This window comes from Oryx dammah, unplaced genomic scaffold (assembly GCF_014754425.2).
Source record: "Oryx dammah isolate SB20612 unplaced genomic scaffold, SCBI_Odam_1.1 HiC_scaffold_1, whole genome shotgun sequence".
In the NCBI taxonomy this organism is placed as follows: domain Eukaryota; kingdom Metazoa; phylum Chordata; class Mammalia; order Artiodactyla; family Bovidae; genus Oryx; species Oryx dammah.
This window is the reverse complement of record NW_024070185.1, coordinates 62,608,555-62,752,733: the sequence shown is the minus strand read 5'-3', so window position 1 is coordinate 62,752,733 and position 144,179 is coordinate 62,608,555. Positions and strand designations below refer to the sequence as shown.

At 45.5% G+C, this 144,179-nt stretch overlaps 2 protein-coding genes across 4 annotated transcripts; one reads left to right on the top strand and one right to left on the bottom strand.

The window, feature by feature from the left end:
* Window positions 1-16,355: 16,355 nt before the first annotated feature.
* On the bottom strand, window positions 16,356-50,807 carry GALNT12 (polypeptide N-acetylgalactosaminyltransferase 12). Its single transcript, XM_040238841.1, has 10 exons — window positions 50,441-50,807; window positions 40,226-40,395; window positions 34,777-34,966; window positions 31,650-31,835; window positions 30,365-30,482; window positions 28,634-28,810; window positions 26,446-26,577; window positions 23,385-23,498; window positions 21,425-21,571; window positions 16,356-19,373 (listed from the first exon to the last, which is right to left on the bottom strand). The coding sequence occupies exons 1-10, from the start codon at window positions 50,803-50,805 to the stop codon at window positions 19,233-19,235; spliced, it is 1,740 nt and encodes a 579-aa protein (XP_040094775.1). The 5' UTR covers window positions 50,806-50,807; the 3' UTR covers window positions 16,356-19,232.
* A 15,888-nt stretch (window positions 50,808-66,695) lies between these two features.
* Window positions 66,696-117,968, top strand: ANKS6 (ankyrin repeat and sterile alpha motif domain containing 6). 3 transcript variants are annotated; one of them, XM_040238813.1, is made up of 16 exons: window positions 66,696-67,164; window positions 73,362-73,852; window positions 78,581-78,625; window positions 79,308-79,512; window positions 80,271-80,377; window positions 81,992-82,140; window positions 83,443-83,641; window positions 84,441-84,490; window positions 87,380-87,583; window positions 88,594-88,747; window positions 91,344-91,513; window positions 100,567-100,750; window positions 105,604-105,671; window positions 108,002-108,118; window positions 115,256-115,352; window positions 117,701-117,968. In XM_040238813.1, exons 1-16 carry the CDS (start codon window positions 66,818-66,820, stop codon window positions 117,799-117,801), a joined length of 2,688 nt encoding a protein of 895 aa, XP_040094747.1. In that variant the 5' UTR covers window positions 66,696-66,817; the 3' UTR covers window positions 117,802-117,968. The 3 variants fall into 3 exon arrangements, with proteins under 3 accessions (XP_040094747.1, XP_040094755.1, XP_040094765.1); XM_040238821.1 differs by lacking the exon at window positions 117,701-117,968 and adding an exon at window positions 117,016-117,507; XM_040238831.1 differs by lacking the exon at window positions 117,701-117,968 and adding an exon at window positions 117,019-117,507 and having other exon boundaries at window positions 66,697-67,164.
* Window positions 117,969-144,179: the final 26,211 nt, after the last annotated feature.

Sequence of the window (144,179 nt, the reverse complement as noted above, 5' to 3'; positions counted from 1 at the left end):
CCTTCCTCCAGGGGATCTTCCTAGCCTAAGTGAAGGAGGAAACAGAACAGGCTCTATCTTGAAAGCAGGACTCCATCTTGGGCCGGACTGTGGACTTTGAGCTATATGCCCAGTATCTATGAAAATGACCTACCAACTGGAAAATCAGGCCCCCAGAAGGAAGAGCCCCAGGGCTCTCCATCACCTAAAAGAATACCCTAATTATCTGTGTAACCAAATAGAATCATTCATCTATTATGCTTATTAGGGTATGACCACAAGAACTACATAGGTTTAAGGCATATGAATTATGGGTTAACTTTGATTGTATCTTTCTTTTCCTTTGTTCAGACTAGTTTCAGGGAATTTGGGGAGGCAGGTTTGGGCACGTACGCTCAGGGTATATAAGGTTTTCACAAAAACTTGTCGGGGTCTTTGGCTAAGAGGAGACTCTACCTTGGGCCCGCCGGTGTAATAAACTGCACTCCACTATCTGCATTGTCCTTCTGAGTGAGTTCGTTTCCCGGAACGCGTGGCTACAACACAAGGATCGAACCCGTGTCTCCTGCCTCTCTTGCACAGGCAGGCAGATTGCTGGCCATAAAAGGTCTGATAGTTGGTGATGCCCAACTTCTGGAAATCCCTGAACCTTCTCCAAGATAGTTAGAATATTCCTCCCACTCCTTAGCCAATGAAAGTACCCAGCCCATAAAAACTAACCACACACACACCTCAGTTCCACTCTGACTTTTGAGACAGATGGCACTCTGTCTATGGAATGTGTCTCCCAGTGCAGCTCTCACCTTCTGAGATGGTGCACTCCGTCAGTGGAGTGTATATTTCCCTGAATAAACCTGCTTTCACAATGCTATCACTTGCTCTTGAATTCTTTCTGCTGGAAGCCAAGGACCCTCACTTGGCAGCCCACCCCAGGGACTCACTCGAGACCTGGGACATGACCCTCCTCTTGTGCCCCATTTTATCCTACAACAAAAGTAAGTTGTGACCAAACAGCTGTTTACGGAAGAAAATCTATAGGGGTCTGAGTTGAACTCTAGCTCAGTGTATCTGCGGTTGTCTGTCTGTCCCCAGAGCTACTGTTCAGAACAAACGGGTGAGTGGTCAGCTTTCCCCAGAATGGGCAGGCTGCACCTAGAATGCTGTGTTCTGGGACCAGCCTTTAATGGGAACACTGAGAAACAGAGGGTGATTGGGGCCAAGATGGGGAGAGAAGGGTCTGGATGTCCCATCCGGTGAGGAAAGAGCAGCAGCTGAACGTCATGGAGAAGGGCAGATTCTGGGAGATGTAATTCCTTATCTTCTCATCTCTGTCATGGGAGGACTAAGTGACCTCATCTAGGTGACCTTGAGGAGCAAGACAAGGACCAGTGGGAAGAAGTCACTGGGAAGCATAACCAGTTCCAAGAAGAGGCAGCAACAAAGTGGAATGCAGGTATGGCAGGTGGTGAGAGTCTGGAGGGCTCTCAACAAGGCTGGAGATGCTGAAAGAAGGATTCTTCTAAGGCAGAAGTTTTTCCCTGGAGGCTCCTGTGGGTGTGTGCAGTCAGCTGTGATTGTGTTCCAGGCAACCACACACACACCCATGCATGTTCTCCTAGAGATGGGGTCCATAGCTTCCTTGAGATTCTTAAAGGTATCTGTGATCCACGCAGGATTCAGTGGGCTGGTCACTGGCACCTCCAGGGCACCTCTGCCCACTCTAAGATCCCACTGCCCCAGTGTAGATGCACAAACATCCCCAGGGATGAGGGATACGGAAGGAGAATCCAGTGGCAGAAGGAAACAGGGGCTCTCAGGACTGAGGAAGTCACCGTGAGTGCCCCCAGCCAGGGTATGCTGCAAAGCCCAGCTACACAAACCTCCCACTTGGCAGAGTTGGTGCCTCCTTCCTGAGGCTGGACTAACCTAGCCCCTCACCTGCAAAGGGTCCTGGCATCCCACATTTGTCACACACCAGACCCAGCACTTGGGATATTGCCAGCAGATTTCTTTTTATGGGTCACTTCTTTTTTAAAAATATTACTATTACCTTTTCTTTTTTTTGGCTGCCCTGGATTATAGTTGTGGCATGTGGGATCTTTAGTTGCAGCATGCAGGCTCTTAGTTTTACATTTTTTACATATGAAATTATTGTATTTATTTGGGCACACTCCTGGAGTTCATATTCTTTCCTGCATCCAGTCCAGCTCTTTATGGCTATAGAACATACCTTTTAAATCAATGTAGCTCTATAAGTCATACTAGCTGCTATTTTGTTTTGTTTTAAGCTGTATTGAATCAGTTTAGGAACAAGGCAGAACATTAATACCATAAATTTTTTTTAATTAATTAATTTATTTGGCCATACTGGGTCTTAGCTACGGTGGGGAGGATCCGTTTCCCTGATCAGGGATCGAACCTGGGCTCCCTACATTGAGAGTGCGGAGTCTCAACTGCTGGCCCACCTGGAAAGTCCCTGTATATCACTGTCTTTTGTCCTTCACAACGATAGACCCTCCCAGCATTTATATGTCAGTGTAAAGGGACTTCTAATGTGGCGTCCTGAGGAGCAGTGCAGGGATGTGGAGAGGAAGGAGAGAGCAGGGAGAACAGTCCCCTGAGTCTTGAACCCAACTCCAGCACCAATGCCCTGAATGACCTTGAGCATGCCCCCTCTCCTCTCTGGGTCTCAGTTTCCACATCTGTGATGGTGAGAAGGAGTATCTGTAGGGACTCAGTGGGATTGCTCAAAAACGTGCCTGGCCGAAGTTTACTGCAAGGAAGGATCTCGACAGTGATTGTTGTACCTCTCAGGGCTATTTGGGGATTTGGTGAGAAAACAGGCCCAGAGTACTTTGCTCCAAGTCTGGCATAGAGAAGGTGCTGATGGCTCCTGCTCCCCATCCCTCCTGTGTATACCCTGTCTTATGGGCTCAAATTATGGGGAAATTATATGTTGAAGTTCTAAGCCTCAGTACCTTGGAAGTGACTGTATTTGGAGATAAAGTCTTCAGCAGATAATTAATGTTAACTGAGTTCATTGGGGTGGGTCCTAATCCAATATAACTGGTGTCTTTATAAAAAGAGATGAGGACAACATTCTATCCTATATGTATGGCACACTTTCTTTATCCATTCAGCTGTCCATGGACACTTAACATTGTTTCTATGTCTTGGCTGTTGTAAATAATGATGCAATGAACATGATGGTAGAATTATCTCTCTAAGATAGTGAATTAATTCCCTTTGGATAAATACCCAGAAGTAGAATTCTGGGAACATATGAGAATTTTATCATTAAATTTCTGAGGAAATTCCATATTGTTTTTTCATAATAGCTGCACCAATGGACATTCCCATAGTGTGTAAGGATTCTTGTTTTCCACATCCTCATCAGCTTATATGTAAAATACCTCTCCATAAAACTGGGGGGGAAAGAGAGATGAGGCTGAGAAGCACAGAGAGAAGACCATATGAAACAGAAGACCACCACTTACAAGACAAGGAGAGAAGCATCAGAAGAAATCAACCCTACTAACAGACTGCTCTCAGACTTTCAGCCTCCAGACCCGTGAGAAATTTTCTGCTGTTTAAGCCACTCCGTCTGTGATACTTTATACTGCAGCCCTAGAAACTAATATACAACGATTTTTTCCAAGGCGATTTTTAAAAAAATTTCTGGAGGATGATTGCTTTACAATGTTGTGTTGGTTTCTGCCATACAGCAACATGAATCAGCCATAAGTGTACATATGTCCCCTCCCTCACCACCCAGCCCCATCCCACCCCTCCAGGTTGTCACAGAGCACCCTGTTATACAGCAACTTCCCACTAGCTGTGTGTTTTACATATGCTAATGTATACATTTCTTCCTACTCTCTCCTTGCCCCGCGGTGTCAAGTCTGTTCTCTATGTCTGCCTCGTTATTCCTGCCCTGCAGATAGGTTCGTCAATACCATTTTTCTATATTCCACATATATGCATTAACATACAATATTTGTTTTTCTCTTTCTGACTTACTTCACTCTGTGTAACAGGCTCTAGCTTCATCTGCCTCACTCAGAGCTATATCCTCCAAGTTTAATTCCAACAGAGACAAAGAGCTTGTGTCCTAGCATTTGCATGAATGTTCTGAGATTCATAAGCTTAGGTCCCATGCTCACCTTCGAACCAGTCACGATTATGATAATTGACTTGGACCTGATCCACGAGTTTTGCTGGAGTCCTACAGACCACAGAGAACTAAGAGGGGAAAGGGTGGGTCCTGAAGAAACACTGGGGCTCCTGCCAGAGTAGAGGGAAGTGGAGATCAGGGAGAGAAACCACATCTTTCCAGCTCTGTGAACAGCAAGGGCAGAGGAATAGCAGGTTAGGGAAAGAAATGATGATGAGTCCAGGTTGGAATGTGTTGTGTTTGCAGGGTGGATGGGACAACCAGAGAAAGCAGGCAACAGGTTGGGAGAGACCCAGGCTGCGGGCAGATCCGGGAGTCGCCGCTGTGTATGTGCTGAGAGAGAAGCTTAGGAGGGCAAGTGATGCCTTGAGCTTTGGAAGACATGCTGGGCTCCCTGGCTCAGAAACAGTACGCAAAGTCTAGTCACCAATGTCACTGCCAGTCAGCATGGCCTCTAACTTCATTACCTTTCCCTGGTAGTTCCTGGATCATAACTATTGAAAAAAGTCCTGCCAAAGTGTGCCTGCTGGATTTCTGCTCTTCCCTACTTCCTCGTCATCGAAACCTTGAGTTTGTTTAGGATGGCAAAACACCAGCCAGAAACACCACACTTATCAGCCTCCTGTTCGGAGAAGGGATGACAGGACACAAGACTGGATGGAGACTGTGTGCACGTGAATATTATTCCACAAACATGCGTTCTCCTCTCCCCTGTGTACGAAGGTTGAGTACTCACCAGCTGTTGATGGCGTTAGTTCCATGACTTCCTTTGAAACATTACCAGAAGGAATAAGCAGAGATCTTAAATCTGCTTGCACAGTTTGGCTTGCTTTTTGTTCTGGTTACTCTCCATGAGAAGAGTTTGCCCTGGGTCATCTCTGCTTGTTCAGCCTAGGATCAAGGAGCTAACCTAGATCAAGCCCGGCTGGTGCAAGTCTGGAGTGCTCCCCAGCTGAGCCTGGCCAGAATCAACTTGTTACACTGAGTTTGGGAGTGGTTGTTACAGAGCAGTATTGTGGCCATAACTGACTATATAGAAACGGGAAAAGTCTTCTGGGAAAACTCTTTAATGGGTGACAGACTTAGTTAGCAGGCCTTTTGCACTTTACCCTTCTCCTTGAATGAAGACAAACTAGATGTTTGGCGAGAGTGGGGTCAGGGGCAGACATGTTATAATCACAGAGGGATAGACACAAGCTAAGCATGGTTGAATGGGAAGATAGAATGAGCACCATCTCTAGTAGCACCATAAGCCACCAAATCAGCCCTGAAACGTCTAACTCTGGACATCCTCTCATGTAAGAAAAAGGAAGCCTCGAAGCTGATTGTTGTTGTTGCTGAGTTGCTAAGTTGTGTCTGACTCTTTGCAACACCATGGACTGTAGCCTGCCAGGCTCCTCTGTCCGTGGAAGTTTCTAGGCAAGAATACTGGAATGGGTTGCCATTTCCTTCTCCAGGGGCTCTTTCCGGCCCAGGGATCAAACATGCATCTCCTGAATTGGTAGGCAGATACTTTACAAGTGAGTCACTTGGGAATCCCCTTGAAGTTGATGTTGCTGCTGCTTTTCAGGTTTCTGCTACTTGCAGCTGATTATAGTTCCTAACTGATGGTAATCATTGGCACTGAAGCCACACTTGTGTTAGAGATCGTGGGCAGAGAGAGAACATAAAGGGTCCCTTGGAATCCTGGGGAATGTGGCTCAAGGATGTTGTAGAGGAAGCCCACAGAAGTCTGGGGTGAGTGGAGAACTGAAGATGTGGTGGCACCAGAGGAGAGAAGGCCAGGAGACAAGCGTGGACCAGGCCAATGCAGCAGTGAGATGCAGGAACATGAGGAAGAAAACTCACCAATGGATTTAGCAAGTGAGAGGTCCTGGACCTTGGCAGGGGAGGTTCATGCAGGGTTGTGGGGAGAAGCCAAACCACAGAGGGTGATAGAATCTGCAGCTCTCGGGATGGATGCTCTTCACATCAAGGCAACACCACCACCTGCCTTTCCTGGCCAGGCTGCCTTCCCCTTGGACCGTCATCGCCCTGCCTAGTCCCCTGCCTGCTCAGCCTTTCAAGATGGCCCAGCTGCCAGTGCTCTCCGAGAAAGACCAGGCTGCTCTATCCCCAGGCTCCTCCCATCTCTCTGTGTCCACCTTGAATCATATTGCCTGGGTCCAGGTGGGAACAGGGTCTGTGCAGTCTGGCACGTGAAGGGGGCCACTTGCCTTAGTGTCGTCAGGGGCAGGTGACAGACGGTCTGCCCTCCATGAAGTTCTCAGGTCAGAGAGACCACTCCTGTCCCTTCTACTCCCCCAGAGTGGGCTTTCAAGAGCTCAGGAAGGAAGCTGAACAATCAGCAGGGAGCATGAGGACTTTCTTCCCTTCTCTCTGGAGCATTTCCAGAGGGCAGCTGCTTCCTTTCTCTCTTTTTAGAGCAAGACGACATGATTGTGACCAAATTTAGAAAACAACCAAAAATTAAAATACAACCCATATTTTAAAATCCACTTTGACAGCTCCACCCCGCTGAAAGGAATGTCTCTTCCGAGGGACCAGCAGGAGGAGTAGCAGCAAGGCAGGCTGCCATGTCTGGACTGGGGGGCTGGTGGCAGGGAGGAGATCGTCTCACCAAGGATAGACCTACCGCACCACCTGACGGGTGGGAAGGGTGGGGTCAGGTGTGGGGTGGAGGGGCCCACATGCAAGGGAGCATCTTCTGGGCTGCTTGTTTCTGCCAACAGCTAGAAAGGAAGGATGCTTCTGGAAGCCACCTCAGAGGCCAACCACGGTGGATGGGCCCCTCCTTAGCACGAAGCTACTTTTAGCACATTGTTCTATGTTTTGTGGGCAACAGAGGGAAACCCAGGGAACCAAACAAACAGTGTCACCCACCCTATATAATAATAATAGCAACCAGGTACTTACTGGGTGAATGCTCTGCTAGGCACTGTGCTAGGAGGGTTTTCATTTATTTTTTTAATTATTGCTAGGAATTTTACATGAGTCATGTTGCGTCAGAGAAACTATCACAAGGGGAAGAAGAAAAAAGATCTTTGTGGGCCAGAATGAAGGAGCTAAATTTATCAGAAACAAATGTAAAGGCTTGCTTTGCATGTCTGGCATTCAAGATGGGCAGTTTTAGTAAGATCATATTAATAAAGATAAAAAGACCAGATTAAGGGAGATAATAATCTCTCTGAACTTGATTCCCCTTAGTTCAGAGGGGACCCATTCTCTCTGAACTTCAGTTTCTTCCTCCATAAATTGGAGCTAGAAAATACCTCTTTCGTAATGTTGTGAAGATTAAACAATGTATGAAAACCAGTCACTATAGTGCCTTTTAAGTAGTACACTCTTAATAAATGGCAAGGATCATACTGTTAAAAACCTTGGTATTTAAATGGAGTGGTTTTCTCCTAGAGGAGGGAAGAATCTAGGGATGTGTATTGTCATCACCTATCTGCCCTCCTGTTATAGGCAGAGGAAGGAGACTAATTCTGTATTTCCCCAAAGGACAGAACTGCATTCATTTGGCAAAAGCTGATACTGAGCCAATTTCAGCCAAATCAAAGGAATTGCAATAATGAAAAAAGGCTAGAAGGAAACACTTCCAAATGGTGCTGTTTTCAGGTTGTGAGAACTTAGATGATTTTATATTCTGTGCAGTTTCCAAATTTTCAGCTGAGCATATATATTTTGATAAATAGGAAAAGGAGTATGTCAAGGCTGTATATTGTCATCCTACTTATTTAACTTATATGCAGAGTACATCATGAGAAACACTGGGCTGGATGAAGCACAAGCTGGAATCAAGATTGCCAGGAGAAATATCAATAACCTCAGATATGCAGATGACACCACCCTTATGACAGAAAATGAAGAGGAACTAAAGAGCCTCTTGATGAAAGTGAAAGAGAGTGAAAAAGCTGGCTTAAAGCTCAACATTCAGAAAACGAAGATCATGGCATCTGGTCCCATCACTTCATGGCAAATAGATGGGGAAACAATGGAAGCAGTGGCTGACTTCATTTTTCTGGGCTCCAAAATCCCTGCAGATGGTGATTTCAGCCATGAAGTTAAAAGACGCTTACTCCTTGGTAGGAAAGTTATGACCAACCTAGACAGCATATTAAAAAGCAGAGACATTACTTTGCCAAAAAAAGGTCCATCTAGTCAAAGCTATGGTTTTTCCAGTAGTCATGTATGGATGTGAGAGTTGGACTGTGAAGAAAGCTGAGCGCCGAAGAATTGATGCTTTTGAACTGTGGTGTTGGAGAAGACTCTTGAGAGTCCCTTGGACTACAGGGAGATCAGTCCTGGTGTTCATTGGAGGGACTGATGTTGAAGCTGAAACTCCAATACTTGGCCACCTCATGTGAAGAGTTGACTCACTGGAAAAGATTCTGATGCTGGGAGGGATTGGGGGCAGGAGGAGAAGGGGACGACAGAGGATGAGATGTTTGGATGGCATCACCGACTCAATGGACATGGGTTTGGGTGAACTCTGGGAGTTGGTGATGGACAGGGAGGCCTGGCGTGCTGTGGTTCATGAGGTCACAAAGAGTTGGACACGACTGAGCGACTGAACTGAACTGAATCTTGAAAAAATAAAGTGTTTCATAAAAAAGAAGTGATACGTCAGGTATGCTATAGGACAAGAGATCAGGCTGATCTGAGACTCTGAAAATGTGAATCTCATTTCCAAGTTTCAAAAAAACTGAAATCCATTCCCAATACAGACAGAGCAGCAGGAAGGGATCCCGTCCTCACCCTCAAGGAACCTGACGCCTGACAGAGGAAGAGGCCCCTGACACGCACCACTGAGGCCAGCTCCAGCAGCCCAGGGACCAACTGCTTCGACGGAAGGTGTTGCCCAGGGTCTCAGCAGCCAGTGAAGTGGGGAGGGAGCTTCCTCCCCGCCAGCACTGGTGTCAGCCTGGTCTCCTCTCTGGGCAACTCACCATCAGGGTGTGGCAGAATTAAGCCTTCCCTCAACTTCTAAGAAAGCAACCTTGGGCCGGATTCTAAAAGGAAGGGGCTGGTGATGAGACAGATGTTGGAACTGGCAGCAGCAGATGTGGGATCTGGTCCCAGCCTTGTCTCTCCTCACTGTGTGATGCTGGGGGAGCCCCTTCCCTCTCTGGGCCCCGGGGTCCCCATTTGTAGTTTCGAGAGGTTGGACAGAACGAGTTGTAGGCTATTTTTCAGCTTGAAATCAGCAGCTGGAAGCCACGGGCCCTTGGCCATACTTTCTTGAAGTCTCCATGGTCCAGTGGAACTCAGAAGTCTTTCAACCCCACTGTTCCACCCTTGCCCTTAATGAAGCCACATCTGGAGTGTATATCCTCTGATCCCTGTTTTGTACAGCTCCTCACAGCTGGATCCCCATAAATCAATTTGTTCTGCAGACCAGTTCCCAGAACTGTCCAGAATCCTACCCAGAAAAAGGCAGTTTTATTTCGCTTCAGTTTCTGGTTCCAAAAGGAGTGAGCTGAGCCCAGTCCATCTCAGGACAAGCTCTCGAGTCTTCTGAAGCCTGTGGCCTGCTAGGGTTTTGCAGAGCAGCCAAGGCTCATGCTTCTGTCCCCTACTCGCAGGCACAAAGGGTGAACTGGCCTGGGGGCCCCCTTCCTGGCCCCTCTTGAGGACCACTGCCCCCACTCCATGGCAAAAAGATTGGACTAAAGTGATCCCCAACCCCCTGCTGCTTTGGATTCAAAGTTTTCCTGGAGATAAACTTGTTACAACAGAAGGGTTAAAAAGTTAAAGTCCTTGAGGATGGAGAGGGGCGGAGGTCTGGGGACCACCAAGGGTCCCTGTTTGTTCTGCCACAAGGCCCCGAATCCAGGACTTTCATGAAGAGCATATGCTAGTGGGAGCTGAGATACGTGCTTTTTCTGACAGCTTCTCTGGTCCTAGGGATATCCCTGGGCTTGAGCAACAAAAAACCTTTGGCCAGGAAATGGTCCCCGAGCCCCTATTCTTCAGAATGCCCTACGCCTGCCTCATCTCATTTAATCCTCATGCCCCCCTAGAGTTAGGTCCTAGCACTGCTTCTATTTACAGATGAGGAACTGTGGTTCAGAGAGGTTAAGTAACTTGTCACAAAGCTGGCAAGTTCACCAGACTGTATATTCAGGTCTATGTTTCTACATATCCTGACCTCTTTTGTGGACACACACACACAGAAATGCTGCTAAATAAAGACAAACCTAGGTCCCCAATTGACACACACACAGATGCTGCTAAATAAAGACAAACCTAGGTCCCCAATTGTTTCCCTACTAACAAAGACTTTGGGCTCAGACTCCATTTGGGAGAATTTTTAAAGATCATTTTCAATAGATATACTTAGCTTAAGTACATGTACTTAGCTTAAAAAGCCTAATTGTACTCAAGGTTTATAATCAAATCAGTAGTGCCCAGTTCTGCTCCTCCCCAACCCCACACAGATCTGGTTCTCAAGACAGCCCCTCCTCTCAACATTTCCAGCAATTTCTTCCAGTATTTGCCTCTGAATTTCAAATAACACGTTAGCTCTGCTTTCTCATGATTTTTCAGACCATTATTACTGACTTCCTATTATGGAAAATGGAGCTTCTCTTACACCATTTCTCTCCCCCTGGCTGTCCCACTAATTTCATTTTACTGTCCTGGGGAGTCTGAGCTAGGCTAGACCTCTCTGAATGGATGGGGGATGGAGTCCTTTACTTTTTTAAGTTTTTATTAATTTATTTGGCCATACCAGGTCTTAGACCCATATCGGGTCTTCACTGTCACGTGGGACCTCTCATTGCAGTGCCTGGACCCTCTAGTTGTGCGTGGCCTTAGTTTCTCTGTACCATGTGGGATCTTAGTTACACGACCAGGGATGGCACCTACCCCTGCACTGCTAGGCAGATTCTTAACCACTGGACCACCAGGGAAGTCCAAGGAATGGAGCCTTGACCTTCAGTTAAATGCAGCAGGTTTAATGCAAACGTCTATCTTTACTCCCTCCCAGAACTCCAGTATAAACCACATCCCATAACGATGGTTTGAGGAAGGGAGGGCAGACAGCCTGGAGCAGAGAAGACTTAGACACATAACCTCTCTCCTGGAGATTCTGAGGAACAGAGAGAGCACACACACTGGGTGGCCTCCAAAGGGGGTCCAGAGTAATAAGGAAGCTACAGAGAGACAGATTTCAGCTTCATAAGGAGTCATCCAAGAACACAACGGATGGCCTGTGAAGGGGGGCACATTCCCCCCACTGGCAGTGGACAAGGTAGGGCTGTCTGGAGAAGAAAAGGAAATCCTGCTTAGGAGGGAGTTGAATACATGACTTATAAAGTCCCTGAAAATTCTATAACCCAGTCACTTGCTTCTTTTTGTAACAGCTAGCAATCAGAATCCAGTAGTGCTTTGCAATCACTCTTGAGTTAATAACCAGAGCTGCCCAAGAGTCACACCCATCTGCAATTTCTTTTTAGAACACTGAAATAACCATCTTAACAGTCTGATGAGCAATCAGCTCCACTGACTTTTGCCTTGTAAAAGAAGGTTCGAGATGATTCACAGAGCAATCATGACATGGCAGACAGGACACAACTGTTAGTCCCATGGGCTTTAAATCCTCCAAAGACAGCGAAGTGCTGGATGGGGCAACTTGTGGATCTGGCCATGTACTTTGGGCCTCCTGGCTCTGCAGCAAGAATCTCAAAGGGGAAACTTGAAGAAATGCTCCCCGCCTCCCATCCCTCTGCACCTCCACAAGTCCCGCCTTCCCATTTTTGCCTTGTTTTAAAGAGAAACAGGGCAGAGTGTGAGTGTGGCCAAAACAGAGCTCCCCCTGGACAACAGCCCCTGGAGGAACCAGTCTGGGCCTGGGGCTCTGTCCCTAGTTCTGTCCCCAACTTGGCACTTACCCAGAGACACGGCTCTTCTGTGACCTCTGTACTTTCCAAGCAGCACAGACTTTCATTCATTCTCGTGCCATGACTGGCAGTGTGGTGTAACTGGACTAAGAGTGAGGGGAGGGCTGTGGCCAGGGCGTACGAGCCGCCTGGCTTGGGCAAGTCACCTCCCCTCCCTTTCAGGAGGCACTGGGTCATGGTAGTTACAACTGAACTTTTGGAGTAAGACTGCTGCTGCTGCTAAGTCACTTTAGTCGTGTCTGACTCTGTGCAACCCCATAGATGGCAGCCCACCAGGCTCCCCCGTCGCTGGGATTCTCCAGGCAAGAACACTGGAGTGGGTTGCCATTTCCTTCTCCTGGGTCAATTCTAGCGCTGCCACTGATTAGCTGTGCGACCGCAGACAAGTTTCCCACACTCCCTGAGCCTGTGTCCTCACTTTTAAATTGAGGGTGGTGGGTGGGGTGCTGGGAAGAGTGAAGGGGAGGACCAATACCTACCTCACTGGGTGTTTTCAGCATTAGTGAAGTGAAGTGAAGTCTCTCAGTCATGAACGACTCTTTGCGATCCCATAGACTGTAGCATACCAGGCTCCTCTGTCCATGGGATTTTCCAGGCAATAGTACTGGAGTGGATTGTCATTTCCTTCTCCAGGAGATCTTCCCAACCCAGGGCTTGAACCCAGTCTCCCGCATTGTAGACAGATGCTTTACCATCTGAGCCACCAGGGAAGTCAAATTAGCTCATTTCATGAAGTGCTTAGAAGAGTGCCCAACTCATGGTGGTACTATTTTCAGCAGCAGCTGCTGATGACGAAAAGGAGACAGCAATCCTCATTCGGTTGACTATACAGGAATGAACAAAATAAAACTCTTGAAAATGAAACTCTGAAGTTATATGTAAGTGAGAAATTTGATGTGTGGTGCATTGACTCTCACAAATATTAGGAGACTGTAAAAGGCTAACATTTCCAACTCTACTTGCTAAATAAACATTGTGGCTATGATACAAGAAACCATGCAGCAAAGTCTGTAGAACTTTTTATCCAGATAGGAAACTAACTTTCCTTTATAATTTAATTTAGCAAAGCCAATATATGAAGATACAATTTTTAAGAGTACCAATTTAACACTTTAAGAAAAACACACCCAGGCCAAATTTAGAACACTGATTACTATATAGAATGAAAAGTACTGACAAAGAAAATGCTGTCCCTAATTTGCTATGTGATCTCATGCAAAGCCCTTCCCTCATGGGCCTCGTTCCCTACTCCATCAGGTACACTGGGCACAGAATGATTTCTGGGTGCCATCCAGGTCTGCATCCCATGCACTCAAGATAGGAGGATTTTTTTAGACCAACAGACATGTCCACAACTAAGGCATTGTATTTCCTGAGCTGACACCCCCACCTAGTGTGCGCGTGAGAACAGACACCAGTGACCAGCCAACCAGGACCTTCTTATTCTCTCTTGAATAACTTGCTACTTAAAATTTGATCCACAGACCAACAGCACTGGCATCATCTGGGTGCTTGTGAGAAATGCAGAATCTCAAAGTCCATCCCAGACCTACTGAATCTGAATCTACCTCTTGACAAGATGCCAAGGGATTCCCAGAAACACGAAATTTTGAAAAGCACTGCTTTAACAGGAGGAGAAAAGGGAAGCTAGTCAGGACAGGAAATTTAACTTTAATATACATTCAGAATTGACCTATATAAATAAAACAATTTCTTCCCAACTGACACTTAAGAAGACTATCATGCAATGAAGGTTTAGGTTCTTGGGAATTTTTACAAGTTTTCAAAAACAAACCTCCTGGAATGGTAAGTAGGCATCTGATATGGGCATCCCTGAACCAGAGTTTCAAATGCACTTGCACTGTCTATATTGTTATTAATGGAATAATCATACTGAGGAATCTCTGCTTCCAGAAATTCAAAATTCAAAACTCAACCATTCTGAGCTCCCAGAGGCCATCTCAGATCCTAACCACATGGCTCATCATGACATGACAGCTGATTTCTTCAAAGCCAACAGGACAATCTCTCAGCAGGTGACCTCTGGAAGCTGAGGTTCTCAGTCCTACAACCTCGAGGACTTGAATTCGGCCAACAAACTGTGTTTGGAGGAAGAGCCCCAGTCCTGGCTGAGACAGCAGCCCTGGTCAACACTTTTGATTTCATCCAGTGAGACCCAGAGCAGAGAACTCAGCTAAGCCATGGCCAGACTATAACCTACAGGAACAGGGAGACAAGAAATTATGCTGTTTTAAGCCACTCTGCTTGTGGCAATCCATTACATAGCAATAGAAAACTAACACAGATTTTGGTACCTGGAAGTGAGATGTACTATAACAAACACCTAAAATGTAGGAGCAGCTTTAGAACAGGGCAGTAGGAGGAAGCTGGAAGAATTCTGCAGGACAGGATAAGTAAGTAAGTAAGTAAGTAAAGTCGCTCAGTTGTGTCCGACTCTTTGCGACCCCATGGACTGTAGCCTACCAGGTGTCTCCCTCCATGGGATTCTCCAGGCAAGAGTACTAGAGTGGGTTGCCATTTCCTTCTCCAGGGGATCTTCCCGACCCAGAGATCGAACCCGGGTCTCCCGTATTCCAGGCAGACGCTTTAACCTCTGAGCCACAGAAAGCTTAAATTTCCTTGATGAGACTACTAGTAGAAATATAAATGTTGAGGACATTGCTGCTGAAGGTTATGAAGGAAGTGAGAAACATGTTACTAGAAAGTGGGGAAAGAGACTTATTATATAGTGGCAGAAAGTTTAGCAGATTGTCTCTGGCAGTTATGAAGAATTTTTAAGAGATGAACCTGATTAGATAGCTAAGGGAACCTAGTTCTGTAGCTAAGGAGATCTCCAAGAAGCGCTGAAGATGCTGCCTGGTTTCTTCCTGCTGCTTATGGTAAAGTGCAAGAGGAGAGAGAGAGACGGGAAGTCATAACACAAACATTAAGCAGAACTGAATTATTTAGGAAAATTTTCAGCCTCTCCAGTTGGCAAAAGATGCTAAAAGTCAGAATGGCTGCTGAAAATGTGGCACAGAGAAAAGGCTGAGTATGTGACTGTATAATCTTTCGTTAAGACCTCAGACACATCAAAAGGTCACAGTCACACAAAGGACCTTTTTAAGAGATTAAGAGTGTGTGCACGTCATGGACCTTCTCGACTAAACTGGGTGCATCCAGGAAGCTTAAGGTCATTATCACTCAGCCAGCTAAATAGGAGGCCAAGAGAAAAAGGGGATTTATTTGAAACGATCTGTGGATGTGGCTTCTGTCAAGTGGAGTGAAAAGCAGTGAATCCATGCAAGACTCACCAAGTTCTTGGGGATTATCTCAGCAGAAATACTGCCAGCTTGGACCAAACGGAAGAGAGGAAAAGAAGAAAATAGAAAGAGATGGCTGGACACCCAAAATTCTACTGGCAAGAAACAGGCTAAGAAAACTACTCCACTGCAGATGTGTTACTTGTCATAAAACAGGAAGGATGACAAGAAGGTGGAACCACATCCCCAGAAGAGCCAAGAGCCCCCAAGGATTATTCCCAGGTCTTGAAACTGAATCAAGAAAAGTCAAACACGTACCTGATTTCAAAACCATTATGGACCCGTGTTTCCTTTTGACTTTCATTTCCTCTTTTTTTGAGCCAGAATATCTATAAACATTATCCTATTCCTTCCCACCACTGTATGTCGGCAGTGTTGGGCTGGATAAATGGCCTCTTCAGTGTAACAAGTCCACAGATGGAGAGCAATTGTGTCCCAGCAGCTGCACATGCTGACACGATACCCAGGAGCCACACCAGGACCTGAACCTGATTTAGACTTTAGACTTTTTTCTAATGAGATTTAGATTTAGACGATAGAAATATGGACTTTGAACTCATACTGTAATAAGATGAGACTCCTGGAAACCTTGGGAGGGAATGAATGTATTTTGCATGTAGAAGGGATGTAAATTATTGGGGACGAGGTGAATTGCTAAAACTATACGGTAACACATTTAATGTTTTAAGTTGCTAAGTTACAAAGGCATCAAAGCAACTATTAAAAGTATATTCAAATAATTAAAAAAACTAAAATCAAAGAACAAAAGGAAAACACGCTAACAATAAGTCAATATTTAGGAAATCTCAACACAGTAACAGACACTACCAAAAAGAACCAAATGGATATTCAGATTTGAAAAATAACTGAAATAAAATAACTACATAAGCTCAAGAGCAGTTTTGAGTTGGCAGAAGAAATCAATGAATTTAAAGACAGAAATTACCCAATTTGAAGAACAGTTTGAAAAAATAATGGCTAAAAACTTCCCCAATTTTTTTTTTCAAACATTAAATTACTTTCCAAGCTCAATGAATTCTAAGTATAATAAATACAAACCACATTTAGACATATCTTAAACTGCTGAAAGACAAAGAGAAAATCTTAAAAGCAGCAAGAGAAAAATGACTCATCACATACAGATAGCAAAATGATTAATGCACGATCTCTCATCCAAAACAGTGGTGACATTATAGTGGTGTAATCCCAAGTTCATAGCTCTGAAAGAAGAAAACCTGTCGGCTAGCATTCTATATCCAGGTAAACTATCTTTCAAAAATTGAAATCAGAATAAAATCATTCCCAAATAAACAAAAACAGAGAATTTATTGCTAACATATCTATCCTAGACGAAATACCAAAGAGAGGCCTTATACTGAAAGAAAATTGTACCAGAAGGTTACTCAGATTTATAGGAAGAAATGAAGAGCATGGAGTATGGCACATTATATGGGTAAACATTAAAGGCTGTGTGTATTTTGTACATATATATTTTTTTCTTTTGTCTTACTAAAACAATAGGCAAACCACTCTGTTAATGAGTTTATAATAGCATAAACTCCACAATAGCACAAGGGAGGAGATAGGAGCTATACTGCTACAAATCTGCTAAATTTTATGGGAATTAACACAATATTAAGAGTGAGGAAGACTGCAATAAATCCAGGAAGCATAATGTAATCCCTTAGGGCAAGCCCTAAAAATGTAACTTAAAAATATAACTGAGAACTTAACAGAGGACATTGTTCTCCCTATTATGCAAATGAGGAGACGAGTGCTAGCAGGTGAAACAACCTTCCCCCACTGGGGCTGGCCCCCAGAGTCCTGACTCCACACACCAGGACTAGAGGCCAATCCACACCTTCCGGTGGGGCAGGCGGAGACCCACCCAGGCTGAGACTCCTCATCCATCAGACAAGGCAACTATCCTAAAAATGTTGAAAACTGTTTTCCAGTCTGTGAAAATAATTTTCTTGACACCCTGAATATTTTCATTAGTTCTTCCACCCTAAAAATTACCAAGTAGGAGCTGCTGGCAAGAGTAAGAGGGATGACTTTTCAAGCAAAGCTAATTACCATCAGTGGCCAGTGAACACACACACAAACACTTGTGTAGCCTCCCAGCACTCATGATGAGTTTGACTGGCATTCATTTTCTGTCTGCCTGAACTGTCTTCCTATACCTTGGGAGGGGTTGACTCCCCTTCAATGGAGCTTGGACTGACACCGCAGGAAGCGGGGGAGAGGGTGCAGGGCAAGACTTCTCACCTCCATTACAGGCTGAGAGGGCATCTCCCCTGTTTTGGAGGAGGGAAGCTTTGGCTCCACAGCATTATTACATTTATAGGAGAACTGAGCTGTGCTGGAGGGAGTTCATACTGTATTCCTGCCTGCTGAGGAGCTATTTAATCCTGTAAAGATAAAATAACTAAATTATTTAATACTTATTTTTTAGTAAACTCCTATTGATATTTATTGTGCTTCACATTTTATAAAGTGCATTTGTGAAAATGTAAATTTAATGAACTCGTACTGCATGCCAGGGACTAAGCTGAGTCCTAACCTGTTCTATGTTATTTAGTCCTTGCAACTACTCCACAGGCTTGCTTTCATTATTCTCATTTCACAGATGAAGTGAAGTTCAGAGTGGTTTAAGATGCATCAGATTGATCCAAGCCAGGTCAGCTGTATTTGTTCCTGGTTAACTGTTAAACTGGATCTCTCAGAGGGAAACATGTAAAAAAGAGCCTGAGATAAAGGTGAAAGTTGATGCTTTTTCATCAGTTGAAGACATGTGTCTTCATCTCTCACATCTGCCTGATTGCAAAAACAAAGATTAGCAATGCTCTTGCTTTTTTTAAAAAAAAATCACTCCTCTTGACTTCATCAGGATGACAAGATCTCAGAATATCAACAGATCTGAAATTGTTCACAAATCATAATTATGAAGAGAAACTGTAGCAGTTGCTGCAGCACAAAATCCAATATGGATTTCAATGACCAATTATTATTAATGAACAAATTTGAAAACTCAATTTCACAAAGAGCATTAAATTTCTCCCTGACACTAAGGGGTGATAAAAATTAAAAATGATATGAACATGTTTTAAAGTCATCCTGGTGGCTGCTAAAAGTAGCCATCCATACCGCTTAGGCATTGCCAGCAGCCCACTGTGTGGTCGAAGTTCATATTAGCCCACTATGTCAAATTGTTCCCTTGAAATTTCAGCTTTGGTTAGTCCTCTTTGGCTAACATAAACTTTAACAGCAGTTTTGACTATGACAGCAACACATAACCAAGGAGCATTCTTAGTTAAATAAATGTAGATTATCTCAAGGACCTGAAGGAATCAATATGTTCCCAGTATCCACACACTTATACTGAGAAAAATCTAACCCAAAGTTAAAGGTATTGTCAGTTTATGCAAAGTACATTACATGAGTCTATTCTCCAAGCAGACATTCATATCTGGGGATCCTTTCAAATATGAAAATAAAATATTCACCTTTTTGCCATGGGGAATAAAAAGACATGACAGTAGAAAATACATCCTGATAGAAAAATAGTTAAAGTTTTTAATTCTTTAAATACCAAGAGTTAACATTTTGTGACTACCCTTTGAAAACAGGGTATTTGGGAACAATTTTGTTTTCAAAATCAATACGAATTGTTATTCACATTTTTACTAAAACCAACATTCCTTTCACAAATCACAAAATGATTTCCTTATAAAAAGAAGTGCAGCCAAGTGTTTGGTGGGTCTGTCTCTGTGCGTAGCTAAGTGTCTGTTAAATACAGTCCAGGGGTTCCCCCATCTACTCTGATGGGCTCCATCGTAGGTTGACACTTCACACCATGTGTTCCCTGAAGAACCATTTCTGATGATCCGAGTTGGTACAGTCTCGTAAGAGTGGTACAAAACTGTCACTCAAGTCCTTCCTCTCAGCCTGAACACATTTCTTGGACTGTACATGAAATAGAGAACCATCCTACAAAAGATAATAGGCATTGCACGTTCAAGAGAATTACAAGCAATTCCTGAGAAAGTACCTTTTCCTTAAAATGTGTTAAGTGCTCAGGGTGATTTTTATCATTTCAGAAATACTTATTGAGCAGTAAGTGTCTGCAGGTATGAAGGCAGCCCACGACCGTCTGTGCACACAGAAGAGGCGTGTGGAGGGGTGTGTCACGCTTGCCTGTCCCGGGAGCTCTTCAGGGGGTCCTCGACTCTACCATCAGGGCCGATGGTGCCACCTGCTGGCTGTTCTGGGATCAGTCAGACCCTGTATCTCCTCCCTCTTATTCTTTGCAACCCTGTGGACTGTAGCCCATCAGGCTCCTCTGTCGACGGGATTTCCCAGGCCAAAATACTGGAGTGGGTTGCCATCTCCTACTCCAGGGGATCTTCTCAACCCAGAGACTGAATCCGTGTCTCTTGCATCTCCTGAACTGACAGGTGGATTCTTTATCGCTGCGCCACCTGGATCAGGACCCTATCTCACCCCTACTGACGTTCTTTTTCTTCAGAGTGATCAGGTCCAAAGGTCCTTTATTAGTCTCTTCTACTTCTCTTAGGTCTCTGGAGGCCTCTTTCTCCTGTATTTAAGTGGAGAATGAGGGAACTTGGCTTTAGTCCCAGCTCAGTCACAGACCAGCTGGGTGAGGAGACAGGTCATCAGAGAGGAAGTAGGGCCTGCAAACTATGCCAATTTCCAAACCCCAAAGGACAATGACCCTCTCTAAGTCCTCTCCATCTCTTCTTTTCCCCAACTGTTGCTGAGCTAACTTTCCAAGTCTCTCCTCAGTTTCTGGAGTTTATCTTTTCCTCTATCTCTCTCTGTTGTAAGCTCAATAATATTAATCTGGAAAGCCCTTAAAAGTGTTCACAAGTTGCCTTCAGAATGATGTGAAAGTAAACAAATAAGGCATCCTTCTTCACACCCCTCTAAAGAAACTTTCTTAAACTTTCACTGAAATTTAAGATTTTTAAGATAAAATTTTAATGGCATTTCAAACCAATTTTGTGATTTCTACCTTGCATTACTCTTCTTTGAGGTCTTACAATGGCTTCCCGTTGGAAGAAAGAAGGGAACAGCAAAACTTTTGGGGTTTACAGAAATATTTTCCCTATTATTTTTTGTATCACATAGCACTACAGTGCCTGGCTTTTCCAGGAAACCTGAGAATTTCATTGCTGATCATAACACTTTCTACAACAAAACATATTCTAACTTCTAATTATACTTAGAATTAATTCATTTATAAGTAGTACAGATGGATCTTTCCATCCCTGGGGCCAGGCTGGGGATGAAAGCTCTTCATGGAGATAAAAGTGAATTAATTCTTTCTTTTGAATTATTTTCTTCAGATTTATGTCAAGTGCTTTTTAGTGAGTCACCAGATATGACTGCTGGATGAGTCCCACCGTGAGCTTCCTACAAATGTGTAAGAGGTAGTGCCTCTCAGACCTGAAATAACACCCAGTTCCAAATCGGCAGTGACTCTTCCGATGGAGAACCAACTCCATCAGAGGTTTGCTTGGTTATTGCGCCACAAGTTAACAATGTAGAGCTTTACAGCTTCCAAAGACTCTTTCTGGCTGCACATCTATTCACTAGAGGTGGATAAGGCTTCGATTATTATCCCCACTTTAGAGCTGGGAAAGATGAGCCTTAGACAACAAGAGTGGCTTGAACTTGGGTCTAATCTCATGTCCTTACACTTGGTGGTTTGTTTCATTCATCTGAACCCCAAGTAATCTCGAAATGTACTGGGGACAGCGCCTCTTCCTATTGCAGTCAGCCACAGCTCAAGGTGTAAGGGGGACAGAAAAACTGACAGGGAGTGGCCAGGGAGGAAAGAAGGGGAGTGCTACTGGTGCTGGGTGCCATGGGACGCCTCGGGTTCACTGTGGAGTGCCTGGTCTCCTGTAGGGGCCGCATCCCTGAGACTTACTAGGGATTCACTTTGCCTCCACAGCCCCCTCTGCAGTCCACGGGATGGCGAGCCACAGAAGGACGGGCTGAGATGGGTCGCCTACCTCCTGAAGGATGAACTTCTGGTCCTCTGGGGTGGTGTTCTCACACAGATGCATGATGAGGACGTCTGTTCCTTCCACCACTGCCACGCAGCCTTCTGGCTGGTGGGTGTTGTAGCGTATTTCATTCTGGGATGTGTACTCGAAAAACTAGAAATGGAGTAGCCAACACGCACCAGTTAGCCTCTGATGTGCAAAGAGGGCAATCTTTAGAGAGAGGAAGGAGAACCTGGGGTGACCGCGGCATGGGTGCCAGGGTCCTCACACCAGCCTGTGTCCCCAGAGCACCCTGTACACCTCTGGAGAGGTGTGTAGCCAGTGTGAATGGAGGGGCTCTTCTCGTCTGCAAGAGCATGAGGTGGGGGATGGCCTGGGTCACCCCGCACCTGCTGTGCCTAACCCTGGGCTGGTGCAGAATGGCAGGAAAGAATATAGACTGGTTCCAGCCCTTGAGGGCTCTCTGTGCCCTTGACCAGCCACTTCCCCTCCTTTTCTTCAGTCCTTTCCTCCTCCTTCCCCCGAAATAAAATGGATGCAACCATGCCTTGGAGACCACAAAGTGCTGTACACAGCAGACAAAGGACGGCTAATGGGAGGACTTGCTCTTCAGAGCAATGGTTTTCTTACCCTAGGTGCCTAGGGAAAATGCTGATTCAGGGTCCTGGTCCCAAAGAGGAAACGAGGGTTCCCTCTGTCTGAGATGGGGCCGAAGAAGCTGCACTTTCACACTTCTAACAAGATACGCAGCTGCCCAGCTGCACTCCACCCCCTTGCTTCCAGGAGATTCTGACACAGGTGACAGGTTCCCAAGGCACATGGAGTAGTGCTTCTCAAACGAATCTCCCTTGAAAACCAGTCAAGACGAGAGGTGGGCTGGGGAGAGATGGGGTGGGTCTGGGAATCTGCATTTCTAAGCTCTCAGGTGATGCTGACCGTACCACCTTTGAAGAGTGCTGTTCTAAAAGGGGTTGAAGAACCTGAACAATTTAAGGCTGTAGGGGTCTGAATTATGAAAATTTTACTGTTGAACATAATGGGGCCTAATATTCAAACAGAATTGGAGTGACTCCAGGTTAGAGGAAAACCTGAATGCCCATCCTTCACCTCCAGTATCTCACACTTTACTTAGGACAGCAGGCTTTGAATGTCTAGAGCCAACGCTTTGCTCTCTCCTGCATCCTCCCTGGCTCCGCCCTGGCAGTGTGCCTGCCAGGCCAGGGTCCTGCTCCGGTTCTCAGACCTTCCAGGTCTTGCTCCCCTGCCCAGCCTGCAGTTCAGCACTTAACCCAGACATATCCACCTGGGCCCTGACTGAGGAAATTGCCCTAAAAATGGTTTTGTAGTGTGGCACTACCTATCAAATCCTATAATTCCATGTAAGATTTAATTCTGAATAAGTCATCTGAAACGCAGATCCGCTTTCCTTCGTTTTTTCTTTCTGACCAAAGATGTTAGCAGCAGGGTTATTTATAATTACAAAAACAGGGAGGAAGGAATGGATTACCTCAACAGTAATTCCTATAGTCACACAAAGGACTAGCAAGAGAATGTTATGGATGATGTTCTCAAAGGATGTCTTAACAACACATGAAAAGCATGATTAAGTAATGGACATGACAGACTATAAAACATGTAGATATTATAACCACCATTTAACATACATAATCCCAAGGTCGTGCACTAAAAAAGATGGGAAGTAAATATGTCTTAATTATAACGTTGGTCATCCTGGGTCTTGTCATTTACTACTTGCTTCTACTTTTTCTATTTCCTAAATGTTCTATGATGAGGACATATTACCTTTATAACAAGAAATCACATATTAAATGTTTTAAAACCACACAGATTTCCCCTCATCTCCCTCTTTAAAGGCCCACACCGATGATCCCTTGAGCACAGGGCCTCCCGCTGTCCATTGTCCTTCAGCCTGAGAAGGTCAAGCTGTTAAAGCAGCAGCCCCTACCTGGTTCTGACCCATCCCATGACAGCGGTACAGAATGACCTGGTGTCCTGTGATCTCGTGCTCGTTGGGAGGGTTATAGTCAAAGCAGTAATCTTTCAGTCCTTTGTTCTGGAGCTAAGCAAAACATAAAGGTCGCATTTGGTCCAGGTTTATACACAACAGATTCCACCCAGGGCTGTGAAGGCAGGTAAATGGAGTGAGAGCAGTGGCTGCCTGAAGAACCGGTCTCAGAGCTAAAAGCCCCTTCCATTTCTAGTTTTAAACGTCTTTCCCATTCTATACCATAGGCAGGAATCATAACCCCCATGTTTTAAAATGAACTTTTCCTGGAATATAGTTAATTTACACTGTTGTGTTAGTTTCTGCTGCACAGCAAAGTGAATCAGTTACACATATGCATATATTCAGTCTTTCTTAGTTTCTATTCCCTCATAGGTCATTACAGAGTACTGAGTAGAGTTCCCTATGCTATACAGTAGGTTCTTATTAGTTATATGTTATATATATATATATATATATATAATAGTATGCTTATGTCAATCCCAATCTCCCAATTTATCCTTTACCCCGCTCTCCCTACTTGTAACCATAAGTTTGTTTTCTACATCCATGACTCTATTTCTGTTTTGTAAATAGGTTCATTTATATCATTTTTTTTAGATTCCATATATAAGTGACATCACATGATTCATACACATTTTAGGAAGATAAATTTGAGGAGCAGAGAGATGAACTCTTTATGGCCTGAGAGCTCACACTGCTTCATGTCTCATTAATGCAGCCTTATTGCTTTACTAGTCCAACATAGCTGAGTTGTCACCTCACATATGCACCAAGTGTGTGCTCAGTCCTGTCCGACTCTTGCGACCCTAAGGACTGGGCCCACCAGTCTCCTCTGCCCATGGAATTTTACAGGCGAGAATACTGGAGTGGGTTGCCATTCCCTACTTCCAGACCCAGGGCTCAAACTGCATTTCTTGGGTCTCCTGCACTGGCAAGTGGGTTCTTTACCACTAAAACCACTTGGGAAGCCCTGTGTACCAAGGAGTTCCTGATATTACATTATCTTCAAAGGATACCCCAGTTAAGAGACTGGGCACTTCTCAGATCAGAAGTCCACCACTGTAGACCACAAGGACAGTATAATACAGAGCCGATGGTTTGCACACAGGTCATACAACACATAAGTGGAGACACCTGAGCCTTGAATCCAGGACCTCAGACTCCAAGTCCAGTGCTCTATCACTCAATATTCTCTAATCTAAGGTCATCTCTAAGGTACTTTTGGATCTAAATCCCTTTAATTATTCTAAGAGCAAAAAGCCCTGGAAGGTTCCATGCTCCAACCTCCCTTCCAGGAGCCTCCAGAAAGAGACTCAGTTCAGTTCAGTCACTCAGTCGTGTCTGACTCTTTGCGACCCCATGGACTGCAGCATGCCAGGCCTCCCTGTCCATCACCAGCTCCTGGAGTTTACTCAAACTCATGTCCATTAAGTCGGCGATGCCATCCAAACATCTCGTCCTCTGTCATCCCCTTCTCCTCCCACCTTCAATTTTTCCTAGCATCAAGTACCTTCCAAATCCCTTTCTGGAGGGTTTAAGGAACCTTCCCTGGTGGCTCAGTTGGTAAAGAATCTGCCTGCAATGCAGGAGACCCAGGTTCCATCCCTGGGTCAGGAAGATCCCCTGGAGAGGGAAATGGCAACCCACTCCAGTATTCTTGCCTGGAGAATCCCATGGACAGAGGAGCCTAGTGGGCTACAGTCCATGAGGTCACAAAGAGTGGACACGATTGACTGACTAACACTTTTACTTTCAAAGAACCTTCACTGGCTTCTGAACTCCATTCTGGCCCTGGCCCTTGTCCACCTTTGTCTAGCTTGGTTCTGGGAATAAGACTCAGCCATATAGAAAGAAGGAATCCATAATCCACTGGCTCATAAAACAGAGACCTCCATGTTCTTGAGGTCCTTTAACTTTGTGAAGGAACGTGGGAACAGGATAGGTGGATAATCAGGGCATCTTAGGTTTAGAAGAACTCAAATGTTATGAAGCCAAGTTGGCACTCTTGACCACCAAAGGACCTCACCCTCAGATGAGTTCCCATACGTTCAACAGCTTTGGTCTACTACAGAATCGGGAAAGAAAGAAAGGAAAAAAAAAAAACTAAAGAAGAAAAGGGAGAAACTCCTAAAGATTAAAACTTAGATTAATTAAGCTAACTCTATCAAGTTGGTGATAGACTTAAGGAATGCTGATGACTTTAGAGCTAGTGTGTTTGACTACACCTCCTTAGTGAAATATATTCTATAAATAAATAGAGCTGCAAAGGAATCTTTAACTTTATTCAGGGTCACACTGTCAGTGGGAGGGTGGAGCAAAGGAAAGGGAAAGCAGAAGAGGCAACATCTTCTCGGTAAATGCAGAATCTCAGGGACAAGAGATCATTATATCACTCTTTGCATTTCTGCATGTTTGAACATTTTTATAATGAAAACTGAAAATACCCCGCTTTGCAGTTATCAAAACTTGCAGAATGGAACACTAGCTCTTCTGATGAACACCACAGAGCAGAAGAGGCCTCCCTAAGTTGGTGGAGTTCCAAGCAAAAGCCAAAGGTGCTGGACACTTGAGTTGACCTCATCCCACCAATATTTCTTCTAGGCTTTTTGAAATAACAGAGTGACTCCTCTTCCTTACTATGGCTTTTGTGGATCCCTGAGTTGGGAATTAGTAACTGGTCCAGTTATTGAGATTTGAAGTCATGTGATAAGGAGTTAGTTAAAAAAAAGACTTGGAAACACGAACTAATCCTCAGTTTCCATCTGTAAAACAGGAGGCTGTACTCACCAACTGTGAGATGCTTTCAGTGCTGACATTCTGGACTTGAGGCCCAGACACTCAAGGGGAGAAAGGACACTTGATGAGAAGGGGGAGGCATATGAGAGAAGTCAGTGGTCCCCACAAGGGGGTCTTTTTTTTGCAGGGTTGGTCGCTCAGGAGGCCAGGTCACTCCTGGAGGCCAGAAGCACATTGCCCAGCACAGGCCCACCTCGCTCACCATCCCAAAGAAGCCAGGCCTGTCCTCAGGCACGTGCAGCTCTGGATACACGGTATTCAAGAACCACTTGAAGTCCTTACACCCAAGTCTTGCACGGAGCTGTCTCCTCTCTGTCACGTCCCCAAAGGGCTCCTGAGAAAAGGACAAAATGGTGAGCCCCTGCAAGCCACAGCGTTTCCTATTAAAGCCTTTCATTCACCCAGTAAGCCTTTATTGAGCACCTATTGTGTGCAGAGCCTGCACAGGACAGAGAGGATAAGAAACAGTCTCAGACATATTGGCAGCACCCCAGCAGGAGATACTGTTGCTCAAACAATGACATTCCCGGGTGCTCTTGCTGCAGGGAGCTGTGGCCAGGTGCAGGAAGGAAGGACAGAAAGCCCCTGCTGATGGGTCAGGAACTGAATCCGGGGGCTGCACCGGCATCCCTGGCCCCCTGTGGTCACAGACCAGCGGCATGTCAGTAGCACATATATATCATGGTGTTCTGATAGTTTTACCACCAATACCTGGACACTCACTTCTAAACAAAGCTAAGTATTCTAGAGGTAATTATGAATGAAAACTTTCTTATGTGCCCAATCTATTTAAGTCTAAATATATTCTTCCAATAGTAAGAGCAAAATGCTACAATGATAAATACTTGTTTTATGAACGAAACCAATGATTACGAATTTTTGAATAATCAAGTAAAGCAAGCATCTATTTAGCACAGCAAATGTACAACCATGAGAGCAATGCTGAGTGCAGAGATAGGACTGTCCCTGTGTTATGCTGTTAAATGATTAAAATTTGACAAGTTAAAATATTTAACAAAATGATAACAATAAGGAAAAAGTCTGAATAAAATTTCAGGTTTCTCCTTGTTTTCCAGAAATTCATTTTTCAGTGAGAGTCATTGTGACCTCATCTTCAACCAAATATCCATTTCAACACTCTGCCACTGGGCATTCAGACAAAAGGTACATGAGTGCCCCTCTTTCTAACATATTATTCTTTGGGAACCCTCAGAAAGAAGGATTGATCAGTGGGTTTTAGAATGTGTGACAGGGAAGAGCAGATATTTCTACCCCGCAGCCTTGGGCAAGACAGAGGAAGCAGTGACCCTGTAGCCCAGAGGCAGAGAAAGGCCACAGGGGAGGTCAGAGTGAGTGTCCACAGGGCTCCGCAGAGCAGAGAGAGTGCCACTGGAGTGGACCCAGTTCTTCCCCCATCTGCTACAAGCCCTTGGGCAAGTTCCTTAAATCACTCTCTCTCTGAACTTCAGTTTTCTCATCTACAAAATGAAAATCTCCAATTTACTCTGAAGGACTGCTGTAAAGATTCACGAGAAGAAATTTACATCAAGTGGCCAGGAAAGAGGCCTTGGAGCCAACTTTTTTGTCTTGCCACGTGGCCCCTTAGTTACATGAAGACAGGTCAGTGGGAGCCCCGTCCTGGCATGTGCGGAGGGTGGCCTGTTAGTGGCAGTGGGGCTCTCTGATAAAATGTTATTTTTAACACTAAAATCAATACTTGTGGTGTCTTCACACTTTGACGGTCATTCTCAGACATGAGGGTCCCCCAGCGTGAACATTCCCAGTTGAGGTTATATCTCAGCTCTCATCCTGAAAGCAAGTGTCCTGTTTACTACTTAGCACCATGGTTTTCAGGCTCTTCTGTACTGTGTTGGTGATTTCACTGTTTAAAATGGCCCCCAAGAATAGTCAGTGCTATCCAGTGTTCCTGGTGCAAGAAGGCTGTGATGTGTTGGGGGGAGAAAAGAGGTGTGTCGGATGAGATTCACCTGGGTGTGAGCTCAATGCAACCAATCAACAGTATACATTAAATGGATTATTTAAACAGAAGCACACATAAAACCAAGTTATGTGTTGATCAGTTGAAGTCTACCTGCAAGAGGTCTGCAGTAACCTAATCCTGTATTTCCCCCATGATCGATGGCTAAGTAGTCAGTCCCAAATTCAGTGATTGTGGTTCAGCGACTGTATGGAGCATTAGTTATGGTAAGGAGTGAGAATCAACTGTCTGTTGTTTCTTATAAGTGAAGGAATACAGTTTTCCTCTTGGGTTGTGAGCACCCAATTTCCTCTCTATTTCTGGAACCAGATCTACCACAGTAGGAGGCCAGAATCAGCTGTTTTTGTTTGGATGCGGCCAGAAGGAGGGTGGGTGTACAGGGGGAACTCACCAGGCGGGCCTGGGGATTGCGATGGTAGTAGAGCTCTTTAAATTCATCCATCCACACTTCAGCTGCGCGGACACTGTTGGCCAGGGCCTTGTTGCGGGAGTAGGGAGCTTGCCTGGGGAAAACGTGGCCAACGTGCGAACACGGGTGTATCTCCAGGGTCCCCCCGCACTGCCAGATCTGTGCACAGAGTGGGGAGGAGGCGGGGTGATGAGGCTGAGCAGGGAGTGAGCTGCTGGTCCACAATGCCTACAGTAAGGAGGCTGGGCACACAGAGGTCATGGTGAACGCTGCCAAGACCTCACCCTCCATGAGGCAGGTGGCAACTTCCCCAGAATATTCAGGACCCAGGATGCAGTCAAAGAGCAAGAAAGGAGCCCCAAAGGCAAATAAGCCATCAGAACCCAGACCCCAGAATCCATGCACAAAGGCTCATGCACTTGACGCCTAGGAGCACCCACAGTGGACCTCACTGGGAACTCACTTACTTATTAGGTAAAGCACACGCTGATTACCTGGTCTCCTAGCCACAGAAGATAGGAAAGCAGCAAGTAAGAAGAGAGGTTTGGAAGGGGGAAAGGAAGAGCTTCTAGAGGCAGGCAGAGCAGCCTGACACCTAGGGAAGAGGCAGAAAGACTGTTAAAAGCATACCCCAAAACTCAGCACACAGCCATCTGGAGCCCTTTCATGGACATATGACCAAAGATAGCTGCTGCTGCTGCTAAGTCACATCAGTTGTGTCTGACTCTGTGCGACCCCATAGACAGCAGCCCACCAGGCTCCTCTGTCCATGGGATTTTCCAGGCAAGAGTACTGGAGTGGGTTGCCATCTGGTGCTTATAATGGGGGGCAGGCGTGAGTCGTCAGTGGAGGGCCAAAGTGTTATTTATTAATTCTTTTAAAGCAGCAGACCATATAAGATATTCCTCAATTTGAAAATTTTCCATTTAAAAGCACAAAGATTGACGTAAGGTTTTGATACTTAAAATGCAAGATTCAGTTAACTAGGAAATCTACCAGAATGCTAAAGCTTTCCCAAAGGGGCTTTAATCAATGTATGGGCTTGTTACAAAATGCAGACGCCCAGTCCCTACCGTAAGTCTATCAAATCTGACTTTCCAGAGACCGTGCCTATGAATCTGCCTTTTTAACAAGTTTCCCTAACAAATCTTATAGATGTCAAAGTTTGAAAGTCACGGTGCCCAATAAATGGAGAAGAAAATGGCAACCCACTCCAGTATTCTTGCTGGGAGAATCCCATGGACAGAGGAGCCTGGTGGGCTACAGTTCACGGGGTTGCAGAGTCAGACACAACTGAAGTGATTTAGCATGCATGTGCCAAATAAAGAGGCTACTTTATCAAGCAGCCAAGCAAATCAAGGCTTCAAAACATGGGCTCAGGAGGCAGGCGCCTGTGTTTAAGTGCAGTGTCTGTCACGTGCTCTTTGAGTGATCTTGGGCCAGTCACTCCCCCCTCCACCTGCCATCCCTCCCCTCAGTAGAGTAAAAGAACTAGGTGACTTCCAAGAACTTCAGCAGCCCCAAATCTATTAAATGTGTATTTTAAGAATATTTACAGGATGAGTGTGCCATTGTATTCTTCCAGGATTATTGGATAAACTGCCAATATAGAGGAAAAGTCCACCAGGCTCTCCTACCAAAGCCATCACTTCCAGAGAGAGACAAAAAAAAACAGGTTAAGAACAAGTGGAAACAGAAGACTGGAGTACTTACCCTAAAGGAGAATTCGAGGTTTTCTCCACCCCAAACTTCCATTCCTATATCATAAGACCCCAGGTATTCAAAGTATTTCTTACTCACAGCAAACAGCCCACCAGCCATCGTTGGAGACCTAGAAGCATGTGAATCACAGTTCAAGGTAAGCAGCAGAAAATCATCACAGCTGGTTTCTACCACAAACCTTAAGCACACCCCGAGTTCCCACTCTCTGCCTGGAGCTAAGATGGGCCAGCAGCTGGATGTCCCCCACGGCCCCTGCCCCATAACCCCTGCCCTGGGGAAGCTTATGGACATCTCACTAGGCAACACAGAACTCTGTGGGTGACCAAGGTCAACCTAGGACCCTGTGGAAATACAGACGCCACGAGATGGGGAGGGAAGCAGGCAGGGCTGAGTTTCTCGGAGGAGGCACGGTCTGCAGAACGAAGGGGAGTTAGCCCAGAAGAGGAATGACTGACTCTCCGAGAAGACAGGAGCATGGCCACAGGCCTAAGGGTGAGAGAAACCCTTGAACTTCTAGGAGCACAGACAACAGAGAGAGATGAGCAGTGAGAGACCGAGGTCTAAGAGGACGGCAGGAGCGAGGCTGGGTGGCACTGCCCAGAAAAATCCTTAAGGAAAAGAAACAAGACACCAAAGGATGAATATTGTGTGAGTCTACTTATATGAGGCACATAAAATAGGGAAATCCAGAGATGGTAAGTTAACAGGGGTTGGAGGAGGGGAGGAAAGTGAGGTATTGCTTCATGGGTACAGAGTTTCTAAACAGGACTTCCCAGGTGGGGCAGTGGTAAAGAATCCACCTGCCAAGCAGGAGACCCAGGTTCAATCCCTGGGTTGGGAAGATTCCCCCAGAGAAGGAAATGGTAATCCACTCCAGTATTCTCTCCCGGGAAATCCCATGGACAAAGGAGCCTGGCAGGCTACAGTCTATGGGTCACAAAGCATCAGACATGACTTAGCGACTAAACAACAGCAACACTGGGTGATGGAAAAGTTCTGGAAATATATAGAGGTGATGGTTGTACAATACTGTCAATGTGTGTGACGCTAGTGGATTGTGCATTTAAAAATGGTTAAAAGGGTAAATTTTATGTTATACATACTTACCAAAATTATTAAAATGTAACAATATAAATCCACATGTATAGCAAAGATTTTTATCAAAAATAAACAAATACTCTGGAAAATGAAAAGAGAGGCAACAGCTACCCATCCCTCCCGAGGGCCTTCACTGACAAGTTGGCCAGATGCAGTGCTCAAAGAAGTAGCCCCCGACCTGATGGCATCGATGGGGGACCGCATGCGGATCCTCTCCTTTTCAGGAACCACGTGCCACGTGAACACCAGCCGCCAGTCAAAACCGCCGATCTGGGGCTCCCCAGCATTCCCCAGGTACTCGAAGGTGTTCCAGTCAATGACATCAATCACAGGGCACACCACTGCCGACTCCTTTTCATGGATCCTGGAAACAACCAGAACACCCTGACATTCTACCATGTACGGGCAGCAGGAGGACCACCAGGAAGCCTGAGAATCGAGTCTCCTCAGCCTTCCACTGAAAGGAGGAACACCTGTGTGAGAAAGGCCTGCTTCTCTTATTCCAGGTGTCTACAGCCAGGTCAGCCCCGGCAGGTGGACATCAAGGGGGTGCTGGGCGGAGTGGGGGCGGGGACAAGGATTCTAGCCCTGATATGTAAAGTTCCATAGCTTCAATAGTCTGATTCCACCTAAAGATATTCTGGTTAAACTTGAATCCTTCTGTGAAAGTCACAATGTCAAAATCCAAGCTAACTTTTAAAACAGAAAGCAGACTTTCAGTTTCTCAAGACTGTAAGCGATTTCTTCCTGTAATCTCAATGAAACATCTTAAAGTCAAGAAATAATTATTTTCTTATGAACAGAGATGCACCCAGACCAAAGGACCGGCTTTGGAACTAGCAAATAAATTTTAATCCTGCCCCTTATTTGCTGTGTGACATTAGTGCTGTCATCTAACCACTCAGAGCCTGTTGCCTCTGAAACAATGATACATACTTGGAGGGTTAACGTGGACTCCCTAACAGAACGTTTGTAAGAGGCTGGCAGAGAACCTGGAACTACAGCTATACTTTTCTTTTAATCTTCTTCATGATTAAATGTTACATATAGTGGAAAATGTGATAATTTCTTGTTGCAGCCATCAGCCTGTGCGCAGGCTTCAGTGATTCTCTCCACAATCACTCTTACAAGCCCAACCATCTTTTAGCAGGCTTCCAGACTGTGCTTCTTTGCATCTGACAGCACACCAGGAAGCATGAACTGAGATTGGACACATGTGAACACTAGATTTCTCTGGATTATATTTTGGGGGCAGTTCTCTAGAATCTGACACCTATAAACCATAAACCTGTGACTTGCATCCAGCGGTTGGAACCAGGGGGAGTCTAATTTCTACATGAAAGGGAAAACTGGGGGCAGCCAGCACTGGAATAAAGGATTCTAAATCACGGTTAGAGAATGTGCTGGCCCAGTTGTAGCAGTTACTGGGTAACCGCTTCCTGGCATCTTGGGAGCCAAGGACCAGGGATACCAAACATCCCACAGTCCAGTCCTACACAGCAAAGAATGCTTCTGCCCCAGATATCAACAGCAGCTCATAAGATGCCAGGAGCACAACCTCATTAATGTGACAGCCAAGAACATCTTCCACTTTCAAAAGCCCCTAAAGGGAAGGGATTACTGTGCCTGGCTGAGACCACACCTGAGGGACAGTCTACAGTCCAGTGTTTCAACTCTGAGGCATACCCAATTCCCTGGGGAGCTTTTGAAACATCCGGAAGGCCAGGAACCACCCCAGAAATTCAGATCCAAATAGTCTGCTACAGGACCAGGACTTTTTAAAGTTCCCCAGCTATTTCTAATGGGTAACCAGGGGAGAATCCCCCTGACTCCAGGTATGGAACAAGGATGTGATTATGTGGAATGCCACCTCACTCTCTCCAAAGGGTGGACTGGAGTGGAATGGAATTCCAGATGGCATTTATGCATCAGCTGAAGGGGAAAAGCGTACACCCCCGCCTGTGATTTTAGGTAGGACTAGAGGTGGCCCTCTGTAGGCCAAGTGCAGGCAGGAGGGAAGGGTGAAACCATTAGGCCAGATTCCAGAGAGAGCACCCAGCTGTCACTATGTTTTAAGTGATCTCAAGATTCTAGCACTAGCCTGAGGAACCCTGAGTCCTTGCTGCTGCTGAAGCCCACTAGAGCTGAGCGAGGAGAATAAGGCATCGAAGGTCCAGGATGGCAGAAGTGTCAGAGCAGAGCCTGGTCGCATGCAGGAAGGAAGGCGAGGGGGTCCCCAGCTCTTCCAGATAGACCTTGGCAACCAAGCACTGGGGGCCAGGGGAAAGTAGTTTTCCAAATGCACAAACTCTGATCTTTCAGCCCTATACCCACTCCCCACAGTGGGGACCAAGAAGAGAACCTGCCCCTCCCTAGACATTTCTCTCGTACCTGGAGGAGCTCAGGGCTTGCCAGCTCAGCTCCTGATGCAGAATCAGTAGGACAGGGAGGGAAACAGGGAAGAGAAGAGAACAAAAGTCAGCCGAGGGTGAGCCGTAAGAGGCTGTAGGACAGCAGGAGAAATGGCGTTGAAGCTGTGGCTGTATTTATGCTTTCATGACTCCATAAAAATATATATTAAAAATAATATTTTATGACTATGGTGGTGGTGTCCGACTCTTGCGACCCCACGGACTATAGCCTGCCAAGCTCCTCTGTCCATGGGATTCCAGGCAAGAATACTGGAGTGGGTTGCCATTTCCTTCTCCAGGGGAGCTTCCCAACCCAGCAATCAAACCCAGGTCTCCTGCACTGCAGGTAGATTCTTCACCAACTGAGCTACAAGGGAAGCCCATATTTTATGACTATATTATGGTATAAAGACATCCCAGGCTATATTCATGATTGTGATATTCACTTTCTATTCTGATTTTAAAAGAAATTATCACAATTTTTTGGGGGGTCCCTTAAAGTTCCACAGGTGGGCCCTAGGCATTGTTGGTACTGGGTGTAATGGATAAGACAGCTGGCTTGAAGGAAATACATCAAAACATATTCTCTAGGAATACAATTCTATGTGACTTTTTTTCTTGGTTGATCATACTAAGTTTTCTACAATAAATGTGTAAAATAAGCAGTAATAAAAGCAAACACTCATCTGGGGCCTCTTATCTACTGGTATGTTCTAAGTGCTGGCTATATATTAACTAACTTAACAGCCTCTACAGCCCCAGGACATCCCCTCCACATGGGAGGACACATCCCCTCCACGCCAGGGGACAGAGGCTTTGGCCAAGGAGCATCTGAGCCCAGCACCCCTACCTCCCACGCCAGTTTGTCAGGGACTCCACCACCCACAGACGCACCTCTGCAGCAGCGGCTCCAGCCACCCCTCATGGCACTCGCAGTGGCAGTCCAGAAAGGTCAACACGTCACCCTTAGCCACGGAGGCCCCTAGCAGCCGTGCTCGCACCAGGCCCTCCCTCTTGTTGGCGCGGATCAGGCGGACCTTGGGCAACCCAGCCAGCTCGGTGGCCAGGCGCTCCTTCAGGTGTTCTGCAGAGGCAAGCAGGACAACAAGGGTCACACCACACATCCCCAGCCGCGTCCTCCCAGGGCCTCCCTGTCCCGAAAAGACGACTAAATAGACACGGGCCTCCTTTGTTCTGCACCAGGGATATCCTCACTGCACCAGGAATCAAGCCTGGAAGCCCCTGGAAGGATGGGAGGCAGGGATGGAGGATTCTAGAACCACTGAAGAAGGGCTCCCACTCAAAACACAGGTAGGTAGATCTGTGCTCTTGCAAGGGGTGAATGTGACATGTGGATCTATCTCAATAACGCTATCCCCCCACCAAAAGTACCTTGACTTGTGAACATTTAAATAAAAGCACAAGAGCCATCCATTCACAATTTTTCCAAAAAATTCTTATATAAATGTTAATTTATGTTAATATATAATACATCATAAAATTTTAATTTACATGGAACTATGTTAACATAGATTTTATTTATAATTACATTAATCCAAATTTTCTTGGAAGCACAATTCAGTTGACACAGTAATAATAATAATGGTGACCAACATTAGAAGGCTTAGTGTGCTAATTACTATTGTCCAAGTGATTCACATAACTCACCCTATGAAGTAAGTACTACTGTGTGTGTGTGTTCAGTCATTCAGTCACGTCCCACACTTTGCAACCCTAAGGACTGTAGCCTGCCAGGCTCCTCTGTCCATGGGATTTTCCAGGCAAGAATGCTGGAGTGGGTTGCCATTTCCTCCTCCAGGGGATCTTCCTGACCCAGGGATCAAACCTGAGTCTCCTGTTTCTCCTGCACTGCAGGCGGATTCTTTACCACTGAGCCACCTGGGAAGCCCCTACTACTACAATACTACTACTGTACCTACTGTACCCATTACAAGAGAGCGGAGGGGCTGTGATTTGAACCCAAGAACTCAGGCTCAAGTCCACAGCCTTAACACTGCCTCCAGAGCTTTCTCCTACAGTTTCTCATCCTTATTAAACAAATCCAAAATTTGTCAGGAGGACATGCTAACCCCATTTTGCAGAAGAGGAAACGAGTCCTTATGAGCTGAAAGGACAGGCACACAGCTAGAACTGGCCCCTGGACTCCTGACTCCACACACAGGCCCTGGAACTAAAGGTGCCAATTCACACCCCTCAGTGGGTCAGGTGGGAACCACTCAGCAAAATAAAAAGGACAGCATCTCCCCACATTGATTAATACATGGGCTTTGTCTCAAAGTCATCCTCAGTCATCAGTGAAGGGGAAAACTTTGTAAAATGTCCTAAGTTGCTTTGTTGTTGGTGAAATGTTTCTCTAAATATTCTTGATACTCAAACAAAAAACAAAAACAAACATTCATTCATTGATTTTTCAACCCTAAATATAATTGCATACATGTAGATAGCAGGAATAAGGGAGGAGACTTCCCAAGCAAAGCTAATTAGTAGCAGGGCCCAGTGAACATACAGGAAAATGCTGGTGCAGCTCTCCACTACTCATTAAGGGTTTGGTCGGCATCAATCTTCTGTCTGCCTGAACTGTCTTATCCCATCCTGGAAGGTGCTGACAACTCTCATCGGCTCAGGCTGACACTGCAGGAAGGGTGTGAGAAGGGTGCAGGAAGGGTGGGAGGAGAGCGCAGGGTAGGACTTCTTCCTCCATTACAGGCTGAGGGGAGAATCCTGGTTCATACATCATCACCATGGGGATGGAGAACCTTGGCCCCACAGAACCTTGTATTTACAGAACTGAATTGTGCTGAAGGGGTTCATACCATATTCCTGCTTGCTAAGCAGTGGCTTCATCTCATAAAAAGAAATAATCTGATGTCTACTTCTGAAAGAATACATTTCTGAAAGTTTCAGGCACTTTACAGTTTTTAAAATATTTCCTAAAAACAGAAGTTATCATTGAACAAATGCCAGCAATGTGCCAGGTCCTAACAAGCTACCACCTCATTTAATCCTCACAATGACCTTGGAAAGTAAGAACTACTATTATACCATTTTACAGGACCGGAAGCCAAGGTTGAAACTGGTTAAGCTCCGTGCTCAAGGTTATACGGCTGCAAAATGTTGGAGCTGGGATTCTAGGCTATGCGGTGTGACCCAGAACCAGTGTCTACATAGACATATTTAAAAGAACCCTGGGAGGAAAGAAAATGGAGACACATGCCTACTAATATGCTGACTGCTACATGAGGTTCTGTGCTACATGTGATCTCATTCATTCCTCACCACAAATCTCAGATTTAAATGTGCTGTGCTAAGTCACTGCTGCTGCTAAGTCACTTCAGTCGTGTCCAACTCTGTGCAACCCCACAGACAGCAGCCCACCAGGCTCCCCGGTCCCTGGGATTCTCCAGGCAAGAACACTGGAGTGGGCTGCCATTTCCTTTTCCAATGCATGAAAGTGAAAAGTGAAAGTGAAGTCACTCAGCCGTGTCTGACTCTTTGTGACCCTGTGCAGCCCACCAGGCTCCTCTGTCCATGGGATTTTCCAGGCAAGAGTACTGGAGTGGGGTGCCATTGCCTTCTCCGAGTTGTGTCCAACTCTTTGTGACTCTGTGGACTGTAGCCCACCAGGCTCCTCTGTCAATGGGATTCTCCAGGCAAGAATACTGGAGTGGGTTGCCATACCCTCCTCCAGGGAATCTTCCCGACCTAGGAACTGAACCTAAGTCTCTTATGTCTCCTGTACTGGCAGGCGGGTTCTTTACCACTAGTGCCCTCCGGGAAGCCCTGATTTAAGTGTAGGTAAACCCATTTACAGATGAGAAACCAAGAATCAGAAGACAAGTGACTTGCCCGAGGTGCTGTGACAGGTTATGGTAAAGCTCACCTACAGCCGCAGACCCCATACCTCAGTGCCTTGTAGACTACAGTAGGCCTCGGCCTCCAGCCCCGGTTGCGTGCTGCCAGGGGGAATGCCAGCTGTCCCCTGACTCACTCTCCCCATGCTTTTCAGCTGAGCACATGGCCACCCACCATAGAGAAGATGTTCTCAGTCTCCCTCACAAGTAGCTGTCACCAAGTGACCCTGTTCTACTCAATGGGATGTAAGGGTGACTTCCAAGTGGACTCCCAGTCCCCTGGAAACCCTTCCACTGACAGGAGTAAACAGGAGGTGAAGAGCCAGCCTGGGCCATGCCATTCTCGAGAAAGGAAAGGGAGAGCCGGGCCCTAACACCATGGAGCTGCCACACTTGCCCTAGTCTATTACCCCAGATTTGCAACAGGAGAGAGAAATCAACTTTTATCTCATGTAAATCACTGTTACTTTGTGTTTCTGTGAGAACAGCACACCTACCAGTCAGGACAGATACACAGGCTCTGAGGTCAGACAGGCCAGCCTCAAGGTCTGAAGCGGCAGATAAGCAGTGGCTCTAACCTGAAGGGGGTGCCCAGAGCTTGGTGACTGGGTCGGAAACAGGCTCAGCACCACACCCACAGCTTTCCCTCTGGTAAGGCCCTGACATTTCCTCTCACTTAAGCTTATCTGACTACTGCTTCACTGACACCACTAACCCCAGCCAGGCAAGGCCACAGCAGCCCCTCACACATCCTCCTTCCATCCTCACCCCCCATCCCCACTCCCCAACCCCCAGCATCAGTCAGCCTGTCTCAACAGAGCAGCACAGAGAGTCCCCAAGACCTAGCAACTTTACAGCTCTCCCAACAGCCCTCAGGCGGCTCCCTACAGGCTCCTATTTAAGCTGAATTCCTTCTATTGTCCGCCAAGGCCCCACCTGATCTGGCCTCATCCACCCCGCAATCCCATCCCCAGGTCACCCTCCAGTGGCTGGTGGTCTGACCCTGAGAATGGCTGCTTGTTTTAGCTTCTGCACCTGCTGCTCCCAGCCCAGCCCCCCTGCCCAGACCTTCACTGGGCTGCCTCCTCCTTCATACTGTTGTTGTTATTCAGTCGTGTTCGACTCTTTGCAACCCTATGAACTGCAGCACACCAGGCTCCCCTGTCCTTCACTGTCCCTGGAGTTTGCAGCTTTTGGCTTTAAAGAGGCCTCCCTGATCTCCATCAGCTAGAGTAGTCCTGGTCCCCAAGCTCTAGGCGTTCTGCTATTCCCATTATTCTTTCAGGGCACTTTCTACTCATGCTGCAGTATAGTATCACGTTCTATGACGTACGCTGTATATTGTATTATGTGACGTATTTGTGATATATATACATAGTGTTTATTATGTGATGCGTGTGTTATGTTCTTCGCGTGTTTATTGACCATCTCAACCCACAGCTCTAGAATGTGAGTTTTACGAGGGCAGGGGTTTATCTAGTTTCCCATGGAATCCCCAGCACCCAGCACATGCTCAAAAACAGCCTCCTGAATAATAAAGGGCCAGTCTCAGCCTGCAGGTGAATTGCTGGATCCCAGGTCACTGGTCAGGCCTGAAGGAACGCCGACCATCCTTTCAATGGCATGTCTCGCCCTGGTTTCAGTTCTTCTGTCTGGACTGCCCCTTTTCTATTTCATCTCAAAGTCAGTATCTTAGGCCAAAGCCCTGAGGTTTTTCCAGTTCAAGGAGGGCACCACCACTTACCCGGAGACCCAGGCCGGAAGCCCGAGTGTCCTCCTCACAGCTTAGCCAGTCTCCAGGCCTGTAGACGCTGCCTCCTGAACACCCTCCTCCCATCTGCCTGCCCTCCCCACCCCTCCAACCTGGGTCACCTCCACAGCCCCCTCGTCTCCCTGCAGAGCTTCCCAGTACCCCACACTCCAGTCCAGAGGGTTTCCCCAAAGAGCAGATGGGTCTCTTGCTTGAAATTCCGCCTTGGTTTCTCCCTCAGGACAAAGCCCCAACTCCTCAGCCTTGCGTCTAAGTCCCGCGCCCTCTTCCTGCTCCTTTCCTGTTCCTCCCTGCAGCAGCCAGCTCTCCGTCCTTCCTGAACTACTTGCAGATCCTACACAGTCCACACAGCACTGCAACTCCTTTCCATATCCTATGCCCTCCACTTGAAACGCCCTCCCTCCTCATTTGCAGTCCACAAACTACCCAGCCTTCAAGACTATGGTCAACTACCTGCTTCTCAGCATGCAGGTGGGTGAGGGTCCCCTCTCTGCCTCCTATAGCACCGAGCGGTAGAGCACTCTGCCATCACATCTGCATCCCCCTACCCAGCTCCAAGCTCCCTGAGGGCAGGGGCCAGGCCAGGGAGACGCAGGAAGCCCATCCTTTCTGGCCTGTTCTATGCACCCATGTCACACCCGCCTCGCAGGCACAGTCACCAAAGGGCAGGCTCCTCCAAGAGCCCGAGTCAGGGGCTCACCTCGATCACTGTAGTCATCTACAAGGATAACTTCTTCTAGCAGGGTGTCTGGGGATGTCTCGAGGACACTGTAAACTGTCCGAAGGAGAGTTGACCAGGCTTCATTATAAAAAGCTATGACGACAGATGTCGTGGGCAATTGATCATAATTGTATTTCTTCTCTTTGCACCTGCAAATACAACACAATTTCAGGAATTAAGACCCTACTGGTGACTTGTATACCAGGCCCAGGCTGGTGCTGGGTTTGGAGTGAATGGAACACAGGTCATGGTCTCAGGGCCTCCCTCTGGGAAATGGTAAATAACCTGCTGGGATCTTCCAGAGTCACCCATGATCCAGTAGGAATCCCAGCAGATTCTTTAAAAGATTCTAAAATGATACCTAATGAGCTTGACCTGCAGGATGCTGTTTCTAAACTTTAAAGCGATTTTCAGATTTCTGCAACATTCAAACTCAGCAGACTCAGAAAGGAGGGGGTACTGTCAGTTCTCCCCGCCAAACACCTACCTCTCCCGTCTATCCACGCCTTTCCAACCCCACTGCTGGGCCTTTGCTCAGACCGCATCCTTTATTTCTTTTTTTTAAAGACTTTTTTTGATGTGGACCATTTTTAAAGTCTTTGTTGAATATGTTCACCCTTTCTTTAAATTGAATAAATTTCATTTTGAAAACCTCACTGTCATTATTTCCACCATTTCTCTTTGGATCTGTGCATATGTGGAACTAAATGTTAGCTTTTCTTTGTTTTAAAGATTTAAAAAAGTCTTTAACTTTAGGTTTCAGAAAAATACATTTTTTTCATGTAGTACAAGCAATTAGTTCTTTCTGATGCTTCTAGTGGGCTATGGCAGCTTTTCTATGCAACCTGTCTAGTACTCAGAGGTATGCTAAATCCAGACATAATTAAGCACTAGCTGTGTATTAAATCATTTAATGGCCTCCACAGTCTCAGGAGGTAGGTACTATTACCAGAGAAACACAAACATCACTTATATGCGGAATCTAAAATATGACACAAATGAACTTATTTACAAAACACAAACAGACTCACAGACATAGAAAACAAACTTATGGCTGCCAAAGAGGAAAGCGGGAGAGGGAGGAATGAATTAGGAGTTTGGGATTAGCAGATACAAACTACTATAAATAAAGTAGATAAACAACAAGGTCCTAGTATATAGAACAGGGAACTGTATCCAATATCCTGTAATAAACCAAAATGGGGAAGAATAACTAAATCATTTTGATGTACACCAGAAATTAATACAACACTGTAAATCAACTATACTTCAATTAAAAAAAAAAGATAAAACATCCTTTAAATGCATTCTCCTTCATGAATTTCAATATATCCTCCTGAATATCTCTAAATTTGCATCCAGGAAAAACATTTCCCTCTTTTTCTGGGCAATAAAAAGCTGTGTATTTTTCAATTAGACAAAGGCAGACAGGTATCACTCAGGGTTCCACTTCTGGAAAGACAAAAAGAGAGCTCAGAACCAAATTTACTACTAAATCATAGTAAGCCATCTTTTCCTTAACTTTCTGGTATAATCCATATGCTTTGTGAAGGCAGGGGTAGAGTTGTGCTTTACTCTGTATTTTCTGCATGCTTTGCACTGTATCTAGTAATAATAGTAACATTTATTGAGTGTTAACTATATGATAGGCAGTGTGCTGAACATTCCACAAGCATTATTCCTTAAAATCTTCTTTAAAAGTCTTCATAAAAACCCTTCTGGATGAGGATACCATAATCTCCACCAGTACAGTATATGTTTATGTATTTTATGGTTATGAATAAATGGGTGTGGCAAATACCTCCTGATCTTTTATGTTTATATTTAGGTTATCACATAAACATCTTTATTATTTTTTTTTAACATCTTTAAAACAATGAAAATTTACATCCTTTGGAGAACAGGCCAAGAAGGTCCCAGTGGACACAGGTGTGTTTTATTGGCCCAGAATGCTTTCTCCTTTCTTCACCTTACTGTACTCTGATTTCCCTTTCAGGAACCATGCCTCCTAGACTCTCAAGCTGTATGTTTTATGCAGGGCTGGACATATACACACATATGGATACATACACAAATATACACATCTCTTTGGGAAGGTTACATGTCCCAGGCCCAGCCAATCAACATTTTCCTGATGACATAAGTTGAGTCCCTATATCCAGAGCCCAGAATAATCTGAATCCAGTTCAAATCCTAGACCTTTCTGTCATAGAAGTCAATATATTTTCTTTTATATGTAAGTCAGTCTGAACTGACTTAGTCAGTTTAATCAAAAGAACCCTATCTAAAAGAGAAAGTTTTTGTTTTTTTAAGTGAATATAGGACTTACATGAGCTTCCCTGGTAGCTCAGATGATAAAGAATCTGCCTGCAATGCGTGAGATGTGGGTTTGAATCCTGGGTTGAGAAGATTCTCCTGGAGAAGGGAACGGCAACCCACTCCAGTATTCTTGCCTGGAGAATCCTCATAGACAGAGTAGCCTGGCAGGCTATAGTCCATGGGGTTGCAAAGAGTCGGACATGACTGAGTGACTTTCACTTTCATTCTTTCACTTTCTTTAGGACTTCCACTCAAGGCAGTATGAAAGATTAGGCTTTCCTGGTGGCTCAGATGGTGCCTCTGCCTGGATTTGATAGCTGGGGCAAGAAAATCCCCTGGAGAAGGAAATGGCTACCCACTCCAGTATTCCTGCCTGGAGAATTCCATGAACAGAGGAGCCTGGTGGGATACAGTCCATGGGGTCGAAAAACAGTCAGACACGACTGAGTGACTAACACTTTCACACGTAGTAAAGGACACTTAAAAAATTCTTAATACTTTAAAAAAACTTTTAAATGTATGGATCAGCTTACAGAAAACAAAAGAAGTCCTCAGAGTCCAGGAACAACAAGAAAATATATATACCTGGATATTAGAAGTAGCAGACACAGAACATGAATAAGTATGCTTATGATTAAATACATAAGAGAACCTCAAACGAAGGACAAAGAAACAAAAATGACAGGAAATTTTAACTCAGTATAGACATCTCACAGTGATGGAGCAAACCAGGGGACAGTGGAATACTATCTTCAAATGCCAAACTATCAACCTGGAATTAAATACCCAACCTAACTATTTTTCAAGAACAAGAACAAAACGAGAAAACATTTTCAGATAAGTAAAACTGATTGTTTACAATAACTTTGTCTACAGCAAGAAATACATGATATATTTCAGGAAGAAGAAAAGAATTCCAGAAAGATCTCCAACATACAAAGACCACCATTCAGGAAAGAATGATGGGAAGAAAAAATAAACTTGTGGATAAATGTAAACAAATATTGCATTTAAAAAAATGTTTAATGTGTTGATTTAAAAAGCAAGACAGAATTAAAATACTGGAATAAAATGATATAAAAACTGGGAAAGAAAGTGATCAATGTTAAAGCATTCCAAGATCCACTGATTAATTTAGAACTTTTTGAGTTGAATTATATACTTTCTTTTTTTTTTTTTAAATTTTTTAAAATTTTAATTGGAGGCTAATTACTTTACAATATTTTGGTGGTTTTGCCATACATTCACACGAATCAGCCATGGTTGCACGTGTATTCCCCATCCTGACTCTCCCTCCCACCTCCTTCTCCATCCCATCTCTCAGGGTCATCCCAGTGCACCAGCCCTGAGCACCCTGCCTCATGCATCAAACCTGGAATGGTCATCTATTTCACATATGGTAATATACATGTTTCAGTGCTATTCTCTCAAATCATCCCACCATCGCCTTCTCCCGCAGAGTCCAATAGTCTGTTCTTTGTGTCTCTTTTACTGTCTTGCATAGAGAGTCATCGTTACCATCTTTCTCAACTCCATATATATTCATTAATATACTGTATAGGTGTTTTTCTTTCTGACTTACTTCACTCTGTATAATAGGCTCCAGTTTCAGCCACCTCATGAGAACTGATTCAAATGCATTCTTTTTAATAGCTGAGTAATACTCCATTGTGTATATGTACCACAGCTTTCTTATCCATTCATCTGCCAATGGACATCTAGGTTGCTTCTGTGTCCTGGCTATCGTAAACAGTGCTGCGATGAACACTGGGGTACACATGTCTCTTTCAATTCTGGTTTCCTCGAGGTGTATGGCCAGCAGGGGGATTGCTGGGTCATACAGCAGTTCTATTTCCAGCTTTTTAAGGAATCTCCACCCTGTTCTCCATAGTGGCTGTACTGGTTTGCATTCCCACTAACAGTGTAAGAGGGTTCCTTTTTCTCTGCACTCTCTCCAGCATTTATTGTTTGTAGACTTTTTGATAGCAGCCATTCTGATGGCATGAGATGGTACCTCACGTGGTTTTGATTTGCATTTCTCCGATAATGAGTGATGTTGAGCATCTTTTCATGTGTTTGTTAGCCATCTGTATGTCTTCTTTGGAGAAATGTCCGTTTAGTTCTTTGGCCCATTTTTTGATTGGGTAGCTTATTTTTCTAGAATTGAGCTGCAGGAGCTGCTTGTATATTTTTGAGATTGTCCGTTGTTTCGTTTGCTATTATTTTCTCCCATTCTGAAGGCTCTCTTTTCACCTTGCTTATAGTTTCCTTCATTATGCAAAAGCTTTTAAGTTTAATTAGGTCCCATTTGTTTATTTTTGCTTTTATTTCCAATATTCTGGGAGGTGGGTCATAGAGGATCCTGCTGTGATGTATGTCGAAGACTGTTTTGCCTATGTTCTCCTCTAGGAGTTTTATAGTTTCTGTCTTACGTTTAGATCTTTAATCCATTTTATTTTTGTGTATGGTATTAGAAAGTGTTCTAGTTTCATTCTTTTACAAGTGGTTGACCAGTTTTCCCAGCACCGCTTGTTAAAGAGACTGTCTTTTCCCCATTGTATATTCTTGCCTCCTTTGTCAAAGATAAGGTGTCCATAGGTGTGTGGATTTATCTCTGGGCTTTCCATTTTGTTCCATTGATCTATATTTCTGTCTTTGTGCCAGTACCATACTGTCTTGATGACTGTGGCTTTGTAGTATAGCCTGAAGTCAGGCAGGTTGATTCCTCCACTTCCATTCTTCTTTCTCAAGGTTGCTTTGGCTATTTGAGGTTTTTTGTAATGCCATACAAATTGTGAAATTATTTGTTTTAATTCTCTGAAAAATACTGTTGGTAGCTTGATAGGGATTGCACTGAATTTATAGATTGTTTTGGGTAGTATACTCATTTTCACTATATTGATTCTTCCAATCCATAAACATGGTATATTTTTTCATCTATTTGTGTCATCTTTGATTTCCTTCATCAGTGTTTTATAGTTTTATATATATAGGTCTTTTGTTTCTTTAGGTAGGTTTATTCCTAAGTATTTTATTCTTTTCGTTGCAGTGGTGAATGGAATTGTTTCCTTAATTTCTCTTTCTGTCTTCTCATTGTTAGTGTATAGGAATGCAAGAGATTTTTGTGTGTTAATTTTATATCCTGAAACTTTATTGTATTCATTAATTAGCTCTAGTAATTTTCTGGTGGCATATTTAGGGTTTTCTATGTAGAGAATCATGTCATATGCAAACAGTGAGAGTTTTACTTCTTCTTTTCCAATCTGGATTCCTTTTCTTTCTTCTTCTGCTCTGATTGCTGTGGCCGAAACTTCCAAAACTATGTTGAATAGTAGTAGTGAGAGTGGGCATCCTTGTCTTGGTCCTGACTTTAGGGGAAATGCTTTCAATTTTTCACCATTGAGGATAATGTTTGCTGTGGGTTTATCATATATGGCTTTTATTATGTTGAGGTATGTTCCTTCTACGCCTGCTTTCTGGAGGGTTTTTATTATAAATGGATGTTGAACTTTCAAATTTACCACTAAAGATTGGAAATAGATAATTTTCAAATCAGTAGAGTGAGAAAAATGGAAGCAGAAGGGGAGGAAAACCTCTATCAATTAAAAAAAGCAGTATAAAAAAAGAAAAAAACATAGAAAAAGCATAATAAACAGAAAGCATAAATAAGATGGCATAATCAAACAATAAAGTTTCAGTAAGCACAGTAAGTATAAATGGACATAAATATTTAGTTAAAGATTGTCAGTCTGGATTTTTTTTTTCAGTGACAACACAAAATCCAGCAACATGTTGATTAGAGACATGCCTAAAATCTAGGGTCACAGAAGAAGTGAAAGGATATGAGAAGGCATCATGAAAACTAAAAAGAACCTGTTCTATAGGCTTAAAGTACTGATTCAAAGAATGGAACCATACTGACAACCACAAGATGGGTCTAATAAGACCCAGTAAAACAGCCTCAGTTTATAACTTTACTGGGGAAGCAGAGAAACAACAGTCTAATAAGCTCCACCCCATGTGTGATGTGTTTTTCCAAAGGTATTGTTGTTAAGAGAACAGACAAGCAGGCTATCTCTCGCAAAAAGGGAAATCCCAACCAACTCTCTGCAAGACACAAACTTTACTTTTGCTGAATTATCTGCTTGGAGCTATGTTGAAACTCTTCGCCATCCTAGCACCCAAGTCCTAGTCCTTAAACTCAGACACACACCTGCAACTATAGCATTAATGAGGCTAAAACCAGGGCAAAACATTTGAGAAATGCAAAAACCTGTGTGTATTAGTTACACACTTTTCTAACCAGTGGTTCACAACTCGTTAGCGATGGCAGAGAACAGCTGATATTCACATGTGTGGCCTCTCCATATGTGTGTCGTGGAACTGCACAGCCCCAAGGGTGCCGTCACTCCAACTTTCTATCCTGCTAAAACAACAGGTCAGAATGCAAATGAGAATGACAGAAGATGATTATCTCAAGAACTGATCAATGAAAACGAAAACTTTCTCCAAGTATTGGTACATTACTGGCCACCATCTACTTTGTAAACTGGATGTGATTTCACCACTAGTTTCAACTGCATTTAACTTGTTATCAATCCCCATTTTATCTAATTCTGGTATTCTCCCACACCCTCAAAAACACCCATCCTTCCTCTTCAGAGCGAGAAATTCACAGGCTCTAAGCTTTCAACCCTAGTTACACATCAGCTCCAGCCTTGGCCCAACTCAAAACTCTTCCTAATTTTTCTAGGGACGGTCCCTTACATAACTGTTCAAAGTTTCCCAAGGCCACAGACCTAGCTACCTGATTCCCCACTTTGGCCTGTCACCATCTCAGAGAGAAAATTCCCTCTCTTTGCCAGGCTCAAATAAAACAGTATTTGTGAAAGAGTTTTTCAAACCCTATACTTTCTAAACTACCATGCAAGGACGTCCTGTCATCCTCCTCCTCCTCCTTTTCCTCCTTGATTCAGTGCCATAACTAAAAATAAATAAATAAATACAAGTGTGAGCTAATCCACTGGCGTGCGAATAATGAGCCTTGCAGAAGGGCGGGGGTCTACGTCAAATCTCAAGGAATTAGAGTCAATACTTCAAAGTTTCTCTAGCAGCTATCAAGGCTTGCAGACACCAGAAGAACCAAGCCAAACAGTCCCATAGTAGCTCCTAACTCCTTGCCTATGATAACAGGTTTATCCCCTGTTGGTTAAAAATGTGTGTGGGCCTTGTATATACTCATGTCTGAATACGTTCTCACTCACACACCCATATATATCTTTTTCAAAATCTATTTTGTATACCTGAAAGTCTAGAAGGATACACAGCAAAATGTTAACAGTGGTTCTCCTCAGGGTGGTACGTTAATGGATGATTTTTTATTTTTGCTTCCCTGTATATGAAAAATTTTCTAGAGTGAACATATATTGTTTTGGTAATTAAAATTAATAGATAAATAACTGCCTCCATCTTGAAAGGGAAGAGGGAATAAAAGATCTCGGTTCTAGATTGACTCTGCTCCAGATCTGTGTTACTTTGGGGGCACAGATTATCCTCTTTAGTAAGACTGGATGCTCCCTCAGGGCCATTTCTGCTACAGCATTCAAGGATCCTAACCACACCTCTGCTTGTTACTAATTATAGTTCCAACCTTCTCCCTACCATGACACTGACTGAACTCCTAAGCTGCTACTCCAGTTTCTCAGGCTAAAATCTCAAGACCTTATCAGGTCCTCCATGCCTGTATGGAATAAACAAGTGAGTCTTCATGAAAGGCCCTGACACTACTGGCTACACCTCAGTTATATCAGAAGGCCTGGCTGGGCTGAGACTAACACAGATGGAGCTCACCTTTCTCTCCAGCTAGGCAAGAATGACCCAACAGGCCTTGCTGCAGGAATTAAAAGGCCAGAGGCCTTCACATTCCTTATCACGCTGGGTTTGGATTAACTTCCCAGGGTCAAAGCAACAGCAGGATCTATAAGCAAATCCTGACAGGACACAGGGCAGCTGTGTCACCATGGAGACGGGATACCATAAACCCCACAATGTTTCAAAGGGATTTCACAACCTCGAATGATAAAGGAAGTCAGAACCTGGAAAAGAAAAACTTTATGACCAATCCCTGGATGACTCTTAAAAGCAACCTCCTGAGGGTACTGTTGGCAGTAAAACAAGAACTGAGTACATAGTGTGCTCCCAGGTATCAACTCCTAGCTTGTGTTATTTCTACTCATCCCTTATTTTGTAGACTGGGAAGCTGAGGCTCAGAGAGGCCAGATAATTTGCTCAACATCACAGAGCTGATGAGCGAAAGAGCCAGGGTTTTATCTCATAGGAACTGGGTCTGAACCCTGAGTCTGACCTGAAAGCTTCCCCTAGACCTTGCCTCAGTGAGCACCCTTGGAGTTTCAAGGAGATAAACATGTGTTTAACCATTTGGTTGAAGGGGAGGAACTGCTACCAACCCTAACAAACAAAGCTCTACTCAAAAAGATAAACACTGAAGATGCCTAAGCTATAAAAGCATAGGCTAGACACAAGTAGATCCTGAAAAGCAGCAGAGACAGTGAGGTGCCAACCATCCACACTTTGCCGATGGCTGCAGAGCTGGGTCTCTCCCTGCAGACATCCATGCTTTCTCTGGCCAAGAATCCACAGGGCAGTTCCCTAAAAATCCTGAAATCAGCACAGTGCCCAAGGTGCCAGGAGGGCCACATCCCTCAAGCCCAGTTAGTCACTTTCCAGCTCTGGGCCCTTGAGTGAGTCATCTGACCTAAGCCTATTTCCACACCTGTAAGCAGGAAGGACAAGGAACAGGGAAGGGTGGTGCCTGGTGCATACTAGAAGCTGTTCCACTCCCAGAATCTCCTCTCTGAGCCCTCTTTTCCACCAAGTCTTTCAGGAGGGGACTCCAGCAGGGACCTGGAAGACCCCTGCCAAAAGAGGAAAGGCGATAGGCCAGGCTCCACCCGCCAGCCTGTTCCCTTTGCGCTGGGCACAACCCTTCCAGCCAACAGCTCCAACAGGAATGAGGCTTCTGACCACACAGGTCCCACAGCTGTGTCACCCACAGGAGCAAGCTAGGCTGAACCAGTGCCAGAAGGAGCCCTTCCCACCAGCTGCTCCTCCCTGTCTTCCTTATGGTAAAGCTGAGGAATCCAGCTCCCAGAGAGGGGGAAGGAGGCTTGCTGCTTCTGACCTGCCCTTCTTGCTGCCCTGACCTTTCACCTCACCTGCCCGTGGTTCCCTTCACCCCTGGTTCATTTATGGGCCCCGGCGCACACAGGTGCACACAGGTAAGTGAGTGAAGCCTGTCTGAAGCCCATGGGTCCTTAGCTTAGCCAGAGCAGAAGGTTTCAGGAGGAATTAGACTGGGGGATTGGGGGTCCCTTACAACCCAAGAAGGGCGCCATAAGGGTCTCATATTAAACCTCTCTGCAGATTTGCCGGTTTCCGAGATTTTTTAAATTTTTTGTCACTTTCTAAAACTTTCCTGGTAGCTCACTCGGTACAGAATCTGTCTGCAGTGCAGAAGACCCGGGTTCGATCTCTGGGTCGAGGAGATCCCCTGGAAAAGGAAATGGCAAACCACTCCAGTATCCTTGCCTGGAAAATCCCATAGACAGAGGAGCCTGGTGGGCTGCGGTCCATGGGGTCGCAAAGAGTCGGGTACGACTGAGCGACTAATACTTTTAAAACTTTCTTCACTCCCACCCCCCTATGAACTTTCACTGCCCACTTGCGAGTGACTCAACAAGACACGAGATCCCCAGGTCTTTGGAGAGCCGGGTCCCACCCCGCCACTTCCCCGCCGCGGAAACTGAGACGCGGAGACTCAGAGGGCGATGCTCCTCCCGCCACCTGCGGACTCACAGAGGGTTCCAGCGCTCAGGCAGGCGGCGGTGCAACGAGATGCGGTCGCTGAGGTAGATGTTGATCTGGTGTAGCCGCACGCTCTCCTCCTGCAGCCGCAGTTCCTCGCCCTGCAACTGCAGCCGCACTGCCTCGCCGTGGGCGCCCAGAGCGTCCTCGGGCACCGGCGGCCGCGGCAGGACCGGGTCGCGCCGCCCGGAGCGCTGGGTGCGTCGAAGTCCAGGCTCGGCCGCCCGGGCCCCGCGCCGCGCCCGCAGCACCGAGCCCAGCCCGGCGAGTGCTAGCAACACCAACAGTGCCAGCAGCGCCTCCCGGCCGCGCCGCAGCCCTCGCGGGCAGCGTCTCCGCGCTGCACGCCCCAACATACGCCCGCCAGCTGCGGCCAGCGCCCGGCGCGCCCCAGGCGGCGGCGCAGCCCGAGACCCGGATTCCGGAACCGCCGCGCCGCCCCGCCCCCTCCCCGCCCCACCTGCGCCCCGCCCCCTTCCCGCCCTGCCCGCCTGCAGAGGGGGCGCATATTTGCAGGGTATGGACCGAGGAGCCTGGTGGGCTACAGTCCATGGGGTCGCGAAGAGTCGGACACGACTGAGTGACTTCACTTGCACTTTTCACTTTCATGCATTGGAGAAGGAAATGGCAACCCACTCCAGTATTCTTGCCTAGAGAATCCCAGGGACGGAGGAGCCTGGTGGGCTGCCATCTATGGGGTCGCACAGAGTTGGACACGACTGACGCGACTTAGCAGTAGCCGCAGCACGCCGGCTAGCTGAGATGCGGACCTTCCTCGCCGAACTGTGGGCTTTATTTAAAAGGTATAGACTCAGTTCAGCTCCTGGCACGTCGTAAGTACTCCGTAAGTGTTGGCCGAATGCGCTGTGCTGCTGCTGCTGCTAAGTCGCTTCAATCGTGTCCGACTCTGTGCGACCCCATAGACGGCAGCCCACTAGGCTCCTCTGTCCCTGGGATTCTCCAGGCAAGAACACTGGAATGGGCTGCCATTTCCTTCTCCAATGCATGAAAGTGAAAAGTGAAAGTGAAGCTGCTCAGTCCTGACTCTTAGCGACCCCATGGACTGCAGCCTACCAGGCTCCTCCGTCCATGCGATATTCCAGCCAAGAGTACTGGAGCGGGTTGCCATGCCTTCTCCAATGCGCTGTGCAGGGCGCTACAAATTTCACTCCCATTATCTCCTCTGACCTTTGTGCTATTGTGTGCTTAGTCACCCATCGTGTCCGCTCTTTGCGATCCCATGGATTGTAGCCCACCAGGCTCCTCCATCCATGAATCCCCGGATTCTCCAGGTAACAATACTAGAATGGGTTGCCATGCCCTCATCCAGGGGATCTTCCCAACCGAGATCGAACGTAGGTCCAATAAGAGAGGATTGGACTACTCCATTTTACAGATGAGGAGACACAGGCACAGTGAAGCTAATTGACTCCAGGCTATTTCATTGAGGCCTGCAGGTATACCGACCTAGGACATATTGCTTCCATACCTTGCATAACAAACCCTCCACTGGCTCCCTGTTACTCAATACCTACTCTGTTTCTTATTCCTCACTTTACAGATGCCTCCAAGAAATTGATCAAAGGAATGAACTATCCCTTGAGAAAAACATGCATAGGCACCCATAACATGGTTGCACATATCCCCAGGCCTTCATGTTAAGTACCCTGGGCCTTGGCTCCAGGTTTTCCCTAGGGAGGCTTGCTGGAAATATTTAATAGAGTCTTGGCCACCTCATGGGAAGAGTTGACTCATTGGAAAAGACTCTGATGCTGGGAGGGATTGGGGGCAGGAGAAGGGGACGACAGAGGATGAGATGGCTGGATGGCATCACTGACTTGATGGATGTGAGTCTGAGTGAACTCCGGGAGTTGGTGATGGACAGGGAGGCCTGGCGTGCTGTGATTCATGGGGTCGCAAAGAGTCAGACCCGACTGAGCGACTGAACTGAAACTATAGTGAGGCATGAGGCTCTCTCCAAAGTGGAAAATTCAAATGTGGGCCAAATAAACCTAAGTAATGAAAATAAACAATAGTTTTCAAAATCAAAATGAATGCCAAAAGTCCATGATGAACAAAATATCAAAATCTTAAAAGCAAAATCTGACCCTGTGCTTACACGGCTCACCTCACTCACCTTATCCTAATCCCAGCCCAGATTCTATATCTTGATTATTGTGGGGATTACATGGATATATATGTATATAAAAATTCACCAAGTTCTTCTTTAAAACCTGTGCACTAGACCTATGAAAGTTATATCTTGGTGTTTAAAAAGCAAAAAATAAAGAGATACATGAACAAAAAATAAAGGAGAATCCCTAGCCTCCAGGACAAGTGCTAAAGTCCTCAGCTTGACAGGAGAGGCCACCAGAATGTGACTCCAAATTCTGGAAGCCTATCACTGAGGGTAGAGGAGGCATGGTTTCCAGGCCTTTGCACAGGCTGTTCTCTCTGTTGGAAAAGCTTTTCCCCACCTAACAAACTCCTACCCATCCTTCAAGGCCCTGCCAAAAGCCAAGTCCTCCATGAAACCTTCAGCAATTCCATAGCTTTTTAGGTAAACGTATTTGAAGTTCACATCATCCTTTTGTATATAAGTCAGAGTTCTACACAAGAAACAAAGCAGTAAGAGATATATTGAGATTTATTGCAAGAAACTGGCTTATGCAATTGTGGAGACTGGTCAAGCAAGTTCAAAATCTGTAGGGCAGGCCATCAGGAAGGACAGGTTGAAACTCTGTGACAGTCCACAGGCAGAATTTATTTTCTAGGGCAATCTCAGTTCTGGTCATCAGGGCTTTAACTGAGGAAACCATGCTCACCTAAACAACCTCCTTCCTTAAAGTCAACTGATCATAAATGTTAAGCATATCTACCAAATGCCTTCAAGACAATATCTAGATTATTGTTTGACTGAATAACTGAGGATTAAAGCCTAGCCAAGGTGACATGTCAAACTGGCCATGTCTATTAGTTTCCAAGAGCTGCCATATCAAAGTACCAAAAACTAGGTGGTTAAAAACAACACAGATTTATTCCCTCAGTTCTGGAGGCTAGAGGTCTGTAATCACTCTTATTAGCAGGGCCACAATCTCCCTGAAGACTCCAGGGGAGAATCTCTTCCACCCTTGTCAGCCATCCTTGGCATTCCTTGACTGCCTTACTCCAATCTCTGCCTCCATACTCATATGACACTCTTCTGATTTTGCCTCTTTGTCCCTTCTACTTATCTTCTAAGGGCACTGGTCATTGGATGTGGGCTACTCTAATAAAGGCAGGATCTGACCTTGTGCTTACACAGCTCACCTCATTCATCTCACCCTAATGCCAGCCCTGATCCTACATCTTGACTGTAGTGTAATCTTAACTTGATTACATCTGTAAAGATCTTTAGGGGGGAGGGACACAATTCAATGCTCTTGCTACACTGTGCGCTAAGTCACTTCAGTTGTGTCTGACTTTTTACGACCCTATGGATCTTTACGACCCTACAGACTGTAGCCTGAATACTGGAATGGGTTGCCATGCCCTTTTCCAGGGGATGGAACTCACATTTCTTATGTCTCCTGCCTTGGCAGGTGCGCTCTTTACCACTAGTGCCACCTGGGAATGGACTGTATTTAATTCACAACTTGGCCTTGTAACAAAAAGAATATAAAGGACTAAGGCTGAGACTTCCCTGGTGGCTCAGATAGTAAAGTGTCTGCTTACAACACAGGAGACCCAGGTTCGATCACTGGTTCAGGAAGATCCTCTGGAGAAGGGAATGGCAACCACTCTAGCACTCTTGCCTGGAAAATCCCATGGAGGGAGGAGCATGGTAGGCTACAGTCCATGGGGTCCCAAAGAGTCAGATATGACTGAGCGACTTCATTTTCACCTTTCATTAAGGCTGAGGTAACTTTATGATCCCAGAACTTGGTTCAGTGTCAGACACATAATAAGTGCTCAATTCATGGATGACTTTGTGTCTCACACTCACTTCTGCAGGCACCTATTTGAATTTAGTGGGAAAGTGTTAATACTTGATGGAGGGCTCAGCCTGGTTAAGTGTAGAGAGAAGTTACTCCCAAAATGTAACAGACATGAATTCTTTAGGTCTTCTTGCTGGAAAGAACTTAGCAAATCTGTTTGGGAGTTTTCAAAATCTGCTCCCAGAAATCCAAGGGGAAAACCACTCAGAAAAGTAGAAAGGAGGCTGATTGGGTGGTGCTCCAGTTCTTCTCCCTGAGATAAGAGCCTTGATACTTTATTTGTTTAATCTTTTCAACTTCTTTATTAGATTGCAGCATCCTCCTCCTTAATTACCAGAGAACTTGGTAACCAGGCCAGAGGAAGCATCTTGTTCAGGCCCACTGCTGATCAGTAGCAGAACAGGAAATAGAACAGGATAAAAAAGTGTGGCAGAGACTGCTAAATATCTGCCAACATCCAATCTTCTCATTTTCCTTAACAGTAGAATCCTTTTTTTTTTTTTAAATTGCTTATTTTTCTGGACCTATGATCTTCCAAAATAAAGACTAGATTTCCCAGCCTTCTTTACAGCTAGGCATGGCCAAGTGACTTAAGTGTACCACTGATGGGCCATAAATGGTGGTGTCAGATGGGGCTTCTGAGTCATGTCCTCAAAGGAAACTTCCTTACCTTTTCTTCTTGCTGGCTGGATTGTGGCTATGAAGACTGGAGCTCAACCAACCTCCTTGGGTCATCTAGTGAAAATGGTGAAACACTATGGCAGGAGTCCAGTTCCTTAACATTGTGGACACTGAACCAGTCGAGATGGCCTCCTTCCAGTCTTTGTTTATGTGAGAGAGAAATAAACTTCTACAGTATTGAAGCTACTGTTTCTATGGATTTTCTGTCCTAGGCAGTCAAGTCTAATCCTCACTGATACAGAGGATTAGTTGCAAGAGAATTCTTCCCAAATCTGATACTATGGTGATTTTAAAACCAGGTTGCAGAACTTCCCTGGTGCTCCAGTGGTGAAGAAGCTGCCTGTCAATGCAGGAGACATGGGTTCGATCCCTAGTCTGGGAGGATTACAAATGCCGCAGGGCAACCGAGCCTATGTGCCACAAACCACTGAACCTGCACTCTAGAGCCCTCAAGCCATAGCAAAAGAAGTCCACATGCTCTAGAGCCCGGAGCATGCTCTGGGCCAAGTCCCATGCTCTACAACAAGAGAAGCCACCGCAGTAAGAAGACCATGAACTACAAGAGTAGCCCCCGGTCACCACACCTAGAAAATGTCCACACGCAGAAACAATAAATAAATAAATAAAGCACAGCCAATAAATAAATAAAAATAAATAAAGCAAGGCTGCAAATTCTTTGAAACTCCCTCCCCTGAATCAAGGCAGACTTATAAGTGCTTCAACCAATAGAATATGTTAGCAAAGAAGTTAGGTTTATACTAGAAAAGAAGTTAGCAAAGAAGTTAGGTTTAACTTCTTAGGTTAGGGATAAAAGGCCATGAAGTTTCCACCTTGGGAAACGTCATGGGCCCACTGTTCTTGGAGTCTTGAGCTGCCAGGAAAGAATTATGACGATCCTGATGCCATCATGCTAGAGAGGCCATAGGCAGACACCCAGTCAACAGTGTCAGCTGAACCCAACCTTCAGCCACCCCAGCCAGCCCAGGCATCAGACAGGTGAGTGAAGAAGCCATCTTGGAAGTGGGTCCTCCCTAGTCATTTCACATCATCTCGGCTGTGTCCCCAGACATCAGACCAGAGAAGTGCTGTCTTCAAACCCTTGACCCACAGAACCTATGAACATAATAGTGTCTTACACCATGAAGTTTTGGGATGGTTTGTAACACAACGATAGATAACTGGAACAAATGGGTGATTTTAACCAACATATTTCAACAGGAAATATTATTGAGCCTCTTTGATGTGCCAGGTACCATGCTAGGGTATAGGCACACTACAATGAGGATGTGTCAATGATAAACAAAGCTGGACACTAGTTAAAGTGGGAAGAACAGATTTGAATCAGTAACACACTATTGCACTAGGAAAGAGGGTCCAGTATGAACTCATTCAACTTTGATTTGCACAGAGGTAACTGCGAGTTTTAAGTAAAGTCGAAGAAGTGAAAAATTACAAAGGATTGGTCAGTGTAAATGATTAGCTCAGACATGTCTGTTGGCCGGCAGTCATCAAAGTCAGATTCTATGCTCCCGCTGTGGTTGGGAAATGGAGGCCCTGTTCTTTCTGAGGATTGCATTTTAAAAGAATGGCTTTCAGGTCTTTGAGAAAGATACTCCTAAATTTTAGGAGATATATACACATCTTAAGGGACAGAGAAAGATTTACAACTGTAAGCCCCTTTTAGTAAATGCTGTAAGAAAAGGTGGTCAGGGGCCTCTGGTTAGGTGTTGGACAGAACAAACAGCAAATTCTTTGGATAGCCTTGAGATTTCTCAGGCAGGCACTTAAGGGATCATAGTCTTTTTTTTTTTTTTTTGCCTGATCTGCATGGCATGCAGGATCTTAGTTTCCCTCTTAGGGAATCAAATCTGCTCCCCCTGCAGACCTGGAGTCTTAACCACTGGACTGCCAGGGAAGTCCCAGGGTCATAGTCTTTGAAACTATGTTAGTGTTTAAGTCTTTTTAATGTGAGGGGAAATGGGTGGATAAAATCATTTGTGTTGAGCCTATAGCTTTTACAGCCCATGATTGAGCCCTAGTCAAGAAGAGGGTTTGGAGGAACCTGTCTAGAGTTTGGTCATGGACAGAATCTTTGTCATAAGACAGATACTTTTGACATCATGGTGTTGAGAGTGTGTTGGGATGGATAGATAATAAAAAGATAACATATTAGGGTTTTGATAAGTATTTTGAAGAAAAATTACAGGGTGCTAAAAGGACTTATACTAGTAGAATCTGGTTTAGGGGTTTAGGAAGGCTTCAGGGATGGGGGGGCCTGGTGGGCTGCTGTCTATGGCATCGCACAGTTGGACACGACTGAAGCGACTTAGCAGCAGCAACAGCTATGAAGAAGTTATGTTTATATGGATACCTGAATGTTAAAGTGATATCAGAGATTTTAAATCATATATTGGTTAATTTGGAACTCCTTCTGCTGGTGCCCAACTTAGGGAAATTGATAGTCTTATATCTCCTATAGAAAGTTAGAGTGTGTAAATTGGTAAACTAGTCCCAAGCTTTTTATCAGATATTCTCTATTTTCAAAGGGATCACAGCCAAAAAGTTAAGAAACAGAAGTCTGGTCTGATTCTCTCATTTGACACATGGGGAGCCTGAGACACAGAGTGGGGAGATGGTGTCCAACAAGTTGATGGCTCAGGCAGAGTAGGATCTAACTTGCCATCTGCTTCGATTTACAGTCTCTAGTAACTGGGCTCCCTGGAGGATATGGCTCTTCCATGAACATCTCCCCCAGGGCTCCAGTGGGGAATGGGGTTTCGAGTGAGCCAGGGAACGCAGCTCCAACCCAGAACTGCTGCTGGTATCAGACCAGTGGGAGGTGACTCCACCCACAATAGAGTCTGCTGGTTGGAAGGCAGGTGTGATAGGAAAGGCTTGGAGCTGTGTCTTTTGGCCTCTGTCCAAACACTCAACACATTTAAGATCTGTGGTCAGATTAGAAAACAGACAAGGATTACAACTTGGATTCTTTTACCAGATTGGAATACTTCCCAATAGAGGTTCAGTTGCAGAGAAAAGAGTGATGGAATTAGGCCTTATAAGACCTAGGTTCAAGTTCCAGGTAATGCATACAAGCTGTCACTTATTGAGCACACACACACCCACCCACCCACCCACCCACACACACACACACACATATATATAATATTGAGCACCTATATAGATTATATATATAGATGTATATATATATTCCCAGGTTGCGCTAGTGGTAAAGAACCCATCTGCTGATCTAGATAAGAGATATGGGTTTGATCCGTGGGTTGGGAAGATGCCCTGGAGGAGGGCATGGCAACCCACTCCAGTATTCTTGCCTAGAGAATCCCATGGGTAGACAAGCCTGGCGGGCTACAGTCTATAGGGTCGAAAAGTGTTGGCCATGACAGAAGGGACTTAGGCAGGCATGTTTACATATATAAAGCCTAGCAATTTATCTATATATACATATACATGCATAGACTTTATAATATGCATATATATAAACAAACTGCTTTTTATTTATATGTATGCATATTATAAAGTCTATGTATATATAGGTATATATAAATTGCTAAACTTTATATAAACTGCTGCTGCTGCTGCTGCTAAGTCACTTCAGTTGTGTCCAACTCTGTGCGACCCCATAGACGGCAGCCCACCAGGCTCCTCTGTCTATACTAGTAACTATATATAGTATACTAGTATAATAGTAATACTGAGTGGGTTGCCATTTCCTTCTCCAATGCATGAAAGTGAAAAGAGAAAGTGAAGTTGCTCAGTCGTGTCCAACTCTTAGCGATCCCATGGACTGCAGCCTACCAGGCTCCTCCGTCCATGGGATTTTCCAGGCAAGAGTACTGGAGTGGGGTGCCATTGCCTTCTCCAATATAAACTGCTAGACCTTATCTATATCTTTATATATATATATATAAATGGACTGCTAGGCTTTATTTTTCATGTATAATCTCACTTTACCCCCTGACAACCTTGCAAGGTAGTCAGATGAGAAAACTCAGGTTCAGAGAAGTGAAGTAGTTTATCCATGGTCACACAATACACAAGTGGCAGAACAAGGATCTGAATCCGGGGCAAGGACCTAGCTGAGGATTTTCTACCACACACCTCAATGGCAGGCAGCTGTGAGACCACAGGCAGCTTAGCCTCGTGGGCAGGAGCACTTCCTTGGGGCCCACTTGCTTGAGCTCAAACCCCAGCCCTATCACAGACTGCTGTGAGGCCTTAGGAAAGTTACTTAACCTCTTTCAACTCAAAGTGCTGACCTTTAAAATGCTGGTGACAATAATAGTAACTGAGTAAAGTTTTTGGAAAGGTGGAAAGAGCTTTTGCAAGAGCAAATGGAAAATGCCTAGTGTTTTGCTACTCAAAGTGTGGTCCTTAGATCAGCAGCACTGGTACCACCTGTGAACTATTAGAACTAAAATAGTGTGTTAATAGAGGTAAAGTAACAAGTTACTCTGCTTACCCAGAGTATTATGTAAATATTACTAGTGATGATAAGTTGGCACCCATAGAGGGCAACTTCAGTGGCGACCTTAATTCTTTCATACCTCTTCCCAAATTGAGTAGCTTACCCTCTCCTCGGGTTTCTTGTTAGTTTGAGGAGCTTACTTGTTCTCTGATTACACCATCTTATTTGCTGCTCAAACAACAGATAGATTTCTGTAGAAGGCACTTTTGATTTGTCATATTAGTTCCCTTCACAGAGGGTCATTATATTTCTTTTAGAGTCTAGTAAGATATATGGTAATGGTAATTCAAACATTAGTGGGAAAAGACAGCTGATACAATCAGTGATCAGGGCAACTTGATAAACATTTGGAAAAATAAAGTTAAATGCCAGCCTCACACCTTGCATGCAAGCTAAGTCTCTTCAGTCATGTCCGACTGTGTGTGAACCTATGGACTGTAGCCTGCCAGGCTTCTGTGCATGGGGATTCTCTAGGCAAGAATACTGGAGTGGACTGCTCTGCCCTCCTCCAGGGCATCTTCCTAACCCAGGGATCAAACATGCGTCTCTTTTGTCTCCTGCATTGGTAGGTGGGTTCTTTAACACTAGTGCCACCTGGGAAGCCCCAACCTCACACTTTACACCAAAGCAAATTTCAAATGATCCAAGAATGTCAAGGTAAACAAAAAAATAAAATAAAATCCAATGATGAAAGTATTGGATGAAAAAACTCAGAGATCATTACGGAAAAGATTTATAAATTTGATTACATAAAATTTTTAAATTCTGTAAGGTCCAAAATAATATAAGCTCAAGACAAAAGACAAGTCAGAAAGACATATTTGCAGATGACATTGACTCAATATATAAATTAACAGAGAAATAAAAATAAAAAATAGAAATAAAAATGACCAAAGGATTTGAACAGACAGCTCCCACAAAAAAAGAGATCTAAAAGGTCTATAAATGCATCAAAATATCTTCAACTTCTCTACTTAAAAAGCATGCAAACTAAACTTACTCCAAATAGTTTTTCACCTATCAGATTGGAAAAGATAAAATAGGTTATTAATTCCAGTGTTGTCAAGGATGTGAATAAATAGGCACTCTTATCCAGTTGGTAGGAATGCAAACTGGTATAACCTTTTGGAAAGCAATTAGGCAAGATTTATTTGCAATGTCAGTATTTATATCCTGTTGATTCTGCAATTTCACATCTACCAATTTATTCAACAGAAATAGATTCATAAGTGCTCAAGAGATAAGCTTACAGGAAGCTTATTGGAGTATTGTATGTAAAATCAAAAAGTTGGAAACAACCCAGATATCCACTAGAAGGAGATTATAAAATAAAGTCCTGTACATCCATACAGTGTCATTAACAAGAATGACATTAATTCTAGGTGTTTAACATACAAATGAGCTTAAGCTGCATTGTCAAGTAAGAAAAAGCAAGCTGTAGAGCCAAATGAGTAGTATGATCCTGTTTGGGTAAAGTATGTTGATATGAACAAAGGAAAAACTCTAAAGAAATATTCACCAAACCATTAATCATGTCATACTTATTTCTGATCAGTGAGATTCTTTGGCCCTTTCATTTTCATTCCATTTACTATTTTTTCAACAAATACTTATTGATCACCTACTACTTGACAGGCAATGTACTAGATTCAAGGGATATGATGGTAAATACCCAAAGTCATGGAGCTAAAGAAGCCAACATTCTATATTTCTGCAACACTGGAATTCTTACAACAAATATTATCATCTTATCAGGAAAAAAAAAAGATATTTTAAGGTAAATCAATATTCTTTAAAGATTACTTCCACACTTCTTCCCTCCCTGCTAATCCACTGCACCAATCTCTGGATCCCTGTTCTCTCTTTCCAATGTCATTTCCTCCCTTTTTTTACAACTACCCAGATCACATCCAGTCTTTCTGCCCAACTTGTGGTCAAGCTCTGCCATGAAGCTGTCAGTGACACCTCTGAACTCTGACACTTTACTCTGAATTGACGACAACAGCTTACAGTCTGCCCTGTTCCACAATCCTGTGGGATTCCCTGGGGACCATCTTCACACACAGAATGTCTGGCACACAGGAGGCACTCAAAGTTGGCTGAACAGGGATTGTGTCTGTGATGCAGGCGCACCATTCAGCTGGCCCTTCAAGAGAACCTGCTTCAGGGAGAACAGCTGACCGAGAGCCTCTAGCTATGACATTCTTCCTGAGGCTACGCTTCCTCTGGCTTCTCCCAGTGACCAAGCATGGTGGGGAAACCAGAACCCAGCCATTTCTGTCTGATGCATGAAGCCTTAGCAGACTCGCTTTGCCTGGGCACTCCCCCATCAGCCTGTTTGAGTCATCCCCAAAATCGCAGGGCAATCTGAAGCTCTTTCTACCCAAGTCTCCTTCCCTCCCACTCTCTTTTCCCAGTTATACCTGCATCTTGGTCTGAAGGCACTCCTTCTCTTTCCCGATTCCTTCCACCTTTATCCTATACAAGCATTTCTCCCAGGCAAAAACCATTATGGCATTTGATTCTCAGAGGACCCAGATCAAGATAAGGGTCAGCGAAAAAATCCTAGAAGAGAGTTCATAAATAATAAGACTGTAGATATACTTGCAGAAGAGATTTATGTACCAAGATATGCTGGATCCATTCTTCAAAATCTCTGTGCACACAAATCCCCTGGGAATGGTGTTGAAATGGATTCTGTTTCAACAGGTATCTGGTGGACCCAAGAGCTGTATTTCTAAGAAGCTCCAAGGAGGTACTGATGCTGTTGGTCCAGGGACCAGTGTGAGCAGCAAGGGACTGGATTCTTTATTTGCCCCCTCAGTCTCTCCTCCCTGGGAGGGGCTGACTGTGAGGACCACGTCAGTAGGCTCTGAACCTCTGGCTAACAGTTAGGTTTGGCCAATGAGGAGCACGGGCAAGAGATCAGGGAGCAGGAGGAGGATGAGGCCAGAGGGTTTTATTCCTCTGGGGATTGCTTCTGCTGGGTTGCCATAGGGTGGCTGCGCCCCTCTATTAGAGACCACAACTCCCATCAGGTACATTTCTCCAGTTTTCTTTCTTGCAGAACTCCAGTAACTGCTCTCTCCCTTCCCCCTTTAGGCCTGGATTGGTAATGGCTCCCTACTGTCATCAGCCTCTGAGTACTGCATCATCCCTTGTGGCTCTTCGTATCTGCCCACATATCTGTAATCAGTCCGTTAGTAAATGGTCCTCATTTCCCCAGCCAAATGTACCATCTGTCACCTGCTGGGACCCTGACTGCTACAAGTGCCATTCAATGCAGATTTTTTTTTAATAACAGCAGAAAACTGGAAACAACCTAATTGTGCATCATTAAAAAATAATTCAATAAATTATGGTACATCTGCTTAATGGTGTTATATGCAACCATTAAAAAGGATGCAATAGATCTATATTCACACGAAAAGATGCCTAAGCCACTTGTTCAATGAAAAAAAGGGTGGAGGGGATGTTCAAAATAGCATGCATAGTAGGAACCCATTGCTTTAAAAAGTTTTAAAAAATGCATTTGTTAAGGCTTGGATTGCAAGTAACCACCACCCAGCTCAAGACAAACCTAACTGAAAAGAATTGGGAGATGGGGAGCAGTTCTGGCTCCATCTTTTTCTATCACTTGTCTCTGCTTTTCTGTATAGTGGCTTCACTCTCAGGCAAGACATCTTTAATTGGGGACAGAGCAAGCCCCAAGCCTACTTATGACAGCTGGGGACCTCAGCAGAGAGGGTCTTCTTCCCATCTGCTTTGACAAGAAATCCTGGGCTGAAGGAATTGGAATGGGCTTGGACATACAGTAATCACTAAACCACTCAGACTGAGAGTGGAGGAAGGAAGCTCCCCCCAAAAAGAGGGTGTCTCTTTCCTGAGTAGGAGAGGCAAGACAGGTATAAACAACAGAGATCTACCCTAGAGGGAATATTTGTAGTAGACCTTTGTTATCCTTCTTGGCTGCCCAGCATCAAAACCCTTTCCTATCCAGGTACCCTACCTTCTGGGGCACCCACAGTGGAGCCTACCTCCCATTATGCATGCTGAAAATGCCAGAAATGCACTTTCCCAGCTCCCGTTCTGCAAGGCAAAACACACGACCTGGCCAGGCCACTCAGATGCTCCCATCTCTGGCTCGGACTCTGAAGACAGTGACACCAAAGGGCCTGTGCAGACTCCATCCTGGTGTAAGATGCAGCTTGGCATGATTTGGGGCACTGTTCTTGGTTGTGGAGACTTCGGGCTGGTTCTCTGCCCCTTGTGGGATCTGTGAACTATGAACAAAACCTCATATTAAATCCCCTTTTTTCTTAAATTATCCAGAGAGTTAATTTCTGCTACTTCCAATCAAGAAGCTTGATTAATGCCTATAAATAGGTGTGCATGTTAGAATACATATGAAATGTCTTTGTAAAGATAAAATAAATGTGAATATTGGTTACCTGAGGGAAGTAGGACTGGGAAAGTGGAAAAGGGAAAGAAGCTTTTGCTTTCGCTTTATGCCCTTTTGTACTGTTGGAATTTTCTTTTTTGTACCATGTATCTTACTTTTATAATGAAACAACTAGTTAGTAAAGTATAAGAAAAGACACCTTAATAAATAGAATAATACAAGGAAGCAGTTGCTCAGGATTTTCAAGGAACCAAGTCTTCATTAGACATTGAGAAGGAAGTTGTTCTCATCTCTGTTGGTGAATGAAGCCAAATCTGGAAATGAGTGACTGTGTACACTCACACCTTGTTTTATTTTGCTTTCCTTTATCGTGCTTCCCAGATGTGGCATCTTTTATAGAGTGAAGGTTTGTGGCAACCAGCATGGAGCAAGTCTATGAGCACCATTTTCCCACCAGTATTTGCCTATTTTGTATCACTGTCACATTTTGGTAATTCTTGCAGTATTTCCAACTTTTTCACTATGATTTCATCTGTTATGGTGATCTGTGATCAGTGATTTTTGATGTTAACTATAGCAAAAAGATTACAACTCACTGAGGGCTTAGATGATGCTTAGCACTTTTTGCAATAAAGTATTTTTAAATTAAGGTATTTACATTGTGTTTTCAGACTATGGCACACTTAACTACAGTACAGTGTAAACATAACTTTGATATGCACTGGGAAACCAAAAGTCACACAACCCGCCCTTCTGCAACGGCTTGGCACTAAACCCACATTATCTCTGAGATACCACTGTACCACCTCCAAAACTGCCAAAGTGATTGGCTCTGTCCCCGTTAACTCACCTGCTCAAACATGTTCCATGATTATCCATTACTCACAGAATAAATCCCTGGTACTGAAGCATTTTGCAATCCAAGCCCTGTGTACTTTCAAGACGTCCCCTCATTTTACTCTTCACCTAAAAGACTCTCTTCTAGCCCACGGGCCTAGACCCTAAGGGCATCACCACCTTCTTTTGATCTGCCAAAGCCATGACCCTTATTCCTTCCTCACACCCTCATCCAGTTTTGTTCTGTATTATAATTCTACATACATGACATAGTCCTTTTAACAATAATGTACTAAACACCTACTCAACATCTAGCTTTTTGCTAGACTTTGGGGCCACATCTCACAGTTTATGGAAACCAATTACCCCAGATCAGAATGTTAACCTCTGTTATTGTGATGAATGGGAACGTAGCGTAAAGCTATTTGCTGGCCAGGCTGCTCTTATTAGAAACTTTGTCTTTCCCTCTGCCTGTATTGCACTCTCTCCACATATCAGCGTTACTTGATCACTCAGTTCCTTCAGGTCTCTGTGAAAATGTCACCTTTTCAGTGATTTCTTTTCTACCCAATCTATTATAAAACAACATCCCATCCTTTAGTCCATTTACTTGGATTTTGTTATGTTCTGTTTCTTGTTTAAAAACACATCATAATTTAACATACAAGTTACTTACTTGCTTGTGCCTGTCTCTTTCCACTGTCAGGCCCAGAATGAAAGGGAATTTTATTTTCCATTCCCTGCAGTTTCTCCAGCACCTAAAACAGTGCCTGGCACATAGTAGGCACTCAATAAATACTTCTTGAGATAAAGAACTGGACTAGATGTCAGAAAACCTGGGTCCCAGTCACAGCTTTCCAGCATGACAGTTGTGTGGCCTTTAGCAAGACATAACGTCTTCAAGCCTTAGTTGTTGTTGTACAGTTGCTAAGTTGTGTCCAACTCTTTGTGACCCCAAGGACTATACCAGGCCAGTCCTCCCTGTCCCTCACTATCTCCAGAGTTTGCCCAAGTTCATGTCCATTGAGTCCTTGATGCCATCCAACTATCTCATCCTCTGTTGCCCTCTTCTCCTTCTGTCTTCAATCTTTCCCAGCATCAGGGTCTTTTCCAATGAGTGGGCTGTTCATATCAGCCTTAGTTACGCCGTAAATTGGAGGTGATAGTCTGGGCCCTTCCCCGTGGCCGACAGCATTGCTGTTAAGGATCAAACAGTGAGTCTCAAACTTTAACGTGCTTTAGAATCACCTAGAGGGCTTAAGATACAAGTGACTGGACTCCATATTCGGTTTCCGATTCAGTAGGTCTGGGTAAGATGAGAAAACTTACTTGCATTTGTAAAATGTCGCAGATGGTGGTGCTTCAAGAACCACTGATGAAGAGACATGAAGGTATAGGAGGTGCTTGTAACCCTAACGCCTGTCCCAGACAAGAACGGCTCTGATGGCCGGGCAGGACATTGTGGGAAGACAGAGTGGACCCAACTGTACCTTAACTCAGTCAACGACCATTAAGGAGGCGCCGCGTTAGTGCCGGGTGCCGAGGGTCAGCGGCGCGTCCCACAGGCCTATGAGGCTGTGGTTTCAGACCTCGGCCCAGTGGTCGGGAGCTCGCAGCGTGAGGAGGGCTGGAGAGGCCACTCCGACCTCCGTACGGGGCAGGAAGTCTCTGGAGCTGCGAGGAGGACCCCAAGCGGGCGCCGAAAACTCAAAGCCGAACTCTCAAGCTCTGCGGCGGACGCTGCCTGGAGCTTCCCGGAACCCGCGGTCCACCCCCGCCCGGTTCCCCGCCCCCGGTGCGGGCTATTGAGGCGCGCTCTCGCCCCGGGCGCGCGCCGGGCACACAGTAGGCGCGCGCCCCGGCGCTGCGCACACGGCCGGCACACAGTAGGCGCGCGGGCCGGCGGAAGTGGGCGCCGGCGTGCGGTATCCGGGGGCGGAGCTGGCGCGGCCCGCCCGGCAGACAGACCCGGGCCGCGGGCCGCGATGGGTGAGGGCGGGTTGCCCCCGGCCTTCCAGCTGCTGCTGCGCGCCTGTGATCAGGGCGACACGGAGACTGCGCGGCGGCTGCTGGAGCCGGGGGCTGCGGAACCCGCGGAGCGCGGCGTGGAGCCCGAGGCGGGCGCGGAGCCGGCGGGGCCCGAGGCGGCCGGGCCCGGGGCGGCGGCTGGAGCGCCGGTGCCCGTGGACTGCTCGGACGAGGCGGGCAACACGGCGCTGCAGTTCGCGGCGGCCGGGGGCCACGAGCCGCTGGTGCGCTTCCTGCTGCGACGCGGCGCCTCGGTCAACAGCCGCAACCACTACGGCTGGAGCGCACTCATGCAGGCGGCCAGGTGAGGGGGTCGGGGGTGCCGTGGAGCCTGGGTGGTGTCTAATGACCCCCTGGGCGCGGGGTGGGCTCAGGCGGTCGAACCTGCCCGGCGGCCTCCAGCAGACGCTCCGGGAGGTTAAGAGTGAAGTACTGGTTCGAGAGAGTTGAAACTTTGAGCAGCTAGGGATACGAGCTAGAAGCGGACGCGCTTTTTAATAACGTAAAATCAGAATCCTAAAAGCATCGGCCTTTCAAACACAGAATCTGGAGACAGCAAATAGAATCTTGGCGGCTTAGAAGCTCAGTGATGTTCATTGCAGCAAGGGTTTCCCAAAGAACCTACCTACCCACCCTGGCTTGGTGTTGGGGATGCTGCGGTACTCAGATAAAGTCCCCACGGAAGCAGTATGCCAGTGGGCGGGCCAGGCAAAGGAACAGACTTCACGGGGGACAATCTGAGGGAGCTCTTGGAGAGCCGACTTAGTCTCAGGAAGTGAGGGAAGGTTTCAGGTAAGGATGAGGTATATATTGTCGAGACCTAAGGATACCTAAGAGTTGACCGGGATAGAGGGAGTGAAAGATGGGTGATAGGTGCAAAGGTTTGGAAGCTAAAGTGAAATATGCATTCGTAGGACTGCTAGAACAATGTTGTGGCTGGAAGGGGTTGGGAGTAGTGGGAGATGAGTCTTCTCTGGAGAGAAAGATGCCTGGTGGCAAGGCTGGGAAAAGTGACAGTTGGTAAGGGCACTGGGGAATAATGGAGTGTTCTAGGCAGAGCAAGTGACAGAATGAGATTTATGTTTGGAAAGATCACTTTTACTGCAGTTTGAGGATGGATTGGAGGAGTGAGCTAGAATCAGAACGTCTGGTTAGGAAGGGATTGCAGCAACCCAGAAAGAGGTGATGGTGGCCTGGACTAGAGCAGAGATGGCTCTGGGAGAGCAAAGAAATGAGTTTGAGATGTATTCAGGAAATAGGATGAACCAGACTTGAAATTCTGGTATAAAGAAACTCTGGGGGGACTTCCCTGGTGGTCCAGTGACAGACTTCACACTCCCAATGCAGGAGGCCCAGGTTCAATCCTTGGTCAGTGAGCCAGTTCCCACATGCCACAACTAAAGATCCTGCGTATGGCAACTAAGACCCCATGTGGCCAAATAAATAAATAATTTTTTTTTTTTAAAGAAGAATCTCAGGTATACTGTGAGGTCTCACTCCTGTCAGCCATCTATTTAGATCCTACCCAGCTTCTTGGAGAAATTTCCCAAGGAAGGAACAGAGGTCATTTGTAATTTTGATGAAAGTGAAAGTGAATGTCACTCAGTCCTGTCCGACTCTTTGTGACCCCATGGACTATACAGTCTGTGGAATTCTCCAGACCGGAATACTGGAGTGGGTAGCCATTCTTTTCTTCAGGGGATCTTCCAAACCTAGGGATCGAACCAGGTCTCCCGCATTGCAGGCAGATTCTTTACCGGATGAGCCGCCAGGGAAGCACAGGAATACTGTAATGGGTAGCCTATCCCTTCTCCAGAGGATCTTCCTGACCCAGGAATTGAACCGGGGTCTCCTGCATTGCAGGTTGATTCTTTACCAGCTGAGCTATTAGGTAATTTTGATGGATATTGCAAGATTGCTGTCCATGCAGGTGTATTAACTTTCCAGTGGCTGCTGTAGCAACTTATTACAAAGCTAGCAGCAACCACATCACTCTGACTCCTGCTTCGTCATCACATTTTCTAACTCCTCTACCTCCCTCTTCTACTTTTAAAGATCACTTGTGATTCCATTGAGCTCATCTGGATAATAATCTCCCCATCTCAAGGTCAGCTGATTAATTTCCCCTTTCCCACAGAATTTAACAGGTTCTGGGAATTAGGATCTGGACAATTTTGGGGAGCCCATTACTCTGCTGACACAGTAGTGGTACCAGTTCACCCTCCCTGAAACAGTGTCTATGAGTGCCTGTTTTTCTACAATCTCTCCGACAGAGTATATTATTAAACTTTTGGATTTTTGCATCTGATGAATGAAAAATATTTCAGTGTGGCTGTGATTTGTACTTGTTAAACTGAGTGAAGTAAAACATCTTTCCATATGTATGAGCCATTTGATTTTCTCAAAGGCATTGAAATCACAACATTCTTACCCATAATCTTCTCATTATGACCCAGTTATATTTTATTTGTGAGTTCATTTCCAAGTGTCACATGGTTGTTCCAATCTAATTTGTATTGCAGGAAAATTTTTATTGTGCATTATTTTCAAATATGTCATTTTCAACTGCTTTGTGATATATCATCCATGGGCAGTACTGTGCTTTGCTTAACCATACCTTAGCCCTCGGGCATTTATTTCAGTCTGTAATCACCTAGGGAGCGCCTCCCAGCCGTAACACTCGGCTGCCCATTCGCATGGGTAATGCAGTGTGTTATGCATCTATCAGTCAGGGACCCTTTGTCTTAAGACACCTGATTTCTTGCCCAGCACTGTCTGGGGGTGCCCATAATGTCTTTTGGGCTATGGACTTTACTTCTGAGGTTCCCTGTCTCTTTTTGTGGTCCCATCCACTCTTCCAGGCTTTAAAACTCCAGGTAAGTCCTCATTCCAGTAACTGTCTGTGCCATCCTGTCTCCCTTTCCCCTCTGTCTTAGTCCAGGGCACACATTTATAAGTGGCTTCCTACTGCTCTCTCTTCTTCCAAGTGTGCCTTCTGTAATCCCTCTGTAGAGCTTCCAGATCTTTCTGAAATGACTGTCTGGTTGTGTGTGTCCCGCAGTGGCTCCCTTGATCAGGATGGCCAAGCACATGGCTGTGTGCTGACACATTCCAGTCTTGTGCTTTGCCTCCGCGACAGCAGACGTGCCTCAGCAATGGTGCTCCCGGCAGCCACCACTTTCAACGAAGTGCGCATCTATTTACTGTCACAGCTCTCTGTGTTCCAGAGCTCATCATTGGATCAGGACCACCAGAGACCCTGTGCCTGGACTGCGGTTGGGTCTCTTGTGAATGTTTCAGCATCAGAGATGGTGTCATTCATGTTTTTTTTTTTCCTGTTCTTAAAACAGCCTTTATTGGCTACTTATTTTGTGTCAAGCTCTGTGCTAAGTGCTGCAAATTAGTTAGTTCATTCAGTCTACGCAAAATCTGAGGAAATACTACTGCTGTCTTCCCCATTTTACAGATAAAGAATTGAGGCTCAGAGAAGTTAGTTCACTTGTCCAAGGCCACACAGCTGTGAAGGGATAGAGTCAGATTCACACCTAGGCAGGTGCTCCAGAGCCTGTGCTCCCAGCTATGAGTCCCTTAACTCACTGTTTTCCTCTTGGTATTGGCCACAAGGAAGCCACTCACCAAATTTGCTTAACACTAAAGGGACAGGTTGTGTGGTGTTTATTTTGGCTCCAGTTTTACCCTCGACTTCCTTACTTTCCTTCTCCTGCCCTTCACTTCTCTGCCTGCCAGCGTGGCAGAGCTGGCCTTTCCACCCAGGGCTCTCCGAGAGTGGGAGTATATGCCAGGTTTTTCAACACAGGTGTTAATTGCTGAAATTAATTGGTAATCGTAACAGCTGTCAGAAAGCCCCAAGCTTCCCTATCTTCAGTAATTACCTGTTAGAAAGTTAGCATCCCCCAAATTATCTCAGCCTTCATTGAATCATTTTTTATATTTTCAACCTAATTCTCAATGGCCTTTTGGGCTACTCCTGAATTCAGAAAGCATTCCAAGTGTAGGCATCCTGCTCAGATTTAGGCCTTTCCTTCCTCTGTGAGTTTGTTATACCAGAAGAACTGGAGTTTCAGATGTTAGGGTCTAGGTTCGAGTTTTGACTCAGTCGCTTCCAAATTGAGAGATTCTGGATTATTGCTTTCCATTGTAATCTTCAGATTCCTCATCTGTGAAATACATTATCAGCAGTTTATCTCAGGGCTTACTAAGATCCAATAGATAAAAACAGGATAGTATCTTGTTATCTGCTGCTAGATTTTTATCTCATGCTTGATGACTAAATAGTGTAATCTTTTATAGTTATCTAACCAGTTCTTCAGCTATTTCTGTTGCCTGTTTTGACCATCCTCTTTGGTTATGCCAAGTGTTCATTCACTCATTCATTTGACAGAATTGCCTGAACTCCGCTGGAGTGCAGTCTAACGGGAAGACATAATTATAGAAGGAGGGCCCAGGCACATCAGTAAGGGTAAAGACAGGGGATGGTGGGTTTTCAGGTGAGCTGCACCTGAGCTGATGTGGGGGAAACCACTCCGAGGACATGGGATCTGAACTGAGTCCTGCAGCAGGATAAAGGATGTGCTTATTCAATAAGGACAGGAGGGTCAGAAAGGCAGGATGGCAGAGGCGTGGACAGAGAATAATTGTCGAGTGTAGGTGAGCACAGCTGGAGTACAGCGTGGGATTTGGGAAGAAATGAGGTTGACAAAGTTGGCAGTCCTTGCTGGGCAGTGGGATGTGGGGCAGTAGTCATGAGATTTAGGTTTGGAGAATATCATCATGAAGGACGGGCAGGGAGACAGGCTGGGGTTATAGCTCTCTGCCTTTTTGTCAGATTCTGTCCGCTCTTGAAAAAGGGGCAGGACAGGCCTGGCCCTTCTGCAGCTGGGGAAGCCAGTTCACCAAGCGCTCCCTCCACACTCTGCAGGTGGGGTGACCCAGTGCTGTTAAGGTTCATGGCCCAGAAGGTATTTGTAAGTTCAGAACATTGTTCAGCCTTGGCTGTGCCTCCACAGGGAGGGGAGAGGAACCTGGGTTTAGATGAGAGACAAAACCGTTTCCGGAAAGGAGGGAGCGCCACAAGGGATTCATTCAAAAGCTGCCGCACAGATGCTGGCCTCCTGCCGACATTACCGTCTTGTAAAACCTGGTGCCGGGTGGGGTGGGGGTAAGGGGCCCTTCCAGCTCTGAGCCCAGAAAGAGCGCACTAGAAAGAGTGTATTTGCATTTGCAAATGCTGCAAAACAGAATTTTTCTGCCCTCTGGTGGCAGAAGAAGGAAGAGATTTTACTGGGAGGAGTCGTCTGTTTTCCTCTTCCTGGTATCAGAGTTGGTGGGTACTTGTCTGTCTCCCCAGTAGGGGAGGTTGCTCAAGTTTCCCTGGAGAGGGTCTGGCCCAGACCAGATTCTCAGCCGCCAGCAAGGGACATTCCAGCCAGCAGGGGGGATCAGGCTTCTGGGGAGGGGGGATCAGGCTTCTGGGGAGAGGTGCCCCAGCCCGCCTCTGCTGACCACAGCTATGCCACACCTCTTGGCATGGGGTCTGTGGACTTTCTGTGCATGTGTGTTTGGGGCTGGGGAGGGTAGATGTGAGTCAGACAGGGGCCCTGCCCCTGGGGAATGAGAGCACAGCCAGAGAGGCAGCTTACCCAGCTCTGAAGCAGAATCGCATGAACTCTGCCATGCGGGAAGCAGCGAGGTGTGGGGCAGCAGGATTCAGACAGACTGGGTTTCTGACTCTGTGGATGTCGCTCACCAGCTGGGTGACCTTGGCACATTGTGTAATGTAAAAATATTTAAATGATTAACATTCTAATAGCTGACATTTATGTAGTGCTTCCTTTGGACAAGCACTGTTCTAGGTGCTTTATGTATATTATATATTTGTATATATTAACTCATTTAATCCTCCACAGCTCTTTTAGTAGACACAGTCATATCCCCACTTTAGAGATGAGGAAGTGAAGGCACAAAGAAGTTAAAGTTCTTTGTCCAGGATATGCAGTGGATGGCAGAGCTGGATTCGAAACTAGACAAGGCAGTGTCTCGCCTTTGTGTTGGTGTAGACACAGGGCCAGCACAGTGCCTAGCACCAGAGGAAGGCCTTTCACTATAAGCAGCTATTACAATGTTAAAAATTCATGATTCAGTAATTAATAATTTAACAATGGATGTGCTTAGTCACTCAGTCATGTCCAACTCTTTGCGACCCCATGCATTACAGCCTGCCAGGCTTCTCTGTCCATGGGGATTCTCCAGGCAAGAATACTAGAGTGGGTTGCCATGCCCTCCTCCAGGGGATCTTTCTAATCGAGGGATAGAACCCAGGTCTCCTGCGTTGCAGGAGTATTCTTTATTGACTGAGCTACCAGGGAAGCCCTGACAATTTATAATTAAATGATTACATGAGCTTAATTTATAATTAAGTGATTACATGAGCTTTCTCCTCATCGGGTGTCTTGTGTCACTAATTGTCCATCTCCCTGGCAGATTTGGGCACGTGAGCGTGGCACATCTTCTTTTGGATCATGGGGCTGATGTCAATGCCCAGAACCGCCTGGGGGCCAGTGTGCTCACCGTGGCCTCTCGGGGTGGACACCTGGGCGTGGTAAAGCTGCTCCTGGAAGCTGGTGCCTTCGTGGACCATCACAAACCCTCAGGCGAGGGGGACAGCGGGGACGAGCTGCTGGACATCACGGCCCTGATGGCTGCCATCCAGCATGGACATGAGGCTGTGGTGCGTCTGCTCATGGAGTGGGGCGCAGACCCCAACCATGAGGCCCGGACTGTGGGCTGGAGCCCGCTGATGCTGTCAGCGCTCACTGGGAAGCTTGGCATGGCTCAGCAGCTAGTGGAGAAGGGGGCCAACCCCGACCACCTCAGCGTGCTAGAGAAGACTGCCTTCGAGGTGGCACTTGACCGCAAACACAGGGACGTGGCAGACTACCTGGGCCCGCTGACCACCGTGAGGCCCAAGACAGGTCAGGCCGTGCCGCCACCAGCCTACCCACTCATCCCACCGTGGCTTCCCAGAGGACCCCATTTGTGTTTAAACAGTAAAAGCCAAGGGTTGCCCAAACAAAAGGGCCTGCAGAAATCACAGTCCAGCCTGCAGGGCAGGGGAACTTAAGATGTGGCATGCAGGTGCCTGGCCCACCCTCCAGAGAGTGATCTGTAGCTCTTGGAAGAGCCTGGACTCCTGCACAGCAAGGCCTCTCCCTCCTGGCCAGATGATTCTGGTGTAGGAGGTTCTGCGACCCTTCTAGAAAGTGGTCAGCCAACTTCTGAGAAGGACCAGATAAACAAATATTGTAGGCTTTGTGGGCCGTACAGTCTGTTGCAACTCCTCAGTTTTGCTAGAGTAGAAGCAGCCTACGTGATATGTCAGGGGTGGGTGGGGCTGTGTTCCAGGAAAACTCTAATTCTAAAAACAGGCGTAGGGGCAGGTTTGGCAACCTCAGCTCTTAGGGCACTGTGCCTAACCTCAGCTGCCAGTGACCAGTCCCCAAAGACTAATTCACAGAAAATTCAGCCTGCTTTTAAGTTGTGTTTTTTCAGCATCTATTAGTGTGTCCTGTTTCTTTTTTCTTTTTGCCATCTTTCTGGCATATAAAGAGCTGTCTAAGCACTCCTTAGCAAATCTGCCACAGAACATACCATGTTTTAAAACCCCTAATTCATCATGTGTAACAGAGCATGTAATGTAGAGTTGCACAGCCACAGTGCCCTCTGTCAGTAATGGGTCTGATTTCTGCGTCACTCCTGAGACAGCCCGAGCTGTAAGGCCAGGCTGCAGCATGTGAGCATTTAAGGCTGAAAGGTAAAAATTGGAAGAAAAGGTCTTCAGACAAACTGGCTAAAAAGACTTGAAACTGTTGCAGAGTTTGATGCCATCCAGAGAATACGCAAATAGTCCCGTCAATGAAATTGTGAATCAACTACACTTCAACTTAAAAAAAATTCAAGTGGCCCGTTAAAAAAAAAAAAGAAAACCCATCAATCAAAAGATGTTGCAAATTTGAGAAATGCTTATTAGAAATACACTGTCCGGTCAGAAAACTCTGAAATAAACATGTTGTAAAACCATGTAACAACAGAGAGATGGCAAAAATGAAGAGGACACCAAAACAGAAGGGAAAAAGAAGTAAAGTCTAAGAAAACCTGCCTGAAGCCAGGAGACTTCTTTCCTTTGCACGGATGGGGACAGTGAGGGCCAGAGAGGAGTGGAAGCTGGTTGCAGGTCACTCACCTGTTAAAAGCTGTGTGACACTTAAAGGGTGGGGGGTTCCGTGGGAAAGCACAGGGATGTGACCCCACCCAGCTCCAGCCTTTATGGGGCCTCTGGGATCTGGACACGCTTGGAACTCTCTCTTAGCCTCCCTGTGTCTCTTGCGTAGAATGGAGTCAGTGCCAACTACCAGGAGGTCATGAGCAGAAAACAAGCTGGCCTTTGGTGTGAGAGCCCTCTGGCCAGAACGTGGCAGTTCAGCATCAGGTCCCAGGCAGAGTTGCAGTTAGAAATTAGGGCTCCAGTCTCACCCGGGGTGTTTTTCTTGACTCAAGGCCACTGCCCTCGTTTAAAGGCTTTGGGTGGTGTGATTGTAGCCAAGATGGGAAAGGGAACTGCCTCCTCCCGTCCCTGCTGTGCCTCCACGCCTGACAGGCAGGCTCTTACCTCCCCCTTGGGGGTGTTCATCCATGTTGCAGGTGAGGGAGGTCAGGCGACTTGCTCAAGGCCTCTGCCCTAGAAGTGGATGGTTGGGGACATGAGCCCCACCTATGGGTGCTGAGCTGTACCTCTTGTGCAGCTGATTCCTCCTTCCTCAGATTCCTCCAGCTGGGTTTCTGGGGTCTTAGCTCCCCACGAGCCTCCTTATGGACTGCCCTGACACTCTGGGGAAGCAATGCCCTACTCTCTTCAAAATGTGCAGACACAGTGGTGGGTATAGCCAAGGTCACCCTCTACCTGGCTCCACCTGGCCTTGACCATGCTGGCTGAGGGACCTTGGACCAGTTGCCTCCATTCTCCAAGCTTCCATTTTGTCTCCCATAAGTGAGGGGCAGGAGTACCCCTGCCTCACAGGACCACTGTGAGGATCAAATGAGGTCATCCCAGCCCAGAGAGAGCACATGAGAAGATGCCGGCAGCTGCCGTCGCCCGTTACTGTCGCTGTCGTAATTGACAGGACCAGGTCACGGTTATGAGCAGACTTCCCTGTTGAGCAGACTTCCCTGTCGAGCAGACTTCCCTGTCGAGCAGACACAGGTTTGAGGCTCAGCTCTGTCCCCCTAGGACTCCAATGTCCTCTTTCATAAAACAGCTGTAACGAATGCACTTGCCTTGTGAGGTCCCATGAGCAGTAGGAAGATAATGCTGGTACTACCCTGGAGTACCCCAGAGCCTGGCACATAGAGAGCAGTGAGCGGAAGCTACCAAAATGGATTTGTATTCACCATTCATTCATTCCAGTATTCTGCAAGTATTTGTTGACTGCCAATGTACCAGGTACCATTCTAGGCACCAGTGAACAAACCAGATCCAACTTCTGCCCTTGAGGATCTTGGCTTCTGGAGGAGAGATGGCAAAAAATAGGAAATAAGCGTGTTAAATAAGTTACATAGTATGGTAGGTGGTAAGTACTGTGGTAAGAAAGAAAATGGGCGGGGTGGAGGATTTGGTCGCAGTGGAGGTACTGGGTGGTGCAGGCCACCATATGAAGCAGGGTCATTGGGTGGCCCCTGAGAGGAGCTGGGAGTTCAGCTGCGTTGCAGGAGCTGAGAGAGTGCTCCATTTTCAGGCTCTCAGAGAATAGCCTTCAGAAGAGCCATGTTACTAATAGTGACAGATTATTAAACAAATAGTATTTGGCCCCAGCTCTTTTTGTGAGGTGCTAGGAAACCCACCCCCTGCCCCCATCAGGGCCTTGGAGACTCCCAGCTCTCTCCCTCACATTAGCTGCAAGAGGCTGTAATCGTTATTGTGACACCCTCCTCACCCCCAATGTGGTCATTCCCTGGCCTGTGGAGGGGTCCCTGGAGTTGCTCTGATATTGATGCAATAATTGGAGCCCAGAGTGAGGAAGGGACCAGCCCAGGGTCAGTGGGCATCGAGCATAGCCGCTCCAGCCTCCTGAGGTCAGGCTAGACTGTCAGTGATTCGTTTGTACCAGATGGTTGCTTAGCAACAAACACTAGGCCCAGTTGACACATTGTTTTCTGTCGAAGAGTCTTGGCATGAAGGAGGCTGTGGGCTATAGCAAATTAGGCTCTTAAACACTTAAAAGGAATGAGACATATTTTTAAAAATGAAGTTTCATAATTTCTTTATAGTATCTCAAAGGCAGAATTAGGCACTTGGTTCCATGGCCCTGTCTATACTTTCCTATAAGTGCCCTGGAGTTAACTAGTACCCTTTCTGGGGTGGGTGCTGGTCACTAGGAAAGATAACAAAAATTGTTGCTTGTGTGGTGGTGGTGGTTTAGTCGCTAAGTCGTGTCTGACTCTTGCAGTCCTGTGGACTGTAGCCTGTCAGGCTCCTCTGTCCATGGGATTCTCCAGGCAAGAATATTGGAGTGGGTTGCCATTTCCTTCTCCAGGGGATCTTCCCGACCCAGGAATTGAACCTGGGTCTGCTGCATTGCAGGCAGATGATTTACCAACTGAGCTATGAGGGAAGCTGTTTGTATAGAGCTTAAAAATTTCTGGAGCATTTTCCCATCTATATTATCCACCCCTGCAACCACTACCTGCTCTCCATGTTAGCATGTTGTCTGCATTATCAGTGATGAGGAGACACATCTCTGGAAATAGGTGGATCTGGATATCCTGGCTCCAGACTCCTTGTGCCACTCTGCACCTTCTTCCAGCTGCTGGCGGAGGCTGATCGAGACCAGGGATGTGGCCCAGAGTCCCAGGTTTTCTCCTGCAGCTGCTCTATTGTCTGGTATTAGTCAAAAGAAGTCCTGCATTCGCTCTTAACGAGCAAAAAGACTAGTCGTGAGGGTGGCTACTTTCTGAACAGGAGGGAGCAGGTTACCCACTAGCTCTAGCTTCAAGGAGGGTGATGTAGAACAGATAAGTAAGGGGCTGGCATTGGGTGGGTGCAGCGAGGCCCAGCATGAAGACATCAGAAGGAAGCATCTGCAGGTCTGGGTCATGGGTGACCTTCAGAATCACTCAGATGGCTGCTTATTTGGGAAAGAAAGCAAATATTAGCATTGGCAACCATGACCTCCTCTGGGTTTAGCTGCCCAGTGTCTTAGGTATTAGAATGAAAGCCTGCTCTGGAATTACTTCATGGTTGTACATTTACTTTTTAGAATAAAAGAATCATTGTTCTTAAAATCTTCATAGGAATACAGATTTTTCCAAGACTATACTTTTCCATTATATCTGAGAAAGGACATTCCAAAATTTGGAATGCCTAAAAAAGACTGCTTTATAAGTTGTGGGATCCGGAAATGGTCTGCTCGTTCATGTTTTCCTGGCCAGATGACCTCCCACAGTCTGTCTCTGAAGCGTTTTCAGACAGTCTGATGATAACCCTTCCAGAAGGGCTGCTGGAGTTAGTCCATTACCTAGGTCTCTGATTAGATTGCTTGTGAAAAGTAAATCATTTTTAAAGGTAGGCTGGGTCGTTACACCCTTGTGACTTTTCTGTAATTTTACACTTTTCCGTGGTTAACTTTTAAAAATCTTTGTTTACCCAGATGAGGAGAAAAGGCGACCTGATATTTTCCATGCATTAAAAATGGGTAAGCACTTTAGAAAACCTTTGGATATTTAAGAATACAGTACTGTTTCTCCCAAACTAATATCGATAGTCCTTTTCAAGGCCACCCAGAGTATTTGGGGAAGAAACAGGTGTTTTGTTGTTTCCTGACTCTGGTTTCACCCAGGGAGGTTCAGACGCTGGAGACTGGGAGTTATGGTGCTTTGCACACAACTTCCAGATTATTTTCTCAGGCCCCCTCTGCCTCTCCTGCTAGACCCTGTGGCTATGTCCTAACTTTTACTTACCTCTGAAATGCCTGGCTGCCCACCTCCCTACTCCACTCTCTTTGTAATGAAGAGCTATTTAGTCTAGTATTGCCTCTCCTGAAACAGACCTCCACCTCCAGGAAGCCCACCCTGCTCCTCACCTCTTAGGGAGACCTGGGCTGTCTTTCTGCATGTGCATTGCCCCTCATCATCACTCTTTTAAGATAGCAATAACACGTCTCTCTTTCAGTAAAGCTATTTGTGTGCTTGGCTCCATCCCTTATAGACTGAAGGATTGGAGAATGGGGGCTACCTCTGACTCGTCTTTGTAGCCCCTGCGAGGCGCAGCCACCCAGTACAGAGGCCGGCTCAGCACATTTGTTCTGGGAAGCCACTGGGTAAATCATCCTGCAGTGCCAGGCCCGTGGATCACCAGGACTTCTGCTTCTTTGGCAGGAAACTTCCAGCTGGTCAAAGAGATTGCTGATGAAGACCCCAACCATGTGAACCTGGTTAATGGGGATGGGGCCACCCCACTGATGCTGGCAGCTGTCATGGGACAGCTGCCTCTGGTGCAGCTGCTGGTGGAGAGGCATGCCGACGTGGACAAGCAGGACAGTGCCCACGGCTGGACAGCCCTCATGCAGGCTACCTACCACGGGTCAGCACCAGCCCCACCCCCTCAGCAGGGAGCCTAAGAGGATGCCCCAGGCTGAAATAGGGTGCCTGATGGGTTGCTGGTCCTGAGATGCTACAGATAAGCACCCCACCCATTGTGAAGATGCTGAGACAAAACGATGCAGGCTTGGTCTGTCCTGCGTTCCTACCCTTTGTGTCCAGATTTCCTGTTGCCTCGGCAGTGTTACCTGGTGCTTCCACATCCCTTCTCGTCCAGTCACCCCTCTCCCTTTCTGGATGCCTCCTCCTCGGGGCAGGCTGACCAAGGGGCAGGGATCTGCATATAGCCTTGCACCTGCTCGGTGGTGATCTGATTCCAAATTAGGGGCTCCGTCTTTGCCCCGCTTCAGGTGATCAGAGCACTCTCCTGTGTCCTCTGAAAGTGGCTTTCTTCCTCATTTGATCCTCTGACTTCCACATCAAAGACTCTGGCCTGCCGGAGGACTTCAGTCAGGTCCCAGTGAGGGGCAAGAGGGGTGGGGTCTGTGTGTGGTCCTGGGAGCCAGTGGTTTTGGGGCAGAGCCTTGTGTTTTCATTTTATTCGTGGAAAGAGCACTCAGGCTTTGATTTCTGTCGTGACTGCCCGCAGGGTAGGGAACAAGGGCTGGGGGACAGCTTTCCGAGCTCTCTCTCACGTGCACAGATGCTGCTGGAGTTAAAGCCACCGCTCTTGTTGCCCAGGAGCAAGGCCACACTTTCCCTTTCAGCTGGTCTTACTCTGGCTTTTTGTTTCTTCCACAGGAACAAAGAGATTGTCAAATATCTGCTAAACCAAGGAGCTGATGTTACTCTTCGTGCGAAAAATGGGTACACAGCCTTTGACCTAGTGATGCTGCTGAGCGATCCTGGTGGGTTGTTTTAGGAAAAGCGTTTTAAACTTGCTGGGTTTTCTGGCTGGGAATCCAGATCATCCCCTATGTGAAGGCGGAAGCCACTCTCAAGCCCCCAGAGCTCCCCACACACCCTCAGGCAAGTCTTCACTTCTCCCAGGTGAAGGGCATTGGGGAGAATGGGCGCAGCTGGGACCAGCTAGTCCCTGAGGCCTCTTCTGGCTCCAGCCTTCCAGGAGTCTCCAGGCAGGAAGGCCTTGGCCATCCACACAAATCCTGGAATGGTATCTGTGCCTCTCAGCTAGAAACTGAGTGACTCAGGAGGAAACAGGCCCCCGTGGACAAGGAGAATAGACAAAGCAGTGACCGCCTTGGCTTACTGTGTAGGTGGAAGCTCCAGGTCAAGGGTCTTGTCAACATTACTAACCCCTAGCTAGCACCTGCTAGGACCTCAGACCCTCTGCTACTTTGACAGACCTTCCTCTGGAACCTGTGACTTTCCATTAGCTAACTCAAGGGGTAAGGGGTCTCTCTACCTGTCATCTCTCTTGGGACTCCCGAGTTTTAGCCCAGAGAGGGAGAAGCTGGGAGGCTCTTCTGACCCACAGCCTCTGAGTCCTGAGCTGGATCCTACCCTGCTGACTTGGGGAGGGGAGGATTCTGCCTCCGTGAGTGGAGGGGCTCCCGCTGCCTCTCTCAATACGGGGGCAGCAGGCCAAGTGTCCTTCCTCACCACCAGCACAGCCACCCCCCACCCTCCCTCCTGTGGGACCCCCTTGTCACAGATACGTGCCGGTTCTATCTTATCCTCGCAGAGAGGATGTGCCCAGGAGTAACTGATCCTGGCTGGAGAGGTGGGGCCGTCCACCCAGGTCCCATGGTCTCACTCCTTGCGTGCAGTCTGCCAGGGACCCTGGGCTGCATTGCACACAGGCTTTTCTCCAACAGCTTTATCTCTTCCACCGTGTCTCTTCCTTCCCCCCATTCATCCTCCCTGCCTTTCTCAATAAAACAACCTACCCCAGTGGATTTTTTTTCCTAGTGGGTTTTCAAATGAAGTTTTTGCCTGAAATTTTCAAAGAGACACATGTTGGAGAGAAAAAAAAAACAACAGTCAAGAGAAAAGCATATTCATAGTTCGTAGTATTTTCTTCTCCATCCTGCTTGTTGCTTTTTTAATAGCCTAGTTGAGTTAATAATAACTAATACTACTTAATCTTTCTTAAGCACTTACCATATGTTAGGAATTCCCTCAGATCCTTCAGACACCTTTATGTGGTGGGTACTGTCACCCCTTCATTGACCTGCAGTTACACAGCCTGGGAAGAACAGGGGCAGAATTCCAACTTCAGTCATCTGGCTGTAGCGCCTCTACTTTTTAAACACTCCACCCCTCTGTCCTCCTGGTAGGACAGGGCATCTGGTTTTCATTTCTGCTTAAGTGGGTTAAACCCTGCTGCCGTGTTTGCCCCTCTGAAGAGCCAGTGGAGAGGCAGGGGCACCTTGATCCTGGAGTAACACAGGTGCTGCGCGACTGAGTTCTCAGGCTGCTGGGGGGGTCGTCTGGAGACCCCTCCCCCCATGGCCCCACAGACATATTTGCAGGTAAAAGGCTGCCTTTTGTGTCCATAGACACGGAACTTGTTCGACTGCTGGCATCTGTCTGCATGCAGGTGAATAAAGACAAAGGCCGGCCCAGCCACCCGCCACCGCTGCCCCACTCGAAGGTCCGACAGCCCTGGAGTGTCCCGGTGCTGCCTGATGACAAAGGCGGGCTCAAGGTTTGCCTTTTCCTGTCTTAAAGAGCATCAGAGAGCCACGCCTGAGCAGGCGAAGCAGGAAGAGGCTTGCCACTTCCTTATTACCCGGAGCTGCTTTAGGACAGGGTAGCAAGTAGAGTTAACAGTAGGGGCAGGAAGTAAGCTGGAGGTGAGCAATGAGGAACGGCGGTGACCAGGGAAAACGGAGGTGATCGTAACCACTTGCTGGCAGTAGTGGCTCCTTGCAAGTGTGTGGGTCCATGTTGCTACATTTTCCCATCGTTTTCAGGAGAAACTGAAAACCCAGATTTTGATGCAGAGCCGCAATTTATAAATGTAGAGAATGGTTAACATTTTTTGCATGATGTAGTGTTGAGCTGGCTAGCCTCAAACACCTCTCCTTCCTGGCCATCTGTCTGTGGCCTGTGCTTCAGTGTGGACAGTAGTTGCTGACTGTACATTCTAGGGCCTCTCTGTAGTCCACAGGCCCCCATCAGCTGCTACCGGAAGCCCCAGAACCAAGCTCCAGCTGCTTATTTCTAAACTGCAAGTTGAATGTTTCTCTTTGAATGTCTTATCCTCCCAGCCCCGCTCTGCTTGTTGAAAATCAAAATTATTTTTTCCCTTTTCCTGGCTGGGGTTCTAACACTTCCTCAGATCTGCAGACTTGGCATTCTTCTCATGTCTGTTGCTCACCCAAGGCCCTGGATCCTTCCTCTCAGTGTTGTTTGCATAGATTTCGTTGTCCTTGCCTCACTGCCATCTCTGTAGACCAGGGCCTCGCAGCCTCCCTTTGGTGCCATGCCAGTAACCTCTGAGCTCTCGTGGGGTTGTGTAGATGCCCTGGGGGTGGCACCTGTCCTCTCTCTAGGTGAAGAGGCATCAGCTGCAGGAGCAGATGGCCCAGGCCTTGGAGTGGACAACCTGATAGCTCTCACATTGTTAGTGGAATAGGGCGAAGGAGGTTATGCAGTTTGAGATGTTCAGGTGTTTGGTGTTGCCTCTGTCCATCTGTCCATCCCTGTTGGACTCATAAGACGTCCAGCAAGTTGATGTCGCTGGGTCTCTGTGTCTCAGACTGTGCATTGCAGAGATTGATGCAGAGTGTTAGCAAATTGGGTTCCCTGCCACCTCCAGACTATTGGAAAGGCCCCCTGCAGGCTGGGTCAGGAAGGATTTAGAGAGAACTAAGGGTACTGTGGTCGATGGGTAATGCCTGCAGTGGGCCCAGGAGAGGAGAGGTGGGGCACGTGTGGAGTGTGGTTGCTCTCCCTGGGCTCGGTGTGGTTGGGGCTTGACCTCTGCTCTGTATTCCCTTGGCAGTCCTGGTGGAACCGAATGTCTAATCGGTTCCGGAAGCTTAAACTGATGCAGACACTGCCGCGTGGGCTGTCCAGCAACCAGCCATTGCCTTTCTGTGATGAGCCAGAGCCAGCACTGGACTCCACAATGAGGGCGGCGCCCCTGGACAAGACCAGCCGCTCTGGGCTCCCCGATGTGGCCCCCGTGACAAAAGACAATGGTGAGGAAAAGTTGCATGTGCGGTAGGATTTCCAGAATGGCCAAAGCCTGGACCTCTTTGCCCTCTTCCTCCGCCCTTCGTCCCCGCGCCTGGGCTGTGGCAGAGAGAAGAGGATGTTGGGAGGTGACACTGGTGCAGAACGGCCAGTTTGGTGAAGACTTAAGGGACAGAAGCTCATCTAAGGGGCTGACTGCGAAGGGTAGAATGGGGAGGCTGGCAGCAAGTCCCAGCTTCCTGTCCTGCATGCGCTGTTGAGAAACCTTTGGCCAGTCACTGTCTCTCCCTTGCCTTCGATAGGCGGTTTTCCTGCTTGCCAAGTGTGATTGGTCTGCACCCACCAGCAGTGTTTTGAAGTGGAGTGAGTTACTGGGGTTGGAGTGGGGATAGTGAGCTCCCCACCATTGGAAATATTCAACAGCTTGGATGACTTTGCCAGGGCACTGAAGAAGAGTCCCACACTGGAAAACTGATTAGGTCAGATCCGTTCTAACAGTCCGACTCTCCACACCCAGACTAGTTCCTTGGGTACCATTGGTTGAGACAGACTATTGAGCTCGACATACCACTGTCTGACCCAGCATGACAATGGTTTATGGAAAAGCTGCAAACACACTCTAAGATAGCTTTTAAATGCTTCCCTTCTCTTCAGATATTGAATACCAATTATTATTAAATATTTAATCACTCAAGAGAGTTGGTTTTCCAGGATGAAGGCTGACCTGGTCACCTGTCCTCATGCTGTAAATTCGTGGTGGTTGGGGGAGGGGGTCATTTCAGGAAACTTCCATTTGTTTCTCAGGTACTGGGAGCACAAGAGGAGAAAAGGAAGATGTGTTATTGACAACCATGGTGAGTGTGGGGCTTTTCTGAAAGCATTTCAGGTCTCTTCCAATCGTTAGTGGATTGACTTATAAGGAGGGATGTGGGCACTTTTTCTTTCTTTGTGGTGGTTACAGATGGGGTCGATGTCAAAATGTGTAGCAATGGGTATATCTCTGGCACCAAGGAATCAGAATAGGTGCCAGTCCTAAATTCTGGGTAAGGCTGTGCTGGTGCTTAGCAGCCAGGGCTAAGCCCTGATCATGTTTCAGGGAGGCATGAGTACAGGGGCCGTGTCGGTGTAGGAACTGATGGTGACATTGGACTGACCATTTTGGTTATGGAGAGCCAAGGAGAGAGGAGTCAAAGAAGAGAGTATGTTTCCAGCTTGAGAGAGGCCTCAGTGTCTTCATCTATAAATTAGAGATGTATCAGTTTTAGGTTCAGCTGTGAGTAACAAAATCCCCGAATGACTGGCATAAATTTGACAGGATATTTCTCTCAAGTAAGTGAAGTTCAAGACTGGTTCATTGATCCATAGAATTAGAGACCTAGGTTCCTTTTACCTGTTGGTCTCCCTGGCATGGCTTCTACTACCAAGGTTACCTCTTGGTCTAAGATGGCTGCCAGAGCTCCATCCATTACTGCTTCATCCCAGCTGACAGCAAAGATGACTGGAGAAGAGGTGACCATGGGCACAGGCCAGATGTCTGTAAAGAAATTTCCTGGAAATTCACACATCACTTGTTGCTTACATTAAAGGGGCCAGAATTTAGTCACATGGCCCATTCACACTGCATAGAAGTCTTTGTTCCAAGTTGGTCATGTGCTCATCTATCAGGCATGTCTGTGAAGGAGATATGGAGGATGGATATTAGGCAATAGCTAGCTAGCCTTCTCTTACGTAGGAGATGCTATTCCTCATGGTTGTGGTTTTTAAGTATCATCTCCAGGAAGATCTTAACATAACATCTGACCCAGGGTGAACTCTTATTTATCTGCTGTGTGTCCTTGGATGTGTTACCTCACTTCTCTGGGCTTCATTTCTCTTCTCTGAAATGAGTCTCCTGGTTGGAGTCAAGTCCCTTTAACTCTGAGGCCCTAATCTGGAGGCTGGCCAGGAGAGGGCAGTGTTGGAGAGAAGAAGGGAGCAGAGGTGCCCCCAAAGAACTAAGCTGCCCCAGGATCTCTGGGGCCCTGATGGGGTCTGTCTGCTCTGCACTGCTGTGAGATAGGTATAAATTGGTGTCTGCACACTGACCGTGGACATACAACATTTGATAATGTTAGTAAATAGCAATAATTGCTTTCAGTATGTAGACAGAAATGCTCTTATTGAATTTTTGGAAGATGCAGTAAAGTATAAAGAAAAAATCGCCCTTGGTCACACATCCAGATATAAGCATGATTGACATTTTGTGGCATATATCATTTGAGTATTTTTCCTAATCATTTTTTTGTATCTGTGAATATGATATCATGCTATATATAATAAACAAATACTTAGCACAGCACTAAATATAATGCTTATTAAGTATTTGCTGCAGTTTACATATATTCACTCACTTATATCCCAAAAAACCATGCCAGGTCAGGCACTTTTGTTGTTGTTCAGTTGCTAAGTCATGTCCGACTCTGACCCCATGGACTACAGCACGCCAGACCTCCCTATTCTTCACTATCTCCCAGAGTTTGCCCAAGTTCATGTCCATTGAGTCAGTGATGCACTGTTATCTGCCCCCACTGTGTTGAACCTGCTGTTTTAACAGTTTGTCATGACCATCTTCTCTGTGTCAGAAACACTCTTTGGCCCCATCACATCCAATGATTAAATGATGTAACATTCCATCATCTCTTTATCCAAGACTGATCTGCTGGACTTTGGGGTTCCTAGTTTTTGTTTTCACAGCTCTGATGAATTATCCTTATGCCGATGAGGTTGTTGAGGCCCAGAGGGGTCAGCCCTTATTCACAGACTTTCAGAAAAGCAGGACAGTGCCTGGGTGGGAACCCAGGAGGCTCCCCACTTCCCATCTTGTTGCTCTCCTGTCCCACCTCCTTATGCTCTGTAGAGGGCGGTGGTGTGCCCACCTGCCCGGTGGCAGATGGAGGATGGCCAGGGTGCTCTGCTGAGTAGGCGTTTGCAGCCATCCTCGTGGAGATGCCCGCCTGCCCGGCTCCCGAGGCAGGTTTAGCTGTGGGATGCCCTTCCCTGCAAAGCACCATCTGGCACCAAGTTCAGTGTCTTTTCTTAATTAAAGTTACTGTGGACCGTGTGAAAGCTTTTCCTTGACGATCCACCAGTTATCGTGGTGTGGATTTATACTGACCCCAAATCGCATTTTCAAAATTTAAAATAAAATTGCAGTTAAAAATGTCAGCAGTGGGAGGTGTGGCTAGAGCAGGAAGGAGGTGGTGGGATGGGGGATGGGAGTGTCTGCTTTGCTTGCAGAGAGCCAGCCTGGGCCTGCCAGTGCCCTCATCCCCGCCACCTGGAACCCCAGCTCTGGCCACACCAGCCTCCTTGCAGTTCTGCACACTGGTTTTGCTCCTCTTGTCTCCAGTCCTTCCTGCATTCCATTCCCTTGGTCTACAGGGCCCTCTCCCAGCACAGCACACCCAACACTTACAGGCTCCCCCATGGCTCTCTGCAGCCCCTCCCCCTGTGCTAGTCTTGTTGCTGTGCACAGACCCAAGAGATCCTGGGCAGGGGTGGGGGGGGTGGAGCAGAGCAGAGGAGGGTATCTCTAGCTTGCTGGGAAGAGAGCTGAGGACATCACGTGGGTTTCTGGCTTGGCTGTGGTGGGGGATGGGGTTTGGGGGTGCTGCCATTCTGAGAAGCAGGAGAGACCTGGAGTCTTCCTCCCAGAGCTAGGAGCCCTCCTGGGACTTGCCTAACCCACAGCCTGTCTTTTTCAGCTTCGAAATGGAGCCCCCTTCACCAGACTCCCGAGCGACAAGCTGAAGGCAGTCATCCCCCCTTTCTTGCCCCCTTCCAGCTTTGAGCTGTGGAGCTCGGATCGGTCCCGGACATGTCACAACGGGAAGGCAGACCCCATGAAGACTGTGCTGCCTCAGAGAGCCGGCAGAGGCCACCCCACGGGTGGAGGGAGCACGGACAGTGTAAGTTGTCCAGTTCACACACTATGACGTTTCATCTACCACTCTCTGATGTCATGATGGGTTGCAGGCAGAGGGATCTGATCTAGGGGGGCTGTAGCTTTTCATTTTCTTTTAAGTGAGTGATACTCCTTTGTCTAATGAAACCCTACAAATGAACTAAATATGTAAGCAGATTAGAGTGAACGAAAGTGGAAGTCCCTCTCCCTGGAATCCTGGAGCTCTGAGGAACACAGGTTGAAGACCTGATCTAACCCAACATTCCCTTTAATAGATGAAGCAACAACCCGGAGAACGGAGGTAGTTGCTGAATGTCACCGAGCCAAGTGGGGTTGAGGATGCTGGGACCAAAAATCAGGTTCTTGGCTCTAATCAGGCTCCACACTACATTATTGCACAAGTTCAGGACCAGACTCAAACACTGGAGACCGCTCTGTGTGCTCCTAGAGTTTTCTTACAACCAGAGTGTGACTTCTGTCCTTCTGACCTGGTGTCCCTCAGTGTGTGGCTGTGACGCACTGAGGTGGTCCCTCTCAATGTGGGATCTGATACCCACACGAGCAGACTGTAGACAGTGGAGATTCAGGGAGACCCTGACCCTGCTGCTTTGTGTTGAGTGACTGGAGCCACTCAGAGGCCCTGTCTCTGTCTGACCCTCTGGTGCTTGCTGCTGCCTTCCTGGACTGTTGCAATGCCAAATCACTAGTTGGAGACCAAGGCCTTGGTGCCTGGAAGTGTTTAAAATGGACAGAGTGGGTTTATGTTAGTCCACCATATGGGAGGAGGTGGGTGACCTGTGGGAAGTGGTGTCACAGGTGCTTAGCCTGAGCTAATGGTCGGTCGAGTTGTCAGCAGGTAGATGTGCACTCCCATCCCTTGGGGGCCTCCTAGCAGGCTGAGCAAGGATCGGCTAGGATGGGCCAGCTGAACTCCAGGGCCCTCCCCATCGTGACCTGTGTGTCAGATGGAATGAACAGCACACTCTAACTGCCATATACGCCTTATTCTTGCAGACTCTCGTCAGGCCGGTTAAATTTCCATCTCTCTCCAGAAGCCCAGCCTCCCCCGCCAATTCTGGAAACTTCAACCACTCACCTCATTCCTCTGGTGGCTCCAGTGGGGGAGGAGGCATGAGCAGGCATGGTGGGGAGCTGCATAACCGCTCAGGTGGGTACCCAGGCAGCCCACTCCAGGAAGGTAGGAAGATCACTTAGGGTTGAGAGTGTGAACTGCAGACAGTCCTTGAGACCACTGCATGCACACCGTCTTTCTCCTGGATGTGCCTAAAGGATTTTTCAGTGAATTCACAATTCCATGTTTGTTTTATGCAGTTTCTTAGGGCAAGGGAGTGGGGAGTGGTAAGGGAAGGGATAGTCTGTAATGGTCTATTTTGTTAGAAAATTTTGCAAGAAACTAAGAGAACTGAATAGTGTTTTTGTGGTGTTTAAAATCCTTGAAGGTTAAACCTTAGGTATCTTCTCATTCTGATTCTTCAGTGAACACATGAAGGAACTGAAGCTCAGAGTGGTTGATGGATTTGCCCAGGAGTGCACAGCAAGGAGGTGACAATTAAAACTCAAAGCCGTTTGCCTACCGTTATTTTGGGCTTATGGCATACTTCCCTTCTCTTTAAGTTTACTTGTTTTCAGTCATTACATTTATTTACCATATTCTTTCAGAAAATATTACTGGCCACTTATTAGATATAAGCCAAAGTCTAGGTGATAGAGCATGTAGCAATAAAAAATTCAGTTTTGTAGGAAGTTGTATTCTGGTGCAAACAGATAATTTTGAATAGATCTTTAAGTGGGGGCTTTCCAGGTGATGCTAGTGGTAAAGAACCCACCTGCCAGTGCAGAGGATGCAAGAGACGTGTGTTCAATCCCTGATCCGGGAAGATCCTTTGAGGAAGGAAATGGCATCCTGCTCCAGTATTCTTTCCTGGCAATTTTTTTTTTCTTTATCTGAGAATAGTAAATACTGTAAAAACAAACAAACAAAACAGAATATGGAAAAAGGTAATGAGGCTGGTTAGAGGATACTTTGTAGTCTTCTCCTAGGGCATCCAGGATTAACTAAAGCGAGCTTTGCAGGAAGGCACCATGCTTTATGAGCTATGGGAAAGCTTGAAAACCAGCTAAAGCAAAAGGCAAAAAAAAAGGTATAATCTCACCCACTAGGAATCATTGTTAACATTTTGATGTATATCTTGCAAGGTACATTTCGCTTCTTTATGAAAGAAGAATAAGTTTTTGAGCACTTAGTATGTTCCAGGCACAGTGCCCTTTAAGTGTATTATCTCCTTCAGTCCTCTAGCAACCTGTGAGGTATCCTCCCCAGTCTCCAGAAGGGGGAACTGGGGCTCGGGGGAGTTAAATTAATTCAGCCAGAGTCACACAGCAGCGAAACAGCAGAGCCAGACCCACGTGCAGGCAGGCTGACTTCTGAGTATACTCTGCTTTGTAACCTTTTCCCTCTTTGTGCCTCTTTCTATGTTGTAACCACTTTTTTATGCCAGTGCACCTGTATCTACAGATTCTTTCATTTTCTAAACTTTTTATTTTATATTGAAGTAGCACTGGAGGAGGGCATGACAACCCACTCCAGTAATCTTGCCTGGAGAATCCCATGGACAGAAGAGCCTGGTGGGCTACGGTCCATAGGGTTGCAAAGAGTTGGACACGACTGAAGTGACTTAGCACATAGCCAGTTAACAATGTTGTGATATGTTCAGGTGGACAGCCTGAAAGGGACTCAACCATACACATGCATATATCCATTCTCTCCCAAACTCCCTTTCCATCCAGGCTGCGACATAACATTGAACAGAGTTCCCTGTGGACAGCATCTTTTAAATAAACAAACAGCCTTCCACTCATGTGAGGTGTCACAATTTTAATTAACCAGTTCCCTCTTGTTGAACACTGAGGCTGTTCCAGATTTTTGCTCCTGTAGATCCCACTCTAAGTAATGGCTTCAGAGCACTGGGCTTACACACTTGCTTAGTGATTTGCTTAATGTAAGTGCCTCTGAATCAGGGTGGCAGGGTCAATGGGTTTGCCTGTTTTTGAAGCTTTCCATTTTGCCTTCCAGAACGGCCCTGTTTATACATGTAAAATATTTCCAGCAGTGCCTGACACCTGGTCAGTGCCCTGTAAATCGTAGTTATCATTGTTCCCCCTCTGATGCCCTCCCTAGCCCTGGATATTATCATTTTCCCCTTTCCCTTCATCACAATTCAAGGTTGCTGGTAGGTTTGGAGAAACAGGGAGGGGGAACATGGCAATCAGGATTCAGGCAAGGAAGCCGAGCCCCTGAGTGTTATGGAGTGAGAAAGCTATTGACACAACTGTGGGGGCAGCTGGGGATGTGAAGGTTTAGAATGGGGAGCTGGGGAGGGTGATGGATGGAAACAACCCCACTTTTCATTTTATTTTCTGGAGGAGCCCTGGTCGGGCAGTGTGTGCAGCTGTCAGAGGGCGCTGGGAGGGGCTGCTGTGGTAACCCAGGGCTGGCGTGGTGTCTGGCCTGCTGAAGGCTGACTGAGTTAGCCATGGTGTGGTGGAAGGCGAGGACAAACTGGAGCGTTGGTGGCCTGTCCACCTGCCAGTTGCCATATGCAGTCCTGTGGTCAGCCCTGACCCAGAGCCAGGGGATGGTCTGGGCGACGTAGTTTTGGCTCAGCTGGGTCAGCCCCTGACATCCACTGCCCACGCTGCAGTGCTTTGGACCCTGGCAGTCATTCCTATTCCTCTTTCCTCAGGTGGCAGCATTGACAGTGTCCTCTCCCAGATCGCTGCCCAGAGGAAAAAAGCAGCCGGATTATCTGAGCAGAAGCCCAGCCATCGGTCAAGTCCTGTTGGGCCAGCACCCAGCTCCAGCCCGTCTGAACTCCCGGTCTCCCCGGCAGGCGGCAGTGTTCCTGGTGGCAAGGTGCTTGTTCTGTTTCCGACCCCTCCTCTGATGCTCGTAGGTCCTGTCCTAGCACCGTTGACACCCTGGGGAGTGCAGGCAGTACCGCTGTCATGGGACAGACTAAACCTTCCATCCGGCTGCCCTTGGGCTTTCCAAGAAGGGTGGTTTCCAAGGTCACACCCCATGCCCTTGGTGTTGTGTGCACTTGTGTTCACCTCCCACCTGATCTCCAAGACACCTCCAGGTGGGACGGCTGCAGAGGTATGGGGTGCTGCTGAGGTGCGCACCAGGTTCGCAACCCTGTGCTGGTCATCCAGTCTTACACAACACATGTTTTTGTTCGTTGATTTAGAGCAAAAGGGTTCCTAGTGGTTTCAGGAGCAACTGCCTGGGTTCTAATCTCAGCCTCTCACTTTAGCATTTAGAATGGTGCTGGTACCTGGTACACCTGTGTAAGTGTCGGGTGTTACTGTTGACAGTTGTAGCAATAATCACCCTCCTGCCTTATCCTTCCACCAGCCACGTCTTTGGAGTATCTGCTCTGTGCTCACTTCCAGCAGTGAGGATCCAGCAGTGAATGAAGGGGTTGGTGACTGTTCTCTTGGTGTCACTACAGACACAGCAGTGTGTCTCACGGAGAAGGGAGGATGCTCTGGGGCATGTGTCCTTGCCGGTTCTGGAGGGCACCAGTGACCTCTCAAGATCGGAAGGGCAAGGTGAAAGGGTCAAGGGTGGAAGGGGGTGAGACTGTCCCAGGGTGAGGTGATGGCACGTGCAGGGCTCCAGAGGTGAATGTGTGGCACAGGAAAGGAGCTATAGGAAGGATGGTGAGCAGGACAGAGCTGAGAACTCCATTAATGAGCCCCAGAGCAGTTACCAGGCTTCTTAGGTGGCCCTAGGGGTAAAGAACCTGCCTGCCAGTGCAGAAGACATAAGAGAAGTGGGTTCGATCCCTGGGTTGGGAAGAACCCCTGGAGGAGGGCATGACAACCCACTCCAGTTTTCTTGCCTGGAGAATCCTGTGGACAGAGGAGCCTGGCGGGCTACAGTCCATCGGGTTGCAAAGAGTCAGACACAGCCGAAGCAACTTAGTATGCAAGCACAGAGTAGTTACCACATTGTTAGCACCTGTGGGGTTTGCAATGGATGAGAAACCCCACGTGCCTCAGGGAGTGGAGGTCTCCAGTGTCTTCAGAATCTGCCCCCTCTACATCCTTAGTCCCTCCACCTGGGTTGACTTAATGGAGTAAGCCCCAGAGTGTGGGTCCTAGTCATGAACATGAACTGGCTCCTTTAACAGGTGGTTCCCTGGATTCTCCATAGGGGTGTCATAGCCCATTCCCTCTTCTGAGAGGACCCCAAGTCCAGGCACAACCCCACTTTTCATTTTATTTTCTAGATATCTTAAGCTTTCTCCCTGGGAAAAGTTAGAGCATCTGAAGGCCTCAGCCCTGGACCTTTGCCCACAAGTGCTTTCAGAGATTAATATCGTAATGGATGTACGAGAAATAGTCTTTGTTTTCTGTCCAACCATTGTTAGTTATACAGCTTTCTTTGTTTTTCAAAGTCCCTTATGCAATTGATCCTATATAATTAGTTTCTTTACAGTGTAGCTCCAGAAAAAAAAATCTCTGTATATGTTAGCATATTTTCTATTATGTTCAAAATTACTTGTGTCCTAGGATTTATGAAATTAAGTTCTTTTTAGAATTCAGCGCTAGGTACAAAATGTCTACAGATACTTCAATATGTTTTATTTCATCCGATAGTAAAAATTCTGTAATTAGCATATTTCTGTTTTTGCCTTTGCTGCTAGGAAACTCGGCTACTCATTACAGTAAATCTGCTACTCTAAAATTTTGATATAGTTTTCCTCTTCTCTGTTGTCTAAAATTTTCTGTTTCTATTTGGATGGTCTTATTAGATGTGTTATATATCGTTAGCTTCCTTTCATTGGTGTTGGAAATAGGGAGGTATCTAAGTTATAAATTATATTAACCATTGCATCACCTGGATGCACCTGTCATATTTAAGATATGTACAAGTGTGTTCTGATGAAAGGAAATTGTGTCAGAAGAAGCATTCAGGAAACAGAAAACTGGAGAAATAATCCAGTTCAATGATCACCTGATATTCCTCGCATAAGAATATGCTGTAAACTTGGGGAGCTACTTAAATACTCAGATTTCTGGACTCCACGCAGCTTAACTAAATAAGACTCTCAGGGTAGGGTCTGAGGAATCTGTTTTTCTCTTCTGAGAGTATTGCAGCCAGCCCAGCCCAAGTTCTTAGAAATCACTGCCCTAAATCAAAGGACACAGGAGTGGGCTTTCTGTCAAAGGCTCTAGCAGCAGAATGGAGACATGAAGTGCTTTTCAAAGACTCCCTTAGGAAGAATTAGAAATTAGTATTCAAAATATGAGCCTGATGATTCTGGGTTTTGCACTTTGCTTAAACCAAGCACACTGCAGTGCTAGAATATTTGTAAGGCATGACTTCTGACGTGAAGTGTGCCTTAGCAGATACAGAATGGAGTTGGGGTGGGGCTGGAGTGTGCTTCACTTCCCAGATCTCAGAAAGCCCAAAGGCCCCCTGGGAATATCAGCTTTCTGTTCCCACCCAAAAGCACAGTGGTTGAAAACAACGCATTTCTTACACTTGCACATGTGTGGCTGGGCAGCCTGGTCTGGACTTAGCTAGGCAGTGCTTCTGGACTGAGGGGAATCTCTTACATGTTTGACTGTTGGCTAGGGTGATCAGAACAATGGGTCCATGTGTGTCCACAACAAGTTTGGACATGTTCTCATGGCAACAGTCAAAGGCATTAGTTGAAAACCAATGAAGTTTAAGCAAGTCATCACACCCACTGCAGGAGACCACACAGTTATGTAGCAAAGAGTATAGGTATAGGAAGGGTGGAGATGATGCCACGACATGATTAATCTGCCACATTGGAGATGAAAGGAATAGTTCAAATATTTCAGAGCACCCCAAATCTTATATTTACCTGCCTCCTCCCCAATAATGTTGCCTACAGGCCTAGAGTATTGTGTTTCTTTGCCCTTGACTGAAATGAATCTGTTTTGTAGGGGTATCCCAGTTGTCTCCTGCTTAATCAGAAGCTTTATTATGGAATGGCTGTCTTTACAGAAAAAGCAGAAGGAAGAATCCATTAATAATATAGACAGCTTATTGACAAAGTTTTTTAAAGTCTAAGAAAGGGACTTCTGTTTCCACTCTGGGATGTAGTTAGCAAGAAGGAACATTAAAGTCTTAGCAGAAGGAAAGATGTACCCATTTCTAGGCATGGAAACTATTTATCTTGGTCTCTACTATCCTATATGAGATGTCCAATTTTTAACATAAACTATAAGACATGTAAAAAGGCAAGAAACACCAGACTCGCAACAAACAAGGCAGTCATCAGAATCTGCTGTAGATGTGAAACAGGTGTTGGAATTATATAACAGGAAGTTTAACAGAACTACAATTAATATGCTGAAGGCTCTAGTGGACAATCTGAGCAGCATGCAGACTCCTATGAGTAGCAATCTTAGCAGAGAAATGGAAACTATGAGAGCCAAATGGAAATGCTAGAAATAAAAAACACAGAGATGAGGAATGCCTCTGATGGGCTCCTCAGTAGAAAGATTCTTTCCTTGACACAGCCAAGGAAGGAATCAGTGAACCTGAAGATAGGGCAATAGAAATTACCCAAACCGAAACATGAAGTAAAAAAGAAACCAAAGTAAGAACAAAAGCCAAGCACCCCAAAGTTGTGAGATAGTAACAAATGCTCTCATACAGGTAATTGGAACCCCTGAAGAGAGAGAGAGAATGGTGGGGCATAAGGAATATATATTTTTTTAATGGCCAAGAATTTCTCCCCCAATTAATTACAGGTGCCAAACCACAGGTCCAGGAAGTTCAGAGAACACTGAATAGGATAAATACTGAAAAAGAGCACTTCGTTAGCATAATTCACCAGGTTAATAGACTGAAGAATAAAATGCAGAAAAAGCACCTGGCAAAATTCAGGCTCCATTCATGATCAGAACTTTTGGCAAACTAAGAATTGAAAAGAACTTCCTGGGCCTCATATGAAATATCTGTACTTAGAATTGTACTTGATGATAATAGACCAAGTGCTTTTCACCAAAGATCAGGAACGAGGATGTTGCCTCTCTCAACTTTGTACCAAAACCTATCCTATAGCTAGTGTGATAAGGTAAGGAACAGGTTAAAGGCACACAGATTGGAAAGGAAGAAATAAAGTTATCTCTAGTTCTAGGTGATATGTTTGTCTACTCAGTGCAAAAAAGTTACACAAACCCTCCTAGGACTAAAAAGTGAGTTCAGCAGGATCTGAGGATACGAGGTCAATATACAAAAGTCAATTGTATTTTTATACAGTAGCAATGAACAATTAGAATAATTAGACTTTTAAAATTTGAAACTGAGAGTATCATTTACAGTACATTAGAAATGTATTATATAAAAATTAAATTATATGAAAATGTATTATGAGAGTGAAATCCTTAGGTATAAATCTAATAAAGTATGTGCAGAACCTATAGGTTGAAAACCACAAGACATTGATAAATAAGCTTAAATAAATGGAGCGATAGAAGGCTCAATATTGTTAGGGTATCGGGTTTTTTTGCAGTTTGATCTATAGATTCAATATAATCCAAATTAAAATCCCAGCTAGCTCTTTTTATAGAGATCTAGAAAGTGATTCTGAAATTTATTTTAAGATGCAAAGAAAGTATAAGCAAAGGAATTGAAAAAGAATCATACTATCAATACCTAGTTTTAAGACTTACTGTAAAACAGTATGGTATTAGGGAAGGACAGACACACAGGTCACTGGAACAGAAGAGAGAGGCTAAAAATAGACCTAACAAGAATAGTCAACTAAACTTTTTTTCACACTGGTGCAAAGGCAGTTCAACAAAGAACAGGTAGTCTTTTCAACGAATAGTGCTGGAACGATTGAATATGCAAGAAAATGAACCTCCACATATATCTCACAGTGAATTCAGAGATTAACTCAAAATAGATCATAGACTGAAATATAAAATGAAACACTATAAAATTCCTAGGGGAAAATCTGTGTAACTTTGAGTTTGGCATGGAGTTTCAGATATAGTACCAAAAGCATGATCCATAAAAGAAAAAATGTTAAATTGGACTTCATAAAAATTCAGAGCTTTTGCCCTGCAAGAGACAGCATTAAGAGAATGAAAAGACAAGCCACACACTAGGCAAAATATTTGTAAATCATGTATCTGATAATCGTTTTGTATCCAGAATAAAGAACTCTCAAAACTCAACAGTAAGTAAACAACCAACAAATTTTAAAATGGACAAAATATCTGAACAGTTTGTTCATCAGAGAAGACATATAGATGGCATGTAAACATATGATAAAATGTTCAACATCATTATTTAGGAAATACTACTTAAAGCCGCAGTGAAATAGCACTCTACACCTGTTATTAGACTGCCTAAAATTAAAAAAAAAAATTAAGTTACAAGAGCTGTGAGAATGTGAAACTACTGGAATTCGCATTCATTGCTGATGGGAATGCAGAAATGATACAGCCACCTTGAAAATGTTTGACAGTTTCTTATAAAACTAAACATACATTGAGCATGTGACCTGTCTCTCTCCTAGATACTTACCCAAACAGATTTTTAAAAAAATTATATTTATACAAAAGTCAGTTTGTGAATGTTTACAGCAGTTTTTCATAAATACCCTAAACTAGAAACATCTTATAACAGGTAAATACGTAAACGAACTGTGGCAATACCCATGCAATGGAATATGTGCATGCGTGCTAAGTTGCTTCAGTCATGTCCAGCTCTGTGCAGCGCTATAGACTGTAGCCTACCAGGCTCCTTTGTCCATGGGATTCTCCAGGCAAGAATACTGGAGTGGGCTGCCATACCTGCCTCCATGGAATCTTCCCCACCCAGGAAGTGAACCCATGTCTCTCTCCCTCATTGGCAGGCAAGTTCTGTACCACTAGCACCACCTGGGCAGCCCATACAGTGGAATGCTACTCAGCAATGGAAAAGAATACACTATTGACACGTGCAGTAACTTAAATGAATCTTAGAAGTGTTATGCTGAGCCAGACAAAAACGTATACGTATTATTTGATTCCATGTGTATGACAGTTTCTTCAAAATGCAAAATTATGGGAATGGAAAACAGATCAGTTATTTCCATGGATTGGAGTGGGGGAAGAGTTAACTAGAAAGGGACAGCACCAGGGAATTTGGGGGATGATGGAACTGTTCCATATGGTACTCTGTTGGTGGATACACAACTCTACTTATTTATCAATACCTGAAGAATTGTACGCAGAAGTTATTTTTACTGTGTGTGGATTTTAAATCAACCGGGAACTAAGGATGTATGCAGACTGTGACAACAGGTCTAGCTGTTATGACAAGCGAATGATGTACCTACAGTGTAGGAGGTGGGCGAAAACATGTCAATGGAGATTGTAAGAGTGAAGACAAAAAGAACTGTACATAAGCATTGTATCCTAGTTGAGTTTTTTATTTCCTTGTAGGTGCTATAGGCTAGCAATTCTGAAGCTGCTTTACATATGTGTGTGTGTATATATATATGTATGTATATATACACTTTACACATATACTAAGGTTGAACAAATAATGAGCTCAGTTTTTTAACTGTCAGAGATTGAGTCATAGGGGAAATGGTGGAACTAACCCTGTGGATACTGGATTGGAGTCAGAGCTATCAGTATGAATCAGTATGAATGCATGCTTATAAGTATACATGTATACACAGATTGATAGAGGACTAAGTATGGCTATATGTGTATGCATAGGTTAGTAGACTTCATATATTTCCTTGCTCTGTTCGCTGAGAGGACCTAGAAGGAGTGACATCCCAGTAGCCATGAACAATCTACCATCCAGCTTTTAGTATCTAAATACCACCCTCCAGTAAAAGGGACCAGGGCATGACAATAGTATTGGATTATAGCCCAGAGAATATATATCCACAAGCCCATACTGATCTGAATAAATAAATGGGGGAGAAGGAGCAACTCTTCTGGACAGAATTCTAAGTAATAAATGTGGAAGGAATAAAGGAAATAAATCATCATTAGAACATCACGGTAGTAATCGCTCCAGAGAAGATGCACCAGAGAATGGTAAAGTTAACCGACAAACAGGAAAAAAAACAATGTTTAGCTCAAAATGTCTCCCCAGATATTTACTGATTATAAGGGGGAAAATAGTAACTTCATAATGGAGAGATCTACAGACCCCACCTTAACTAAATCATCATCGGTGATGAGGTGTTGGTGCTTTGCACCTCCTGGTGTGATGCGCTGAGAATGGCCCATCGCCTCTGTGGTTGTCAACCTCAAGATCCATAAGCACATCTAATTATGAGGAAACAGGACAAACCCCCTATGAATATCTGACAAATACGTGACCAGGACTTTTCGAAAGTAACGAGGTCATAAAAGACGAGGCAAGACTAAGGAGTTATCACAGGTTGGAGGAGTCTAAGAAGACAAAATGGGTCAATGGAGCATGAATCCTGGACCAAAGTAAGAATCAGTGAAACAACTACAGATATCTGAGTACCATCAGCAGTTTAGCTGATAGTATCATCCCAGTGTTAATTTCTTAGTTCCTATAATTGTAAGTCTAAAAGTACTCACAAACATAGAAAACAAACTTAACGTTATGAAAGGGGGCGGGGACGGACAAATTAGTATGGGATTAACAGATATAAACTAGTGTATATAAAATAGATAAGTAACAAGAATTTACTGTATAAGCAGTAAATCCCTGTGTATAAGCACAGGGAATGATACCCAATATCTTGTAATAACTTATAATGGAATATAAGCTGTAAGAAAAACCCCACCTGAATCACTAATGCTATACAGAAAAAACTGGCACAACACTGTGAATCAACTGTACTTCTATAAAATAAACAAAAGTACTTCAAAATACAAAGGCCTTTTTTGTGTACAACACATACAAAGGAAAAATAGTAAGTCTTCTGTGATGAGTGGTTGAAAGTGACTGGTTTAGATGACGGAACATCCAGAGCAGAATGGGCCCACGGGTGTTAATAAGCCACACTTTCATTTAGAGCTGGTCAGTGAGCGGTCACCAGGCTTCCCAGGTGGCGCTAGTGGTAAAGGCCCGCCTGCCAGTGCAGGAGATGCCAGAGAGATGTGGGTTCAAGGACTTGCCTGGTGGCTCAGACGGTAGAGAATCTGCCTGCAATGTGGGAGACCTGGGTTCGACCCCTGGGTTGGGTAGATGCCTTGGAGAAGGGTATGGCATCCCACTTGAGTATTCTTGCCTGGAGAATCCCATGGACAGAGGAGCCTGGTGGGCTACAGTCCATCACGTTGCACAGAGTCAGACATGACTGAATCAACTTAGTATGGCACGGCAGTGAGAGGTCAGGGGACTCGGCCAAGGACATGACGCTGGCCGCTATCTGGACAGGACTGCTGCTGCCGCTGCTCAGTTGCTTCACTCATGTCCGACTCTGTGCGACCCCAAGATGGCAGCCCACTAGGCTCCTCTGTCCCTGGGATTCTCCAGGCAAGAACACTGGAGTGGGTTGCCATTTCCTTCTCCAGTGCATGAAAGTGAAAAGTGAAAGTGAAGTCGCTCAGTGGTGCCCGACTCTTCGCGACCCCATGGACTGCAGCCTACCAGGCTCCTCCGTCCATGGGATTTTCCAGGCAAGAGTACCAGAGTGGGGTGCCATTGCCTTCTCCGGACAGGACTAGGACCGGGCTTTTCTGTCTCCTCTTGTGCCACTTTTTCCATCCCCTTCCCTGTCTCTTCTCAAGGGAGGATTTTCCTGAAACTGTTTTGATATTATGGTTTCTGCTTTGCATGTTTTCTATGAAGTAGATTTGATAGTGCTGATTAGACATCTTGTTGAGTCATATATCACCCATGTTCCCTATTGTGGGTGTCTGTTTGAATCATGTCTGCCCTCCAGGTGATGGCTTATGTATCTGTCTTACTCTTTTCAGCAGAAACTGGAGACAAGCAAAAGGCCTCCATCTGGAACCTCCACTACCTCCAAAAGCACCTCCCCCACCCTCACACCTTCTCCTTCTCCCAAGGGGCACGCGGCCGAGTCCTCCGTGTCCTCTTCCTCATCCCACCGGCAGTCCAAGAGCAGCGGGGGGTCCAGCAGTGGCACCATCACTGATGAGGGTGAGTCCCCATCAAAGGTCCTGAAACCCCACCCTTCCCTCTTCCCATGGTAACCTCGCAGGTGCCCTTTATTGCTATAGCTATCCTGGGTCAGGTGTTTTTTAGTTTTTTCAGTCAAAAATATCTTTCCCTTCCCTGATTGTACCTTGCCTGTTTGTTTTCACTGAGCTTATGTACCTAAAAGGTATACAGTAGTTTCTGAATGTAGGTTGGTTTTGTTTAAATACACAGATATACACCTGTAAAACTGCTTTTCCACCACCCATTATGTACCTTTCCCTGAACCTTGTACAAATCAGAATTCTGTCAGTTACAAGGGATGAAATCTCCATTCAAACTGATTTAAGCAAACAAAACTAAAACACTGATCATCCGTGAGCTCATAATGGAAGTTTCTAGGGTGTGCTTCAAGCATGTCTAAATCCATGTGCCTTGGAATGTTTCACTCCATCTTTCAGGTAGGCTCTCTTCAAGCGGGGGCAGGGATACGCCCTGCAGCTTCATGCTTCTTCCTACTAACCGAGACACCCCAGTAGAAAGTGTGCTACTTTCTTAGCAGCTCCGGAAAAACCCCACGGGTAAAGATCATTGTCCTGTCTCAGCTGTATTGATAATGACTTGGGTTGTTTGCCCATCCTTGACTATCACTGTGTCCCCAAGGGCAGAGTGTGTCTGCCTTTGGAGCCAGGGTCGGTTAGGGTCAGATTGTGTGCATTGGGAGTGGGAGGGAAGTAGCTCCTTAAAGGAAAATGGAAGTGGATGGAGGGCAAGTAAAAGCAGGAACCTGCGTGAGTGGGGGTGATGAGGAAAGGGAGATGGATCAGACAGCAGGGAGGGACTTGTAGTGAGATCCCAGGTGTGAAAAAGTAAATGATAAAGGAGAGAAGAAGCTCATCCTTTTAAAAACTGCCCTCTGGTGGCTCCTGGGAGCAGGGGTGGGAGAGGAGGGAGCAGAGCTTTGATGAGAGAGCAGCAGCAGAGACCAGGCAGGTGCAATCAGAGTGTGAATCTGACAGGCGAGGAGATTCTCACTGTGTGTGTGGTTTGCAGGCGTCTCACTGCAGCTGCTGGGAGGGAGTGCAGAGCAGATTCTGCCCAGCAAGTGATAAGTTGAAATCAACTGCACAGGCTATGGTCTATACTGCATTGATACATGTACACTACCACTGGCATCCTCTTTATTTGGGACTGCTTTTATTGTTTTGTACTGTCTAGTGTGATCATTTATGAAAGCTTCAGAGGCTGGCTAGCAACCCCATTCCTCCCTGTGTTTTCTTTATATATATATACATATAATGATCTTTTTTTTTTTTTTTTGCCACACCACGTGGCTTGTGGGATCTTAATTCCTCAACCAAGGATTGAATCTGGGTCCTCTGCAGTGAAAGCATGGAGTCCTAACCACTAGACCACCAGAGATTTTCTGTGTGGCATCTTAAGTTCCCCGCCCATGAACTCTCCTGCCTTGGAAGGCCTCAGGAATCTAAACTCCTAGTGGTTCAGTTTGGGATTTGTGCCCCACATTTTCCCCCAAAAGAGTTGAGACAGTGGATATCTGATTACTGGTCTGTGCCCACTCTTCTCCCCTCTCATTCATTATTGGAAAAAACGTTTGCAAAGCCTCGTTGGGATGAAAAACAGAGGAGGACTTGAGAGCACATTTTTTTTTTTAAGGTTACCTTCTCTGGCTTAGAAAGCCTACTTTTGCTTCCTGGAGTTTCTGGATCCCGAGGCAGCAAGACCCTTGTCCTGCAGGCATTAGATTATCACAGACCAGAGCCTGGAGTCCATCACTGAAGAGCCATCCTTGATGATATTTTTGTGGAAAACCTGTAGCCTCGATGAAGGGTCACGTGCGAGCCTTTGCCCTGCTCGTGCTGTGTCCCTCTGTTCACTCCTCCTGAAGGAAATGGTGAGGTGGCGACAATGTCGTGTAAGCTTCACACTTCACACTCTGTGAAGGTGCCTGGGGCAGCCCTGGGAGCTGTAACCTGTGTTGGTGTCCTGGTCATTCATCAGGCTGGGGATTCAGATACATTCTGCATAACAACATTAAATGATTATAACGCAAGGTGGGATTAAACCTGTGTTACCAGCAAGGCATGCAGCATCATCGTGGGCTTCACTGAAGAGTGGCACTCGGGCCAGGCTGCAGGGACTGAGCAGATAGTGTGCAGTTGGGCCAGAGCTGATTGTTAAATGTATAGGAAACAGATGCTGCTGCTGCTGCTGCTAAGTCGCTTCAGTCGTGTCCGACTCTGTGCAACCCCATAGATGGCAGCCCACCAGGCTCCTCTGTCCCTTGGATTCCCCAGGCAAGAATACTGGAGTGGATTGCCATTTCCTTCTCTAATGCATGCATGCGTACTAAGTCGCTTCAGTCGTGTCTGACTCTGTGCCACCCTCTGGACAGCAGCCCACCAGGCTCCTCTGTCCACGGGACTCTCTAGGCAAGAATACTGGAGTGGGTTGCCGTTTTCTTCTCCAAGGAAACATATAAGCTGGCAACTAAACACAGCTGTTAAAAGTCAAGTTACAACAACAACGAAAATATGTGTTAAAAAAATAGACAAGTCAAATTACATGAACTTATAATTGAGCTGATTATGCTAATGTTAAGGTATGTGGCATTTAAATCAAAATATATTATTTTCTAATCTTTTACTGCATTCTAATATCTGTGCTCTTGAAGTTCTTTATGTCTCTTTTTCCTTCGTGGTGGGAATACTGTGTACTGATGTGTTACTTCTCTGCATCTTTCCCAGTTCCATTTCCAGGAACATGACATTGGCAGGTTGAAACCAGCCGTGGTGATGTGTTTACACCATGGAAATCAGGACTTGAGTTAATGTTTCCTTGATCATCTGGATATCATCTAGACAATGTTAATTATGCAGACTAAACTTTAAAGTGTCATGTCTATAGCTGTTCTAGCACTGAAAATTGAGAAAATAGTCTAAATAGTCTTTCAGGATTTGAAAACTTTTATCTGGTTGAGCACAGTTGATCACATAAAGTTCCAACATTCGTCTTCATTGTTTCATTTCATCTCATGTTTTCACCTAAACAGAAGCATCAGCAAGCCTTCATGTAGGAACTCTACTCATTCACTCTGGCTATAAGAATGATGCAAAAATCAGTGAAGACATTCAGTGAAGGCATTGGCTATATGGAGTTTATAATATAGAGTATCATGTAATTTATTATCATATATAAATTGTGCACATACATCCTTACATGAGTAAAATCTGCTGTAAGGTTATGTGTCTACATATATGTGTATATTCCCCCTCCCAGAAAGCCAGCACACAAATGTGAAGAGAGACTCATGGAGGGAACCGCATTACAGGTGCCCTGAATCTATAATGGATTATGTGTGGGCTGGGACTCATTTAATCTCATAACACCGTTGCTCATTAGCAGCTCTTCTGTGAAGCTTTGCGGGTCCCCTGGGCTGATCGGCTGTCCTCTCTGTCCTTAGTCATGACCTTCACCATGTGCTCACCACCTGTGGGAGAGGTGGCAAAGTGGCGTGTGGCACAGGCCTGGTAGCTAAACCACTGGGTTTGAATTCCCACTGTGCTGTGGACTAGTGGTGTGATCTCACCTAAGATATGGTGCCAGCTTTCTGTGACTTCCTTGTCTGTAGTGGGAGCAGTAACAGGGTCTGCCATGTGGGGTTGTTCAGAGCAAATGGGTATCCAGTACAGGGTGCCTGATGGTGAGCACGGGGCATCATCCATCGCCCCCTTCAGTATATCTTCCCAGTCGCACTGAGTTCCTTTACCACAGGGACCTGTCTGTACTTGCATTCCCAGCATATAGTAGGCACAGTAGCCCTTGCTGGATGATGAATGAGTGGACCTCTGACCACCTAACCTCCAGTCCACTCTTCTGTAAGCTGCACCCACTTCCCAGGACCTTTGCACTTGTGGTTCTCTCTGCCTGGATGCTGCTGGTGCTCTTCGCCTTGGTATCTGCACAGCTCACTCCTTCATTTACTGCTCAAATGTCACCTCCTGAGAGACCTTCCCTGACCACCCTCTATAAAACAGCATTCTCACATCCTCTGTCAACCTGTCCCACCCTGCTCTGTTTTTCCTTACCGACCTGTCAGCTTGCTTGTGGTCTGTTTTGGTCCCTGTTGAGTCCCCAGTGCCTAGTCTGGTAAACTCCTTTTGAATGTGTGAATGGATGTTTCTCTAAGCCCCCCAGAGGCTGATCTTGTCTCCTTCCCTGTCTCCCTCCCTGCTCTGATAACTTGATACCCCAGGTCTTCTGTTTTCCCCTGGTCCATCTGGCTCTCCTGTTCCACTCAGACCCGCCTTTTCTTCAGGAAGCCCACAGTCTCCAAGTGCTTAAACCAAACCTTGACTCTGAAGCCCACCTGCCTATTCTCTCCAGGTCTTTCTCTGTCTAGCTGAGGGGTGTTAGTCTTAGTGTTTATTCCAAGTATAGCTAACAGCAGCTGAGAAATCATAATTTAAAATTGTTCTGGGATAGAGTGCAGGGTTTTAGGCCCAGAAGCTAGAACTCGAAGAACTTGGTGGTTGCAGCCATTGGAGAGTCAGCCTAGCCATGAAGCTCCCCACCTCTGTCTTCACAGCCCGATCTGGGGTTTGGGGAATGCTGGGAGCCTGCCCTGAGGGAGGAGTATGACCAGCATGTGGCTCGAGACCCACCTGCAGCCACACCCCAGGAGTGCAGTGTAGATCTGCTTTCTATGTCGGGGCTTCTTGTAGAATTTCATTTGAAATAAGATTACCACGACTTTATGGAAGTTTGAAGATCACTTTTGAGGCAATTTTACCAAATTCTAAAATATTTTATTTTACATTCTTTCCCTCTTGAAGATGAACTGACTGGAATCCTTAAGAAATTATCACTTGAGAAATATCAGCCCATTTTTGAGGAGCAAGAGGTAAGAATACTCTTTTTGAGTGTCCATTTAAATCTTAGCATAAAACAGTTGTCTAAATATGTAGGTTGTCATTCTTTAAGCCTGGATTGATCTTTTTCGTTGAGATGGCTGAAGAAATAGAATTTGTGTTCAGCACATTTGGTTCATTCATAACAGTGAAATCCTGGGGGCCTTCTGGCTTGTTGTGTTATAATAAAATTTTGTAATTTTGAGCTCTGCTCTCTGTAGTAAAGTTTGTGTCTGTTCTGTTCTCCTGTAGTTGAAGGGGATTACCTAGCCAGTTTTTAGGTTTAAAGTAGGTAAAAAGCAAATTCTAATGAATCTGTGTTAAGTATCTGGACATAAAGAGTCTGTATTAGTCTAAGAGAGTTCCTATTTGCTCTCACTCAAAATCCTAAAAGCACTCACAATCACATTTTTAAAAATTACTGTTCTGCAGTTTGGCAGTTTCTCAAAATGTTGAAGAGAATTACCATATGACCCAGTAATGCCACTCCTAGGTAGGTATATACCCACAATAATTGAAAGCATACATTTGCACAGTGTTCACAGCAACACTATTCATAATAGCTAAAACACAGAAATAGCCCAAATGCCCATCAACTGATGAATGAGTAAATAAAATGTGTTATCACTCTACCTTGGAATGTAGCTTGGCCATTAAAAAGAAAGAAGTACTGATACACTCTACAAAACAGATGAGCCTTGAAGACACTGTGCTAAGAGAAAGAAGTTAGTCACGAAAGGCCACATATGGTATGACTCCATTTATATGCAATGTCCAGAATAGGCAAATCTGTACAGACAGAAAGTAGATTAGTGGTTGCCAGGGAATGTGGGGAGGAGAGAATGGGAGTGATTGCTAATGAGTATGGGTTTTCTTTTTTGGGGTGATGAAAATGCTCTAAAATTAAGTGTGGTGACAATCACATAACTCTGTACTAAAAAGTCATTGAGTTTTACACTTTAAATGGGTGAATTGTATGGTAAATGAATTACATCTCAATAAGATGTTAAAATTTTTACTGTCAGCGAAATAAAACTCCTCAGTGGGCCCATTAGCTACCAGGGTACAGTCACTGGCTTTGGAACATTCTACTGCCCAGCTTAGTACATGACAACAGTCACAGTTAATGTAGCATGAGAATCCCTCCTTGTCTCCAGCAAGCTTGAGACCCAGTTAAAGAGTATGTGTTTTGGTTCAAGAAGAAGTCAGAGGTGCCACAACTTTCTTCCTTTTTTTTGCTTTTCTGCCCTATCCAGTCTGTCCTTCCTACCTTCTCGATGCCTTAAACTTCAGTGGCAGTTTTTCTTGTCAAAACAATCTTTCCTGTTTGCAGATGGCTGCGTGCTTTTATTTCATGTGTTCCATGCTTTCTGAGGAGCTGGCCACGGGGACCCACACGCAGGCTGGGGGGGGGGGGGGTCTCTGCCTCAGGTCTGGGATGGTGGGGGGAGGGGAGTGTCCAGTAGGGTCAGGGGGCAGGTGTTTTCCATCAAAACCACGCCACCTGTTCCTTCAGCCTGTTAGTGTCTTGTGATCTGTAAAGCCCAGAGAGATGCAGGGAGCTTATCGTTATCACAGGGGCCCTCTCTGCGTCTCAGAGAGAGCGTGGTGTTGGGTTCGGGAGCAGACCCTTCCCCACTGACTCAAACTTTGTTCAAGATTCTTTTTTTAATCCAGGAAAGTAAAATGAAAATTGAAAGAAAGGGGAGAAACTTCTCCTGGAGCTGAGGCCCTGGCAGGGATGCCAGAAATGTTAGCATTTCTCCGGTAAAAACCAGGGGTCGAACAGCTTTGAGATGCCCATTTTCTGAGCCCGTCTCTGCCTCGGTTCTCCACTGTCTTTCTTGCCTTTATTGCTTCTGCTTGTTTCTCTTCTCACTCTGTCTTTCCACAGTCTGCATCTCTTTTGTCCTTGAGGGGTAAACACGGTGAGTACCGCCATATACTCATATTTTTTGTACAGTATCCTATACTATTCAAAGTGCAGCAACATTGCCATGAACTTTCTATCAGCAGGACTTGGCTTTCTACCACTCTGGTCACCCAGATTACTGTCTCAGAGACTTCCCTTACTTACTTTGTTTTCAGAGTCTTTCCAGAATGCACTTCTAAAAATTCCAGGGTGAGAGCTGAGGAGAGTTTATTTTTAATGATATTTTCAAATAAACATTCAGCATAAAGCCAGGAATTGAAAGTAGTAAATCATCATTAATTCACTACTAATAAGCACTAATAGCTCATAATCATGATAGTCCGGTTGTGGTTGGGAAAAAAGAGGTGTGGCACCGAGCAGATGGTAGCAAATCCCTCTCTCTCTCCCCAGGTGGATATGGAAGCATTCCTCACACTCACCGACGGCGACTTGAAGGAGCTGGGTATTAAGACAGATGGATCCAGGCAGCAGATTTTGGCAGCAATTTCTGAACTGAATGCAGGCAAGGTATTGTTCCCAATCTTTTTTTTTTTTTTTTTCTGTTTCAAACAGCTGAGAGCTTCACTAGGATCCTTGGCCCTGGTGTTCCAAGGACCTTCATGGTCTGATTTTGTCTCCCCCACATGCCTGGTGGAGGCTGGCCTGCTCACATACTTCTCAAGGCCAGTGGGTCACTACCTTCCAGTATGTCTGTTCCTTTTCCTGGCCTCTCTTCTCATAAGATGGTTTCTCTTTAGATCCAGCTTAAATATTCCCTCTAATCATCTCAACCCACAGGGCTGAGTTTTGCCCTCTGGAGCACAGTGGAAGTTGATGAAGACAGACCCCCAAGTCAGGCTGACCCAGCTCTTCCACTTACAGTGACCCTGGGCAAGTCGCACCCCTCTCTGAGCCTAGCTTTCTGCTCTGGAGGGTGGGGGTGATGGGCTGACTGCCAGGACTGAGATGCTCAGCAGAGCACCTGGCACACAGAGATCTGCCAGTCACTGTTGTTATTGTTGGCACCCTGCACTTTTGTCATCAGCTTTAAAGCTAAAGATTAGCAGTGCCCCCACCCAAAGGCACATATGCAGAAAGCAAGCAAAACACAGAAGCGAGGCACCGGTCACTCTGCAGCTGTACAGTTGCTCTTGGGCTGTTCACATTCCTTTGCCTTCTGCCTTTTCTTCTACTGTGGGCTGGATTTTTTTTTTGGTCTCTTATTCCATAGCAGCTTACTGAAAAACCCAAACAAAGTTTTTGGCCAAACCAATATACTTGCTTACATGAGGCTTCTTCATACTTTGCCTTACCGCTCCTCACTCGCTGGGCAATAATGGGATGTTACCATCATAAATAGTACCGGAGTGGACTTCTCTGCCTTTATGCTTTTTCTTCTGTTGTCTTGTTCCTCAGGCTGTGTTCCACAACATGAGGTTATGTCAGAGATTGTGACTGTTTTATGGTTCTGCCTATATGTTGCTGGGTAGGCACAAAAATATTGATCAGACCTGTAGTGACAATGGCAAGTGAATATCCATGTAGCATTTTGTCATTCACAGATCGCTTCACGTACATTTCCTTAGTTAATTTGGGTGGCTGGTACCCTCACACTTCCCTGTTCAGCCCAGGAGCAGAGCTGGGGATGGGGAGGGCGGATCTGTATGGAGGCAGCTCCTCCTCCAGCCAGTCCTGCCACCCTTCCCCAACCCGGCCCTAGGCCACTCAGGATGGGGGCTGGTTTTATCGCCGTTGTTGTCATCGCTGTTTTGCTTGTCTGTAGGCTGTGGGGTGGGTTTCCCTGCTAGCTCAGTGGTAGAGAGTCTGCCTGCCAGTGCAGGAGATGCAGATTCAATCCTTGGGTCAGGAAGATTCCCCTGGAGAAGGAAATGGCAACCCACGCCAGTATTCTTGCATGGGAAATCCCACGGACAGAGCAGCCTAGCTGGCTACAGTCCATGGCGTCACAAAAGAGTCAGACACGACTTAGAGACTAACCAACAACATCAAGGCTGTGAAGTGGGCCCTCCAAATGTTGTGCTTGGCATTGTTACCCATGTCTGTGAGCCGGAGCGTTTTCATGCAGGTTTTTGTTGTGTGTTCTTTCTGCTCTGTAAGGTGTCTTCCTTGATTCTGCTCACCTGTCCAGGACACTCACTGGCTCACTTTACAGAGAGGGAAGCAGAGGCTCCGAGAGGGACTGTGAGTCCTGACTCCCAGACCAGCACCATTTCTGCTCTTCCCTTAGACGTGAAGGGCAGGAGGTGGGCAGGTATTGGCTGCTGGGAAGGGTTCATCCAGGAAACAGAAACCTTAGGGTGGCTTACTGTGGGTGGATCACCCGAAGCCAGCACTAAAGTCTTTCGACCATTGATTTATTCATGAAAAAATTGTCCTTTGACTCTCTGCCATGTGTGAGTGCTGAGCATGGAGAATCACTCTGAGCCCAACACTGCTCTGAGCACATCACGTCTAGTCATTAATGTTACCCTCACAGAAGGCCCCTGAAGTTGGTTCCAGTTTACAGATGTGGGAACTGAGGCACAGAGAGGTCAGAGAACTTGCCCATAATCACCCAGTCAGTAAGTGGCAGAGCCAGGATTAGAACCCAGTGTCGGTGTCCTGACCTGTGTGCTGTCCCGTCTTGGTGTAATGCACAAACACAGGAGAGGCGAATTGTGCTGCGAGAGCTCCTAGTGAGAGAGTGGGGCCTGGTAAGGCAAGGGCCTGGAAGACATCCCTGGAGAAGGGCAGGAGAGCTGCACAGGAGAGGCAAACTGTGCTGTGAGAGCTCCTGTAGAGAGGGTGGGACCTGGTAAGGCAAGGGCCTGGAAGACATCCCTGGAGAAGGGCAGGAGGGCCGCCATCTGAAGGAAGAGAAGAACCACAGGCAGAGGGAAGCACATGTGCACAGGGGCTGCACTGACATGTGTGGTGTATTTAAAGAACTAAAGGGGACTTCCCTGGTGGTCCCTACGACTCCAGGGTTTCACTACAGGAGGCACGGGTTCAGTCCCTAGTGAGGGAACTAAGATCCCACACGCTGTGCAGTATGGCCAAAAGTTTTAAAAAATTAACGAAAAGAACTAAAGAAGTAGCTGAATCATGGAGCGTAAGGAGCCTGGTGTGAGAGGAGGCCAGAGGGGACAGATTGGAGCTCCCGGCGTGGTCGGGGGTAACCCAGTCAAGTACACAGAGGCTTGTGTGAGAGGACAAGGTGGGTGATAGTGAGGAGGCTCTAGCTCAGGAGTTAGGACCCTTCCTTCTTTAGGCCTGCACAGGCCAGACACGTGAGCCAAGGAGAGGATGGAGGTGAGGAAAGCCAAGCCTAGACCAGTCAAAAATGAAGGACAAAAGAGCTTCTAGATGGAGGGCCAGTAAGGACCTTAGAGGGCGTGGAAAGACCGGAGCTGGGTGTCATTGGAGCAGGGTCTGAGTCTTGGTAGATGATAACTGCCAGCATTTCTGGAACCTCCCCTCTGCCATCTGTGGCCATGGCCTCTTTGGTCCAGAATCACAAAAAGAATACACACAGAGTTGGTCTGCAAATCTTAGGCAACTTAACAGTCATCTTCAGAGTGGATGATATGACGTCTTGAGCCCCACTCCAAAGGAGGATATTTTTCTTAAAGTCTGTAGAGACTAGGACATTTTTTATAGTTTTCTCTCAAATCCATTGGCCTCCCCCTTCTCCTTGTTTACTACAGGGCCCCATCAAGAGAAGCAGAGTAACAGCTGTTGGTGATTGTCATAGTTCAGGCTGCAAAACAAAGTACCTTAGATGGGGTGGCTTATAAATTGAAGTTTAATTCTCACAGTATGGAGACTGGGAATCCAAGATCAGGGTGCCAGAGTAGTTGAGTTTGGTGAGGCTCCTCTTCCAAGTTGCATGTAGCCACCTTTTCAGTTCCTCATGTGGCCCAAAATAGAAGCAAAATCTCTCTTTATCTCTTCTCCTAGGGACACAGATGGCATCACGGGAGCCCCACCCTTATGACCTCACCTAATCCTAATCACCTTCCATCACTTGAGGGGTTAAACAGGACACAAACATTTAACCCATAATAGTGATCTTCCTTGGGGCCCTCAGCTGACCACCTCCCAGCTGAAAGATCCCAGATGCTTCCAACATGCCAAGACATCCATGTCCTCCCCACAGGCAGTGTCCACCCTGCAAAGTCAAGCGATTCCCTATGGAGATTGGTGCAAAGGGAAGGGGCTGATATGAACCGATCGCTGTAATAGCCCTGTTATTGGAGGGTCAGCTGTGCCAGACAGAATCCTGTGGAAATGAGGACCATGTGTATCAACTGTATCTGAGAGCAAAGATGTGATTGGGAGAAGCTGAATGTCACAAAATCAAGTGTATCTTCCCTACTCTAGGTCACCATTGCAAGTTTGTGCTGCTTCTTAGAAAGAGCAAAGTATTTCTCAGACTGAGTGTGGCTTCTAAGAGCTCTTTGTATGCCTGGGGCCGCTTCTCTCCTGGGCTGGACCTGCCTGACCCCCACTCCTGTCTCTTTGATTGCTTCAGGGCATGAGCTTCTCCTAACGTTCATCCTTTTACTTCTGAAACCCAACCTTGGCCAAGAGAGTACCCACTGTGGTTCAAATACTCTGTACGGATCTGAGAACTTAGGACACGTAGGAGAGGATAAGCCCAGCTCTCCTTGCTCCCTCGCCCCCATGTCTTTCTAGCTGCAGTCCACAACACACTGGGGGCTTGTGGAATCAATTTTTCAGTAGTTCATGAGCAGCATTTTAACAAGGGAAATAGAATAGAGTAGAAAATATCAACATTCTCTGCAGGTAAGAACACTAAAGCTTGTTTCAGTTGCATCAATTTACATGGGTTGTGATGTAAAATGTGTTTCTTACATAATCAAAAATGTTTGAATATTTTAGCCAAAAAAAAATTTGTTTTAATGAATATCCACCCAAAACCTGGCTCAGCCATATGAATATTAGCAAAGCAGTGTGGCCCCTCAGCCTGTAAGCCATTTGACTTCCTGATGAACCCACCTCAGTATTCGAGTTACGAATAAGCAGAGTCTGCTTATTAGTTTGTTAGTTTCAAACAAGTGGTATATTGGAGAAGGTTAACCAGAAATGATAGCCTGAGTTTCACCTTTAATTGGTCCTAAGCCATTGCTTCTTTCCATTCCTGTTTTTTTGTGATTATCAAAGCTGTGTATATTAGTTATACTAAATTTACGCAGTACCAGAAAGGGGAAAAGAACTTACAAAGGAATCACAATCTAGACACCCAGAGGCCAACACTGTTAGTATTTGGTAAGATCACTCTGCAATGTTTTGTGCTGAGTATTTTTCTTTATGTGGCTGAGATCAATTTAAATCTATAATTTTATATTCTACTTACTGCATTTAATGTTAAATATATGCAGTTACCCATGTCATTAAGAACTCTTTTTTAATATAATAAAATAAATTTGCTAGGATGTACTAAAATTATTTTTCTTTAATCCCTACTTGTTGGATACGTAGACTTCCAAACTTTTATAAATAGTGCTGCAGTGGGCAACTTAGTGTATGAGCCTTTCTAATTATCTCCTCAGAATAGATATCTTAAAAAAAAAAAAAAAGTGAAATTATGGAGTCAAAAAGTCTAAATCGAGGTACATAGTACGTCATCCTGAAATACCTTCCAGAAAGAGCTAGTAAACATCTGCACCAGCTGTGGATATAAGTTCCAGGGGCACCCTTGCCAACACTGGGTACTATCCATTTGCTTTTTAATTTTTATTAATTTGATAGGCCAAGAAGTATGCCTTGTGTTAATTTGCATTTCTTTAACTACTAGATAGACTGAATGTGGTTTTTTTTTCTACTTTTAATGGCCATTTGCTTTTTTCTTTTGAGAATTATCTGGATGGTCCTTTGAAGCCGGGGGTTTTTAAAGGGCAATTATCATTATCATCTTCAATCAGCTGTGGATGCAGGGAGCGATTATGGTTTTCATCATCTACGGCTCACTCCTGAGGTTAGGAGCGCGCTGGAACCCTGTCTCACCCTGACCTCATTTCTCAAGCAATTAAGGCTAAGGTGGTCTAATAATAACATGGCTGTCATCCCCTCTATTTATTTTTTAGCCCTCTGCAGTTTGCACAGTGTCACGCCCATTCATTATCTTAGGCTGAGCCACATCACAGCACCAGCATGCAATGCCTTCCCCCTATTACAGATGTAGAAACTCAGCAGCATGGGCTCACCCCTGGGACAGAGTGAGTGGTGGAGTAGGGATTCGGGGTCCTCTGACCCCACCTCTGATGTTCTGACTTTTGCCCCGTAGCCTTTAGGTGTGTGTTGATGGAATCCTGAACGCACTTTTCCAGGTGTCTGGGATGGACTGTGTGAAGGGAGACTCCTCTTGCCCTTCCAGGTGTCCAGGAGCCTCATCAGCAGTAGAGGTCCCTGCTTGGGCATCTGGAAATGGCAGTCCAGGAAATGAAAGAAGAGGAAGGTTCAGGTCTAGTCATGTTTGGTAGAGGTTCCCCCCCCCCTACTCTTGGCAGGGAATAGTTTTCCAGAGATTATTCACTTTATTTGCTTTATTTTTTAAAAAATTTATTGAAGGATACTTGCTTTACAGTATCGTGCTGGTTTCTGCCATACGTCATCATGAATCAGCCACAGGCATGCATATGTCCCCTCCCTCTTGAACCTCCTTCCCATCTCCCACCCCATCCCACCCCTCTAGGTTCTCACAGAACACTGGGTTGAGCTCCCTGTGTTATACAGCAAACTCCCACTGGCTGCCTATTTTACTTTAGATTTTGACCACATGTATTTGTTGGTTAAAAAAAATTTTTTTTTAATTTACACTGGTGCCCTCTGAGGTCAGGACATGCCAACCTCCTGCTACCCACCCACAGCCCAGTGTCAGCAGCACCCTTTGAGTTACAATTATCATCTTCATTTTATAGAAATTAAGTTGCAGAGAGATGAAGTACCTAGCTCAAGGTAACCCAGCTTGTAAATGGGAGGGGTTGGAATTTGAACCCAGGCTGTTTGATTCCAGTCTCTGTTATTAATCTCTGTGTATAACTGCCTCTTAGTTATGTATTCAGTGAAGATGTTCTTTGGACTTAAAGAAATGTCCACATCCCCCCTTCTTTTCCCGTCTTAAAATGTGGTGTAAAGGGTGGCAACTTAGGAGGGGAGTCTGCAAGGATGGGGTGAGAAGTGAATCACTATGGAGATAGACCTGTCATCTTTTGGACAAGGGGGAGTCAAGGCAGTTCAGACTCTGAGTCTGTATAAGAAAGTTCGGCTCCTGGAAAATTCCCTGGAAATATGATGGCTGGAAATATGCGCAGAGCAGGGCAGGGTAGGAGATGTCCTTTCTGGGCCAAATGACCCAGGATAAGTCATGCCTGCTCTCTGGGTTCTGCTGCCCATCCTCCTCTGGGAGATTGGACCTCTGTATCTTAGGGGGCTCTCCAGCCCTGGCATGCTGTGTTTGTGGGTGCTGACTCAGAATGTTTTTATTAAACCCAGTGCTCTTTCAATTAGGTAATTTGTTTTCCCCAAGACGCCCATGGGTTTTTCAAGTATGAGTTAAATGTTAACAGGACTGTGTCAACTGAATTAATGGTTAAAAGGTTTAACAAGACTTTCTGTGTCTGTTTTCAATTTCCTCCACAGGGACGCGAGAGACAGATTTTACAGGAAACCATTCACAATTTCCACTCTTCCTTCGAGAGTAGCGCCAGCAACACCAGGGCCCCTGGAAACAATCCCTGTACGTGACCCTCCTCCTTGTGGTCAGCAGCGTGAGCTTTCTGAATCTCAATATCCTCTTCACATGGCCGATGCTCCCACCATCATCAGACCTTCCCCATTCCCTGAAACACACTATGCCTTGACACACCACTGTGCCTTAGTCCCGAAATACCCATTTCCCCTCCTTGCTGTAGTAGTTGGTGATGCTTGTTGCTGTAACAAAAGTCCAACACGGTAGAGACTTATTCTCCCATGAAGTCCAGTATGGCTGCTTCTGCTTGGCAGAAGCACATGGTGATTCAGGGACCCTGCTCTTTTCATCTGTGGCTCTGCCATTCCTGGGAGCTTCCGAGTCTTTGTTTCTGGCTGGCAGAGGGGAAGGGGATGGTGAAGAACGCATATAACCATTTCTTAGCTGTCTTGCTCTTAACTGCTCACAGTCCATTGGTTCCTCCATCTTATGTCCCATCGACCACTCATAGTCATGTGGCCCCACCTGGATGCAGAGGAGACTGGGAAGTGTAGTCACTGTTCAGGTAGTGGCCTCACAATACAGAACTCTGTACTTAGATGGGGGAACACATATTTGGGGGCAAGATTAGCCACTCTTCTATATCTTCCCTTAGACCTTCTAACATATCCCTAATGGTCCCTAATGTCGCCTATCAAATGAAGCCTTTCTCAGCTCCCTTACACAGAACTCACTCCTCCAGCCACCGGGGCCCCTTACTGTTCTGTGTGATGACTCTGCTTTACCACGTCTCTGCACCTGCTGCAGACAACACACAACAGCTGTTCAGGATGTGTATGTTGAATGCATTTTTCTTTCTTTCAGAGGCAGCCTTTTATACAGGAAAAAGGGGGAGGCCCAAGGTGTCACCTTGAGGAATCTCTTTTCCTTCCTGACCTTCAGTCTCCTTGTCTGTGGTCAGGCAAGACAATGTTCTGATATTACACGCTGCTCACCCCATAACACTGTAGGGCTTTTCCACTTTGAGCGGGAGCAGAAGACTCTTAATATTACATTGTAGAAGGACTTAGGTGCTCACATTTTCTAGGCGAATTTGGAATTTTTCCTCAAGCCACATTCCTCCGGAGGGAATCAGCTAGTGTAGTTTTCTACTGTGTCATATTCTGGGAAAGGGACTTTGATTTTAGGTCCAACAGGTTTCTGAAATGTTTTCAAGCATGTAATTCATTTGACCAACACTTGCTGCATTTCTGCCATGTGCTGGGGGTGCTGAGATGAGTCAGATCCAGTCCCCACCCTTGAGGACCCGGACAGGAAGAGAAGAGGTGAATGGATGGTCCTGTCCTGAGCGGGAGCACAGAGAAGTGGAAAGAGCGTGTGCCCTGGACTCAGGCTCAGGGTTCTGGTCCAGCCCCATGGCTGGCCAGCTGTGTGGCCAGGGTCAGGTAACTTGGCCTCTCTGTTGGTGCTTAGAGCCAGCGTGCATCAAATACCTGATCTGTAGGACCTGCACAGTGGGTGGGAGCCTTTGCAGAGTTGTCACCTTTACTGTGATCTCAGCTTGGCTGCATACTGGTCTTAGGAGGTACAGCTTCTCATCTCTCCCTCTCCTGGCCACGAGTGCCCCTTCCCCCTCTGCTGGCTGCCAAAGGCAGTCATGACCGTGCTTCCCGGAGTCTCATCGTGTTCTTCCTCCCATCCATTGATCCAGCAGGTGCTATTCCTCCTTCCTCCTCTCATCTTCCCACCTGTAGAAGCCAACTTCCCACATGACTGGAGAAAGAGGTTTTGTTTTAGACATCACTGACAGATGCCTTTATAAATGTTCCTCGCATCCCAACCTTCTCTAAGGAGACACAATCATTGAGCACCTATTTTGTGCGGCTGCTGGACTCCAGTGTCGTCTCTCCTCATCACCAGCCTGGGGGCTGGCATGGTTTAACCTCATCCTGAATGCTGGGGACACAGACACAGAGGAGTGGAGCTGCAGGCCAGTTCCCCAGCTGGGAAGGAGCGGAGCTGGCTGAGACCTGGGTCTAGTGGGCTTCTGAGCCCATGCTTTTGCCGATTCTCATAGACTCCTGGGGCTAGAGGCACCAGGGATTCTCATGGTTTTAATGTATTCATATCTTCAGAGCCTATCAGTATGTGTAGGGTTGTTTGTCCCTAAAATACACGTGGACCCCTGAGTTAGGTGCTGTGAGGTTTTGTGTCCGTTCTTTGCTGTTCTCCTGCCCTTTTTAATCACTCCTGTGCACAGCTGTCACTTGGGTAAGTTTGTTTGGATCTGTGTGACATGCAGGAGCTGTGCTGGGGGTCAGCTCTCCACAAATGCACACCTCAAAGGTCTCATCTAGTGACCCCAGACATATAGTCTGCTCATTCTCATTTGGCAGATGGGAAAACAGGCTCACAGCGGCTGCTTCCTTCGTCTTTTTCACTGAACTCAGTGGTTCTCAGTCTTTTCCTCCCAGGAAGTTTGTGGACTGGTTGGTGAGAGATCCTTGGCACCCTTTCTGGACCACTGTCACCCACTTCCTGGTGGCCCTATGACGTGACCCATCAGCATTTCTCAAAGTATGTTCCTTGAAACCCTATTTCCATAGAATGTTAACAGGTTTTTTTTTTTAATAAAAAATAAAGGGAGAGGGAATGTATATGTGACAGTGGGGGTGAGGCTCTGGATTTAATAGGTTAGGCAGATACTGGGTCAAAACCCAGTCACATAATTTTTGCTATATACACCTCAGAATCCTTAGAACGCCACACATGGGGGAATCTCTTCAAGGGGGTCATACTGTCATTGTTCAGTAGCTCAGTCATGTCCAACTCTTTGCCACCCAGGCTGCAGCACACCAGGCTTCCCTGTCCTTCACTATCTCCTAGAGTTTGCTCAAACTCATGTCCATTGAGTCGATATGACTGGTAGCATTTCCCATGTGTTTGATCACAGGATGCTGCTTCACAGCGCTCTTGCAAGAGTGTCCCTTGAACACTGTCAGGGAAACCCTGCTGTGACTCGGCAGCAGCAGTCATGAGGCCTCACAGCAGCTGGGGGTGGGCCCAGGGGGCATTCAAGGCCCTTAGCTGGGTCAGGGTCTTTGGTAAACTGCCTCTTGCCAGCAGCTCCCTGCTTGGCAGTGGGACATCATGGTGAGGGCATCCTCTGATGGAGAGGATCTGAGCAGGATCCTGCTCAGACGGCTCTGCATCCAGGGCATCTCCTGCAGGGTCAGAGCATCATTTCCCAGTGCTGGTACAGTGTGCTGTCTGGCAAGTGCTGCGTGTCTGAGCCCTGTCCCCAGTGGCCAGGAGAAGGCTCCCACCTCCTTGCTTAAGCACTAGACCATTACATGGAGGCCGCAAGTTTTGCAAGAAGACATTTACTTTTTCATTCACCATACATTTACTGAGCATTTACCCTGTGCCCATCCTCTGCTTGTGCTTTGGATTCAGAGATGAAAAACACTCACCTCTGCTCTCAAAGAATCCACAGTATCTTAGAGGAGACAAGCACGTAGGTGCCTATGAGGAATCATAATAAAGGTGTGTGCTTTATAAAGGTGAGGACATCATGGGTGACAGCTCAGGTTGGCTTGATGCGCCCTGTTCAAAAGACTGGGTCCAAAAGGGTGAGTCAGCACAGCTGGCAGGTGGGGAAGAGAAAGTGCTCCCCAGCTGGGGGGACAGTGTGTGACATTTATGGTTTAAACATTGTCTGGGGTATGTTAGATACCTGTTATTCCAATTTTTGATTCTTTTCTTTGAATGCATAGCACCGAATCTATAGCCAGTCCTGGCACTGGGTTCTGGCTCAGCCTCATCTTAATGGGTGCTGTGTTTCTTCCCCTCCCTGAGCCTCGGTTTCCCTTTTGGTTCCCAGGGGGGAGTCTTCTGAAGGTCAGATGAAGGTGAAGACCCTTTTCACACTATGTGGAGCTCTCCGGATGTGAGAAATCTCCACAATGGTTGCCTATTTGAAATCTCTCTGTCTGTTAATCCCTCTGCCTACTCCTGCTCGCCCTGATGTAGTCGGGCCAGGTGGATGAGGCCAGAAGCAGCAGCCTCCAGCCAGAGATAGCCGCATCTTGGGTGGCTCTGCTGGCATTGGAGCCCTGAAGTGGTGAGGGTTGGAGGTGGATCCCCACCCTCCAGCTGTGGCCGACTCTGGCGTTTATGTCACTAGGATTCCCAACAAGGTGGACAGAAAGCAGCAGGAAGGCCTTCCAGCCTGATTGCAGGAGCTGATCCAGGGCAAAAAGGAAGCAGGAAACCCCTCCAGTTTGTTCTTGCCTCAGAGCTGCCTATGGACAGTGCCAGCTGCTTATGGACAGTGCCAAGCAGGCCAGACCCGGGCTAGACAGTTGTGGACATCTACACTGACCTTCCAAGAAAGCACATCTCGAGGGCTTGGGACCCTTCCTAGGAAGATTCTGCAGCCCAGACTGAAGGTGTAAAGCACCACCTGTACTTTTTTCAGGCAAGATAATCAGATGACAGATCCTATTCAGCATATAAAGAGACCTGATTCTTTCCCTGTTGAAGTCGATACCAAATTCTGCAGGACCAGCCAGGGACTGAATCTCCTCCCTAGGGGAGGTAGGTGGTAAGCCCCCCTTTCGGCTTCCTTCCTAAGGCAGGGACCACCCAAGGCGCCTCCTCAGGGTCCTTCTTGCCCAGTGGGTTGAGCCAACTCCCTTCTGTGTAAGGTCCCTCCCAGCTCTCATTGGAGCTGCCTCCCTGGGGCTCATGGACACACGGCATGGCCATTCTCTTTTGGGAGACCTTGTTCCCACTGTCCAGGCGGCGGGGACAGGGTTTGACCTCAGCAGAGCCACTGGATCCTCTGCTAAGAGACCAAAGTGCTGTTTCATTTCGCCCTGCTGTGTTCCCATGTTCCTTACTGTCAAACACTTCTTTATGTTATTGTTTTTTCATACAGGGACTTGATTCTTTGAAGGATTTTTGTTTGCCAGATGTATATTAAAATAATGTCTTCTCACTTTGATTTTGCTCATAGAAGGTATAAAATGCTGCTCAGATTTCTTCCAGTGAGAACTGTTATGGAGCAAGTACCTATGGTGTGCTGGGCACTTCTGTAGCCTCACCTTTATGGTAATCTCATGAGTCTGCCTTAAAATCCCTTTTCCACCAATTCGGTGAGTGTGGCACACATATTAGCCTCACCAAGGTCACCCTGTAACGGGGGAAAGTTGATTTGAATGCAGGCCTCAGCTCTGAATTCTCCCCATGCTATCTTGCTGACTTTCCACACAGAAATGTTGAACTGGGATAGGCCAAGCCAACCACAAAACAAAACTTTGTTAGTCTTTATAGCTTGTTCACAACTTTTTCTGTGTGTATAGGAGGAGAGGTGTTTATGAAATACTATAATACTACACACACACACACACCACCCCCACCCCCACCCCCCATACAGCTTGGAGATTACACACACACACACACACACACGGAGAGGTGTTTATGAAATACTATAATACTACACACACACGCACACACACACCACCCCTGCCCCCCATACAGCTTGGAGATTCTCTTTATTTCTGCTAAGAATTTTCACAAGTTGAGGAACTCCCTCATCTCCACCTCCTCTGCTCTCAGTGTCTCACGTTGGCTGTGTTCAGCCCTATAGAGCATTTGGGAAACAGAAAGTAGCATAGGTCGCAGTCCCAAAACAAGTGAAATGAGGCCAGTGTCTGTGAGACCCCCAGAGTGGGGAGCAAAGCCTGGGGAGACCGTGGGAGTAGGACCAACTCTCCATGAGGAAGAACATTCCAGGGACCAGGGCTACCTAGAAGGGAGAGCATCCCCCAGCTGGGCCCCCACAGGCTGCTCAAGTTTGAAAATCTGTAAAAAGAAGGGGAAGTGGTTTCTCAATAAATACCAAACTTCCTTATGACCCAGCAACTCTACTCCTACCCCAAAGAGTTGAAAATAGATAGTTGAGCAAAAACTTATAAGCAAATATTCATAGCAGCACAATTCACAATAGCCACAAGGTAGAAATAACCCAAATGGGCATCAATAGATGAATGGATATACAAAAATGGGATTAACCAAACAATGCAGTGTTGTTCAGCCATAGAAGTAATGATCCACGCTACAACATGGATGAAATTTGAAAAAAGCCAAGAAAAGAAGAAGCCAGACACAAAAGACCACATAGTATGTGATTTCCATTTATATGAAATGTATAGAATTGGTCAGTCCATAGAGAGGAAAGCTGAGATTTGGGGACTGAGGAAATGGGGGGGGGAGCACTGCTTAATGTATAGGCAGTTTCCTTTTGGGGTCAGGATAAAGCCCTGGAACTGGATAATGGTGATGGGTGTATCAGTACAACATTGTGGATGTGCTTAGTGCCACTGAACTGTACACTTTTAAAAATGGTTAAAATAGTAAAATTTTACGTATGTTTTGCTGTAATTTTTTAAAAAGGAAGAAAAGGAGAGCTCATGACCTGGCTGGTCTTCCACCCTTCTGTCAGTGTTCACCTTCTCGCCCTTGCTCTTCAGTGTGAAGGACAGGTAACCACCACAGGGTCTTGCTCCCTCCCCTCTGCCCCCTGCCTCCCTCCACGTATGTACACACACCTTTCTGTCCCCTTCATCAGAGGTGTCTAGATGGACTGCAGGTCTCAACCAGAGCCCCGCGCAGAAAACAGGCAGGAATGAGGTGGGGCCGCCCTTGTCAGGGCTCTGGGGGAAGCGAGCCCCTGGGGAAGGTGGGCCTGCTCCCTGAGGCACTTCGTGTTCCCTTGCCCTCCAGCCTCTTCTCTTGGCCTCATTTCCTATCTCCACGGGCCTCAGGGCTTCTCTGCTTCACTTGTTTGTAGTTCCTTCAACAGAATAATTGTCTCCACTTTCCTCGCTGTAAGAAACACTCCCTTTGAGTCACAGATGAGCGTTTTCAGAAAAGCTTCAGCACTGGCTTGGCCACTCATTCCACCCCGGGCCCCAGCGCCTCCGACGCCCCCTTGCACCACCAGCCTCTGTGCTTTCGGTGACGAGGCCCCTGCGGCCGTCTGCCCAGTTCCACTTCCCCTGCCCTGCCGCGGGTGTCCAGCCCCAGACCGTTGCCTAAACTAGGCGCTGCAGGCCAGTGTGTACTGAGTCTGCGCCTACGGAGGCCGGCCTGTGCGCTGGGGCCTTGTGAGTGTGAGGCTGTGCGTGTGTGGAGAGGAAGTTAAGCTCTAAAGAAGAACCTAGACTGGAGACTATACTCCAGAGTTCCTGAAGCTTCTGTAGGTTCGCTTCATTGGTGAGGTGGTTTTAGGGGAAACTAACTTTACTAACTCTTCATAAGGGACAGTGGCCGAAAGCCTGAGTCAGAGGGAATCCTCTGGGGGAGTGTCTGTCAGGCCACCTGAGGCGGCAGACTTGCCAGCATGTTGTATACATGGTGGCAGCTTCCTCAGGTAAGCGAAATCTGTGGGATTTTGTTGTTGTTTGCCGCACGACGCGGCAAGCAGGATCTTAGATTCCCTAACCACACTCCCCAACCCCCAACTGCACCCTCCCACCCCTACCGTGGTGAAAGCTGGGAGTCTTAACCGTTGGACAGCTGGGGAAATCCGCTGATGGAGCACTGTCCTAGGCACTGGGGATGTCCAGAGGGCAAATCAAAGTTTGTTGGCAGAGCTTATGATCCACTGGGGTGGTGACTGTCCTGGCTCATAAGGCAGGGCAAGGATTAACTTCGAGTCCAATGCTGGGCACTGTAAGTGTCTATGGGTCACCAGCTGTTGTAATCGCTCATTTCCTCTCCCTGTTGCTGGAGGGTCAGGGTCACATGAGCTCTTCCTCACTAGCTGCAGTGCAGGGAATGGAAGGGGGCGTCCGAGGCGCTGGGGTCCGTCGGTGGAATGAGTGTCCAAGCCGGTGCTGAAGCTTTTCTGAAAACGCTCCTCTGTGACTCAAAGGGAGTGTTTCTTATAGTGAGGAAAGTGGAGCACAGCCACATTAAGGAACCCTGAGCAGCCAGAGGAGCTAGGTTATGGAACTGCAACAGGGCCAGGGATGCACCGTCCACATGAACTGGAAGAACGATTGGAAAATATTTGTTAATCGCAAAGCAAGGGGCTTCCCTGGTGGCTCGGTGGTAAAGAATCCTCCAATGCAGGAGACATGGGACCTATCCCTGGGTCAGGAAGATTCCCTAGAGAAGAAAACGGCAACCTACTCCAGTGTTCTTAGGGCTTCCCAGGTGGCGCTAGTGGTAAAGAATCCACTGGCCAACGCAGGAAACGCAAGAGACATGGCTTGCATCCCAGGGTGGGGAAGATCCCCTGGAGTAGGAAATGGCATCCCACACCAATATTCTTGCCTGGAAAATTCCATGGGCAGAGGAGCCTGGCAGGCCCTAGTCCCTGGGGTTGCAAGACACACCTTGGTGACTAAACCACCACCACCATTATTGAATAGCAATGAATTTAACCCACATAATTCAGTTTGCAACCTACAATCGTAAAGAAAGAATTCAGAGTGAAGAAATAATTGGAGGAAAAAAGCATAAGATACAGACTGTGTTTTTTAAAAAAATATATTTTTTTATTTATACATTGGCTGCGCTTGGTCTTTGTTGCTGCATGGGCTTTTCTCTAGTTGCGCAGAGCAGGGGCTACTCTAGTTGTGGTACACAGGCTTCTCAGTGTGGTGGCTTCTGCTGTTGCAGAGCACAGGCTCTACAGCACAGGTTCAATAGCTGTGGCGCACACGTTTCGTTGCTCCATGGCATGTGGGATCTTCCCAGACCACGGATCAAACTCATGTATCCTCTATTCATGGAATATCTCTTTTTACTTTGATCCACTTCACTTAGCATTCTTGGATCACATTGATTTTTTTTCTAATTTATTTTTTAATTGAAGGATAATTGCTTTACAGAATTTTGTGGTTTTCTGTCAATCCGCAACATGAATCAGCCATAGGTGATTTTTTTTTTTTTACTTAAAAATTTTAGTTTTATTTTTAAACAATTGCACAAGTCATTAGCAATGAGTATATTTTGATGACTTGATATAACACACTGACTTTTTACATCCTCTGTTGAACCCCAAGATTAGATATATCTTTCCCAAGAGCCCTGTGGGGGTTCTAGGATGCACAGAGCCTGGGGCTGTGACCCCTAAGGAGCCTTTCTCCTGAAACTTCCCACCTGGAAAAACCCTCCAAATGGGCTCCTGCTGACACTTCCAGTGGGCTTTCTAAGTTTCTTGAATTTTCAAGTAAGTTTATAACTGGAGGCCTATGGGCATGGCACTATGCTTTATTTGTTTGTTTATTTGAAGTATAGTTGGTTTACAATGTTGTGTTAATTTCTGGTATACAGCCAAATGATTCAGTTATTCTTTTTCATATTCTTTTATTGGATATAGATCCCTGGGATATACAGTAGGACTTTGTTGTTTATCTATTTTATGTATAATAGTTTATATCTGCTAATCCCAAACTCCTAATTTATCCCTCCTTCCCCCTTTCCTCTTTGATAACCATAAGTTTCTATGTCTGTGAGTCTGTTTTTGTTTTGTAAATAAATTCATTTGTATAATATTTTAGATTCCACATGTAAGTGATATCACATGGTATTTGTCTTTCTCTGTCTGATTTACTTCACTTGGTATGATAATCTGTAGGTCCATCCATGGTGCTGCAAATGGCATATTTCATTCTTTTTTAATGACTGAGTAATATTCTACTGTATATGTATACACCACATCTTATTTAGCTCTTTGTCTGTTGGTGGACATGTAGATTGCTTTCATGTCTTAGCTATTATAAATAGTGCTGCCATGAACATAGGGGTGCATGTATCATTTTGAATTTGACTTTTCATCTTTTCTGGATATTTGCCCAGAAGTGGGATTGCTCAGTCATATAGTAGCTCTATTTTTAATTTTTAAAGGACCTTCCATGCTGTTTTCCATAGTGTCTATACCAAATTACATTCCCACCAACAGTGTAGAAGGGTTCCCTTTTTTCTACACCCTCTCCATCATTTATTATTTGTAGACTTTTAATGATGGCCATTCTCATCAGTGTGAGGTAATATGTCATTGTAGTTTTGATTTGCATAATTTGCAATGTTGAGCATCTTTTCATGTGCCTATTGGCCATCTGTATGTCTTATTTGGAGAAATGTCCATTTAGGTCTACTGCTCATTTTTTGACTGGGTTTTTTTTTTGTTTGTTTATCAATTGTACAAGCTGTTTGTGTATTTTGGAAATTAAGCCTTTGTTGGTCACATCATTTTCAAATATTTTCTCCCAGTCTGTAAACTGTCTTTTCATTTTGTTTATGGTTTCCTTTGCTGTGCAAAAGCATATAAATTTGATTAGGTCCCATTTGTTCAGTTTTGCTTTTATTTCTATTGCCTTGGGTGACGGACCTAAGAAAACATTGCTGTGATTTATGTCAAAGAATGTTTTGCCTATGGTCTCTACTAGGAGTTTTATGGTGTCATATCTTATATTCAAATCTTTAAGCCATTTTGAGTTTATTTTTGTCTATGGTATGAGGGAGTATTCTGACTTCACTGGTTTATATGTGGCTGCCCAGCTTTCCCCCACCACTTGCTAAAGAGACTTGTCTTTTTTCCATTGTATAGTCTTATCTTCTTTGTCAAAGATTAATTGATTGTAGGTGTGTGGGTTTATTTCTGGTCTCTCTGTTCTGTTCCATTTATCCATTTGTTTGCTTTTGTGCCAATACCACACTGTTTTGATTACTGTAGCTCTGTGGGATTATCTGAAATTTGGGAGTGTTATATCTCTAACTGTGTTCTTTTTCCTCGAGATTGCTTTGGCCATTCTGGGTCTTTTATGGTTCCATATAAATTTTAGGATTATTTGTTCTAGTTCTGTAAAAAAATGTCATGGGCAATTTGATAGAGATCACATTAAATCTGTAGATTGCTTTGGATAGTAACATAATAATGGAAATGACGAGAAAGCATGAGGTAGCAATACTCACATAACAAAATAGACTTTAAAACAAAGGCCATAAAGAAAGAGAAATAAAGACTCTATATAATGATAAAAGGATCTCTATAAGAAGAGGATATTACAGTCATTAACATATGTATACCCAATATAGGAGCTCCTTAATATAAAAGACATAAAGGGAGAAACTGATGGGAATACAATAATAGTGAGAGACTTAAACACATCACTGACATCAAAGGACAAATCTTCTAGACAGAAAAGCAGTAAGACAACAGATTTTGGGTGATGCAATAGAATAGTTAGACTTAATTGATATTTTCAGGACATTGTGTCCATAAAAACCAGAGCACACATTCTTTTCAAGTGCATATGGAACATTCTCTAGGATAAGCCACATTATAGGATACAAAACAAGCTTCAACAAATTTAGGGGGATAGAAATTATTTTGGGGATCTTTTCTGACCACAAGAGCATGAAACTAGAAATCAACCACAGAAAGAGAAAAAAATAAATGGTTACATGGAAACTAAACAACATGCTACTAAAAAAATCAATGAAGTCAAAGTGGAAATTTAAAAATACCTTGAGACAAATGACAATAAAACCTTAGTCCTGCAAAATCTGTGGGATGCAACAAAAACAGTGCTAAGAGGGAAGTTCAAAGTGATACAGACCTTCCTCAGAAAACAAGAAAAATTTCACCTAAAAGAATTGGAAAAAGAAGAACAAAAGAAACCTAAAGTCAGCCGAAGGAAGGAAATAATAAAGATCAGAGAGGAAATAAACAAAATAGAGATAAAAATTTAATAAAACCAAGAGTTGTTTTCTTTTTTTTAAAACAGTAAACAAAATCAACAAACCTTTGGCCAGGCTCACCAAGAAACAATGAGAGAAGACCCCAATAAACAAAATAAATGATAGAGGGGAAATTCCAACCAATACTGCAGAAATAAAAAAATCCCTAAGAGACTACTATAAATAATTATATGCCAACAAACTGGGCAACCTAGAAGGAATGGACAAGTTTCTAAAAACATACAGCCCATCAAAACTTAATCAAGAAGGAACAGATAATTTGAACAGAGCGATCACTAAAAGTAAAATTGAATCTGTAAACAGAAGTCCAGGACCAGATGGCTTCACTGAGCACTATGCATTACTGATCATTAATAATACTTGTATGGTGATTTTCTCATTATGGCTTTGGTTCTCAGAGTGGTCCATGGACCAGGAGCTTTGGCATCCTCTGAGTGCTTGTATAATCATAAGGGATTTGATTTAGGTCATACCTCAGAGAGGCCTGGCGTCCTGCGATTCATGGGGTCGCAAAGAGTCAGACACGACTGAGCGACTGAACTGAACTGAACTGAACTGAATGATCTAGCAGTTTTCCCTACTTTTTTCAATTTGAGTCTGAATTTGGTAATAAGGAGTTCATGATCTGAGCCACAGTCAGCTCCTGGTCTTGTTTTTGTTGACTGTATAGAGCTTCTCCATCTTTGGCTGCAAAGAATATAATCAATCTGATTTCAGTGTTGACCATCTGGTGATGTCCATGTGTAGAGTCTTCTCTTGTGTTGTTGGAAGAGGGTGTTTGCTATGACCAGTTTGCATTTTCTTGGCAAAACTCCATTAGTCTTTGCCCTGCTTCATTCTGTATTCCAAGGGCAAATTTGCCTGTTACTCCAGGTGTTTCTTGACTTCCTACTTTTGCATTCCAGTCCCCTATAATGAAAAGGACATCTTTTTTGGGTGTTAGTTCTAAAAGATCTTGTAGGTCTTCATAAAACCGTTCAACTTCAGCTTCTTCAGCGTTACTGGTTGGGGCATAGACTTGGATAACTGTGATATTGAATGGTTTGCCTTGGAGATGAGCCAAGATCATTCTGTCGTTTTTGAGATTGCATTTCGGACTTTTCTGTTGACCATGATGGCTATTCCATTTCTTCTGAGGGATTCCTGCCCACAGTAGTAGATATAATGGTCATCTGAGTTAAATTCACCCATTCCAGTCCATTTTAGTTAGCTGATTCCTAGAATGTCGACGTTCACTCTTGCCATCTCTTGTTTGACCACTTCCAATTTGCCTTGGTTCATGGACCTGACATTCCAGGTTCCTATGCAATATTGCTCTTTACAGCATCGGACCTTGCTTCTATCACCAGTCACATTCACAGCTGGGTATTGTTTTTGCTTTGGCTTCATCCTGTGGTCATGTATGGATGTGAGAGTTGGACTGTGAAGAAAGCTGAGCGCTGAAGAATTGATGCTTTTGAACTGTGGTGTTGGAGAAGACTCTTGAGAGTCCCTTGGACTGCAAGGAGATCCAACCAGTCCATTCTGAAGGAGATCAGCCCTGGGATTTCTTTGGAAGGACTGATGCTAAAGCTGAAACTCCAGTTCTTTGGCCACCTCATGTGAAGAGTTGACTCATGGGAAAAGACTCTGATGCTGGAAGGGATTGGGGGCATGAGGAAGAGGGGACGACAGAGGATGAAATGCCTGGATGGCATCACCGACTCGATGGACCTGAGTCTGAGTGAACTCCGGGAGTTGGTGATGGACAGGGAGGCCTGGCGTGCTGCAATTCATGGGGTCGCAAAGAGTCGGACACGACTGAGCGACTGAACTGAACTGAACTGGGTGCTTGTAAGAAATGCCTTCCTGAGCCAAAAGCTGCATCTTCACAAGGTCCCCAGAGGATCCATATATGTGCTGCAGTTTGAGAGTGTGCCTCCAAGGCACCTTCTGTGCACTAATCTCATCACATGTGAATTCCATATTAGCACCATGATGCTGTCACCTCTTACACAGAAGGGGAAACAGGAACCAGCAAGCAAAATGACCCACCCAAGGCCACAACATGGTTAAAATAGAACTGAGACTCACCCAGGCTTCTCAGCATTTACTGTGGTTTTGTTGTTGTTTAGTTGCTAAGTTCTGTCCAACTCTTTGCAATCCCTGGTGGCTCAGACAGTAAAACGTCTGCTGCCGTGCAGGAGACCCGGGTTCAATCCCTGGGTTGGGAAGATCCGCTGCAGAAGGAAATGGCAACCCACTCCAGTGATCTTGCCTGGAAAATTCCATGGACTGAGGAGCCTGGTGGGCTACAGTCCATGGGGTCGCAAAGAGTAGGACACGACTGAGCAACTTCACTTCACTTCACTTTGCAATCCCATGGACTATAGCTTGCCAGACTTCTCTGTCCATGAGACTTCCCAAGCAAGAATACTGGAGTGGGTTGCCATTTCCTTCTCCAGGGGATCTTCCTGACCCAGGGATCAAACCCATATTGATAGGCAGGTTCTTTACCACTGAGCCACCTGGGAAGCCCTACTATGGTTTTGCTAATTCAATCCTCCTGTCCATCTAGAAGGACCACTATTACTACCCATTTTACAGATGAGGAAAGCGAGGTACAGAGAAGTTAAATAACTTTCCTAAGGATGTCACACCTTGATCTAGATCCCTATATGTATGGAATTGACCACAGGAATCCTAAGTGAGTAGGTGATCTGATGGGTGGGGCATACTGGCACAGTGGGCCCCACATGAGGTCCAAAGTTATAAAACCTGGGTTTGAGTCCTGCTGACACCACTAATGGCTGAGAGGGCAGATTGCCTCATCTCTGAGTCTTTGGTTTTCCCATCTGTGAAATGGAGGAAATAGCAAGTGCTATCTGGCAAGGCTGTGGTGAGGAGTAAATCAAGTAATAAATGCTAGGGTGCGTTGTAAACTGTAAAGTCCCATGCACAAGCTGCTAGTTAGTAGATTTATTCTCCGGGGACCCTGGCACAATGGTGGAAGAGGAAGAAGCTCAGAGAATGGAGAAGTTGCAATAGGTGGAACTTGGAGGTTGTCATGGGAACCAAAGCTCTGAGGCTGATCAAGGCAGGAAATACCATCTGGCTTTAACACACCAAAAAGCCTCAACTCACACTGGACTTATTTCTGTAAACAGCAGAATTAACATCATCTTATAGCAGCAGCGTCAGCCAGAGCAATCTGGAGATTGTCTTTTCCCTGATTTCCCTGGTTAGATCTGGACAAGGCACCTCAGGAACTCCTTATGCATCAGCTATCACTTCCTGAGAAAAGTGGACAAGTCACTGAATAAATCTGATTTTACATGGAGATACAACATAGCTGGGAGACACCCTCTCACCTCTGCCCAGGCTTTGCAAGCACAGAGGGAAGGCTGGAAGTGGTGTCCAGGGATAACAGGAAGAAACCTGGGACTCTAGTCAGAGCTGATGCTGGAAGGGTGTTTAGAGAGCCTCTTGTTTTCATTCCTCCAAATTATTGGTAATGAATCAGGCGTGGAATGGGATGCTGTTTGCCCAAGGTCGCAAAGAACATCAATGACAAAACTGAAACTTGCACCTAAATCTCTCAATTCTTAAATCACTGTTTTTCCACTTTGCTAGTTGCATCTTCCTTTGATGTTTGTTCCAGCATCATAGTGCTACTCCCTGGGAAACATTAGGCTTGGGATTTCTCTGGTTCCCCACAGACTCTGTGAGATGAGGAGCAGAATGTTTCTTGTGTCCTACACCGCCCAGAGGTTTGACACAGGGAGCCATCATTTCTTCGTTATTTTGCTTGCAAGAAACAAGGTTTCTGTAAACCACATGAGCCCAAATGAATCAAGATGAAATTTTAAAAACAAGAGGGCTATGCTTTTGAATTTTCGAAATCTATAGGAATATCCTGGTTTCGTTGCAGCCCCCATCCAGTGGGAAAAAAAAAAAAATCTCCTGTGGTTGAGGACTTTTTCATGGGGGCTGCTAGGAATCATTTGAGCAGAGAACACTACTGGGAATGCAGGCCCAGGGTGGTTGCTGCCAGTTGGCTTGCCCTCTCTGAGCCTGTTTTTCCCATGTATACCATAAGGCAGGTTTGATGTGCCTTTTCATCTCTGACATTCTGTGACTTGATAGCGATTTTCTAAGAAAGGAAAGGAGATCCAATATTCCTAAAGCTCTATCACCCTGATGCCCTTGTTTATCAGCTGCCCAATATCTGAGTTGAGAGACATCAGCACTGGCACTTCAGCTCCTTTCTGGCTAGGTCCTGGGAATTTTCTGTGAATAAGCTTTGGAGGGAAACACTCTGTACAGTCTAAAGGGAAAGAGCCTGCTGCTCTCAACCAAGGCTCCAGGACCTGTAGCCTAAGCTTGCAGGTGACACCAAGGGTACCAATGCCAGAGCACATGCCCATGCTTACGTTTGCCCCCAATTCACCCCATCACGCCCTCAGCCACCCAGACTCTGCCCTCAGATTTCTTGATCCTGTGTCCCACTATGTGGGTGTGGGCAGCTTCATCTCCTAGGAGTGGAATTTGGGAAGCCTGACTCCTGGGGGTTGCCCCTGGCCATTTCTGGGTTCTGTTGTGTTCACTGGAAGCTGCATCTCCTGGGGTTCATACTCGCTTTCTGCCCCTTGGGGTAGGTGAGTCCTCCCATCTTTTTTCCACTTAATTGGAGCCATAAGAGCCACTTCATAGCTATCTCAAGGGAGCCCCCAAGCCTTGGCAGCTGGGTTTGGGTTTCCCTGGGGCTGCCGGGGCTGCTAGAGTGCCCAAGCTGCAGAGGATAGATCTGGACAGCACCATCTGCAATTTGTTTCCATCCTGGTTCCCAAGGCAGGAGAATGGGAACTGTAGCTCCTTCACATTTCCCAGAAGTTAGTGGTTCAGTCTGAAAGAACTGGAGAAATATCTAATGGAAGAGCTAGTCTTCACACCAAATAGCTCCATGTTTCCAGTCCACCTAAGGACAGGAGCTGAGCAATCCTAGTTGCTTGATCCTTGAGAACTGAATCTCTCTGAAACTCTGAATCTCTCAGTGTTTCCAGCTGTAAAATGGAAATAATAAATTTCCTGTGGTGATTGTGAGAATTAAATAAGAAAGAGTAACTCCAGTCTCTAGGTGCTTTTAAAAAAACTATAAAAGTTGCAAAGCACTTCCACTTCTATTCTCTGATTGACACTTCTTAGGAAAGAGATACACAGTACATCTCATTTTCTAGGTCAGGTAAAACTGCAGCTCAAAGAAGTATAATGACTTGTGAAAAGTCACAAATTAGCTGCTTGTTAGACTGGGGTCTGTTGAACATCTAAGTCCAAAGCCCTTTTTGTCTCGCCACAACTGTGAAATATATCACTTTCTAAACCCTTTGAAGAAATTATGGAAATGAAAATAAAATTGGGACAGGTATATTTTGTTGAGACATGACACCTGAGGAAAGTGAGAACTGAGAAATGCAAACTTTCAACTTTGATTTACTTCCTTTTCTTGCCATTTCCTGAGAGGGATCTGATTTGGAAACCAGTTCTGTTACATGCATCTTTCTTCATATTCTGCCTTGCTATTTCTGACTTTGGTGTTGTTCGTGAAGATGATGTCTAGTATGTTCTCTGGAAAGTTAACACCCCAGAAAACAAAGCCTTCTTTAGTGGTGAACACTCAGCCTGGGGAATAGAACAGAGACTCTCCCTGAGGCAATAGCTCAAAATTGGGCCATGCAGGTAATCTGGAGAAAAGACCAATTTTCTTCCTCTCTCTCTCTGCAGTTATAGGTTTATAGAATTGCAGTATAGGAAACCAAAGGGACATCACCTGCCCAGGGTCAAAGACCTGGTATGTGGGGAGAAATTTTTAATAAGATACAAAAAGCAAAGAGCCCAAATTCAAAAATATATGTGTGCTCCAATGTCCATAGCATCATTATTTACAACAGCTAAGATATAGAAGCGACATTAAAAAATGCTCATCGACAGATGAATTGATAAAGAAGATGTGATACATCTATATAATGGAATACTACCCAGCCATAAAAAGAATGAAATTTTGCCATTTGCAACAACATGGATGGACATGGAAGGTATCATGATAAGTGAAATAAGTCACCCAGAGAAAGAAAATACTGTATGATATCGATTATATATATCACTTATATGTGGAATCTAAAAAGTGAAAAAAAAAAAGACTAGTGAACATAACAAAAATGAAACAGACTCACAGATGTAGAAAACAAAGTAGTGGTTACCTGGTGAGAAGGAAAGGGAGGCAAGCTAAGGATAGAGGATTAAGATGCACAAACTTCTTTGCATAAAATAAATAAATGACAAGGATATATTCTACAACACAGGTAATATAGCCAATATTCTATAATAACTATAAATGGAATATAACCTTTAAAAATTGTGAATCACTATGTTCTACACCTGAAATGTACATATTATTGTGTATCAACTATACCTTAATAAAAAAGGGGGAATCAAAAAAATAATAGTGGATTTGACTACATGAAAAATTTCTTTTTAAATGAAGGTCACAAAGTTAACAGGAAGAAGATATTTGTCATATTTAAATCTGACAAGGGATTTATGAGAAATATTTGTAAACCAAGAAAAAGCAGTTTCAGAGAGGTAGAATCTTGAATGATTGACAAATATATGAAGAGATGCTCTGCCTCACCAGAGATTGAGAGAAATGCAAATTACAATAGCAAGATTCCATTTTATACTCATCAATTGAAAAAATTAGGTGAGTCGGAGAAGGCAATGGCACCCCACTCCAGTACTCTTGCCTGGAAAATCCCATGGATGGAGGAGCCTGGAAGGCTGCAGTCCATGGGGTCGCTGAGGGTTGGACACAACTGAGCGACTTCACTTTCACTTTTCACTTTCATGCATTGGAGAAGGAAATGGCAACCCACTCCAGTGTTCTTGCCTGGAGAATCCCAGGGACGGGGGAGCCTGGTGGGCTGCCGTCTATGGGGTCGCACAGAGTTGGACACGACTGAAGTGACTTAGCAGCAGCAGAAAGGTGAGTAATGCTTAGTGTTGGCAAGCATGTGGGCTGTGTTAAACTGACACAGCCATCAAGAGAGTGTTCTGACAGGTTTTAGAGATGCTGGGTATGTAGCTTATTTAACTTATATGTAAAGTACATCATGTGAAATGCTGGGCTGGATGAAGCACAAGCAATCAAGATTGCTCAGAGAAATATCAATAACCTCAGATATGCAGATGACACCACCCTTATGGCAGAAAACAAAGAAGAACTAAAGAGCCTCATGATGAAAGTGAAAGAAGAGAGTGACAAAGTTGGCTTAAAGCTCAACATTCAGAAAACTAAGATCATGGCATCTAGTCCCATCACTTCATGGCAAATAGATGGGGAAACAGGGGCAGACTTTATTTTGGGGGCTCCAAAATCACTGCAGATGGTGACTGCAGCCATGAAATTAAAAGACACTTGCTCCTTGGAAGAAAAGCTATGACCAACCTAGACAGCACATTATAAAGCAGAGACATTACTTTGCCAACAAAGGTCCGTCTAGTCAAGGCTATGGTTTTTCCAGTGGTCATGTATGGATGTGAGAGTTGGACTATAAAAAAAGCTGAGCACCAAATAATTGATGCTTTTGAATTGTGGTATTGGAGAAGACTCTTGAGAGTCCCTTGGACTGCAAGGAGATCCAACCAGTCCATCCTAAAGGAAATCAGTCCTGAATATTCATTGGAAGGACTGATGCTGAAGCTGAAACTCCAATACTTTGGCCACCTGATGCGAAGAACCGACTCACTGGAAAAGACCCTGATGCTGGAAAAGATTGAAGGCTGGAGGAGAATGGGACAACAGAGGATGAGATGGTTGGATGGCATCACTGACGTGATGGACATGAGTTTGAGTAGGCTCCGGGAGTTGGTGATGGACAGGAAAGCCTGGCGTGCTATAGTCCATGGGGTCACAAAGAGTTGGACAAGACTGAGCGACTGAACTGAACTAACCTGAAGGTGCCAGCCCCAGGTTTGTGTGCCCTGAGATCTGTTCCTGTCTTTCTGCTCTGCTCTGTATCATGGGGGTCTGGTTCCTGCAGGTTATGTTTCTGAGGCTCCTCATCAGCTGACTTCCAGAGAGGCACTGGCAGGAAGCTGAGGGTGGGAGGAAGGGCGAAGACAGGGTATCTCTCTTCCCCTCTCTCTGCCTCAGGTCTTCTGGGGTCAGATCAGGTTAGGATGATTTCAGCTTTACCAGGCAACCCCTCCTCTCTCTGGCCCTCCAGCTAGGAAAGGCAGAAGTTTCCTGCTCTTGCTCATTCCTAACTGCCTCATTCTCCCCGTGTAGCATCTCACCTCTTTCATTCTCTCAGTAACCAATTCCCTGCATTGAGTACTTTAAGTACTCAAGCAGTTCCTATTTCTCTGGTCAGACAGTTCACATCCCTGTGATCCAGTAGTCCCCACCCCAGGTATATACTTTAGAGTGACTCTCCTGCAGGTGTCTAAGGAGAGATGTACAGGGACTGATTTACAGGGTGGTATTTGGAAAAATGGAGAATTGGAAGTAGCATGGACACCTGTTGCCAGAGGAACAGATGTTTTATGAGGATAGATAACATGTGATCTGTGTCAGGCATATTGGTGGAGTGGCCACGTTGGTGTTGGGGGAGGAAGGGGGATTGGGGATAAAGGGAAAACAAAACAGGAGAAGAATGTTGCATGGAATCCATGATGAGTATCTCAAGGTGAGGAGATAGTCAACTCACCCTCTGCAAATGAAATTTAAAAAATGTACATTATGCCTTGAAAGGATGAGTGAAATAAAAATGTGGTAGTCCAGGTGGAAAGACTAGCATATGAAAGAGTGCAGAGGCCTAAAAATGATCCATCTGGGGAACAGCCAGAAGTAGGGTATGGCTGAGACATAGGTCTGTAATCAGTACTGTGCTGGTGGAATCATGGAATGTCAGTTACACCCTAATGATCTTAAAGATCTGTCCAAACTCATGGTATAGATGGGGAAACTGAGGTCCAGAGAGGGGCAGGGACTGGCCCAAAGTCACACTGTAGTAAAACTGGTCCAGAGCCCAGGTTTCCAGACTCCTATTTGGGGAATTCCCCCTTCTGTCTTCTCCACTAAGTCCTTTGCTCTGTGAGGGACAGTGTGCTGGCCCTAGGGAAACAGTTTCTGCCTGCTTCTGGGAGAGGGACAGACAGAGTCATATAGTCCTATATGATGTGTGGTGTGCTGGTCTGTGACCCTGGTAGCCACAATGAGCCATGGCTCCTGGTATCCATACTGTTTTTATGTCACCCCCGCCACCCGCCTCAAATCTTGGCTGGGTTTGTGACTTCCTTTCCAATAGAGTATAATGGAGGAATGACAGTGTGCCAGTTCTGGACCTAAAACTTAAGTTTAGGGATTTTGCCCTCTGAGAATCCTGAGCTGCCATATAAAAAGTATAGCTTCCCTGATGAAGACACCGTATGCAGAGGCTCCCAAATGCCCACACTCCCTAGCTGACCTGCCAACTGAACATAGCCACATGGGTTACCACTGGCAGGACCAGAAGAACTGCCCAGCTGAGCCCAACCCAGAGAACAGTCATAAGCAAACAAAGTGGCTGCTATTTTAAGCTGTAGAATTGTGGAGTAGTTTGTCATGCCAGCAATAGATTATCAGAACATATGGCATCAAGTGAAGTGTGAAATAAAATTGAGAAGGTTATCAGAGGTTGAGGGTCAGAGGGAGTGAGAATCAATCTGATCCAGAAGAATCAGAATGCTGAACGGGGGAATAGGAGAAATGATAGAAAATGAAGATGATGAGTTTGGGGTTTCACCAGTGTGTTTCAACGGGTGTCTTGCTGAGGACCACTAGGTGCCAGGCCCTGGGCAGGGGTTGAAGAGGAGTCAGAGAAGGATGGACACAGCCTTGTGAAGAGGCAGCCTTGAGCACTGGCAGTGATGGTGCAAGGTCAGACATGCTTAGTGCCTGCAGGAAGTTAAGGGTCAAGGGCAAGTTCAGAAGATGGAGGGGTTACTTCCTTGGAGGGAAAACCCAGGCATGGCTTCACGGAGAAGATGGGATTTAATCTGAACCCTGAAATCTGGATGCAGTTTAGAGTTGGAGGGAAAAACTTTCCAGGTGGAGGGTTTTGTGTGCACAAGGCACAAAGTTGGGCTGTTTGGGCTATTAGGGAGATGGAATTGGCCAATTTGAAAGCAGGTCAGATCATCACAATGAAGAGGGTAGTCCTACCTTCTGTCTTGGGTAAATTTCTCAAATTTATGTGTATGCAGAAATATTTTAAAATTAAAGCAGACCCTAGAAACACTCTGGTTATGTGAGTTAGGAAGAAAATGAAACCCAATGTGTAGAATTTCTCCCACAGTAGTTCACATTATCATCATGGATTGGGAGACAAATAAATACCTAAGAATAGACACAGAATGTTAATTTTTAATTGATCATGCTGTCATTTTCATGAGCACTTAAAGTGCATACCTGTAGCAAGAAATACTTTTCACAAAAGGAGAGAAAAGAGATATTTGGAAGAGTGTGGCATCTCTTTTCATGTTCCTTTGATCTTCTGCCCATCAGTTAGGAACTGTGGTCCTGTTGGGGTATCATAGTACAGTGGGTAAGGTATAGTGTAGAAAGCCCTAGAGCAGCAGTCCACAACCTTTTTGGCACCAGGGACAGATTTTGTAGAAGACTGTTTTTCCACAAACCAGGGGTGAGGGGAGTGCTTTCAGGATACTTCAAGCACATTACATTTATTGTGCACTTTATTTATAATCTAATGTCTGTGCTGATCTGACAGGAGGTACCAGTCCATAGCCCAGAGGTTAGGGACCCCTGCCCTAGAGGCTCTCAGACCAAGATTAGATTCCTAGCTTTGCTCATTTCTAAATTGCTGAGCACAGGGTAAGGCATGTGGTAAATGCCCAGGGTGTTTCTTGTTAAAATTGCTCACGATCATCATTTCCCCTGTTGTAAAAAGAGAAAGTTGGAGCCAAGGAGCTTTCCAGGTACCAGCATACTGGCAACAGAATGCAGTTCCTATGTCTCTGTCTCTCCTTTGTGACCCCCACTTCCCTTCTCTGCTTTACCTGCTGTTACATGCCAGGGGTGCTGAGGTGAGAAAGGTCAAACTCTGTGACTTCTGGGTTGTTCCTTGAGAACCTCCAAAGTAATACAAAGTCCAGTGACCACCCTAGAGACTCATACCCAGCAGAAAATCATGTCCAGAGAAAAACATTCAAGCCACAGGGGAACTTGCCAAAAGAAATGGCAAGGAAAGCAATATGAGAAGCTAGGAAAGCTAACAGTCCACTTAGTCTTGAAGCTATGGTATGAGGGAGCAGACCAACTGGTCTTAAGTCCAGAATGGAAGCCCATAGCTTGTCTCTTTCCCTATGCTTGGGCAAATTATTCAACCTCGATAAGATTCCAATGTTCTCTTCTGTAAAACGGGCCAAAAAATACCTTATAAGAATTGTTAATGAGATAATTAAATGAGGTAATATATGCAAAGGGCATTGCACCATCTGTTACATTGAATAGATATTCAGGGGTGCACCCCAAAGCTGTATGTCTATTCCTTCCCTGGCAGAGGGGGTCTGTAGTTCCCCCAGATTTCCTAAAGGGTCACTTGCTATTGTTGTTAGTCACTCAGTCGTCTCTGACTCTTTGTGACCCCATGGACTGTAGCCTGGCAGGTTCCTCTGTCCATGGGATTCTCCAGGCAAGAATACTGGAGTGGTATTGCTATTTCCTTTTCCAAAAGGGTCACTAACTCTCCCCAAATAAGTTTATTTTTGAGACATAAGGGTTTTATTTTGTTTCTATAATAAGATAAAATCGAATATTGGGTAAAAAATCAGCATAAATAAAAAGGAAACTGAAAAGGGAAGGCAATAGTAAGCAATAGAATCCAAATGTAGTTTTTTAAAAATCATTTTGTTGTTTGGGTGTATCTTTTTTAATGAACTGAGTCATCTGCAGGCTGAATTTCTCAAAATTAAAGTATAACGGAGAAAAACAGAACTAAAAGTAATAACAAAACAGAGAGCAAAGTGATCTGAGAAAGGTTTTTTTTTTTTTTTTTAATAAAAGAAATACATGCTCATGGTGGAAAAAAAAAAATCAAACAGTACAGAGGCTGTAAAGTGAGAAATAGGTTTCTTTTCACCTCTCCGTTATTTCTCACTCCTGGTCCTATTTGGAGACGAAAATGGCAACCCACTCCAGTATTCTTGTCTGGAAAATCCTATGGACAGAAGAGCCTGGTGGGTTGCCCTACATGGTATCACAAAGTGTGGGACACTACTGAGCAACTAAACAACAATTGGTCCAGTAGCTAGAGGTTGCCACTCTTGACTATAAGAATCTTTTTATTTGTTGTTTTCACATTACAAGCGATATGTCCATCTTTTGAAGGAGAAGATAAAATTTAGAAAATTCCCAGAGGCATCTAATTTGCCAAAAGAGGATGAACTTTGTGTAAAAGGATTAAGTGCTTTCCAAGATCCTGACAAAATAAAGATATCAATCAAACTCCCCAAAGGAAGTCCAGATGGCCATGCAATTGAACTTTATCATGCTCATCAGCCTGGCTGTCTCCATGCCCTTGAAATATCCAGGAAAACCATCCAACAGAAAGCAGCGTCTCATACATATAGTGACTTCTTTATCATACTTAGCTAAAATTGGAAAAAAAATCCTATAAAACTGTTACCTGATGAACAAAGAAGCAGACTATTCCAAACCCATCCTTTAAACATAGACAGGGATCCGTTTGAAGTCAAGGACTCTTTAGGCCTACACACTTGTGCAAGGTGGTATAATATCAGAAAAAGACAGTATCATTAATCATATAAAGTGGATCATCCCAAAGCATTTGACAATGTATGATGCATTTCCAAATTTTAGAAGCACTTGAAAAAGTATATGCTGGATTTTACTAAAATCATCTGTGAAATTTGAGTGGCTGGAATATTAAGAAATAAGCAGAGAGTAACTAGAATATCATTTAAATTAGATGCCATCTTTTCTTTGTCCTTTGCTATTTAATATATTATAGAGCTGGGTTGGCAGAGCAGAGGGAATAACAGATTTCATTAGGAAAAAGCAAATGGAAAGACTCACTGTTGTTCTTCACAGAAGAGGCTTGGAACAAGATGGCGGGGTAGGATGTTCTGCTTCTGCTCGTAGTGTGCTCCTGATAACCAGGCTGTAAATCAGATCCTTGAAAATCAAGGCATATTTACCCAATAGAAAGGGTGTTATTCTTTGCTGATCAAGGATTTGTCACTAAATTAGTCCTTTGTGACTTTTCCACTCCCAAGCTATGCCAGCCACAGGAAACAAGTCCTCTGTGGCTGACTCCAGCCCTCCCTGGCCATCACCTGGCCCTCAGCACCGCTATAGAAAATGATAATCCTCTCCTCTTTGTAAGGAAACTCATGAAGAGCCACACTGAAAGGGCTTCCCCATGGTACCTCCTCTCCTCAGTATAAAAATACGTGCAGAAGTCCTCCAGGTAATAGTGAATAACGCACATATTCTTTCAACAAACACAGATGTGTGTTTATGGTCTCACACAAGGATGTAGAAAACTAACTGTACAATATAGAGTGATACCATGGAGTCTTTCTAGAATATGCTGAGGTAAAAAGTGAAATACTGTATTTTATCAAATCCAAGACAGCATCATGTTGGGTATCACCAAGAAAGAAAGAAAGAAAGAAAATACTGCCAATTATAAAATGCCATCAGTGGAAAGGTGCATCCTTATTCCAGAGATGAATAAAAATGTGTTTCTTCGAATGAGTGAAGTGTGGTAATTAACTTTTAAAGAAGTGATAAGTGATATCTCTCAGCATGAGCCAAACCTTGCTACAGAAACTGAAAGAAGGTAGCAGTTATTTCTGCTGGAAATGACTGGAGGAGGTCTTACAGGGATGTGATGCATTTGATCTGGGCCTTGAAGGATTTTGCCAGTGGGAGAAAGAAGGGGAAAACATTCTGGGTTGAAAGAATAACATGGGCAAAGGTATCGAGGCAGAAAAGGGCAGGCATTTTTACGGATCAACTAATTTATTCTGAGCAACAGAACACAGAAGATGTGGGGAGGGAGAGCTAGTTACTGAAGGAGGAAACACTGAAACCAGATTGTAAATAGCCCTAGTCCCAGTTCTGGGGATTTGTACTCATAGATGATAGAGAACCATAGATTATTTTGAGCTGGGAGAGACTTGATTAGAGCCAAGCTCTGGAAAGGTTAGTCTGGCAGGGTGGATGAATGTTAGGTTGGAGGAGAGTAAGAATCAAGGCAAGGCTACAAGTTAGACTATTGCAACCCACCAGGTTGGGTGGAAAGAAAACTGAGGCGCTGCACATAGGCCCATGAGAGGAAATCAGATTGTAAAAGACTGAGGCAGCCATACAGCTGTGAGAATAAAAAATCCACAACCAACACAACATTGTGGGAAAATGTCACAAACACAACACTGAGCCAGACACAAAGAAAGGAAGCCAGACACAAAGGAGGACAAACAGTGATTCTATTTATATGAAGACAAAAAAAGGGCAAATCCAAATATCAGTAACCTCAGATTTGCAGATGACACCATTATGGCAGAAAGTGAAGAGGAATTAAAGAGCCTCTTGATGAAGGTGAAAGAGGAGAGTGAAAAAACTGACTTAAAATTCAGCATTCAAAAAACGAAGATCATGGCATCCAGTCCCATCACTTCATGGCAAATAGATGGTGAAACAGTGGAAACAGTGACAGACTTTATTTTCTTGGGCTCCAAAATCACTGCAGATGGTGACTGCAGCCATGAAGTTTAAGGATGCTTACTCCTTGGAAGAAAAGCTATGAAAAACCTAGAAAGCATATTAAAAAGCAGAGACTTTGCTGACAAATGTCCATCTAGTCAAAGATATGGTTTTTCCAGTAGTCATGTACGGATGTGAGAGTTGGACCATAAAGAAAGCTGAGTGCCAAAGACTTGATGCTTTTGAACTGTGGTGTTGGAGAAGACTTTCAAGAGTCTCTTGGACTGCAAGGAGATCAAATCAGTCAATTTTAAAGGAAATCAGTCCTGAATATTCATTGGAAGGACCGATGCTGAAGCTGAAGCTCCAATACTTTGGCCAACTGATGTGAAGAGCTGACTCATTAGAAAAGAACATGATTTTGGCAGGAGGAAAAGGGGACGACAGAGGATGAAATGGCTGGATGGCATCACCAACCTGATGGACATGAGCTTGAGCAAACCCTGAGAGATGGTGAAGGACAGGGAAACCTGGTGTGTTTCAGTCCACGGGGTTGCAAAGAGTCAGACGTGACTGAGCAACTGAATAACAACAACAGCAACAAAATCAATAATATTAAGGGTCAGGACTGTGGCTACCCCGAGGGAGGGTAGTGACTGGCAGGGGACATAACGGGGGCTTCTAGATGCTGGTAATGTTCTGGTTCTTGCTGCTATTTATATTAGTGTATTCACTTTATGAAAATTAATTGAGCTGTGCATTTAAGATTCATGCATTTTTCTATACATATGTCATTCACTTCAGTCACTCAGTCATGTCTGAGTTTTTGCGACACCATGGACTGCAGCACGCCAGACTCCCTGTCCATCACCAACTCCTGGAGTTTACTCAAACTCATGTCCATTGAGTCAGTGATGCCATCCAACCATCTCAGCTCTGTTGTCCCCTTCTCCTCCCTCCTTCAATCTTTCCCAGCATCATGGTCTTTTTTAATGAGTCACTTCTTCACATCAGGTGGCCAAAGTATTGGCGTTTCAGCTTCAGCATCAATCCTTACAATGAATGATTTCCTTTAGGATGGACTGGTCGGATCTCCTTGCTGCCCAAGAGACTCTCAAGAGTCTTCTCCAACACCACAGTTCAAAAGCATCAAGTCTTCAGCACTCAGCTTTCTTAATAGTCCAACATTCACATCCACACATGATTACTGGAAAAACCATAGCTTTGACTAGATGGACCTTTGTTGGCAAAGTGATGTCTCTGCTTTTTAATATGCTGTCTAGGTTGGTCATAACTTTCCTTCCAAGGAGTAAGCATCTTTAATTTCATTGCTGCAATCACCATCTGCAGTGATTTTGGAGCCCCAAAATATAAAGTCAGCCACTCTTTCCTCATCTATTTGCCATGAAGTGATGGGACCAGATGCCATGATCTTAGTTTTGTGAATGTTGAGCTTTAAGCCAACTTTTTCACTCTCCTCTTTCACTTTCATCAAGAGACTCTTTAGTTCTTCTTCACTTTCTGCCATAAGGGTGGTGTCATCTGCATATCTGAGGTTATTGATATTTCTCCCAGCAATCTTGATTCCAGCTTGTGCTTCCTCCAGCCCAGCATTTCTCATGATGTACTCTGCATAGAAGTTAAATAAGCAGGGCAACAGTATACAGCCTTGACGTACTCCTTTTCCTATTTGGAACCAGCCTGTTGTTCCATGTCCAGTTCTAACTGTTGCTTCCTGACCTGCATACAGATTTCTCAAGAGGCAGGTCAGGTGGTCTGGCATTTCCATCTCTCTCAGAATTGTCCACAGTTTATTGTGATCCACACAGTCAAAGGCTTTGGCATAGTCAATAAAGCATAAATAGATGTTTTTCTGGAACTCTTGCTTTTTCGATGATCCATTAGATGTTGGCAATTTGATCTCTGGTTCCTCTGCCTTTTCTTAAACCAGCTTGAATATCTGGTAGTTCACAGTTCACATATTGTTGAAGCCTGGCTTGGAGAATTTTGAGCATTACTTTACTAGCGTGTGAGATGAGTGCAATTGTGCAGTAGTTTGAGCATTTTTTGGCATTGCCTTCCTTTAGGATTGAAATGAAAACTGACTTTTTCCAGTCCTGTGGCCACTGCTGAGTTTTCCAAATTTGCTGGCATATTGAGTGCAGCACTTTCACAGCATCATCTTTCAGTATTTGAAATAGCTCAACTGTAATTCCATCACCTCTACTAGCTTTGTTCTTAGTGATGCTTCCTAAGGCCCACTTGACTTCACACTCCATGATGTCTGGCTTTAGGTGAGTGATCACACCATCGTGATTATCTCGGTT

Excerpts from the sequence above, each read along its gene's own strand:
- GALNT12 (XM_040238841.1), bottom strand. The coding sequence starts at position 50,805 with ATGTTGGGGCGTGCAGCGCGGAGACGCTGCCCGCGAGGGCTGCGGCGC. Across the intron at positions 30,483-31,649 it reads TCCCCCATCGATGCCATCAG|GTCTCCAACGATGGCTGGTG; the intron begins GTCGGGGGCTAC and ends ACATGCTTCTAG. Across the intron at positions 23,499-26,445 it reads GGCCTGGCTTCTTTGGGATG|CTCCAGAACAAAGGACTGAA; the intron begins GTGAGCGAGGTG and ends TGTTTTGCTTAG.
- ANKS6 (XM_040238813.1), top strand. The coding sequence starts at position 66,818 with ATGGGTGAGGGCGGGTTGCCCCCGGCCTTCCAGCTGCTGCTGCGCGCC. Across the intron at positions 100,751-105,603 it reads TGGCACCATCACTGATGAGG|ATGAACTGACTGGAATCCTT; the intron begins GTGAGTCCCCAT and ends TCCCTCTTGAAG. Across the intron at positions 108,119-115,255 it reads CTGAACTGAATGCAGGCAAG|GGACGCGAGAGACAGATTTT; the intron begins GTATTGTTCCCA and ends TTTCCTCCACAG.